The sequence below is a fragment of the Aquarana catesbeiana genome, linkage group LG01 (genome assembly GCF_042186555.1).
Source record: "Aquarana catesbeiana isolate 2022-GZ linkage group LG01, ASM4218655v1, whole genome shotgun sequence".
NCBI lineage: Eukaryota > Metazoa > Chordata > Amphibia > Anura > Ranidae > Aquarana > Aquarana catesbeiana.
In genome coordinates, this window is record NC_133324.1 from 724,470,954 (window position 1) to 724,615,132 (window position 144,179).

At 44.2% G+C, this 144,179-nt stretch overlaps 1 protein-coding gene across 1 annotated transcript; it reads left to right on the forward strand.

Moving 5' to 3' along the window:
- The first annotated feature begins 32,527 nt into the window (after nt 1–32,527).
- Nucleotides 32,528–110,010, forward strand: LOC141127641 (general transcription factor II-I repeat domain-containing protein 2-like). Its single transcript, XM_073614298.1, has 3 exons — nt 32,528–33,187; nt 33,263–33,970; nt 109,900–110,010. The coding sequence occupies exons 1-3, from the start codon at nt 32,528–32,530 to the stop codon at nt 110,008–110,010; spliced, it is 1,479 nt and encodes a 492-aa protein (XP_073470399.1).
- The last annotated feature ends 34,169 nt before the right edge of the window (nt 110,011–144,179 follow it).

The window sequence follows — 144,179 nt, forward strand, 5'->3', positions numbered from 1 at the left end:
CCCAAACCTTCACCGGCTCGGGATGCAAAAAGTACAGAGTTATCTATCCTATGGGATTTATGATTCCAGATAAAGTTTAGGAAATTTTGTTGGATTAGCTTTAATTGGGACATTGGAACCTTGACTGGAAGGGTCTCAAAGAGATAGAGGAGCTTAGGGAGCACCGACATTTTGAGGACGTTTATCCTTCCAAGAAGGGATAAGGGTAAATTTGTCCATGACTTTAATAATTTGTTAATTTCTATAAACATAGAAGGAAAATTGGCCTGAAAAAGAGTGGAATATGAGGAAGTCAGATAGACCCCAAGATATTTCAAGGAATGGGAGCACCAACGATATTTGAAATTTTCCTGTAAAGTCGAGAGCATATCTGTGGAAAGATTAATAGGAAGGACTTCAGCTTTGGTCGGATTTATTTTAAAACCTGAAATGCTGCCAAATTGATGTAGGATTGCATGGAGAGAGGGGAGTGATATATGGGGATGAGTCAATGTTAGTAGAATATCATCAGCGAATAGGGACAACTTGTATTCCTGATGTCTCAGCGCCACTCCCCCCATGTCAGGGTGGGAACGAATAGCTTCGACCAGAGGTTACAAACTTAAAATGAAAAGTAAAGGGGATAGAGGACATCCCTGAAGGGTACCGTTACTTAGGAAGAATAGCGGGGAGACATGGGAAGACAGCTGTACCTGGGAAGTGGGCGTGGAGTAAAGCGCTTTTAAAGCGTGTATAAAGGGGCCTGAAATTCCATATCTAGTCAGAATGGTGAACATAAAAGACCAGTTTAGGCGATCAAATGCCTTCTGGGCATCTAAACTAAGGACTATCGCAGGTTTCTTAGTTTTAGTCAGTAAGTCAATAAGATCGATAGTTCTTCTAGTGTTGTCTCCTGCGTGTCTAGTGGGAACAAAACCGACCTGGTTCTTATGTATGAGTGAGGGGAGAAGTAGGGACAGTCTGTTAGCTAAAATTTTCGTGAAAATTTTATAATCAGAGTTCAGGAGGGCGATGGGGCGATAGTTGTCTGGTAGTGATAAGTCCTTATCCGGTTTCGGAATAACCGTAATAAAGGCGTGGGGAAATTGGGAGTGCGGAACTTTCCCTGACATCAGAGAGGTAAACAAACTTATCATATGGGGTATTAAAACTGGTAGGAAGCTTTTAAAATGTGAGTAAGGGAGTCCATTGGGCCCTGGGGACCAAGATTTTTTTTTTAAAGATTAATCGTGCAAATCTAGTATGCCTGTGTATGTGGGGGTGGGGAGGCTCAAATTGTTTTTTGTTTTTCTACTTTTCATTTGTTTGTTTTTTACTTATGATTTTCTTGCTATCACATAGGGGACCAATAGTCATAGACCAATAGTAATTGACGGCTCTTTTTTTCCTATACTTTATAACGCTGAGAAGGAGCTGTCATTCGGGCTTGCCACTAAATTAAACAAAGGGACGGGGTTACCGGGTGATTTCACTGGGTGACCCGTCCCTTTGTTTAATTTAGTGATGGGCCCAAATGCCAGCTCCTTCTTGGCGCTATGAAGTTTAGAAAAAAAAAAAGAGTCGATAATTACATTTAAAAGCTGACAGTGACAGTCAGGATCAGCAAGTAAGAGAGCAGACTGCTCCCTCACTGTATATACTGCCCTCTACCTGTCCTCTCCTTGTACAGACTGCCCCCCCCCCCCCACCAATGACAGCTCCAAAATCTAAAGAAAAAAAAGCTGGCAATTACATTTAAAAGCCGACAATGACGGTCAGCATCGGCTAGTGAGGGAGCCTGTCTGTATAGACTGCCACCTCACTGTGTATACTGCTCTTCCCCTCTCCTGCCTTTCTCCACCCCAAACCCCCCCAACAGTGACTGGTTGCTCCTAACAACCAATGCAAAAATGGATGCAACAACGGACCGCTTGTCTATTTGCATCCATTTAGCCCCTGTTCCATTTTTTAACGGGTTAAAAATAGGGCTTTCATCCGTTCAAAAATGGATATTCACAGAAGCGGATGAAAACTAATGTAAATGGATGAGCATCCATTTACATCCATTTTTCCATAGGAATGCATTGATGTCCATTTTTCATCCGTCAATGGATGGATGAAAAACGGATGCATGGTCCATACGTGTGTTAACTGAAAAAGCTGAAGATGATTGATGGTCCTGCACAGCTGCTCCAGATTCTTTCTGCTCCACTTTTGATAAATCCCCCCCCCCCAGTGGCACTTGAAAGTGCTCAAGCTTCCCCATTGTTTATAACAGAAAAAGATTAATAAAACTAAGAAAATACATTTGAAGTCAAACATTCCTGTTTAGGAATCTTGCACATATTAATGTTATATGTTTTTCTTAAAAAAAATCTGCACAAAATGTGCATTTTTTTTTTTTTACTAGGAACCTGCAAAGCACTACTATGCAGGGCTCTTGCAGACTGTCAGTGTAAGTTGTCCGCTTATTCCCTGTACGAGCAGACAGTTACACACTGACAGGAAGCATCAATTAACTATCTAGACTAGAGCATTGAACAATGCCCTGGTAGTTCATTGAGAACTACAAGCCGAAAGCTGCAAAGGTTGTGTGTACTTGTAGTTTTCACATTTACAGAACTCTGTGAATGAATGATGTGAGCAGATAGTTTTTTCTTTAATTGTGACAGTGAGCGGGGGAAGAAGATCCCCACTGGCTGTCAAAACAGGGGATCGGGGGATGCTATAGTAAAAAGTTACATGTTACACCCAAAATATGTAATATATATACAGTACACATACAGTATCTCACAAAAGTGAGTACACCCCTCACATTTCTGTAAGTATTTTATTATATCTTTTCATGTGACAACACTGAAGAAATGACACTTTGCTACAATGTAAAATAGTGAGTGTACAGCTTGTATAGCAGTGTAAATTTGCTGTCACCTCAAAATAACTCACATCCATTAATGTCTAAACCGCTGGCAACAAAAGTGAAAATGTCCAAATTGGGCCCAAAGTGTCAATATTTTGTGTGGCCACCATTATTTTCCAGCACTGCCTTAACCCTCTTGGGCATGGAGTTCACCAGAGTTTCACAGGTTGCCACTGGAGTCCTCTTCCACTCCTAAATGATGACATCACAGAACTGGTGGATGTTAGAGACCTTGCGCTCCTCCACCTTTTGTTTGAGGATTCCCCACAGATGCATTGCTCAATAGAGTTTAGGTCGGGAGACATGCTTGGCCAGACCATCACCTTTACCCTCAGCTTCTTTAGCAAGGCAGTGGTCATCTTGGAGGTGTGTTTGGGGTCGTTATCATGTTGGAATACTGTCCTGCGGCCCAGTCTCCAAAGGGAGGGGATCATGCTCTGCTTCAGTATGTCACAGTACATGTTGGCATTCATGGTTCCCTCAATGAACTGTAGATCCCCAGTGCCGGCAGCCCCAGACCATGACACTCCCACCACCATGCTTGACTGTAGGCAAGACACACTTGTGTTTGTACTCCTCACCTGGTTGCCGCCACACACGCTTGACACCATCTGAACCAAATATGTTTATCTCATCAGACCACAGGACATTGTTCCAGTAATCCATGTCCTTAGCCTGCTTGTCTTCAGCAAACTGTTTGTGGGCTTTCTCGTGCATCATCTTTAGAAGAGGCTTCCTTCTGGGACGACAGCTATGCAGACCAATTTGATGCAGAGTGAGGCATATGGTCTGAGCACAGACAGGCTGACCCCCACCCCTTCAACCTCTGCAGCAATGCTGGCAGCACTCATATGTCTATTTCCCAAAGACAACCTCTGGATATGACACTGAGCACGTGCACTCAACTTCTTTGGTAGCTCATGGCAAGGCCTATTCTGAGTAGAACCTGTCCTGTTAAACCACTGTATGGTCTTGGCCACCATGTGACAGCTCAGTTTCAGGGTCTTTGCAATCTTCTTATAGTCTAGGCCATCTTTATGTAGAGCAACAATTCTTTTTTTTAGATTATTTGCCATGAGGTGCCATATTGAACTTTCAGTGACCAGTATGAGAGAGTGAGAGCGATAACACCAAATTTACAAATTTAACACATCTGCTCTCCATTCAGACCTGAGACCTTGTAACATTAACGAGTCACATGACATCGGGGAGGGAAAATGGCTAATTGGGCCCAATTTGGGCATTTGTACTCACTTTTGTTGCCAGCGTTTTAGACATTAATGGCTGTGTGTTGAGTTATTTTGAGGGGACAGCAAATTTACACTGTTATACAAGCTGTACACTCACTACTTTACATTGTAGCAAAGTGTCATTTCTTCAGTGTTGTCACATGAAAAGATATAATAAAATATTTACAAAAATGTGAGGGGTGTACTCACTTTTGTGAGATACTATATATGTATGTATCTAGATAGATAGATAGATAGATAGATAGATAGATAGATAGATAGATAGATAGATAGATAGATAGATAGATAGATAGATATTTAAAGGTAACGAAAAAGTTCAAACAAACAGTAATCTTCCCTCGCAGGGGGGTTCCACCATCACTGTATAAACACAAACTATAGCCTCCTGGCTTACTCACTGTCAGCTTTGTGCTGTTTTGGTCACGGGCCACATCTGCCTGCTACAGACGTGCACACACAGGCTGCCACCTGCAGCCTTAGACTCCGAGACCTCCTGTCTCCTGGAGCCGTCTCCTACTGGGACCCTCCCGACCTCCCAGGCCAGACTGACTGCTGGGCAGAGTTGTCTCCAAGTCTGAGCACTGACCTCTATTCCTGGGATATTTATGAACCCAGCCCACAGGTGTTCAATTAGTATTCCTGCCAAAATCAGGCATACACTGCTCATATGCACCTGTGACATGGGGTAGCATCTCCACAATATATATATATATATATATATATATATATATATATATATATATATATATATATATTATTGTGTTGTTCCATTCCTGTCGGGTGTCAGAAATAATATGTAACTTTCAGTCATTAAGATGTTATGTGCAATCCAGTGCCAAATAGCTATCCTCTTAACTTTTTTCTACTACAACCCACAAGAATGAATTCGTTTTATTACATTTCTCTCAATCCCTACTATAATATCTTCAGCAGCTGTTACACACACTAAGCACTTCTTTGCGCCAAAATAAAATATTTTTGCACAATTTCACAAATTAGATACTGATATGAAGCATAATATTGAAACATAAAACAAACCTGTTATAAGAGATCCAGTGCTGAAATGCCAATTAGGCATCTAGCATTTCATACAATAACAGCTCGCAGATTCATCTATTGACAAGTGTACTTTAAATTAAGCAAGTCATTTGACAAACACAGATTTTACCATGACCTCATTTTGTAAATAAGTCATTTTTCTCCTTCACTGATGTGCGCTTATGGGCACTGATAGGCTGCACTGATGAGGTGGAACTTATGGGCACTGATAAGGTGGCTCTGATGAGGAGGCACTATTATGCCACACTGATGGGCACTGATATGCAGCACTGATGGGCACTGATAGGCAACATGAATAGGCAGCACTGATGGGCACTGATGGGCACTATAGGGTGGCACTGATGGGTGCTGATGGGCAATGAGTGAAAGCACTGATGAGCAGGCACTCGTCGGCACTAAAAGGCAGCACTGACTGGCACCAGTAATGGGATTTGATTTGTGTCCCTGATTGGCACTGATTTGTGTCACTGATGGGCACTGATTTGTGTCACTGATGGGCACTGATTTGTGTCACTGATTGGTGTCACTCATGTGCATTGATTGGGGGCACTCATGGGCACTGATAGATGGCACTTCTGGTGCTTTGCTGTAATCAGGGCACTAATGACCTGCCCTGTCCTCCCCTTCGAGGTGATGCTGCTGATCGACACTCCTCGCCACACACTCTGTCAGTGTGAGGTGAACCGATTATCGGCTCGCCTCACTGTGGGCGTGTGGGCGTGGCCGTTCTGGTGCGCTGTCATATGACGTCCACCCAGAATGAGAGCCGCGCCATCCCTCCGTCATTTGACAGTGGGCGGGCGGCAAGTGGTTAACAACCAGCTATTTTTCACACAGAATTCAGATCGATCTGAATTTGAATCCTTCACAAAATTTGGAATTCGTTAGCAAACAAAAAAAAGAAACAAAACTAAAGGAATTTTAACTAAACTCATTACTATTGTCATTCAGAGATGCGGATACATCCGCATCTCTGAATAACCAAAAATAACCATAACCAAAAATGTAGATTTGGACCAAAGCGAATCGCACATGGCTAGATTGAAGCCCTTGATGACTTAAATGCGTCTTTACATGTGTAGCATTATCGCTAGTTTTGCTCTCATGATATTTAAACACCTCCACAGACACGTGTAAAAGTTAGCACCAGTGAGCTGCAATCTGGACTTTACATGTCTTAGGTTTTCATCTGATTGACAGTTTGATCTAGTCGCTTGCCCAAATCATCACTGACAAAAGTCAATTGGAAGCTATTGACTGTTACTGTGAAAGTGTTCACTTCATGCTTCAATTGACTGCTTTCCTTGGCTGAAATTAACACAAACAATGCTTCCTTTGAGTTAAAGTCAGTGAAAATGGTGCAGGATAAAAAAAAAAATCTGTTCAGCAACAGAGACAACTAGAGTTATCCAATCTGATTCTGCTAAATCATTAAAAAAGAATCAAAATTTTAGAGGAAAACCATGGGTTTTTGTCAGATTCGAAGGATGTAATAAATCATATAACAATGTATAGTATACTGTATAAGAATAAGTTAATTTTAACAACCAGTAACAGTGATAGTGATGGTCAATATAGGTGTCTGACTTAGGAAGTAATCTATAGATTTTAATCATGATCAGCTTTAGAAACTGGGATAAAAAAAGTTACAAGAGTAAAAGAGTTGTCAACAGGTTTGCAGTTAATAATTTGTATAGACTCTGCCTATGCTGCTGTGTCCCTAACTAAATGTAAAATGTGTTGTTCCTAGATTGTAGCCAAAATATACAAGGAAAAGAGAGCTCATGGCTGCCCTAGTGTAATTCCATTTTAATGATACAAATACAAAATCAAACAATAGAGGATTGCACTCACAAACATGGGACTTAGATCACATGTACAGCAGGATGTATGTCTCCCTTCCAGGCCTGTATAACTAGGTCAGTGGTGACTTTGTTTTTTTTTGTGTCTAGACTGTAGCCAGCCTAAGCTGTTATTTACCTTTGTTTTGGCTCTTTAGTAGAGCTGGGCGAACAGCTTGGCCCAAGCATGAGTTCGGGCCAAACATCGGCTGTTCGCCTGTTTGACAAACACCCAAATTATCGGGGCATTCGACCATTTGGTTGGCCTGCCGGATGATCACAATGCACTGCGCCGCTGCACAGTGCATTGGAAGCCCTGATTGGCTGAAGCAATGAAAGCTTTCACCAATCAGGGCACAGAGCACTGTCAGAGCCATGATTAGAGAATGTAATGATGACTCCATCCAATCATGGCTCATTGCTCTTAGTCCCGCCCCACACTATAAAAATATTCACCCCATAGAGGCCATTTGCAGTGTGATATTGACGTGGAGAGAGATAGTACAGGGCTCTGTTCAGTGCTGCTAGCAAGTTAGTGTGCTATAGTGTGTTTCTATTATCAGCGTAGAATATCAGTTTAGTGTGAATCTAGTGATAGTTTAGTGTGAGCGTAATGTGACCATTCATTTTTATTTTAGTGTCAGTTTTCATGAGTGTAGTGTAATTATTCATTCTTACTTTATTGTCAGTTTTGTGAGTTTAGTGTGACCATTCATTTTTACTTTCGTGTCAATATACAGTATATCCAAGTGTTACTGCATGTTTAACACAGTATATATCAGTGCATTACTGCACATTTAACGCAGTAAAAATCTGTGCGCTACTGCATGTTTAACACAGTATATATTAGTGCATTACTGTATGTTTAATGCAGTAAATATCAGTACGCTACTCTCATTTTAACGTAGTATGTTTGAGTGCATTGCTGCATGTTTAATGCAGTATATATCAGTGCATTACTGTAAGTTTAACGCAATATTTTTGAATGCGTTACTGAAAGTTTAACCCAGTATATTTCAATGCGTTAATGCATATTTATTACAGTATATTGCAGTGCATCAGTGCAGTTTTACTGCAGTATATTGTAGTGCGTCAGTGAAGTGATGTATGTGTAGTGAGTACTCAAGTTAAAGTGTGCCAAACACCACTTTCCATTGATTAACCACTTGCCGACCGCCTCACGATGATGTACGTCGGCAGAATGGCACGGGCAGGCAGAATCACGTACCTGTACGTGATCTGCCTCCCGCGGGTGGGGGGTCCGATTGGACCCCCCCGGTGCCCGAGGCGGTCGGCGTTTGTTCACGGGCGATCAGAGGTGAGGGGGAGGCCATCCATTCGTGGCCACCCCCCCGCTATCGCTCCCGGCGAATGAAATCCTTCCTCTGCTTCTGTAATGTAAACAGAGGCAGAGGAAGTGATGTCATCCCTCCTCGAGCCGGTCTTTTCGTTCCGGCGCCAAGGAGAGAAGACATCAATGTGAGTTACACCAACACTACACTTTCAGTAGAACACACTAGGCACACTTTTCACCCCCATCACCCCCCGATCACCCCCTGATCACCCCCCTGTACCCCCTGTCACACTGACACCAATAGCAGTTTTTTTTTTGCATTGGTGTCAGTTTGTGACAGTTATAAGTGGTAGGACAGTTAGGGTTAGCCCCTTTTCAGTCTGGGGTACCCCCCTTTAGGTCCAGGTTACCCCCCTAACCCCCCCTAATAAAGGTTAACCCCTTGATCACCCCCTGTCGCCAGTGTCACTAAGCGATCGTTTTTCTGATCGCTGTATTAGTGTCACTGGTGACGCTAGTTAGGGAGGTAAGTATATTTTTTTTCGCTGTCAGTGTTTTATAGTGACAGGGACCCCCATATACTACCTACTAAAGGTTTTAACCCCCTGATTGCCCCCTAGTTAACCCTTTCACCAGGGATCACCATATAAGTGTTACAGGTGACGCTGGTTAGTTTGTTTTCTATAGTTTATTATAGTTTTAGGGCACCCGCTGTTTATTACCTTATAAAGGTTTAACCCCCCAATTGCCCGGCGGTGATATAAGTTACGTTTTTAGGGTCAGATAAGGTCTGCGTCGCCCCAGGCAGCGTCAGTTTAGCGCCAGTACCGCTAACACCCACGCACGCAGCATACACCTCCCTTAGTGCTATAGTATCTGAATGGATCGATATCTGATCTGATCAGATCTATACTAGCATCCCCAGCAGTTTAGGGTTCCCATAAACACAGTGTTAGCGGGATCAGCCCAGATACCTGCTAGCACCTGCGTTTTGCCCCTCGGCCCAGCCCTGCCCAGCCCACCCAAGTGCAGTACCGATCGATCACTGACACTTACAAAACACATAACTGCAGCGTTCACAGAGTCAGGCCTGATCCCTGTGATCGCTAACAGTTTTTTGGTAGCGTTTTGAATCAGTCGCTAACAGTCAGGAGCTATTTTTCCTGTGAGTCTCACTAGTGTACCCCTAAATTTAGAGCCCAAAATGGCAAATCGAAGGTACACTAGTGAAGAGGCCTACACGTTTCTGAGCATGACAGATAGTGAAGAGGAAGTCATACGAACCTGTAGAGGACAGCGGCTCCATGACAGATAGCTCTGATGACGGAGTTGTTGTCCTTGCTAAGGTCAGGCGTACCAGACCCCAATCTTCTTCTTCTGTCCTTGAAGTGCAAGAACCGCAGGGCCCTCATATGGAGCAGAGAAGTACTAGCGCTGCTATTCCTTCTGGTGAACTGGCAAGCACTAGCGGCCTAGTACACCCTGGTCGTACATCCAGCACTGCAGTATCACGTGGTGACGTGGCGAGTCACATGAGTGCAGCTCAAGCTGGCGAGGTGGCAAGCACTAGTAGTGTCCCGCTGCCACCAAGAAGACGAACACAGGCCCGTCATGCCCATAGTGCCCTTCCTGCTGCATTCGCCAATCCGAATTGGGAACCCACCACTTCTGCAGCACCCGTACTTCCCCCATTCACTGGCCAACCCGGAATTCAGGTGGAAACAGTTGATTTTACGCCACTGGATTTTTATTCGCTGTTTTTCACCGAAGATCTCTATAGATCTATTGTGGACCAAAGTAATTTATACGCTGGTCAACACATCGCCGCTAATCCCCAGTCCTCCCTTACCAGAGATTGGAGATCAATTACGGTCTCCGAATTTAAGATCTTTCTGGGCCTTTCCCTCAACATGGGCATAAATAAAAAGAGTGAGTTGCGGTCATATTGGTCCACTGACCCAATTTACCATATGCCTGTGTTCTCTGCTTCCATGGCCAGGGCACGATACGAGCAGATTTTGCGGTTCATGCACTTCAATGACAATGAACTCTGTTGTCCTCGTGGAGACCCTGGATAGGATCGGCTCTACAAAATTCGGCCCCTCGTAAACCACTTCAACCAGCGTTTTGCAGACTTGTTTACTCCCCATCAAGTTGTCTGCGTTGATGAGTCCCTGATTACATTTTCTGTCCGCTTGTCATTCAAACAGTACCTTCCCAGCAAGCGTGCCAGATACGGGGTCAAGATGTATAAGCTCTGTGACAGGGCCACAGGCTATACATGTATATTTATGGTTTACTAGGGCAAAGATAGTCACGTAGAGCCGACAAACTGCCCTGACTACATAGGAAGCGCTGGCAAGATAGTGTGGGACTTGGTGTCACCCTTATTCGGAAAGGGGTACCACTTATACGTGGACAATTATTACACAAGCGTGCCACTTTTTAGTCACCTTTTTGATCAACAGATTGGAGCATGTGGCACCGTGCGACCTAATCGCCGGGGCTTTCCCCAGCGGCTTGTAGATTCCTGTCTTAGGCTGGGGGAGAGAGCCTGCTTGCAGTTTAATAATTTGCTCGCTATGAAGTGGAGGGATAATAAGAATGTTTTTGTTCTTACCTCCCTTCATGCAGACACGACGTCCCAAATTACTACGGCGACTGGTATTGTGGAGAAACCCCTCTGTGTCCACAAATATAACCAAAATATGGGAGGGGTGGACCTCAACGACCAGTTGTTGGTGCCGTGCCTAGTTGCCCGTAAGGCCAGACACTGGTACAAAAAAGTGTCTGTTTATTTATTTCAATTGGCTTTGCTGAACGCTCATGTGCTATACAGAGCTTCAGGACGGACTGGATCCTTCCTTAAATTCCAGGAAGAGATCGTCAGAGCCCTTCTGTTTCCAGACGGTGCTCCACCTCACCTTCCCCAACCAAATGCAGTAAGCCGGCTGCATGAGAGGCATTTTCCTTATGTCCTCTCGAGTACCCCTACCCAACGAGCCCCCCAAAGAACGTGTTGTGTCTGTAGCAAGCGCGGATTTAGGCGTGACACCAGGTATTATTGTCCCTCCTGTCCTGACAATCCTGGTCTATGCATTGGTGAATGTTTTGAACACTACCATACACTAGTTGAGTTTTAGCGTAGGGTACAGCATTGCACAGACTAGGACACACTTTCACAGGGTCTGCCAAGATGCCATCGCATTTTGAGAGACCCAAACCTGGTACCAGTAACAAAAGTTAAAGTTACTAAAAAAAGTGTAAAAAAAAAATAAAAAAATAAAAAAAATAAAAACACAAAAAAATATAAAATAAAAAAAACAAAAATAGTTGTCGTTTTATTATTCTCTCTCTCTCTATTCTCTCCCTATTGTTCTGCTCTTTTTTACTGTATTCTATTCTGCAATGTTTAATTGTTATTATATTTTACCATGTTTGCTTTTCAGATATGCAATTTTTTTATACTATACTTTACTGTGTTTTGTTGGTAACCATTTTTTTGTTTTCAGGTACGCCATTCAGCTACAGAGCGGATTTATTTATCTTGACAGCAACAGCCTTTGCTCCCATGATACATAAAGCCGTGACTCCAGCGCTGTCAGAGGTGATTTCACCACCACAGTTACATACTTCAGCATATATGCCGAAGCGTGGGGGCAGCAGTGGGTGGAGGAGCGATTTGCTCCTGCCTTTTGTGGGAGGATGCCCCCATGCTTCGGCATATATATATTTTGGGCACAGGTTGCGTTAAATGTTTTATTTTTTACTATGTTTTTTTTTATTTGCTTTACAGGTATGGTAAGTCTTATGCCCCGTACACACGGTCGGACATTGATCAGACATTCCGACAACAAAATCCTAGGATTTTTTCCGACGGATGTTGGCTCAAACTTGTTTTGCGTACACACGGTCGCACAAAGTTGTCGGAATTTCCGATCGCCAACAACGCGGTGACGTCAACCACGTACGACGAGACTAGAAAAGGCCAGTTCAGAACCAAGTGCGGCACCCTTTGGGCTCCTTTTGCTAATCTCGTGTTAGTAAAAGTTTGGTGAGAGACGATTCGCGCTTTTTCAGACTCGTGGCTTTCAGATCGTTTTCTGCGGTTCAGTTTGTGCTTGTGGGTTTGTATCTGCTCTTCAGTGCATGCAGCGAGTACCCTTGACTTGTCATTGTGTTCTTGTTCATTCGTTACTGTTTTTCAGGTCGCTCTTCACAGGCCTTGCTGTTCTTTAGTGCGTTCTGTTACTTCGTTCTGAGCAGCCGACCGTTTTCTAGCCATGTTGCATATACGTACTCCTCGTAGAGTTCGTGCTGTGCGGGGGCTTGGTGTTGGGGTCCTGACCTTGACACAAGTCCAGTCCATGAACAGGGTGGGGAGGAGTTCATGGACCAAGAATTGGTTGCTTCAGCGTGGCCAGTTCTGTCATATGCCTTTGCTCCATGAGATCCGTGAGAATAATCCTGATGATTTCAGGAACTTTCTCAGGATGACGGACCCCGTATTTCACCGTCTGCTGGCTTTGCTGACCCCCTATATCAGCAGGCAGGATAACTGCATGAGGCAAGCCGTCACTGCGGAGCAGAGGATCGTCGCTACCCTGCGGTATTTGGCGACAGGGAGAAGCCTGCAGGACTTGAAGTTCTCGACAGGCATCTCCCCCCAGGCTCTGGGTATCATTATCCCAGAGACCTGTTCTGCCATCATCCAGGTCCTGCAGAAAGAGTATATAAAGGTAAGTTTTTTATCCTTTAATATCACATTTTATTGTACTTAATGTTTGCTAATGTAATGTATTTCTTTCCTCATTCCCTAATTACCATGTTTGTAATATGCATTGAATGTCCCCTTTGTCCTCATTCATGCTGGATTTTTATGTAATTATTTTTTTGTCCTTCATACATATTTGCCTTCACTAACCTCCCCAGCATGCTCTCCTGCCCCTATATTCACCTCATGTAGTCACTTAACAATGTATTTTGTCAGCTCCATAGTAGTGCTTTACCCCAAACACCCCCTAAAATGTTTTGAAATGTGATTTGTGCTTTAAATTCAGGCAGAGTGCCAGAGACTTTTTTTGTGGTGTCCCCAAATCATTTTTGGTAACCCTCCCTCCCCCCAACTGCTAAGTCAGCTGATCCCAATTCTCTATCTATCCTCAATCATTTACCTGCTGACTTTGCCAAACCCAGACCCACTATACCCACCTCTTTTGTGGTCAGATGTATGGATGAATTCCCCAAAGCATATAGTGCAAGGGCCTGCCTGTATACTTTCAAATGGTACTGTTTAAAGTTTTTGTATCCTATTATTATCTAGATAGGTAATAGCAGAATGTCCAAATGTGCTCAAATGTGTACAGTGTGTATTTATATCTTTGTATTATGACACTTCTTACCTGTCCAGTGGGCTGCCAATAGTGTAACTAAGGAGGGGCTGTTCCAAGTAATACCCTGTATTTAGGCATTCATCTCTCAATGAAGTGGAGAGGGTTACCTGTCCAAGATCCCCCCCCATAATTTTAGAAATGGCCCATGAGAGGGGGGAGGGGGAATACGATAGGTGTACCTTATACTTTGGTGTTGTAAAATTCCCCTTAATAAATGTTATCTGGAGGTTGGCCAAGAATGTTTGTGTCTAATCTGCTTGCCATGTTTATGTGCAAAAATACCAATTTTTTTTTTGTTTTCCTCAACAGTTTCCTTCCACGCCACAGGAATGGCAGACTGTGGCCTCCCACTTTGCCCAGCTGTGGGACTTTCCTAACTGAGGAGGGGCAATTGATGGGAAACTCATCCCACCACCCAACTCGGGGTCATACTATTATAATTACAAAGGGTTCAATAGTATTGTGATGTTGGCGGTGGTGTCGGCTAATTACGACTTCTTGTATGTGGACGTGGGGAAGAATGGCCAGATGTCCGACGGTGGAATGATCGCCCAGATGGAGTTTTACAGGTGTCTCCAGAATGGCAGCTTGGACTTGCCACCTCCAGAAGACAATGTGGAAGGACTCCCATTCGTCTTCATTGCAGATGAAGCATTTGCGCTGGGGGACCATCTTATGCGGCCATTCCCGATGAGGATCCTCACCCCGGAACAGAGGGTTTTTAATTACCGGCTGGCCAGAGCCAGAAGAGTGGTGGAGAACACATTTGGAATCATGGCCAGCCGGTTCCACCTATTTCTGACACCCATCCATATGGCGGAGTATAAACTTAATCATATAATCCTAGCGTGCTATGTTCTACATAACTTTTTACGCCAACATTCTGCCGACTATGCTGGCTCAGTTGGGCCTGAGGCCGGAATTCTACATGAAACAACCCTGAGGGTGCTTGAAAGTGGCCGTCCTGGCTTGCCCTCCCTGAATGCCCGTGATGTCCGGTTAAGATACCTTGAGTTCTTTGCGGGTAGGGGGGCCATCAATATGCCAGACAATTTGTGAAGCCTTTATCAAAGAAAAAAAAAAGAAAAAAAAAAAGAAATCTTTGGTGACATTTACTGCTTGTGTTTGTTTTAGCTGACCCTGACTGAAATGTGGGTAGTCCTGAATAGGGATGAGCCGAACACCCCCCGGTTCGGTTCGCACCAGAACCCGCGAACGGACCGAAAGTTCGCACGAACGTTAGAACCCCATTGACGTCTATGGGACTCGAACGTTCGAAATCAAAAGTGCTCATTTTAAAGGCTAATTTGCATGGTATTGTCCTAAAAAGGGTTTGGGGACCCGGGTCCTACCCCAGGGGACATGTATCAATGCAAAAAAAACTTTTAAAAACGGCCGTTTTTTCGGGAGCAGTGATTTTAATGATGCTTAAAGTAAAAAAAAAAGGTGAAATATTCCTTTAAATATCGTACCTGGGGGGTGTCTATAGTATGCCTGTAAAGTGACGCGTGTTTCCCATGTTTAGAACAGTCCCTGCACCAAATGTCATTTTTAAAGGAAAAAATCTCATTTAAAACTGCTTGCGGGTTTAATGTCATGTCGGGTCATGGCAATATGGATGAAAATCAGTGAGACAAACGGCATGGGTACCCCCCAGTCCATTACCAGGCCCTTTGGGTCTTGTATGGATATTAAGGGGAACCCCGCACCCAAATTAAAATAAGGAAAGGTGTGGGGCCACCAGGCCCTATATACTCTGAACAGCAGTATACAGGCGGTGCAAACAAGACAGGGACTGTAGGTTTGTTGTTAAGTAGAATCTGTTTGTAATTTTGAACATTTTTAACGTGTTTAGCTCCAGCCAAAAAATCTTTTCTAAGCTTTTTGGAAAACATAGGGAAGGGTTATCACCCCTGTGACATTTGTTTTGCTGTCTTTCCTCCTCTTCAGAAGATTTCACCTCACTTTTTTGTCCCAATGAAAAATGTTTTTTGAAAATTTGGGTTTTTTTGTGGAACAAGGATTGGAAAGCATCAGTGGAAAGGAGAAATTGTTTTCCCATATTAACTCTTACAGGAAAGAATTTCCCTTCCTAGGGGTAGATTTCATCTCACTTCCTGTTGTCTCCTTCCGTTTGCAAGTAGGAGTCGTTTGTAAGTTAGATGTTTGAAAGTAGGGTCCTGCCCTATATACTCAGCAGAAATTTGGGCCTTAGGTGTTGCTGTGGCCACAACACTGTAAGCCCTCACAGGGCCCTGCTGTGAAATATTAGATCAAGAATTGTAATTACATGCCCCTGTTGAACAGGAGCTGAAAAATTAGGCCTTAGGCACTGGTGCTGGTGCCACAACACTGCAACCCCTCACAGACACTCTAGTTGGAACGCAGGAACGAGCCCTGCTGCAAAGTATTGCTTCAAAAATTGTAATTACACGCCCCTGTTAGACAGGGGCAGAAAAATTGGGCCTTAGGCACTGGTGCTGGTGCCACAACACTGCAACCCCTCACAGACACTCTAGTTGGAACGCAGGAACGAGCCCTGCTGCAAAGTATTGCATCAAAAATTGTAATTACACGCCCCTGTTAGACAGGGGCAGAAAAATTGGGCCTTAGGCACTGGTGCTGGTGCCACAACACTGCAACCCCTCACAGACACTCTAGTTGGAACGCAGGAACGAGCCCTGCTGCAAAGTATTGCATCAAAAATTGTAATTACACGCCCCTGTTAGACAGGGGCAGAAAAATTGGGCCTTAGGCACTGGTGCTGGTGCCACAACACTGCAACCCCTCACAGACACTCTAGTTGGAATGCAGGAACGAGCCCTGCTGCAAAGTATTACATCAAAAATTGTAATTACACGCCCCTGTTAAACAGGGGCTGAAAAATTGTGCCTTAGGCACTGGTGGTGGCGCCCAGAACCAAAAATGTTCTTACAAGCTATCAGCGTGATGATTGAGGAGGAAGAGGATAATTACTCAGGGATAGTCACTCAGCATCAGCATAGGCAGTCTTTGAAGGGATCTGAGATTTCAAAAAAAATTATTCGGTTACATCAGCATCAGGTGCTTGGTAGCTGGTGGTGATCCAAGACTCATTCATTTTTATGAAGGTCAGCCGATCGACCGAGTCGGTGGACAGACGCACCCTGTGATCGGTTACCACGCCTCCAGCAGCACTGAATGTGCGTTCCGAAAGAACGCTGGATGCAGGACAGGCCAGTAGCTCAATTGCATACTGTGCAAGCTCTGGCCAGTGATCCATCCTCAAGACCCAGTAACCCAGAGGATTTTCGGTGGGAAAGGTGTCCAAGTCTGATCTTGCCCCTAGGTATTCCTGCACCATGTAAAACAGACGCTGGCGATGGTTGCTGGAACCGATCATACCTTGGGGCTGCGGACCAAAAAATTGTCTGAACGCATCGGTCAGACGGCCACCTTCTCCACCGCTCCTTCTTTGACTGACCGAAGCCTCAGCAACACGTTGTCCAGAAACAGGAGTTTGTAACCTCCCAGTCTCTGGGAACGCGTTGCACAGACCTTTCTGCAAGGCCTCCCGAAGATGTTTCATCCTCTGCTCCCTCTGCGATGGCAAGATAAGGTCCGCAACCTTACCCTTGTAACGTGGATCAAGGAGGGTTGCCAGCCAGTATTGGTCCTTCTCCTTGATACCACGAATACGAGGATCCTTACGCAGGCTTTGCAGGATCAGGGAGGCCATGCAGCGTAGGTTTGCTGAGGCATTCGGTCCGGAGTCCTCTGGGTCACTAAGAACGACATGGTCCGCAGCCACCTCCTCCCAGCCACGTACAAGTCCATGTGTTTCTTGGGACTGATCCCTTAAAGACTGCTGCTGATGCTGAGTGCCAGGCTCCACCTCCATACTGACACAATCTTCCTCCTCCTCCTCTTCCTCCTCGTCCTCTTCCTGTGTGATCGGCGGGCACGCAGGAACACTGTCTGGATAAAGGGGGCCTTGAGAGCTAAGGAAGTCCTCCTCTTCCTGCCTCTGTTCTGCCTCAAGTGCCCTGTCCATTATTCCACGCAGCGTGTGCTCCAACAGGTGGACAAGGGGGACAGTGTCACTGATGCATGCACTGTCACTGCTCACCATCCTCGTGGCCTCCTCGAATGGTGACAGGACAGTGCATGCATCCCTGATCATGGCCCAAAATAGATCAAATAGAACACCTGTAATTTTCTTCAGGTAGCTTTATATACTGTAACCAGACAAGCCTGCCTGTCAGTAGGAAGATAACAGGAACGGATCTAGCTGAACACTGTGAGCAGGACGCACTGTACTAAATGTAAATAGTCTAGCTGCCTGACCGTGGTACTAATAGGATCAAATAGAACACCTGTAATTTTCTTCAGGTAGCTTTATATACTGTAACCAGACAAGCCTGCCTGTCAGTAGGAAGATAACAGGAACGGATCTAGCTGAACACTGTGAGCAGGACGCACTGTACTAAATGTAAATAGTCTAGCTGCCTGACCGTGGTACTAATAGGATCAAATAGAACACCTGTAATTTTCTTCAGGTAGCTTTATATACTGTAACCAGACAAGCCTGCCTGTCAGTAGGAAGATAACAGGAACTGATCTAGCTGTACACTGTGAGCAGGACGCACTGTACTAAATGTAAATAGTCTAGCTGCCTGACCGTGGTACTAATAGGATCAAATAGAACACCTGTAATTTTCTTCAGGTAGCTTTATATACTGTAACCAGACAAGCCTGCCTGTCAGTAGGAAGATAACAGGAACGGATCTAGCTGAACACTGTGAGCAGGACGCACTGTACTAAATGTAAATAGTCTAGCTGCCTGACCGTGGTACTAATAGGATCAAATAGAACACCTGTAATTTTCTTCAGGTAGCTTTATATACTGTAACCAGACAAGCCTGCCTGTCAGTAGGAAGATAACAGGAACGGATCTAGCTGAACACTGTGAGCAGGACGCACTGTACTAAATGTAAATAGTCTAGCTGCCTGACCGTGGTACTAATAGGATCAAATAGAACACCTGTAATTTTCTTCAAGTAGCTTTATATACTGTAACCAGACAAGCCTGCCTGTCAGTAGGAAGATAACAGGAACGGATCTAGCTGAACACTGTGAGCAGGACGCACTGTACTAAATGTAAATAGTCTAGCTGCCTGACCGTGGTACTAATAGGATCAAATAGAACACCTGTAATTTTCTTCAGGTAGCTTTATATACTGTAACCAGACAAGCCTGCCTGTCAGTAGGAAGATAACAGGAACGGATCTAGCTGTACACTGTGAGCAGGACGCACTGTACTAAATGTAAATAGTCTAGCTGCCTGACCGTGGTACTAATAGGATCAAATAGAACACCTGTAATTTTCTTCAGGTAGCTTTATATACTGTAACCAGACAAGCCTGCCTGTCAGTAGGAAGATAACAGGAACGGATCTAGCTGAACACTGTGAGCAGGACGCACTGTACTAAATGTAAATAGTCTAGCTGCCTGACCGTGGTACTAATAGGATCAAATAGAACACCTGTAATTTTCTTCAGGTAGCTTTATATACTGTAACCAGACAAGCCTGCCTGTCAGTAGGAATTTAACAGGAACGGATCTAGCTGAACACTGTGAGCAGGACGCACTGCACTAAATGTAAATAGTCTAGAAGATAACAGGAACGGATCTAGCTGAACACTGTGAACAGGACGCACTGCACTAAATGTAAATAGTCTAGAAGATAACAGGAACGGATCTAGCTGAACACTGTGAACAGGACGCACTGCATTAAATGTAAATAGTCTAGATAGAAGATAACAGGAACGGATCTAGCTAAACTGAATACAGTGTATATATATATATGCAACACCTGGGATGCATATATATACACAATACACTGTAAGTGCAGCTAACTGACTGACTGTTCTGCCTAATCTATCTAACTCAAATCAAATGACACTGTCTCTCTCTCTCTCTATCTCTCAGCACACCGGAACACACACTACACAGGGCCGCCGTGCAGGCGGCCTTATATAGTGTGGGGTGTGTACTAAATCCCCTGAGCCATAATTGGCCAAAGCCACCCTGGCTTTGGCCAATTACAGCTCTCTCTACTGACGGCGCTGTGATTGGCCAAGCATGCGGGTCATAGTGCATGCTTGGCCAATCATCAGCCAGCAATGCACTGCGATGCCGCAGTGAATTATGGGCCGTGACGCGCCACACGAATTTAGCGCGAACGGCCCATAACGTTCGCAATTCGGCGAACGATCGAACAGCCGATGTTCGAGTCGAACATGGGTTCGACTCGAACACGAAGCTCATCCCTAGTCCTGAAATTGGCGTGATTGTGTAACCTTATCCAAAGAACTGAACATATTACAACATATACAACATATACTCCCACTTGGGTGGTTTCTAACTACTAGAACTGACCCATAAATTAAACAACAAAAAATATCACCGATATGTTCACCGATTTATGTGGGACATTATTATATGTATGTACACATACAGTCAATATTGACCAGGCCAGAATTCAATTGACAATGGTTGATTTGTCCAACTGAATTTTAACATAGCAAGGGGACAGCCGAAGACCCTTTGATGTGTTAATCTTATGCAAGTCTATTTGAACATCTCAAAGGGTGTTCAGGTAGTATCTGTTAATCTAATCTAATTACACATATCTAAGGGGACTTGTTGATGTTAATATGCGGGAGTGCAAATTGGGGTGGTTTATGACTGCAGCTGTTCACGGCTGGGAGTTGTTGTCTATCTGAAAGACTGAAGTGTATAAAAGACCTGAATGGAGACGGCCAATCAAATTGCTCAGCCATTCAATATCTAGTGAATATAACACGGTGTTCAGTCTATAGTTGAAGTTAGGCTTGTCTGTGTATGAAGACACAGACCTAAGAAATGGGTCTCTGAATTATATCTACTCTGTCAGATTTTTTTTTGTCATCTGTGGACTTTGGACTTTGTTCTGTGTTGGAAGTCAATAAAGTGCATCTCTCTGGAAGAATTGGGTTGCTGCGGAAGAGTACTTACTAATTAATTATCATACCTACTCTACATCATATCACCCAGTATATATTATATCACTACACCGATGTCCAACCTGGGCCTTCCAGCCAGGAAGAAATGGAGGAGCCCAGCTTGAGTCAGGTATAGCATTGTTCTACAGATTTCTGGTCAATAAATAAATGATGTTTACTAGATGTTATTATTGATCACTAATTGATGATTGAAAAAAGTGTTTTACATATCAATAGACAGTAGTGGGCACCCAAAATTGGGACAAGAATGAAAAATGCTGGGCTCAGAATGATAGTCTGTTATATTTGTTAACATTCAATTTGCAACAGTCAGGAGGTGAAAATTGTGTGTGATTGATGAATAAAAAAATAAAACAATGTCCTTTTTTCATACACAGGAAGACCTCAGCCAGGAGGAGGCTGTGGAATGTGGCAGCCAGGAGGAGGCGGGGATTAGTGGCAGCCAGGAGGAGGCGGGGCTAAGTGTCAGCCAAGAGAAGCCTGGGACAAGTCGCAGCCTGACTGAATCGCAGGTTCCTCCCCTCCGCCTTCCATACAAAAGGGCAAGGAAGGCGACTCACATGCAGGATTCTGCACTCAGGCTGATTCAGGAGGCTTCTGCATCCCTCCGAGCCTTACCCACTCCTGAAGAGGCCTTTGCCTGCATGGCTGCCACCAAACTGCAGGGCATGCAGGGGGGTCAACGCAAGCTATGTAAGGACTTTCTTTATAAAGTCCTAAGTAAGGGGGTGAGTGGGGAACTAACACCCAAGACCGACGTGATTGAGTTGGACCATCCTCCTCCTCCAACTCCAACTCCACCACCAGAGCCACAGTGTGGAAGGAGGCGTGGAAAGAAAACCAGAGAGCGATGGCCCTGGGTTCAGTCTGGTCTGACAAAAGCTGCAGTCTCTCGTATGACCACAGCCTGGGGACACAGATGTCATCTGCTACTTTCCGGATCTCTGGGACTTCTGGACCAGACTGCACTCCCTTAGATAAGGACTCCTCAGGCCACCAATTTTGCTTCAAAATAGTTGATGCTTGCCCTGGGGGGTCCAAGGCTTCACCCATTTCAGCTGTTTCTCCAGTGTTGCCTCCCTCTTTGTTTAGTTGTGAGCCCTTAATAAATGTTTTTTAATGAAAATTATACTCTCCTATGTGTGTTTTCATTCAAAAAGGACAGTTTGTTGGTGAGGAGTCAGGTACTTTTCTAAAGTACAATGTGAAATTAACAAGAGACAACAACACCAAACAATCTCCTACAGATTAAATAATATAAGATATCAATGGTGTTGTGGTAACTTGACACACAAAACACACACAAAAATATTCTGGAGTCGAAATAAAAATCCAATAAAACAAAGATCAGCCTTGAAAAAAATACAAACCAAAAATAACTAATCTGCCTTAAAACCAAAACAAAAAAAAATCCTACACCAAAATAATGTTGTCAGATGTGACAAATCAAAATATATTAAGGGAATCCCACTAAATAATAAAGAAAGAAGTTTGTGAGAAGTGTGTGTGAATATGAGCAGCAAAACTACTTAATTCTTCTCACATTATAAAGAAGAAGAGAGTGCGCTGTATTAAACCATTTGTTACATTGCACCGTGACGAAACTGCTGTAACCATTGCGAACGCTAAGTTTACCAGACCGAGCTGTTCCGTCTCGGAATTTCTTCTGAGCATGCGTGGCACTCTGTGCGTGGGAACAGGCCACACACGGTCGGAATTGACGCGATTGGATTTTGTTGTCGGAAAATTTTATAGCCTGCTCTCAAACTTTGTGTGTCGGAAAATCCGATGGAAAATGTCCGATGGAGCCCACACACGGTCGGAATTTCCGACAACACGCTCCGATCGGACATTTTCCATCGGAAAATCCGACCGTGTGTACGGGGCATAACTGTTATACTGTAATGTTACTTTGTTTTATTGTTAACCATCATTTGCTTAGCAGGTACGCCATTCAGTTGCAGCGCGGATTTATTTATCTTGACAGCAACAGCGTTTGCTCCCACGATATATAAAGCCGTGACTCCAGCACTGTCGGAGGTGATTTCATCACCACAGTTACATACTTCAGCATATATGCCGAAGCGTGGGGGCAGCAGAGGGCGGAGGAGCGATTTGCTTCTAACTTTTGCGGGAGGATGCCCCCATGCTTCGGCATATATATACGGTGCATGTATGCCCATCATTAGAAGTGGGTGGATGAAGGGAGGTATTCTAATGGTGGGCATACCCACCGATCAATCTCTTTTTTTCGTTCAGCCCACAGGCTGCATGAAAAAAAAGTTTACAATATATGCCCAACAAGGACCAGCAACCTACTGGTATGGGCGGCACAGTGGTGCAGTGGGTAGCACTTTCGCCTAGCAGTAAGAAGGGTCATTGGTTCGAATCCCAACCATGACACTACCTGCCTGGAGTTTGCATGTTCTCCCTGTGCCTGCGTGGGTTTCCTCCGGGTGCTCCGGTTTCCTCCCACACTCTAAAGACATGCTGGTAGGTTAATTGGATCCTGTCTAAATTGTCCCTAGTATGTATGAATGTGAGTTAGGGACCTTAGATTGTAAGCTCCTTGAGGGTAGGGACTGATGTGAATGTACAATATATGTAAAGTGCTGCGTAAATTGACGGCGCTATATAAGTACCTGAAATAAATAAATAAAATGTTGCTGGACTTTGAGTGGTTATACCAGAATGATGCCTGCAGGTTTACGTATCATCTTGGTATCATTCTTTTCAGTCAGCAGTCGACTTTCATGTAAAAGCAATCCTAGCAGCTAATTAGCCTCTAGACTGCTTTTACAAGCAGTGGGAGGGAATCCCCCCCACCGTCTTCCATGTTTTTCTCTGGCTCTCCTGTCCCAACAGGGAACCTGAGAATGCAGCCTGTGATTCAGCCAGCTCACCATAGAGGTGATCAGAGACCAGAGTGGCTCCAAACATCTCTATGGCCTAAGAAACCGGAAGCTACGGGCATTTCATGACTTAGATTTCGCTGGATGTAAACAGCGCCATTGGGAAATTGGGAAAGCATTTTATCACACCGATTTTGGTGTGGTCAGATGCTTTGAGGGCAGAGGAGAGATCTAGGGTCTAATAGACCCCAGTTTTTTCAAAAAAGAGTACCTGTCACTACCTATTGCTTTCATAGGGGATATTTACAATCCCTGAGATAACAATAAAAATGATTAAAAAAAATAAAAATGAAAGGAACAGTTTAAAAATAAGATAAGAAAGCAAAAAAATAATAAAGAAAAAAATAAAAAGCACCCCTGTCCCCCCTGCTCTCGTGCAAAGGCGAACGCAAGCATCGGTCTGGCATCAAATGTAAACAGAAATTGCACCATGCATGTGAGGTATAACCGCAAAGGTCAGATCGAGAACAGTAATTTTAGCAGTAGACCTCCTCTGTAAATCTAAAGTGGTAACCTGTAAAGGATTTTAAAGGCTTTTAAAAATGTATTTAGTTTGTCGCCACTGCACGTTTGTGCGCAATTTTAAAGCATGTCATGTTTGGTATCCATGTACTCGGCCTAAGATCATCTTTTTTATTTCATCAAACATTCTGTTGCTTCTGTTGCACATTCTGTTGCTTCTCCTGAGTACGGGGATACCACATGTGTGAGACTTTTTGGGAGCCTAGCCACGTACGGGACCCTGAAATCCAAGCACCGCCTTCAGGCTTTCTAAGGGCGTAAATTTTGGATTTCACTCTTCACTGCCTATCACAGTTTCGGAGGCCATGGAATTCCCAGGTGGCACAAAACCCCCCCAAATGACCCCATTTTGGAAAGTAGACACCCCAAGCTATTTGCTGAGAGGTATATTGAGTATTTTGCAGACCTCGCTTTTTGTCACAAAGTTTTGAAAATTGAAAAAAGAAAAAACTATTTTTTTTTCTTGTCTTTCTTCATTTTCAAAAACAAATGAGAGCTGCAAAATACTCACCATGCCTCTCAGCAATTAGCTTGGGGTGTCTACTTTCCAAAATGGGGTCATTTGGGGGGGGGGGGTTTGTGCTATCTTGGCATTTTATGGCCTTCAAAACTGTGATAGGTAGTGAGGAGTGAATCAAAAATTTGCGCCCTTAGAAATCCTGAAGGCGATGATTGGTTTTCGGGGCCCCGTACGCGGCTAGGCTCCAAAAAAGTCCCACACATGTGGTATCCCCGTACTCAGGAGAAGCAGCAGAATGTATTTTCGGGTGTAATTCCACATATGCCAATGGCATGTTTGAGCAATATATCATTTAGTGACAACTTTGTGCAAAAAAAAAAAAAAATTGTCACTTTCCCGCAACTTGTGTCAAAATATAAAATATACCATGGACTCAACATGCCTCTTAGCAAATAGCTTGGGATGTCTACTTTTCAAAATGGGGTCATTTGGGGGGGGTTTGTGCCATCTGGGCATTTTATGGCCTTCAAAACTGTGATAGGTAGTGAGGAGTGAAATCAAAACGTTACGCCCTTAGAAATCCTGAAGGAGGTGCTTTGTTTTCGGGGCCCCGTGCACGGCTAGGCTCCCAAAAAGTCCCACACATGTGGTATCCCCGTACTCAGGAGAATCAGCAGAATGTATTTTGGGGTGCAATTCCACATATGCCCATGGCCTGTGTGAGCAATATATCATTTAGTGATAACTTTGTGCAAAAAAAAAATTGGTCACATTCCCGCAACTTGTGTCAAAATATAAAATATTCCATGGACTCAACATGCCTCTCAGCAAATAGCTTGGGGTGTCTACTTTCCAAAATGGGGTCATTTGGGGGGGGTTTGTGCCATCTTGGCATTTTATGGCCTTCAAAACTGTGATAGGTAGTGAGGAGTGAAATCAAAAATTTACGCCCTTAGAAATCCTGAAGGTGGTGCTTGTTTTCGGGGCCCCGTACACAGCTAGGCTCCCCAAAAGTCCCACACATGTGGTATCCCCATACTCAAGAGAAGCAGCTAAATGTATTTTGGGGTGCAATTCCACATATGCCCATGGCCTGTGTGAGCAATATATCATTTAGTGACAACTTTGTGCAAAAAAAAAAAAAAACATTGGTCACTTTCCTGCAACTTGTGTCAAAATATAAAATATTCCATAGACTCAACATACCTCTCAGCAAATAGCTTGGGGTGTCTACTTCTCAAAATGGGGTCATTTGGGGGTGGGGGTTGTGCCATCTTGGCATTTTATGGCCTTTAAAACTGTGATGGGTAGTGAGGAGTGAAATCAAAAATTTACGCCCTTAGAAATCCTGAAGGCGGTGCTTGGTTTTCGGGGCCCCGTACGCGGCTAGGCTCCCAAAAAGTCCCACACATGTGGTATCCCCATACTCAGGAGAAGCAGCTAATTGTATTTTGGGGTGCAATTCCACATATGCCCATGGCCTGTGTAAGCAATATATCATTTAGTAACAACTTTTTGTAAATTTTTTTTTTTTGTTATTATTTAATCACTTGGGACAAAAAAAATAATATTCAATGGGCTCAACATGCCTCTCAGCAATTTCCTTGGGGAGTCTACTTTCCAAAATGGGGTCATTTGTGGGGGGTTTGTACTGCCCTGTCATTTTAGCACCTCAAGAAATAGGCATTTAGCACCTCAAGACATAGGCAGTCATAAATTAAAGGCTGTGTAAATTCCAGAAAATGTACCCTAGTTTGTAGGCGCTATAACTTTTGCGCAAACCAATAAATATACACTTATTGACATTTTTTTTACCAAAGACATGTGGCCGAATACATTTTGGCCTAAATGTATGACTAAAATGAAGTTTATTGGACTTTTTTTTATAACAAAAAGTAGAAAATATCATTTTTTTTCAAAATTTTCGGTCTTTTTCCATTTATAGTGCAAAGAATAAAAACGGCAGAGGTGATCAAATACCATCAAAAGAAAGCTCTATTTGTGGGAAGAAAAGGACGCAAATTTCGTTTGGGTACAGCATTGCATGACCGCGCAATTAGCAGTTAAAGCAACACAGTGCCAAATTGTAAAAAGTGCTCTGGTCAGGAAGGGGGTAAATCCTTCCGGGGCTGAAGTGGTTAAAGTGCATCCACATACACATTTGCACATCTTTATTACATTTTTTTAAATAAGCACCCCCCCATCATGTCTGGGAGGCCAACAAGGAGAGTCAGATGTTCCCATGGCACTGTGAGGGGGCCAGCAGTGTATGTGTCCACAGGCAAAGGTGGACATGATCAGTTCTGAGGCAGGGCATAATTTCCTCTGCTTAGTGATGTTGTCCATCCTATCCAGCCACAGCATGCAGAGGAGGTGGTGGACTGGCTTACTAAACCATCATCATCCTCCTTATCCTCTGTCACCCAAGCAGAGACTAGTGCGCAGTCCACTGCAGCTGCCAGAGTGGCTTATTCTGCCTCCTTGTCCACAGCTACTCCTGCCATAGCCCCAGCATTAGGCATGGGGGAGTCAGCTGAGTTATTTGAACACAGCATCAGCCACTTGCTCCTGGATGATGCACAGCCATTTCTTGATTCAGATCTTGGTTCTGAGGTTGAGGAAGGTAGGAACATGAGCCTACAGAGAGGGAAGAACACTGGTAAACAACTAATTGGCAGTCATGTTACCCCCAGTCGCAAGTTGTCTCCAGTTATAATGAGGGTAAAGGGGATGATGATGATGATGAAGTCACTGACGTGACTTGGGTGCTGGATAGAGCAGAGGAGGTAAGTGAGGGTGAGGCACAACCGCAAAGAGGCAGCCATCATGAAAGAGTAGAGAGCAGCCACCCTATTTCACCAGATTGTAGGGCTGTTATCTCCTGACCCATTTCCCACTTCTCAGCTGTGTGGGCCTTTTTTAGCCCTTCTGCAGCTAATGGCACTGTTGCAATTTGCAAACTTTGCCTCAAGCACATCAAGTGTGGCAAAAACTCTAGCCATTTGGGTACCACATGCTTGACAAGGCATTTAACCTCCCAACACTCAGATCGTTGGCAAGAGCACATGAAAGCCACACAAAGGGATGCAATTTTGTTCCTCCTCACTCCTGAACTTTCTGGTCTACCCCCACTATACCTCATGACCTCTCAGCAGCCTCCACTGACAGAGATGATGGTTTAGCACAGGGTGTCCCAGGTCATTACAGCATGTCTGCCAGTAGCATACCACCAGCTGTAGACTACAGCAGGCAAATATCTCTGCCACATATGCTGCAGCAAAAAAAAAATACAGTCACTGCCACCCACATGCCCAGCATCTAAATTCAAGCTTGTCAAAGCTGCTGGCTTTACAACTCCTGCCTTTTCATCTGGTGGATTCTGCCCTATTCTGTGAATTTGCAGAATGTGCTATACTTCAATGACAGGTTTCCAGTTGCTATTTCTTTTCACGTAAGGCTATTCCAGATCTCTACCATCACATGGAAGGAAATTTTGTGGCATCACTGTGCAAGGCAGTCAGCTGCAAAGTCCACGTTACTGCTGACAAGTGGTCCAGCAAGCATGGTCAGGGATGATTTATTTAGTACACGGCACACTGGGTACCTCTGCTTGCAACTTGGAAAGGATGCAGGATTGGGCTCAGTGCTGTAGCTTGTTGTGCCACCACATGTCTATACAGCTAGTGGTGATGATGCAGGATTTGTTAGCTACACCCCCTCCTCCTCCTCTTCCTCCATGCCCTCCTCTGCTGAATTGTTCCATGAAGTACTCCCTAATCTTTAAAGGGGGCTATGCAATGAGTCAGGCTGAAAGAAACCATGCAGGACTCCAGATGGTGTGTCTAGGGCACAAGAGCCACACCGCAGCAGAGATTCTGGCAGCTCTGTAGGGGCAGACCCAGAGGTGGTTCACACCACGCCAGCTGGAGCCAGGAATGGTGGTGTGCGATAATGACACAAACCTCCTGTCTGCCCCTAGACAGGGAAAGTTGACACATATGCCATACCTGGCACATGTCCTCAACTTGGTGGTGTAGCCTTTTTTAAATATTTAGCCAGGGTTGGAAGATCTGCTGAAGCAGGCCAGAAGAGTCTGTAGTCATTTCAGGAGGTCATACACAGCCAGTGCTTGGTTGGCTGAAATTCAGCCGGAATTCCACCTGCCTGTAACCGTCTGATTTGTGACATACCCACCAGGTGGAACTCGACTTTGGCAATGTTGCAGGGGCTGCACATGCAGCAGAGGGCTGTCAATGAGTACCTGTGTGAGTATGCCACAATGACAGGCTCAGGCCGGCTCTGCTTTTTTCCCCCACGCCAATGGCTGTTCATAAAGGAGTCATGCACTGTACTGTCACCATTTGAGGAGGCCATAAGGATGGTGATGGTGACAATGCATGCATCAGTGACACAATCCGTGTTGTGTTCCTGCTGGAGTTGACTCTGTGTGGCATTATGGACAGAGAAGTGGGAGGAAAAAAGAGGACTTCCTTTCCCCTCAAGGCCCGTTTTATGCAGACAACATTCTCCCTACACCACAGAACACACATGAGGAGAGAGAGGAGGATTCTAGCAGCTTTGAAGGCATTGAGGCAGAGCAAGACATATGTCAACCCTTAACAGATAGTTTTTTATCCCCAGAACCCTTGGCAGTAGTACGTGGCTGGGAGGAGGCAGTTCCAGATACTGTAATCCTCAGTGACCCTGAGGAGTCTGCTTCTCATGCCGCCACAAACTTGGGGTGCAGGGACTCTCTCATTCTTCAAAGCCTGCAAAAGGACCCAAGAATACGTGGCACCAAGGAGGAGGATCACTATTGGTTTGCAACCCTCCTTGACCACCATTACAAGGGAAAAGTCTCTGATGTTGCTGATTAAGTGCTTTCTGAATCTTGAATCTCTGAAAGACTGACTAGTTTGCCTAGCTTTGTGGGTGTTGATTTCATCTGGAAGAAATGTTTTGGGTGTAGGCTTCATGTGCACAATTAACACCCAAGTACCAATTTTTCTGCACCTGTTTGACAGGTGCATATCATTGCAATATTTGACAGCAAGGCCAATTCTTGCTTTCATCAAGAGTACCTGTATAGGGTTACGGTGTGAAGGCACCACCGACACCCAAAGCCCAATTTGTCCGCACCTGTTACTTCTATCCAAAGTCTGAAAAAGAGACACCAGAATTTATCCAAACATTCTCTATTGTTGTTCCAAGTGCACTAAATTGTGGCCTCATCATACAGACTGGCTCCCCAAGCCGTTGTTTATAAAATAAAGAAAGCTTGAATGGAAAATGTTATTTTTTGGCTTTATAAATATCATTATTACTGCAGCATGCTCTATACACAGTACAGATGTACCACATTACAGGCAGACTACGGGGTCCTGCCATGCATTATATTTAAAGGAATTTTTCATTTTTGCTTTTATTTGTCATTTTGATGGTTTCACTTTAAGCATCAGTAAATCACTGCTTATTTCAAAATTATGTTTTTTACAAACTTTTTTTCATTGATACTTGTCCCCCAGGGCAGTACCCGACCCCCATAACCATTGTATGCCCAATTATTTGCATATAAGCCTTCAAAATGGGCACTGTCGATTTTTCAAATTCAGGTCCCATAAACTTCAGTGGGGTCCATTATTCGGTTCCTTACTTTTGTGAAGGTCTAAAGTTCTGGTTCACACTGAACAGGGGGTCGTTCAGCCCATCTCCACTCTATAGCTCTCCTAAGCTCAGTGGTCTGATTGCTTGTGTCTGTTATTGTGAAGAAGGTTCCAGTAATTAGAGTAGAAAGGACACCCACTAGTAGGAGGTTCTGCTTCTGTGAAGTGTAAAGGAAGGACCAGGGCCGTTTGAAGGAATTTGGGGGTCCCAAGCAAAATAGACATGGAGGCAACCCCAACCCCCCCCCCGGCACACACGCATGCAAAGCATACAGGAATCACAGCCTAGCAATACAGTTTAAGTTCACCAACATTTTATATAAATAAACAAGGTTTACCATGCAAATACTGCTGTTGCATATAATGTGCATAAAATTTGAACATTTTCAACAATTGAACATTTGCAAAAAAACACCACTGTACCATAAAATCAAATATACATTAAAAAAGTGCACAATAACTAAATCCAACATACTTAAAGCACACACATATCTCATATCTAATGAGGAGAGCAAAAAAGAAAGATTTACTATAGCTTTACCATAGAAACAATTGCCATAGCTTTCTTTCCATTTTCTTTCTTTACCATCCCATTTCCATTTTATTGCTTCTTTTTGAATCAGGTAATATGTCTTAAAACTTTTTGCAAAAATTTACAAAGCAGAGAAAAGACTCTACAGTAGAGTGTACTGTAGAGTCTTTTCTCTGCTTTGTAAATTTTTGCTAAAAGCTTTATTAAATATTACCTGATTCAAAAAAGAAGCAATAAGATGGAAATGGGATGGTAAAGAAAGAAGAAAATGGAAAGAAAGCTATGGTAATTGTTTTTATTATGATCAGCAAGCTACCATATTTTTATTACTAAATGGGTCTTGATGACTGCCTCCCCCCTTACTACTCCCCCCCGTGTTCTTTTTAACCCCCCTCGCTACCACGTACCACGCGGCAGGAGATTCAGTTTTCTGTTCCTGACCGGCCAGACTAAAAGGAAGTGAGCACTCAGTGTGTTCACTTTCTGTCAGTCTGGCCGGGAACAGCAAACTGAATCTCCTGTACCGCGCGGACTGCAGGCAGGGCTGGTGCAAGGATTTTTGACACCCTAGGCCAGGCATGTCCAAAGTCCGGCCATTTGCAGCCCGCAGTCTGGTTTTATACGGCCCCTACATGCCTCCAGCTTTTGTCACCCTTGTGGCCCCCCTTGCTCCGCACTCTGTAATGTCTGTGATTATCCGTAATCCCCGAGCGCCTCTCACTGACAAGCAGGGGCGTGTTCCAAAACCCTCTGGGAAGCTGACAGCATGCGGCGCCAATAGCAGACACTGAGTCATTTCCCTGCGGCAGCTGCAGAGCTCTCAGTGCCTGTGATTGGCGGTGGTGATTGGCGGCGGTGATTGGCGGCGGTGATTGGCGGCGGTGATTGGCTGCGGCGCCGCGTGCTGTCAGCGTCCCAGTGGCCTTGTGCATGATCCCTGAAGTGAGCGGCGCTCGGGGACTAATATAACTCAGGAGTGCACAGAGATTATATTATTATTATATATCTACAGTTCGAAAAACAACTCATCTTTGCCCTGATCTGAGCCTGGGGGCAGATTACAAGTGGGGGCCAGAAAGAATATAAAAAAAAAATAGCTCATCCTTGCCCTGATCTGAGCCTGGGGGCAGATTGCAAGTGGGGGCCAGAAAGAATATAAAATATATATTAAAAAAAAAAAAAGCTCATCCTTGCCCTAATCAGAGCTTGGGGGCCACAGAAGTGATAAAGGCCAGATTTCTCAGGAGAGAAAATAAATCATTTGTACAAAACTGAGCCCATCCTCTGGGATTTGTTTGGGGGCCAAAGAGGAGATATATATATCCAAATAACAGCTTATCTTCACCACACATAGCTACAAAGGTAGGAGACCTGCGCTCACAAGATCCTTTTCCCTTCTGGTCAATTTATAAAATAGCGACTGTAAACAAGAGAAGGAAAGTTGACAGTGAGGACCGCCGCTTCCAGGACAGGTGGAAAGTGGAATATTTCTTCACTGAAATACGGAATCACTGTGTTTGTCTGATATCCCAAGAGACTGTGGCTGTTTATAAAGAATTTAATGTCAAGAGACACTAACAGTCGCGACATAGCACATATGACAAGCTAACAGGGCACGACCGCAGTGAAAAGTTGAAGCAACTTGAAGTTGTTTTAATGTCGCAACAGCGATTTTTCACAAGAGCCCGTGAGTTAAATGAAAATGCCACAAAGGCAAGCTATGAGGTGGCAACGTTAATTGCTAAAAATTGCAAATCTTTTTCTGAGGGTGACTTTATCGAAGAATGTGTTATGAAAATGGTTGAGAATATCTGTCCCGAGAAGAAGCAAGAGTTTGCCAACATTTGCCTGGCTCGTAACACTGTAGCACGGAGAGCTGAAGAGATTTCATCAGATATTAAGAGACAGTTGACATCCAAAGGAGTGGATTTTGACTTCTTTTCAATAGCCTGTGATGAAAGCATGGACCTATCTGACACGGTTCAGTTGCTGATTTTTATGAGAGGGGTGGACGATGAAATGAATGTGACTGAAGAGCTACTTGACCTCCAGAGCCTTACGGACCAAACAAGAGGAAAAGATTTATTTGTTTCTGTTAGTTCCGCCATAGATGACATAAAACTGCCTTGGAACAAACTTACTGGGATTATTACTGATGGGGCACCTGCCATGGCTGGAGAACGAAGTGGATTAGCAACCCTAATCTGTAACAAGGTGATCGAAGAAGGAGGCAAAGCTATGAAACTCCATTGTATCATTCATCAACAAGTTCTCTGTGCTAAACATCTCAAATATGACCATGTTATGAAACCGGTGGTAAAGACTATTAATTTTATTCGCTCTAAAGCCCTGTGCCACCGCCACTTTAAATAGTTTCTACTGGACATCCAGGCTGAATACGAAGATGTTGTATATCACAACGATATAAGATGGCTCAGTCGGGGGTCTGCACTGCAGCGTTTCTACTCTCTCAAAAAGGAAATCGGAGAATTCTTAGAAACAAAGGAACAACCAATGCGAGAACTATCTGATCCGATTTGGCTGGCTGATTTGGGGTTTCTAGTTGACATAACAAAGCATCTGAATGTACTAAACACCAGTCTTCAGGGGAAAGATGCAGCGGAGAACCAGCTTTATTCACACCTCAAAGCCTTTGGAACAAAGCTGCAACTTTTCATAAGGCAGTTATCACAAACACAGCCCAATCTCATAAATTTTTCAGCGTTGCAGGAAATAATGAACAGTTTTCCACAGGACAATATCAGGGCACAAATGAGCAAGTATGCAGCAGTCATCACATCTCTGGCTGGGAAGTTTAAATGGCGCTTTCAGGATTTTGTAGCTATTAAAAATGAGATAAGCCTTTTCTCCTCTCCATTCTCTGTTGCTCCAGATCAGCTGCAGCTCGAGCTCATTGAGCTGCATTGTGACAGTGAGTTACGCAGTCATCACCAACAGCTCTCTCTTGTGAACTTTTACCGCCAACTGGATAAGAGCCGGTTTCAAGAGATTCGAACATTGAAGAAAATGCTGAGCTTGTTTGGCTCAACATATATGTGTGAGCAGACATTCTCTGCTATGAACTTTAACAAGAACCGCGTGAGGACAAGACTAAGACCCCTTTCACACTGGGGCGGTTTGCAGGCGGTATTGCGCTAAAAATACCGCCTGCAAACCGCCCCTAAACAGCCTCCGCTGTTTGTTCAGTGTGAAAGCCCGAGGGCTTTCACACTGAAGTGGTGCGCAGGCAGGGTGGTGAAAAAAGTCCTGCAAACCGCTTTTTTGGAGCGGTGAAGGAGCGGTGTATTCACCGCTCCTTCACCGCTCCTGCCCATTGAAATCAATGGGACAGCGTGGCTATACTGCGGCAATACTGCGGTATAGCCGCGCTGTACGAGTGGATTTAACCCTTTTTCGGCCGCCAGCGGGGGTTAAAACCGAACCGCTAGCGGCCGAAAACCGCTGCAAGAACGACGGTACAGCAGCGCTAAAAATAGCGCTGTTGTACCGCCGACGCCCCCACCGCCCCAGTGTGAAAGGGGCCTAAGTGACTCTCACCTGTGTGACATTTTGCGCATCAAAACCACTGCCTTTGATCCAGACCTAGCCTATGTTCTGCAGTCCAGATCCCAGTTTCACTATTCACATTAGTGCAGGCAAGTTTTTTTTTTTTTCAATTGGGATGAATATATTGTAAAATCTCAGTTAATTTTAGTTGGTCTAAATCAGTTATGAATATATTTGGACACAAGATGTATACTTGGTGTTATGTTCCTGTTCAAATTTTTTTAACTTAAAAGTTGACAACCTTTATTATAATATGTAATGTACTTTACAATGTTCCTGACATATATTTCAGCTTCCTGGATTTGTTTTCATCTGGCCTTCAGATATGAAAGGCAGAGTGATTTAACACCTGTTTAGATTTGTTATCCATGTGACGAAATGAAAAGTATGCAGTTTGCAATAAAGTTTGCATAAAATATTTAATTTGCATTTCATTTTAATGGTTCGACGAACGTCAGGCAAAATGGTCGGCCCTCAGCCATGTTCACTTCATGAAATCTGGCCCTCTTTGAAAAAAGTTTGGACACCTCTGCCCTAGGCGAAACCCAATTTTGCTGACCCATTGGCTCTGCCCCTGACTCCACACCCTTTGCCCTGCCCATGTATACGGTGAAGGTGGCGGGGGAGATGTTTGCGGTGCCTCTCCACTATTTCTTCTGCCATGGTCCACAGGCCTGCACCTGCACCTGGCCTGAAGACAAATAGCGGCTGCACCGGCTCGCTTCCTCATACCAGCCATGGCCTGCAGGTATACAGGCAGGCTAGGACGGTATACAGACAGGCTAGTATGGTATACAGGCAGGCTAGGATGGTATACAGGCAGGCTAGAACGGTATACAGGCAGGCTAGGACGGTATCCAGACAGACTAGGAAGGTATAGAGACAGGCTAGGGCGGTATACAGGCAGGCTAGGACGGTATATAGGCAGGCTAGGATAGTATACAGACAGGCTAGGGTGATATAGGCGGGCTAGGACGGTATACAGACAGGCTAGGGTTTTATACAGATAGGCTAGGACGGTATACAGGTAGGCTAGGATGGTATACAGACAGGCTAGGATGGTATACAGGCAGGCTAGAACGGTATACAGGCAGGCTAGGACGGTATCCAGACAGGCTAGGACGGTATACAGACAGGCTAGGGCGGTATACAGGCAGGCTAGGATGGTATATAGGCAGGCTAGGATGGTATACAGACAGGCTAGGACGGTATACAGACAAGCTAGGACGGTATACAGACAGGCTAGGATGGTATACAGACAGGCTAGGACGGTATACAGACAAGCTAGGACGGTATACAGACAGGCTAGGACGGTATACAGGCAGGCTAGGACGGTATATAGGCAGGCTAGGACGGTATATAGGCAGGCTAGGATGGAATACAGACAGGCTAGGACGGTATACAGGCAGGCTAGGATGGTATACAGGCAGGCTAGGACGGTATATAGGCAGACTAGGACGGTATATAGACAGGCTAGGTTGGTATACAGACAGGCTAGGACGGTATACAGGGAGGCTAGGATGGTATATATAGGCAGGCTAGGACGGTATATAGGCAGGCTAGGATGGTACACAGACAGGCTAGGATGGTATACAGGCAGACTAGGACGGTATACAGGCAGGCTAGGACGGTATACAGGCAGGCTAGAATGGTATACAGGTAGGCTAGGATGGTATACAGACAGGCTAGGATGGTATACAGACAGGCTAGGACGGTATACAGGCAGGCTAGGATGGTATACAGGCAGGCTAGGACGGTATATAGGCAGGCTAGGACGGTATATAGGCAGGCTAGGACAGTATACAGGCAGGCTAGGACGGTATACAGGCAGGCTAGGACGGTATACAGGCAGGCTAGGACGGTATACAGACAGGCTAGGACGGTATACAGGCAGGCTAGGACGGTATACAGACAGGCTAGGATGGTATACAGACAGGCTAGGATGGTATACAGGCAGGCTAGGATGGTATACAGGCAGGCTAGAACAGTATACAGGCAGGCTAGGATGGTATATAGGCAGGCTAGGACGGTATACAGACAGGCTAGGACGGTATACAGACAGGCTAGGACGGTATACAGACAGGCTAGAATGGTATACAGGCAGGCTAGGATGGTATATAGACAGGCTAGGATGGTAGATGGTATATAGGCAGGCTAGGACAGTATATAGGCAGGCTAGGATGGTATATAGACAGGTTAGAACAGTATACAGACAGACTAGGACGGTATACAGGCAGGCTAGGCCCTAGCCTAGGGGGGAGAGAGAGAGAAGAAGGTGATGAGGAAGAGAGGGGGGAGGAAGAAGGTGCATAGCACAAAGGAGTGGAAACAGAGAGGGGGGTTATTCTGGGGGTCTCACTCACCAATCATGCTCTCCCATTCAGGCTGGTCTCCCCCAGGGCTGTGGCAGCTATTGTTTGAAAACAGAACTCCCCTCACAGCACAGTACAGTGCATTGCATGCATGTGGCTGGAGTGTGGGCGGGCACAAATGGTAGGCGGAGTATTTGATTTGACAAGCAGTGTAGTGTGGGAGGGGTTAGGAGGACAGTGGAGGACAGCCCGACTCCTGCACAAGCTAGCTGGATTTCCAAGCTCTCACTATATCACTGTGACAGGATGCCAGAGGTTGTGGAGCGCCGGAGCTAGAGGGAAATAGCTATTCTTGATCTCCACTCCACACTGTACAAGTCTTGCTGCCTGGGGGAGAAGACGCTCCTCCTGAAGCTGCCCACACAGACTCCATCCCTGCTCTCCTTTCTAGTCAGAACACTGGCGCTTGTTTATCCTCATCCCCGTCCTGCTCATAATCTTGCTTGTCACGTCACCCTGCATCCCACAATATAACTCCAATCTGCTCGGTGCGGCAGGGTGTGTGATAGCAGCCATCAGTGCGGGGTCACTGTGTCAGCCAAGATTTTACCGCCCCCCTCCATCCTGGTGCCCTAGGCGGCTGCCTATCCGCCTAATGGTGACGCCGGCCATGACTGCAGGAGAAAGGAAGAAGAGCTCGGCCACGCTACAGGCTGCAACTTATAGAAAGCGGCGGCCGGCGGCTTGGCTGGGGCCCCAGGCCAGCTCGGGGCCCCAAGCAATTGCTTGTTTTGCATGTCCTGTCGTGACGGGCCTGGGAAGGACCATCCTGTACACTCTACAGATGCAGAACATCCTACTGATGATTGTCATACCTCTTATGTTACCTAAATAAACAGACAATAAATACCGCGCTGTGATATAATAACCAGTTAATTGTGTTGACAAAAGATTTAATTAAAGATTATTAATATACCTAAGAAGCTGCTGCTATACATGGGATACACACAGTAAAAAATTAGATAATAAATAGCAGCGCTCAATAAACTAAATAACATACACCAATAATATTAAATGATGTAAAGAAGTGAAAGTGCTAATGACATGAAGGATTAGGTGTATATGAGATTGGACTATCATATAAACTGTATAAACGTGAAATTGAACAAATCACAAGCAACAATAAATGGGCAATAATAAAAGTCCATCTAGATGTAAGTGAAAAAGTCCAAAACCCAGATCACAATCTTCATAGTGATATTGGATACAATAAGTAAGTAAATGGTTCCTCCACCGCACCGCTGTGATACCACCAGTAAATTTGTGCGCTTACCACAAGGCAAGCCAAAAAAAGCTTGCGACCTTAACCCGGTCGGGGCCTTTATCCAGAGAGAATAATTGGAAGGCAATGATCCACCAAGCCACACAGTGGGATCGATCACAGCATAAAACGCTTCATATGCACCTCCAAGGCACCGGGATAGTTACCGCTCAGGGGTTCCCCAAGAGAAAAGAGGGAATCGACATAGCGTAATCCTGGTAGTTATTCGTTTATTAAAATTGTAAAAAACACACTTACATTGCAGTAGACATAAGACAGCATAAAAAAGTCAGCCGGCCGGCTTAAGCGATCACCCGTCCTGTGAATGAAGGTGTATGGTCCCCAACATAGACCTGTTCCTTGTCTCCGCTCCACCGTCCGCACACACAGCTCCCCTCACCTGACTTACGCTATTAGCGTTACCACCGGCACGGCGCCCGCACTCTCAGCATACGGAAAGCCTTTCGCTTACGCAATCTGCGTAATTGCCGCCAACTGTTGCGGTTTCAGCACTTAATGAGGAAGCGATGGGTTTGGCAAATGTTCTAAGCATGACTGCTTCTTTCTCAGGCCATGAGTGTGGCCATCTTGGAGATGGTATTTAAGGCCAATTGTCCACCAGTGGACTAGAAAGGCCAGCAAACTTTGTGCAATGCATCAACAACTACTAATACACAATGATACTGGCCTAAAAGTACAAGACAGTATTTCTGTAATGCAAAAAATGATGAGCTTAGATAACAATAACATTTAAGAAAAAAATATTTAAAAAACAATGAAATAACATGGCTGAAAAAACATTACTAAAAGGACCTCTATACTAAGAATACTTACAGGTAAATGATTTCAAGATTGAAAAATTATTGGAAAGACCATAAGGGTCCTGCATAAATAAATAAACCAGACCGGCTTACCACAGCGGCGTTACCTAGATGAGCACTTTAACTGCTTACTGTTGTGAGTTGTCACTTTGTTGTTTAATAAAGCCAGTGCTTTTATGCTATGCTTAGAAATGCTGCTTCTCTTCTCATTTATCCACATACAGAGTTACTTCTAGCTCTTCAATCAGCGGCTCCTGGGCATACTTGGATTTTCACAATCCCCATCCACATACTGATAGCCTATATACTAACTGTGGACTGTTTTTTGCTAGTACGCCAGATACCCCCCTTTTTCTGCATTAGATTTAGTTTCATCCCCGGGTTAAGTTCCTTCTTTGGTCTCGTGGTCCAAATGATTTGGTGGGGGGGGGATTATGGTGTGGGGTTGTTTTTCAGGGGTTATGCTTGGTCCCTTAGTTCCAGTGAAGGGGGCTCTTAAGACATCAGCATACCAAGACATTTTGGACAATTTCATGATCCCAACTTTGTGTGAACTGTTTGGGATGGCCCCTTCCTGTTCGGACTTGACTGTGCACCAGGGCACAAAGCAAGGACCATAAAGACATGGATGAGTGAGTTTGGGGTGGAGGAACTTGACTGACCTGCACAGCGTCCTGATTTCAATCCGAAAGAACACCTTTGGGATGAATTAGAGTGGAGACTGCGAGCCAGGCCTTCTCGTCCACATCAGAGCCTGACCACATGAATGCACTTCTGGAAGAATGGTCAAACATTACTCCTAACATACTCCTAAACCTTGTGGACAGCCTTCCTAGAAGAGTTGAAGCTGTTATAGCTGCCAGGGGGGGGAGCAACTCAATATTGAACCCTACGGACTAAGACTGGGAAGCCATTAAAGTTCATGTGCGTGTAAAGGCAGGCATCCCAATACTTTTGTTAATATAGTGTATAACATTTAATTGAGCAATGACAGATATAGATTTAAACTTAGCTGCAGTTAAAATATAGATGCTGGGGGGGTGGAGCTGAGCACGGCATGTGAGAGTTACAGCTTCTCAGAGCTCCCGTGGCTGATCCTGCCTTTGATCCTGTCCCCGGATCACTGTCCTGCTGATTTACACACCTGACACTGCCTGTACACCCTCTGACACTTGCAGGACCCACCGAGGGCTCCGCCGTGGCTCTTTCACAGAGGACTCCTCGTGGAGCGAAGAAAGCCTAGGACAAGGACCCTGGGACTTCCAAATCGAAGGGTGCCAAGTCACAGGGTAAAGAAGGCACCAGGGACATGCTCTATTATGCTTAAAAGCTGCCATTACCTTGTACCCAGCCCAGTGGTCTCGCTGACATGCTAGAGGAGGAGCAGGAGGGACTGCATGGAGGAGCAGAGGCCATACAGACAGAGCAGGATGCCCGGTCACAGGCTTACACTGAGAACAACCCACACTTTGGGAAATCCCAAAAGCGGTTAATAAGTGGACAGCATCAGTAGATAAACTTAAATCGCACCATGGAAGCCTGTCAGAAGATGTAGCATTGATTAGATAGGATCTCCAGAAAATCAGAGAGCGTACTACTGCCACAGAAAGTCGCATTAGTGATTTGGAGGACAAACTACCATCTCTTTTGCGGGACTCGCAGACCACTAAGCAGCTAGCTGGCATAAACAGTTTGTGGGCGGGAGACCTGGAAAATCGTATGAGGAGAAACAACGTGCATATCATGGCCCTCCCGGAAAAAAGATTGAGGGCCGTAACCCCACAGAATTTACTGAATGCTGGATCCTCTATATATTTGGCAAGGATGCCTTTACACCTCACTTTTCAGTGTAGTGGGCTCACCCCATTCCCACTAGGCCACTCCCACTTAGGCCTGTACTGGCTCGTTTGCTTAACTACTGTGACAGAGAAACCATACTGCGCCTGGCACGTGAATGCTGTAGCATTCAATACAATGGAGTCAAAGTCTCTTTCTACCTGGACTTTTTCGGCTGAAGTTCAGTGGAGCAGGACAAAATTCACGGAAGTCCGAAAACGACTGAAGTGCCTTCAAGCAACATATGCCATGTTGTACCCGACCAGGCTTTGTATTACCTCTGGGGGCAAGCGGACTTCTTTGAGTCAGCGGCTGCGGCCTCACATTGGATCGATATGCATGAAGCTGACTTACGATTAGGGATGAGCCGAACACCCCCCTGTTCGGTTCGCACCAGAACATGCGAACAGGAAAAAAGTTCGTTCGAACATGCGAACACCGTTAAAGTCTATGGGACACGAACATGAATAATCAAAAGTGCTAATTTTCAAGGCTTATATGCAAGTTATTGTCATAAAAAGTGTTTGGGGACCTGGGTCCTGCCCCAGGGGACATGGATCAATGCAAAAAAAAGTTTTAAAAACAGCCGTTTTTTCAGGAGCAGTGATTTTAATAATGCTTAAAGTCAAACAATAAAAGTGTAATATCCCTTTAAATTTCGTACCTGGGGGGTGTCTATAGTGTGCCTGTAAAGGGGCGCATGTTTCCTGTGTTTAGAACAGTCTGACAGCAAAATGACATTTTGAAGGAAAAAACTCATTTAAAACTACCCGCGGCTATTGCATTGCCGACAATACACATAGAAGTTCATTGATAAAAACGGCATGGGAATTCCCCAAAGGGGAACCCCGAACCAAAATTAAAAAAAAAAAATGACGTGGGGGTCCCCCTAAATTCCATATCAGGCCCTTCAGGTCTGGTATGGATATTAAGGGGAACCCCGGCCAAAATTTTTAAAAAAAAATGACGTGGGGTTCCCCCTAAATTCCATACCAGACCCTTCAGGTCTGGTATGGATTTTAAGGGGAACCCCGCGCCAAAAAAAAAAAAAAAAAAACGGCGTGGGGTCCCCCCAAAAATCCATACCAGACCCTTATCCGAGCACGCAACCTGGCAGGCCGCAGGAAAAGAGGGGGGGACGAGAGTGCGGCCCCCCCTCCCTCCTGAACCGTACCAGGCCACATGCCCTCAACATTGGGAGGGTGCTTTGGGGTAGCCCCCCAAAACACCTTGTCCCCATGTTGATGAGGACAAGGGCCTCATCCCCACAACCCTGGCCGGTGGTTGTGGGGGTCTGCGGGCGGGGGGCTTATCGGAATCTGGAAGCCCCCTTTAACAAGGTGACCCCCAGATCCCGGCCCCCCCCTGTGTGAAATGGTAAGGGGGTACATAAGTACCCCTACCATTTCACGAAAAAAGTGTCAAAAATGTTAAAAATGACAAGAGACAGTTTTTGACAATTCCTTTATTTAAATGCTTCTTCTTTCTTCTATCTTGCTTCATCTTCTGGTTCTTCTGGTTCTTCTGGTTCTTCCTCCGGCGTTCTCGTCCAGCATCTCCTCCGCGGCGTCTTCTGTCTTCTTCTCCTCGGGCCGCTCCGCACCCATGGCATGGGGGGGAGGCTCCCGCTCTTCTCTTCTTCTTTTCTTCTTTTCTTCTCTTCTTCTCTTCTTCTTCATTTTCTTCTCCGGGCCGCTCCGCAATCCATGCTGGCATGGAGGGAGGCTCCCGCTGTGTGACGGCGCTCCTCGTCTGACAGTTCTTAAATAACGGGGGGCGGGGCCACCCGGTGACCCCGCCCCCCTCTGACGCACGGTGACTTGACGGGACTTCCCTGTGACGTCACGGGGAATGCCACAGGGAAGTCCCGTCAAGTCACCGTGCGTCAGAGGGGGGCGGGGTCACTGGGTGGCCCCGCCCCCCCCCGTTATTTAAGAACTGTCAGACGAGGAGCGCCGTCACACAGCGGGAGCCTCCCTCCATGCCAGCATGGATTGCGGAGCGGCCCGGAGAAGAAAATGAAGAAGAGAAGAAAAGAAGAAAAGAAGAAAAGAAGAAGAGAAGAGCGGGAGCCTCCCCCCCATGCCATGGGTGCGGAGCGGCCCGAGGAGAAGAAGACAGAAGACGCCGCGGAGGAGATGCTGGACGAGAACGCCGGTGGAAGAACCAGAAGAACCAGAAGAGCCAGAAGAACCAGAAGATGAAGCAAGATAGAAGAAAGAAGAAGCATTTAAATAAAGGAATTGTCAAAAACTGTCTCTTGTCATTTTTAACATTTTTGACACTTTTTTCGTGAAATGGTAGGGGTACTTATGTACCCCCTTACCATTTCACACAGGGGGGGGCCGGGATCTGGGGGTCACCTTGTTAAAGGGGGCTTCCAGATTCCGATAAGCCCCCCGCCCGCAGACCCCCACAACCACCGGCCAGGGTTGTGGGGATGAGGCCCTTGTCCTCATCAACATGGGGACAAGGTGTTTTGGGGGGCTACCCCAAAGCACCCTCCCAATGTTGAGGGCATGTGGCCTGGTACGGTTCAGGAGGGAGGGGGGCCGCACTCTTGTCCCCCCCTCTTTTCCTGCGGCCTGCCAGGTTGCGTGCTCGGATAAGGGTCTGGTATGGATTTTTGGGGGGACCCCACGCCGTTTTTTTTTTTTTTTTTGGCGCGGGGTTCCCCTTAAAATCCATACCAGACCTGAAGGGTCTGGTATGGAATTTAGGGGGAACCCCACGTCATTTTTTTTTTTAAATTTTGGCCGGGGTTCCCCTTAATATCCATACCAGACCTGAAGGGCCTGGTATGGAATTTAGGGGGACCCCCACGTCATTTTTTTTTTTTAATTTTGGTTCGGGGTTCCCCTTTGGGGAATTCCCATGCCGTTTTTATCAATGAACTTCTATGTGTATTGTCGGCAATGCAATAGCCGCGGGTAGTTTTAAATGAGTTTTTTCCTTCAAAATGTCATTTTGCTGTCAGACTGTTCTAAACACAGGAAACATGCGCCCCTTTACAGGCACACTATAGACACCCCCCAGGTACGAAATTTAAAGGGATATTACACTTTTATTGATTGACTTTAAGTATTATTAAAATCACTGCTCCTGAAAAAACAGCCGTTTTTAAAACTTTTTTTTGCATTGATCCATGTCCCCTGGGGCAGGACCCAGGTCCCCAAACACTTTTTATGACAATAACTTGCATATTAGCCTTTAAAATTAGCACTTTTGATTTCTCCCATAGACTTTTAAAGGGTGTTCCGCGGCATTCGAATTTGCCGCGAACACCCCAAATTGTTCGCTGTTCGGTGAACTTGCGAACAGCCAATGTTCGAGTCGAACATGAGTTCGACTCGAACTCGAAGCTCATCCCTACTTACGATGCTGGGCGGCTGTAGAGGATGCTGCTTGATTGCGGATGTTGCTATATTCTGGTTGCTGTTCTTGGATGCCTTATAGCAAGGTTCTTCCTCTGGAAGATGGTTCTCATTTGGTTTTCCTCCTTTTGGATGTCAAGTTTGCTTTCAGGGAGGTGTGTTGGAGAGGAACAATTCTCCATCTTTCAATTGATCACGCAAGGGAATCAAGAGAGGTGAAACTACTATTTAAAGAAGAAAAGAATACGTGACCTGTCATAGCCGCAGTAGCAAGCCTCCATCCCTGATTACATGAATAAAAGCATAAATGAAGAATGTTGGGACTTTAGATGAGGTATGCTACTGCTAAATAAAAGTGTATGGAGTATGTATATAGTAGAACCTTTTATTTATCAGATGTAGTTCCTTTGGAGAGCTGCATGATACAGTTTCCTAAACATAAACACAACCATATACAGTACAGATGAGTTGATATTGAATACACATTTACCAAATGGACATATGAAATAACATATGATAGTCATACATACTGATATATATATATACACACAAATACATTAATAAAAAGAGTAAAAGATGAACTGTCTTACGCATCCCATGAATAAAAACTCTATGCGTTTTGTGAATCACATTCACTCATCAGGAGTATGGATGCAGAAATTCACTGTGGATACAGAAAAATAGAGTATATTACTATAGGTATAATAAATCCTTCAACCCGAAGGGGGAAAGAAAAATTCCATGAATAATTGTTTATAAAATCTAGTACCCACAAATCAGCTCCAGAAATGTATATCGGCTCATGCATTGATGGAGGTATGAGGGAAGGGATCCCCAACAAAATGTCAGGTCCAGAGCGGTGAACAACCCAGACCGCATCAAGGGTACCACCAAAAAGCAGGCCAGGCTACCACAGTCTAATCTATGAGAGATTAGATGGTATAAATGCAAAGGGCCGCATCGATCTGGAATGAAGGTGTATTGTAGATTAGGTGAGTAAAAATAAAACTAGTGTATGTGAAAAAGTAAAAAATACAGTGATGAATGTTGGAAAATGTATGTTGAAAACATATATATTTATATGTAGAAAAAAATAAAAAAAATAAATACATTTAAATAATATATGAGAGGTGAAATGATAAAAATAGTGTGGATGGAGTCACAGATTACCCCTTCCTAACTTACATATGTGCTGACGGTGTGAGAGCCAGAGATGTGGTGTCTCATCGATGGTGACAGATTGCAAAGTGATCCATCTGGCCAGCACCAGATATATATACCCGAGATGCAGGCTGGGTACCCGCTAGCATCATGCTGACACCGTATGGGCGGAGGGGAGGCAGAACATGAAGCTGGAAACGGATCCACTCCTACCCATCCCATGGTTCTTGATGGAAACAAAAACGTCCCCACCCCATGGTGCCAGCCTGACATCAAGAGGGAGCATGTCTGCATGACGCCGATGCACAAGATAAATAGATAGAGGATAAGGAAGGGAGGCACTGCTGCCTCCAGACAAATTCAGAGGATAACCCCCCCCACAAACCCCACTCACCCCACACAAGCCGATCTCGTGCCTGATGAGGAAAGGGGATGAAAAACAAATTGACCATATGCTGGAAAAAATTGTAAAATAGATAAAAACAAAAGAACAGTCAGCTAATATTTAGTATGTGGTCTCTAGTTGGTATTAATGGCATGGCAGGTCTCAAGAAAGTGGGTGTTTTCCACCTTAACAATGTAACGAAGAAAAAAAAACGTAACCTGTCATAGCCACAGTAGCAAGCCTCCATCCCTGATTAAATGCATAAAAGCATAAAAGAAGAATATTGAGACATGTATTCATGTATTTGTGTGTGTATATATATATATATTTCAGTACGTATGGCCATCATATGTTGTTTCAAATGTTCATTTGGTAAATGTGTATTCAATATCATCTCATCTGTATATGGTTGTGTTTATGTTTTGGAAACTGTATCATGCAGCTCTAGACTAAAGGAACTGCATCTGATAAATAAAAGGTTTTACTATATACATACTCCATACACTGTTTTATTTAGCAGGAGCATACCTCATCTAATGTCCCAATATAATTCTTGTTGGATAAGCCTGATTTTCTTCTCTTGCTGATGGGGGACCTCCATTGTTATCTTCACCCTTTGTTAGATAAGCACCCTCCTTCTCGGGTGGGAAACTTGGACAGAGGTAACCTCCTTTATAGATTTATGCATGAGGTAGGATGGATTTTACTTCCTCTTTATTTCCCTGCAAAGTTAAAGCATAATGGGCTACTATGCATAAATGGCACGATCTTGCACTTTCTAAAGTGTGCAAGCATATATTGTAAATATCTCCTAAACCGTGCAGGTTTATGAGATATTTCCAGCACCTACAGGTAAACCTTATTATAGGCTTACCTGTAGGGAAAAGTGGTTGTACAGGGATTATAACCACTTTAACCTGCCTGTAAAGTGGTGCATCTGTAAAGTACACAACCTACTATTGCAATTCTGACAGAAATAAAAAAATGTTGTTTAAATTGCCGGTAATTAGAAGCTCCTGGCTGCTTCATTCTGTTTGTAAACAAAGTGACTATAGATTTCCGTCAGTTGTACCAGAAACTTTACCTAGATGAGTCTAGAATGGATTTCATAAAAAAATAAAAAATAAAAAATCCATACTAGACCTTTACCTTGTCCCCATGTTAGTAAGGACAAGGGCCTCTTTCCCACAGACCTGGCCTAGTGGTTGTGGGGATCTGCGTGCAAGGTTCTTTTTATAATCTGGAGGCCCCCTACTGTGTGTAAATAAGTACATAGTACCCATACTCATTCACAAAAAAAATAATAAATGGTAATAATTTTTGAGTCCTTCGTTGTAGATTCATCGCCATTCATGTTATCCACCATTGTAGATCCACATCAATCATGATGAACTATTGTTAATAGGGATGGTCCCACGGTTCGAGTTGAACGTAACATTGGGTGTTCGCCCGTTCGCCGAATTCCAAACATTATGGGGCATTCGCAGCAAACTAGCGTGCCATGGAGTGACCCATAATGCACTGCGAGATCGCATTGATGTCTGATGATTGACCAAAGCATGCACCTGACCTGCATGCTTTGGCCAATCCCTGCGCGCTCTGCTATAAGAGCCATGATTGGCCAAAGGCAGGGTGCCTTTAGCCGTTCATGGCTCAGGGGGCTAAGGCCATGCCCCACACTGTATAAGGCTGCTTACACAGCGGCCATAATGCTGGCAGCACTCATATGTCTATTTCCCGAAGACAACCTCTGGATATAATGCTGAGCACGTGCACTCAACTTCTTTGGTTGACCATGGTGAGGCCTGTTCTGAGTGGAACCTGTTCTGTTAAACCGCTGTTTGGTCTTGGCCACAATGCTGCAGCTCAGTTTCAGGGTCTTGGCAATCTTCTTATAGCCTTTATGTAGAGCAATAATTCTTTTTTTTTAGATCCTCAGAGAGTTCTTAGCCATGAGGTGCCATGTTGAACTTCCAGTGACCATTATGAGAGAGTGAGAGTGATAACACCAAATTCAACACATCTGCTCCCCATTCACACCTGAGACCTTGTAACACTAGCGATTCACATGACATCGGGGAGGGAAAATGGATAATTTGGCCCAATTTGGACATTTACACCTAGGGGTATACTCACTTTTGTTGCCAGCGGTTTAGACATTAATGGCTGTGTGTTGAGTTATTTTGAGGGGACAGCAAATTTACACTGTTATACAAGCTGTACACCCACTACTTTACATTGTAGCAAAGTATAATTTCTTCAGTGTTGTCACATGAAAAGAAATAATAAAATATTTACAAAAATGTGAGGAGTATACTACACTTCAGGAGGTGTATTAATATATATATATATATATATATATATATATATATATATATATATATATATATATATACACAATCTAATATATATATATATATATATATATATATATATATATATATATATATATATACCCTGACACAGTGCATTTGGTGGCGTACAGTATATAATAGACTTCAGGCGGTGTGCACGTCATATAATACAGTGCGGCCGGTGTACAGTACATAATACAGTGCAGGCAGTGTACACAGTATTTATTACAGTGTGTACAGTTTCTAATACACTTCAGGCAGTGTACACAGAATATAATACAGTGCATCCAGTGTACAGTACATACCATATTTTTCGCTCCATAAGACGCACTTCCCCCGCCAAAAAAATGGGGGAAAGTGCCTGTCCGTCTTATGGAGCGAATATTGAGCAGAAGTTGCCACCGCCGCTCGCTCCGTGCACACAAATGGGACACACCACCTACTTGGTCCACCCTCTCTCGCTCCAGTTAACCAGAAGCTGGCCCCGCCCAAGGCAATGCTGCGTCGCTTCCAATCGCGGCGCCGCTAGCCGTAGTGACAAGAGAGTCTGCTTTTACCAATCACGCCCATCCCCATGACCTTTCTAGAGACACCATCCTCCTGAGCTGCTGCGAGCCAATGGGGGCAGAGGGAGGCAGGGCCAACTGCCATAATGAGTGGGATGGGCAGTGAGATGGAGAAGCGACGTGTGTGTTTATAATGCTGAAATATACGGTATGTATATTATGGGAGTATTTATGTGGAGATTATGCTAGGTGCTTAGATAGATGGGACGAGACACAGCTAACTACACTGCTTCTCACTTTCTTTTCTTACTATTTAAATATCTTTGCTTGTATTATGACAGGGTGTGTACACACTGTGCTATATATCCATAGGAACATGGGAGACACATGGGAGATCTACACTGTATGACCTTCTAAGATCAAATTACTCGTTAATCAGATTATACTCACATAAACACTGGTGTATCTTTATTTATTATAGGAATATATACAACTGGCTAACGGACTGTCCACTGGCTAATGTACATTTTATTTGCCGGGCTTCTGTATGGGTCAGAATATTTTTTTCTTGTTTTCCTCCTCTAAAACCTAGGTGTGTCTTATGGTCGGGTGCGTCTTATGGAGCGAAAAATATGGTAATACAGTGCAGGCGGTGTACACAGTATACAATACAGTGTGCACAGCATATAATACAGTGCAGCTGGTGTACAGTACATAATACAGTGCAGCTGGTGTACAGTACATAATACAGTGCAGGCAGTGTACACAGTATATAATACAGTGTGTACAGTCTCTAATACACTTCAGGCGGTGTACACAGTATATAATACAGTGTAGTGTGGTATGAAAAAAAATCCCCATCCGGAAGGCCACCAAGGAGAGGCAGACACTCACGGGCCACTAAAAGAGGGCAAGCAGCCTCTGTGTCTACAGTGAAAAGTGGTGGTGGCAGACGTGGTGCATCCTCTGCAGGCAGGTCATGCTTGTCCTTTTTTTCTGCTGCTGGCCGTGTTATCGAGCCACAACATGCAGAAGAGTTGGTGGCGTGGATAACTAAGCTGTCTTCATCCTCCTCATCCTGTGTCCCCCAGGCTCATACTAATTGTCCTTCCAATGCAGCTGCCAAAGCAGCCTATTCCACCGGCTCCCTGTCCACAGTTACTCCTTCCGTAGCCCCACCATCATGCATGGAGGAGTCACCAAAATTATTCGACCATAGTGTAGGTTACATGCTGATGGAGGATTTGAAGGCACCGATGTTGGTTCCCAGGTTGAGGAAGGGAGTAACGTGAGCCTAGAGAGGGGGGATGCCACAGAAGGACAAGAAACTAGCAGTCATGTTCCCCCAGCTGCAGCATACTGCCAAGTTTGCTCCAGTGATGAGGAGGGAGGGGATGATGAGGTCACTGACTGTACCTGGGTGCCTGATAGAAGAGAGGAAGAAATTGAGGAGGAGGAGGCACAACTCCACTGAGGCAGGATATCCACCAGGAAGCGGCTTAAGGGCAGCAACCCTATTGCATCACACCAGAGAGCTCCACAGGTGCAGGGCACTGCTGAATCCCCCCTGACTTCCAAAATTTCATTGGTGTGGGCTTTTTTAGACACATGTGCAATAGATCGCACTGTTGCTGTTTGCAATCTATGTCTGAAGCGGATCAAGCGTGGCCAGAACTGCACCCGCTTGGGCACCACGTGCTTGACAAGACATATGATGACCTGCCATACAGTCCGTTGGCAACAGCACCTGAAAGACCCACATAATAAAAAAAGGCTGACTTCTCCTTGCTCCCCATCTGTGATCTCAACCCCTACTATACCTCCAGTCCTCTCAAAAACCTGCACTGAGAGGAATGAAGGTATAGCAATAGGTGCCACAAGTACTTGCAGCCAATCTGCTAGAAGTATACCACCAGTTGATATCAGCAGGCAAATTTCGCTAACCCAGTTGAAGAACCGTAAAAAAAATACTGTCCAGCCATCCACATGCTCAACATCTAAATGCTAGCTTGGCCAAATTGCTAGCACTGCAACTGCTGCCTTTTCAGCTGGTAGACTCTGCCCCCTTTCTTGAATTTGTGGAATATGCTGTACCACAGAGGCAATTTCCAAAACAATTTTTTCTACGTAAGGCCATTCCAGCTCTCTACCCTCATGTGGAAGGCAATGTTTTGGCCTTGTTTGACAGGGTGGTCAGCAGCAAGGTTTATATTACCCCTGACTCATGATCCAGCAGGCATGGTCAGGGACGTTACCTTTCCTTCCCTGCGCACTGGGTAACTCTGCTGACAGTTGGGAAGGATGCAGGACAGGGTTCAGTGTTGTTGGAGCTTGTTCCACTACCATGCCTTTAAAAAACTGGTGGTGATTCTGCCACATCTCTCTGCTCCACCCCTCCTCTTCTTCTTCCTCTAAGGCCTCTTCTACAGAATTGTCCTCTGAACCAGCAGTGCTCCCTATGCGTTCAAGGGGCTACGCAAACAGTCAGGCTAAAAGATGCCATGCCGTGCTTCAGTTGGTCTGCCTAGGGGACAGGAGCCACACTGGGGCAAAGATTCTGTGAGCTCTGCAGGGGCAGGCTCAGAGGTGGTTGACAGCATGCTAGCTTGAGCCAGGAACGGTTGTATGTGACAATGGCACCAACCTTCTCTCCGCCCTCTGACAGGGACACTTGACCCATGATCCATGCTTGGCACATGTTCTGAATTTTGTGTGGCCATTTTCAGCGGTCATACAATGCCAGTGCTCAGCTGGCTGACATTCAATGGGAAGTCAACCTGCCTACCAACTACCTCATTTGTGACATGCCCACCAGGTGGAACTCAACATTGGCAATGCTGCAGCAGCTGCACATACAGCAAAGGGCCATAAATGAGTGCCTGTGTGAGTATGGCACCAGGACAGGCTCAGGGGAGCTTGGCTTCTTTTCGCCAAGCCAGTGGCTACTGATCAAGGATGCATGCACTGTTATGTTACCATTTAAAGGGCTACAAGGATGGTGAGCAGTGACAATGCATGCATCAGTGACACTGTCCCTCTAGTCTTCCTGCTGGAGCACACGCTTTGGGGAATCATGGACAGGGCACTTGAGGCAGAACAGCGAGAGGAAAAGGAGGACTTCCTTTCCTCCCAAGGTCCCCTTTATGCAGATAGCATTCCTGCAGGGCCACCAAACATGCAGAAAGAAGAGGAGGAGGAGGATTGTATCAGCCTGGATGTGGAGGATAACAAGCAGAAGTCTTCAAGGGATGTTTTCAGTCCCCATAAACCCAAGGAGTTGTACGTGGCTGGGAGGATGTAGTACCTGACAATGTCATCCTCAGAGACCCAAAGGACTCAGCATCTAATGCCTCTGCAAACTTGCGCTGCATGGGCTCCCTGATTCTGCAAAGCCTTTGAAAGGACCCTAGGATTCGTGGTATCAAGGAGAAGGATCATTACTGGCTGGCAACCCTTCTTGATCCACGTTACAAGGGTAAAGTTGCTGAACTCCTCCTGCTTTTGCAGAGGGAGCAGAAGATAAAACATCTTCAGGAGGCCTTGAAGAAAAGTTTGTGTAATGCCTTTCCAGACCCTGTGAGGTTACTATTTCCTGGTGCTGGACAACATGTTTCAACATGAGTCTTTGTTCGGTCAGAGGAAGAGCGTTTAAGAAGGTGGCAGGCTGACCGATGCCTTTAAACTATATTTCAGTCCTAAACACAAGGGCTGATAGGTTCAAGCAACCATCGCCAGCAACTGCATTGTATGGTGCAGAAATATCTAGGGGCAAGAGCAAAATTGGAGACCATTCCAACAGAGCATCCACTGGGTTACTGGGTCTTAAGGATGGACCACTGGCCAGAACTCGCCAAATATGCAATTGAGCATCCAGCGTGCTTTCTGAACGGCCATTCAGTGCTTCTGGAGGGTTTGTAATGGATCAAAGAGTGCTCCTATCCACAGACTCTAATACTTTTGACACTTTTTTGGGACCACTGACATTTATATAGCGATCAGAGCTAAAAATAGCCACTGATTACTGTATAAATTTCACTGGCAGGAAAGGGGTTAACACTAGGGGGCGATTAAGGCATTAAATGTGTTCCCTCAGTGTGTTCTAACTGTAGGGGGGATGGGACTGCCTGGGGGAGGAGACCGATCGGTGTTCCTATATACTAGGAACACAGGATCTGTCTCCTCTCCCCTGCCAGAATGTGGATTTGTGTGTTTACACACAGAGATCCTCATTCTGGCTTTGCCAGGAATGAACGCGGGTGCGCCACGGACATTGCGACAGCCGGGCATGTGCATCGGCACCCCAGTACCGTGTTGGGTGTGCACCCCCTATATCCCTTAAAGTGGCCGCGGTACAGCTACAGCGATTCGTGCAGGGGAGTTATTCTGCCGCCATCAAACCTTTAATGGTGGGTGGTCGGCAATCAGTGAACAGGGGCATGTATTTTTCAATTTTTAAAATAATTGTTTGAGCAGGGGGGCCTGTTCCTGCGCCCTACAACAGTAACTGTGGAGGGGAGTTACAGTGTTCAGGCACCACCAACACCCAAGGCCCAATTTTTCTGCACCTGTTTGACTGGGGCATGTAATTTAAATTTTTAAAATAAGGCCCAATTTTTTTGCAGAGTATATAGTGCACAGGTACAGGGTGCAGAGTTCACGTGTGTGCTATGTACAAAGTTCCGTCTTTCAGAAGTGCGCTATGTAGAGGGCAGAGTTCAGGTGTGCGCTACACGCAGGGTGCACAGTTCAGGAGTGAGCAGAGATCCTACGTGTGCTATGTACAGAGTTCAGACATGAGCTACGTGCAGGGTGCAGAGTTCAGGAGGGCACTATGCACAGAGTGCAGAGTTCAGGTGTGCGCTACATACAGGGTGCACAGTTCAGTGAGCTATGCACAGGGTGCAGAGTTCAGAAATGCGCTATGTACAGAGTTCAGGCGTAAGCTAGGTACAGGGTGCAGAGTTCACGTGTGTGCTATGTATTATACATTAATAGTATATGTATTATACATTAATGGTATAATGCATACATTAATGGCATAATCATTCCATCAGTCAATTTACAAATACATTATACAAGCTTAAATAACAAAAAAACAACAACAAAACACAAACAGAACAAAACAGAACAAAACAAAAAAAATGGGGGAAAATTATGGCAGCACATAAAGATCATGTTTTGAAACATTATTATGTTTTTTCGTATTCTGCTTAAATTGACATAAATCATTCTAATTTGCTAAGTCCTCCGGGGGGCCCATAGCTGACGGCATTTTTCATATGTATCCAATTCGTGTGACAAGAAGGTCTCCATCCTCTCAATGTAATCCATTTACATTATCCATTCATTCACTGATGGTGAATATATTGATCGCCAATGTCCGGGATAACCAATCTTGCCGCTGTTAACCAGTGTCTAAGTAGACCCTTTTTAATATTTTTATAGTAGCCTGGGAGAATGGATAGCAGAGTAATTTGTGGTGTATTGGGGACTAGCTCTACTGTAACTGTAGTGTGCAGCTGCATGATCCTGTCCCACAAATTATGAATTTGGGGGCATTCCCACCAAATGTGTATTAACGAACCCTTAGCAGAATTACACCGCCAATATATGTCAGATGCATCTGGGTATAAACGCTGCAGGGATGCTGGACATTGATACCAACGAGAAACAAGCTTATAGCTTGTTTCTTGGGCTTTAGTTGTCGGTGACAAGCAATGTGTGAGAATAAATGATTTCTCTCACTCTTCTGCTCCAATTTGAACATTAAGATCGTATGCCCATTTATTTGTAAATTCTGGGGGCTCAGGATGGTTTTTTGCAATAAGAATCTTATATATTGCTGATAGAACATGTCTTGGTTTAGTACTTTGTAACAAAATAGACTCAAACAAATTTAGATCTCTATTAAGATATTTGGTTTAAGGACAGGAATGACATTACTTGCTGATATTCCAACCATTGCATAAGTGAGGGCTGTTGTGTAGAAATGAAATTCATTATGGATGGAAGTTTGCCCTGACAGAGAATCTGGCTCACTCTTCGGTGAGACTCTTTTGTTTCATATTAAAAACTGTAACCGATCTACTACAGGTGGAAATTGAGGATTGCCAAATAAGGGTGTCATGGGTCCTACTTGCGAAGAGAGGCCTAACTTCGAGATCATGTTATACCAAATGCTCAATAAATGAGATGTAAGAAAAGGTAAAGAAGAGAGCATGTCTTGTTGAGTACCACGGGAAGATGAGTTTAACCAAGGAAGTGCCTGAAGATCAAACTGATTCAACCCCTGTTGATACCCATTGTTTGGTATCTGAATGGTAAACCAGTTCACTAATCTAGTCAGAACTGCCACAACATAGTAATATAGATCCAGTACACCCGCTCCTACTTTTACTTTATGTAATGTTAATGTTTTCCTATTTAATCTAGGTCTCTTGGGCCCCTATATATAAACTTTGTAAAAGCAGGTTGTAAAATCGAAAAAAAAGATCTAGGAACAGGGATAGTTTGAAAAAGGTACAGAAAGTGGGGTATTATGTCCATTTTCAGTGTGTTAATCCTCCCGAACCACGAATATAGATTAGAATCATATTTTTTAAGATCTTGAAGAGTACGTTGCATAAGAGGGATATAATTTGTCAAATAAAAATGGGTCGGATCTGAAGTAATATTACTTCCTAAATATTTTAGTGTAGATAAGCAGAATCTAAATGAAAAATTATACTTCATTGTTGTCACTTGGTGTGATGAAAGTGACACATTAGGAATTTCTGATTTTGATGCATTTACCTTGAAATTACTCAACACTCCAAAATGCTGAAATTCCAATAAAATAGAAGGCATAGAGATATGTGGGTTGGTAACGTAGAGTAACAGATCATCAGCGAACAGGGCAAGTTTTATTTCCTGTTGATCTATCTTTATGCCAGTAATAGAAGGATTCTGTCTGATTGCTATTGCTAAGTGCTCCATTACTAGAACATAAAGCAAAGGAGACAGAGGGCATCCCTGGTGAGTACCATTTTGTATAGAAAACCTAGTAGTCAATGATCCATTAATCCTTATTCTAGCCTTGGGTTTAGAATATAGCACTAAGATCTTATTAAGCAAATTTGGGCCCATCCCTATTTGCCTCAAGGAATGCTCGAGGAAAGGCCACCCGGCCCGATCAAAAGCCTTCTCTGCATCAACCGGGAAGGCATGCCGGTATTTTAGCTGTTTGGGCATAGCCCATAAGCAAGAGCGTTTCTATCGTATTATCACATGTTTCTCTTCCTTGAACAAATCCAGTCTGGTCTTTGTGTACTAGACTTGGAATAAGAGATTGGAGACGTGACGCAATCAGTTTGGCGTAAATGTTTCATGTCTACTCCAATTAAAGATATTGGACGATAGCTGGAACATAGTGTCAAGTCCTTATCAGGTTTAGGAATCAAAGTAATATGGGCTTTCAGTGTTTGAGTCGAAAATAGGTTAGTGGAGGAGATGGAATTGAATACCTGGAGCATAAATGGAGACAAATATTCTTTAAACGTTTTATACAATTTTGGAGTGGATCCATCTGGGCCAGGGCTCTTACCTGATAGAATATCCAAAATTACTCCCAATAATTCCTCACTTGAGAAAGGGTAGTCCAATAATTTCCTATAGTCAGCATCTAATTTTGGAATAGAAGTTTCCTGTACATAGTCTTCAATAGAATAAGTATAAGATCCCGTATCTTCCAGAAACGATGGTTGAGCCAGATTATAAAGGGCTGAAAAATATTCCCTGAATGTTTGTTGAAGACATTGTGGGTCTGAGGTAGGTTCCCCCGACAACTTCCTAATACTAGCAATAAAAGTTTGGGGAAGATGGGGATGCAATGTACGTGCTTACTGTCTCCCACATTTATTCCCATATCTGTAACTACTTAAGGCACATCTATGTTGATATGAACTGTGAGATGCTTCCAACAACTCTAATAGCGATACCCTAGTAGATGATATTTTAGCTAGTATTTCTGTAGATTGTGCAGCTTTATGTAGAGTTTGTAGGGAATTAACCTTGGATAAAGTATTTTCAATAGCCACAGTTCTTTCTCTTTTGAGACGAGAACCATGTTGGATAAACAACCCTAGTAATACCGCTTTAAGAGCTTCCCATTTTAGTGGTAGCGCTGTTTCATCCTGTTGCCTCCACAACTGCTTTGTGACAAAGTGGGTCTGACATGAGCGTATCATTCAAACGCCAAGACCAACTTGTGCCTCGAGTCTGAGGGGGATAAATTAATAAAAATTCTGGTGAATGGTCAGACCAAATAAACGATCCTATTTCCAAAGAAGGCTTCCACTCCAAAACCTTTGGGCCCAATAAAAAATAGTCTAGTCTACTATAGGGATGAGCCCGATGTTCGTCTGTTCGCCGAATAGCGAACAATTTGGGGCATTGAAAAAAATGATAAAAACCAAGCGCTGATGTGGATAGATATGTGTGATATAAATAAATTGTGCTTAAAAAAATATATATATATGATCCTTGAGAAAGTCACGTGTCAGTGATGCAACGCGTGGGAGGAGCTTAGGACGTTCAGTGCTGCAATACACCTGAAGGTTAACAGCAGCTGTTTCTCTATGGGAAACCTCGTCCACAGCGGCTGACTGCAATCTGCATATTTGAATGCTTCTAATAGACCGGGAGTTTGTGAGTGTATCTCTTGTCCCTGTTTTTGCTTGTGTACTATCTAGTAAGTTCACTGCACAATGATCTATTTTTTCTTTGCTTGCTTTGCATAAAACCTTTATCCTGAGAGCCGAATCACCAGCAGTATTATGGCTAAAGTGGGATGCAAGAAAAACTAAATATCCTGATACAAACGATCTAACCCAGTGAGTCAATCAATCTGGATTAAGGGAAGGAACTGTTTAATTATTTTTACTTTCCCTCACTATTTATCTCTGCCTGGACATTGTACTCAGAGTGTCATTATTATTTTATTTATATTCACTGTCACATCACCAATTTGAAGATTTATTTTGGCAATTTTAACACATGTATTAGCACCATAATTATTTATCTATTTTATTCACATGTATGCATTTTTTATTCCTGGATTTAAGCTTAGTCGCAGCAGCATATTGTGCACTATTTATTTAAAGCGCATCAATTTTATACTTAGTACAATTTGGGGCATTTGCCGCAAATTCGAAAGCTGCGGAACACCCTTTAAAAGTCTATGGGAGAAATCAAAAGTGCTTATTTTAAAGGCTTATATGCATATACCCGGATATGTAAACGGATGGCACCGCCCCCTCTGACGCAACGGGAAGCCATTGGTAAGTCCCCGTGCATCAGAGGGGGGTGGAGTCACCCGGGTACATCACCGTGTGGCACTGCCCTCAGTTATAAAAGAACTGTCATCGCGCTGAAGCGTCATAAGACGGGTGCCTCCCATGGAGGCGGATCTTTTTTATTTTATTTTTCCGTCCATCTGCGGAGCCATAGAAGAAGATAAATGGACTTCGTGGGACATTTTTATTTTTTTATTTTTTAATAAAGGACTTGTCCCAAGGTGTGTCTTGTGGTTTTATAACATTTTGACACTTTTTTTGTGAAATGGTATGGGTACAATGTACCCGTACCATTTCAAACAGGGGGGGCCCAGGATCTGGGGGTCCCCTTGTTTAAGGGGTGTAACGAGCCCCTTTGCTCACTCGGTTCCACTCTCCCGACACTCCTCTGCAGCTATAGAATCAGATTGCAGATCACAACCTCTGATTGCTCAGTCATCCTATGTTCTGGGATTAGAACTACAGCTATGTGCCGTTCTAACCCAGTTGTGATAGCTCAGAACAAACACGAGGCAGGCTGTATGTAAGTTCAAACCTGGAATCTCTTTTATTGCAATATACAGGCTCTTTTATACACTAAAAGTGGAGGTGCATACCTCCGACTCATATTACTCTAACAATACAGCTGTAACCTAATTAACCTAATTAACATGAGCTAATTAACTAATCCCTTTAGACAGCCTAGATGACTCAGACAAGACCTTTAGGCCAGACTGGCCGTCTTGTAGTTCAGAAAATCCAATCAACATTATCACAATAGCAGAGTTAATTAAACACAAACAACAATGGGATCTAATGACTCTTAGATCCCATACTAGAGACTTATTTACAATACAAATTTTAGCAGACAACAGACAGGTAGCTGGAATTGATGACATTAGCATTTAACAGTAGGAGTCCCAACGGTATGAATCAGTCACTATTCCAATATGGCAAATCCAGGGTCCCCAGAGTCTGTGTGTCCTGGGGGACCAGGACCCGAATCCACAGTAATACCACCTCAAGGGTCCCCAGGCATACAGCTCACAAAGAGCACCGTTCACCCAAATGCAAGGGCCTGTGATCGATCGGCAAGAGGCTAGCATACAGTCCCCTCCAAAAGTCTCTCTCCTGGCTAGGTCAGTCACATTTCTCCCCTTTTGGCAGGAGACTAACACAGGAGGAGACCCCAGACGGGTTGACTCCGAAGTTTGTCAGTAGTTCCAGTCCTCTAATGCCTGTACCCACACAGTACCCCAAACAAATTGTTCCAAACAAAGCATTACTCACCCAGCCAACCTCTGCCTCTCTCAGAGAACATATCTGCTGCTGGGGAGAGGCCTGGACTGGCCCTTCTCCCTGGAGTCCTTTCTGCCGCTGGAGAGAAGACAGGGTGTCTGGGCTCACTCCGTCATGCTGTTGGGGATCTGGGCCGACTGCACAGCATCCCTGGGGTATACAGGTGGAGACTGAAGTCCCATCCACCTTCACAGGAAATCCATCCTCTGTTAGTTGAGGGCAGAGGCCAGCAGTACTCGGCCCTGTTGCCAGCCCTTCTGCTGGAAACCACACACCATCTGCTCCGGCTAACTGTTGGGGAGGGACAACACACACCTCCTCTCCCTTCTCCCCCTGTATCTGCTGCTGGGAAGTGATTGCCACCTTCTCACCCTGAGCCTCTGAAACTGCCACAGGTGTGGGGCAGAGGTCTTGGACCCTCTGTCCGGTTGCCAGCGCTTCAGCTGGGGAAGTTCCTTGTAACTTCACAGATACTTCTGTTGGTGCTGGGCAGAGCACAGTGAAGTTTGGCTCTAATAACAGCTCCTCTTCTGCTGGAGGCTCACCAGGTTGTTCTTCCTCAGCAGAAAAGTCTATCAAATCCCCTGTCTCTGCAACTGGTGTCTGAGGATAAAGGTTCACCATCTCCTCTCCGTGGAACCCAGAAGATGCTATCAGTGCTGGGCAGAGGTTAGCAGAGCTCTGCCCTGTTGTCAGCACTTCAGGTTTGGGGACGGCAATCTTCAGATTTTCCACCGCCGATTCTCTTGCATTCTGCTGGACAGGCACATTCCTCCATCCAAGATCATCCAATGCAGAAACAGGTTCATCCAGGTCAGTCAGCACTTGCTGCATCCGCCATAAGACCTCCGCCTCCATAGCTGCGGGGGCAGGTTGGCAAAGCACACTGTTACTCTGCCACATTGTCAACTCTTCAGCCAGGATTTCAGAGTTGTCAACTGATATTTCCTGATAGTCCCAGGCAAAGGGAACCCCACCATGCTGCTGAGAAGAGTCTAACAGCTGTCTGTAGGCAATCTCAAGCTCCCATTCCTGAACGGCCAGAAACTCCAAATCTCCCTGTGCCCAGTGCACTTCCAAGACATTCAGTCTTCGCTCTCTGTGCTCCATTATTTCCTCTAAACGCCACTCCCGATCACTCCCAAAGTCAGGGTCCCTGGACAGCCTCCAGTATAACAATCCCAGGCCATTGTAGTCAAAGCCTTCCGTGGGGCTGTCATCCGCTGTCCACGGGCACACTTGGGCTACATACCACTGGAGGGCTCTGTAGTTCTCGTCCAACCGCATTTCTTCCCGGATCAGCCTGCTTAACACGGCTGTCCACTCCTGGTTCGACTGTTCCCCCAAAAACAGCATTCGCACTTCATACTGCGACCAGTACCCTACATGAATGGAGGGGAGAACTTTTCCCTGGTTTCGCTGCTCACGGGCTAGCGCTTCCTTCCAGAGTTCGCAGCGGATAGAATCAAACCATCCTAGCAGGACCTACTCTGATACTGGTCCTCTGTGCTATATCTGCATCTCTCGCAACCTCCTTCTGAAATCCTCATTCATGGTGGCTGGTATCTCTCCTCTCCTGCTATCTGGACCTTGGATCCAGGTGATGGTTTGGATGTGTTCATGGCAAGGAAGCACGATCCCACCATTCCCTCCACGACTCTCAAGTAAGTCTTTCAGCATGGCTCTCCTGCAGGCTGGTTTGGAGTGTCCCAGTAACTGGAGAGCAAATCCCACTGCTGCCACCAATGTAACGAGCCCCTTTGCTCGCTCGGTTCCACTCTCCCGACACTCCTCTGCAGCTATAGAATCAGATTGCAGATCACAACCTCTGATTGCTCGGTCATCCAATGTTCCGGGATTAGAACTACAGCTATGTGCCGTTCTAACCCAGTTGTGATAGCTCAGGCAGGCTGTATTTAAGTTCAAACCAGGAATCTCTTTTATACACTAAAAGTGGAGGTGCATGCCTCCGACTCATATTACTCTAACAATACAGCTGTAACCTAATTAACCTAATTAACACGAGCTAATTAACTAATCCCTTTAGACAGCCTAGATGACTCAGACATGACCTTTAGGCCAGACTGGCCAGACTGGCCGTCTTGTAGTTCAGAAAATCCAATCAACATTATCACAATAGCAGAGTTAATTAAACACAAACAACAATGGGATCTAATGACTTTTAGATCCCATACTAGAGACTTATTTACAATACACATTTTAGCAGACAACAGACAGGTAAATGGAAGCATTAGCATTTATCAGTAGGAGTCCCAACGGTATGAATCAGTCACTATTCCAATATGGCAAATCCAGGGTCCCCAGAGTCTGTGTGTCCTGGGGGACCAGGACCCGAATCCACAGTAATACCACCTCAAGGGTCCCCAGGCATACAGCTCACAAAGAGCACCGTTCCCCCAAATGCAAGGGCCCACGATCGATTGCCAAAAGGCTAGCATAGAGTCCCCTCCAAAAGCCTCTCTCGCAGCTAGGTCTGTCACAAGGGGGCTTCCAGATTCTGATAAGCCCCCCCTGAAGAGTCTGGTATGGATTTTGAGGGGGACCCCTACGCCATTGTTTAAAAAAAAATTGGCGCAGATTTCCTCTTAATATCCATACCAGACCTGAAAGGCCTGGTATGGAATTTGGGGGACCCCCAAGCAATTTTTTTTTTTAATTTGGTTCGGGGTTCCTCTTAATATTCATACCAGACCCAAAGGAACTGGTAATGGACTGGGGGATCCCATGCTGTTTTTTTCAATGACTTTTATCTGTATTGCCGGGACCCAACAATTCATTACAGCCACAAGTAGTTTTAACTGACTTTTTTTCCTTTAGAAATGTCATTTTGTGCAGGGACTGTTCTAAACTCTGGAAAAATGTGCCACTTTACAGGCATACTATAGACACCCCCCAGGTACAAAATTTAAAGGAATATTTCACTTTTATTGTTTCACTTTAAGCATTATTAAAATCACTGCTCCCGAAAAAACTGACATTTTTAAAACTTTTTTTTGCATTGATACATGTCCCCTGGGGCAGGACCCAGGTCCCCAAACACTTTTTATGACAATAACTTGCATATTAACCCTTAAAATTAGAACTTTTGATTTTTCACATTGGTGTCCCATAGACTTTAACGGTGTTCGAACAAATTTTTTGCCTGTTGGCATGTTCTGCTGCAAATCGAACTGGGAGTGTTCAGCTCATCCCTAGTCTGCTATAGGACTTATGGGCTAATGAAAAATATGTATAATTACGATCTTTAGGATATAGGATCCACCATAGATCAAGTAACCTATGATCAAACAATTGTTTTTTGAGAGCTCTCAACCGGGAGTGAAGAATACTGGAACGCTGAGCAGAGGTGTCCAACTGGGGCTCTAAGGCTAAATTGAGATCTCCTCCTACAATATTGACACCTTCTGCAAAATCCGCTAGGAGCCGAAGATAACAAGAAATTGTCATGGTCTGATCATGATTCGGAATATAAAAATTAGCAATTGTAAAAAGTTTATCCCACAACCGAAATTTAAGTAAAAGGTATCTACCATTAGGATCAGCTATATGTTCCAACTGCTGAACGAGTAAATTTTTATGAAAAGCGATGGAGACCCCTCTTGCCTTTGAATTAGGCATAGTGCTATGAAACCACTGGGGACAGTGTTTATTAGAATATACAGGAATGCCATCAGTACGAAAATGGGTCTCCTGAAGGAGTATGATGTCGGCCCTAGCTTTATGCAAACTATATAAGATCTGACCTCTTTTTGACTCATTATTAAGGCCTTTGACATTATAAGTACAACATTTCAATGAAGATACCAAAATAGAACTTGTTGGCATCTTTAAAAAATAATTTTCCACCAAACCCTACCAGAGGGCCGGTGTACCTACTGAGGGGTAAAGTGGGTGAGCACAGGGGATGTCTCACAACCAAGACCTGGGACAAACATAATATATATTCCTTATTCTCCACCTAAGTTATTGCTATCTGCACTAGGGCCTAGAATTTTTACCAAGATGGTCTGGGATGTGGGTCATATGGATGAACCATCAATAGGGAAAAAAAAAAAGGAGAGGGGAAGGGAAAATGCTTTATTATGTTGCATAAACCTATATAGTCCAAAAAGATATCCCTCGCATAACTCATCAGCAGCCCTCTCTGTGCCACCTGGACCTTTGAAGCGACCATTGAGATTGATAAAACTAACTGACCAGTTTGTTTGTCGCAAAGCGGACCATCATCTCTATCAGGAATACAATAACATAGGTAAGAACGCCCATATAACTGGTTCCTGTGAGGTCATGGATAATTCCATGATCTTGATCTAAATGTGGTGTAAGCCATGCCCCACAAGCTTATGCGATCCACCTCTTGACACACTGTCATCACCTGTGTTCCACACAACAACATGATTCAAACACATGCAACCAGTGTGATCAGTACCAACCACATGCGACAACATGCGATGTCCGACATTGCGACAAGACAAGCCAGTCCACAATCTTAGAGACCAATAGGGATATGCAAATATGAGTAAATACAATCAAATAGACATATATACCCATCTTTTATATATACTGTATAACACATGATCGATATAAGGATAGATATAGACGATACAAATGATAAATATAGTCTTTTTACAACCAGATTTATCATACATTTGTATTGTTCCTTGAGTATTCTTCAAGTACTCATCAAATGCTCATCATAATATTCACCAAGGTTAATCAATGTTATATAAATGGATAGTTTACAGACCTTAGTTTTGATCCCATCCTAAATAAATCGCACATGATTGCATTCTGTACCCTGTAGATCGCACATGTCTACATTCTACACATTGTAAATAGCACATGCCTGCATTCTGCATACTATAGATCACACACGTCTGCATTCTACACCCTATAGTTCACTCATATATGCATATTGCACATTGTAAATAGCTTATATCTGAATTCTGCATCCCGTAGACTGCACATGTCTGCACTTTGCACCCTGCATACAGTACATGTCTGCCCCCCACACCCTGCAAACCGCACATGTCCGCATTCTGCACATTGCAAACAGCACACTTCTGCATTCCATAACCTGTGAATAGCACATGTCTGCATTCTGCACATTGTAAATCACACATGTCTGCATTCTACACACTGTAAATAGCACATGTCTGCATTCTCCATGACGTGCCCTGTAAGCCGCACATATCTGCATTTTGCACATAACAAATTGCACACGTCTGCACTCTGCATACTGCAAACAACAAGCAACACATGTCTGCATTCTGCACACTGTTAATAACACATGTCTACAATCTACACCCTGTAGATGGCACATGTCTACATTCTGCACATTGTAAATCGTATAACCGCACCACCAAATGCTTTAAAGGGTATTGCACTACAAATATTAAGAAAAAATATATATATATATCTTTCTATATATATCTATCTATCTATCTATCTATGTATATATATATAGATAAATATATATATATAGATATACTGTATATATCTATATATAGATATATATATATCTACATATATATATATCCCTCCCCCCCCAAAAAAAAAAGAAAAAGGGGGGGTGAAAAAAAAAAACTCACACAAAACCCCGACCACCATTTGTCATACAATATATATTGTGACTCTATGCATCTCCAGTATACCCCCCAAAAAAGGGGGGAGGGGAGAGGAAAGAAAAATACAAAAACAAAAAGTAATTGATAGAAAAAAAAAGGAAAAGGGGAATATACTTCCGTAGCTTCTTCTTTATTTCATTCTCTTTCTTCCATCTCTCTTCCTAACCCATTACTGTTGCAGCTAGCAGACAATTCTCAGAGCTCTCAGGTAAAACCATTGAATCATTCCCCCCGACGTTCCACTCTCCTAAATGGTGTATAGATCTGGGGCCATATTATATTTGGAAGATCTGGCAAACCTAAAGCATCTTGTATAGCAGAAATGTGAGATGGATCACGTATATTAAACCACTTGCCATCTTTTTTAATTTATAGTTGAAATGGAAAGTTCCAGCAATATGGAAGATTGAGGTTTTGTAACATTATAAGCTATGGCCTTAAGGCTTTTCTTTTCTCCAGTGTAAACCAGCACAAATCATGTAATAAATGAACAGATGACCCATTGATGTTAATTTGACCTTTTTCTCTTGCTTTCCTCATAATCTTTTCCTTCTCTCTATAGAAATGCACATGACAAATAATATCTCTTGGTTTGGTTGGATTTGTATTCCGACGTCCCAGATCCCGATGGACTCTGTCAAGCTCCAAATTTGATGCCTCAGGTTTTTCCAACAGTGAAATGAAGATTTTTTTTTTACTATTAATTTAAGGTCCTCTGTACCTGTAATCTCTGGTAACCCCCTAATCCGAATGTTGTTCCTTCTACTGCGCTCATACTGATCTTCCAATAGTTGAAACAATGTTTGTATATGAGACTCATGGGTATCTATACGTTTATCCTGAGAATGTACAGAGTCCGTCAGGACATCTATGGAGTGCTCCAGTTCCATTGTCTTTGCCCCGTTGCTTGCACTTCCATTCTGACAGACTCAAGCTTCTTATGATATCTCTGCTCCAAATGCTGCACAAAAGCCTCAATGTTGCTACGGGTAGGCAGCGCACAGAGGTATTCCTTCAAATCAGCCTCCTCTGAGCCTGAAACAACACTTGATTCTTAACTCTCAACCACATTTCCATCAGATTCAACTTCAGATTTGACTCCAATTGAGGAGAGAGGGAGGGAGAAGGGGGGGGGGAGATATGGAACCTCGAACACATTAACTACACCTCCTGCACTTACCGCATCTGACCCAGTTAAATTCAGCAGCTCTGGAGAGTCAGGGGGGTCAGGGGGATCCATAGATGGAATAGATGGGAGAAGAGTACTCACACTCACACTCATAGCAAGAGGTGGAGAGCACTGATGAACACAGGCAGCTCCCTCACTGTTTCCAGTCACTGTTGATGTCCTTGATGTGCGGTGAACGAGTTCGACCACCAACTGGGAAAAACTCAAGTATACCTTGCTGATTAGAAGTGGGTACAGACACAGAGCTAGCTGCTGTTGCTAGTGGCCAGCTTACTAAGTTAGATGCACTCTGCCTCCTCCTCCTCCGTCCCATGGAATACAAAAAAAGCCAGAGGATTGCAGGAAAGGGTTTGTAGAGAGCTGCAAGGGAATGAGATCATCCGTGGATCATCTGTTGCCTGATTTTCAGGTGAGGAGGACTGCGGATCAGTGAGATCAGAAAAACCAGGTCTCAGCAGGAGCACGTCTAGCACACCCCCTCTTCCATGATCAGCCACTCCCCTTCTCAACCACTGAGGAGGGTAGTGGTTTAAAACATTTCATAAAATTTCTTAGGACACAGTATTTTAAGGTTGAAATAAATCACTGAATTTACTGCCTACCACAATATTTTGCCCCTTGCAGCTGCTCAACTTGCACAGTAAGGTTAGCTGAAATCCAGTCTTGGGTCTCATTCATACATCCTACATGACCATGGTGCAGCAAGTATACTGCAAATACCTGCACTCGGGATATCAGATGTTCCAATATCTGCTCAGCCTGTACATCAGAGTGATGGGCTAGAAAGAGCCAAAGCTGTCTGCTGCTGTAAACATGTATCCACATGTATCTGCACATCCAATGGTTACCTGTGGGTAGGGATACATTTTTGCCCTTGGATAAAATCTCTCTGCATCTAGGGTGAGAAATTTTTCCCTAACAGCAGGTAACCACTGTGACCCATGGTTTGTTAGTGTGTCGCTCAGGCTCAATTGATGTGGGGAGTAAAGTAGATGATACCGAATGTGCTGCAGGAGAGCCGGCAAGGGATGGTGCACATCCCAGCTCCTGTAGTCACTAAAGAGAAGAGAGGAAAAAAAATCCCTGGTGCCACACATCCACAGAGTCCTATGGTAATGTAGTAGTGATGGGAGAGACTACCTCAGCCCGGGTTCCCGCCAGGCCACACCCCAATGTGTTTTGATTTGTCCGCTTAAACATGGGGACCACTGGATGTACAGACACATGTTAACAGCAGTGGCTCTTTTCAGTCCATCACTCAATTGAACAGGCTGAGCAGCTGACAAAAATTGGAACATCTGGGATCCTGGCTGTAGGTATTCATGGTATATTTGCTATTCCATGGCCATTTAGAACATGTGAATGAGATCTAAAGTCTGGTTCACACGGTAAGTTTTTTTTAGTTCAACCCAGCGGGCTGAATGAAAAAAAAATGAGGGAGCTTAGGAGGAGCTCGCTGTACTAATGAGTACACTACCGCACCACAACTGCTTTCTATTCAGTTGAATGGGGATAATTTTTGCTCGCTGCATTGCAAAACCTCATGGCCCCCTCTCTGCTGTCACATGTTTTTACTGTACCTCCTCCAACATTACAGTGTAAATGATGCCTTTAAGTTTAAAAGACCAACCCCCCCCCCCCCCAAGGAAAAAAAATTATCTACGGCCCTGTCTTCTAATCCCATCTCTGAAAGTACAGGGCTTACTAGTTCATTTTCTTCACAATATAATAGCTCCAGACTAAACTCTAGCTTCCCAGTAGCTGCAGCCCTGTACGGTTGGATCGCATCAACTAACCAGTGACCCAAGGGCTTTACTGCATCATTGTTACCTCTATTGTATGGACCAACTATTCCTTATCTGCAGAGCCTTCAGTGGCACAGGCCAACTACTCCTACTCAAGCCCCATCACTCACTCTTAATTCCACCGCACTACAGATACAGAGAGGTTGATTTAATAAAGGCAAATATGCTGTTCACTCTGCAGGGGAATATTCACTTTGCAAAGGAAATATTTCCTTAGCTTAGTTACGTGGTAAAAATTCACTTTGCAAAGAATATCTAATCACGTGCAAGGAAAATAAAAACACACAATATTTGTCTTTCGCATGATTAAATGATAAAAGTTAGTAGAATGTCACTTCAGTCGCTAAATTAAGGGAAAATTCCCTTGCAAAATGAAAATACCCTTCCAAAGTGAAAGGTGTTTTAGTTTGGTGTTAGAGAGAGCAAACTAAGCTCCAGCCCAGCATTGGTGTTCAACATTTATCAGATGCTACCACACTGCTCTGCCTCTCTCCTCCATCTGGATGGGACTTTGCTGTGATGGTTAGGCAGAAAATTGCTCAGCCTATGTAGCCCAGCATATTTACAGCAGGTGCTGTAAGTATGCTGTAAAATTACTCAGCCTTTGTAGTCCAGCATACTTACTGCAGGTGCTGTAAGTATCAAGCTCCCAGGAGACCACCCCGCAGTTTTGTGTAGTTTCTGAATTTCCTAGGAGAGGTATTTCATATATCGTCTTCTTTAGCGATGGCACTTCCCCACACATATGTTTTTCACCTTAGCGACCCCCTCAGAACACATTCTCCTCCTTAGCAACCCCCACACACACCCACACACATTTTCTCCTCCTTAGCAACTCTACTTACTCGCATACATGTCCTTCTTTTTAACAATCTTCCAAGTAGACATGTTATCCTTAGTAGCTCCACTTTCTAGCTCACATGACCTCCTCCTTAGCAATGCTGCTACCAGCATACATATACTTATCCTTAGCAACCCTGCTTCCAGTACATCCAGTGCCGGGTCAAGGTCATCCAGTGCCCAGGGGGAAAATGGGAAACTGTGAACCCCCGCCCCCTACGCCTATCACCCTCTCTGATGGAGTACTTGTGTCTTGCAATCCTTTCTTTAACTTTCTTTAAAGGGGTTGTAAAGGTAAATTTATTTTTTTTTTTAAATAACAAACATGTTATACTTACCTTCACTGTGCAGCTCGTTCTGCACAGAGTGGCCCCGAACCTGCTCTTCTGGGGTCCCTCGGCGGCTGTCTCAGCTCCTCCCCGCAATAACTAACCACCTTAATGCGAGCTCTCTCGCATGGTGGTTAGTTATTGCTGGCGCGCTCCCGTGATACAGCCGGTGGCTATAGCCGCTCACTGTATCACTCGGCCCCGCCCCCGGCGCACCGCGTCATTGGCTGTGATTGACAGCAGCGCGAGCCAATGGCTGCGCTGTTTACAATCCATCCACTATAGCCAATCAGCGACCAGGCTGATCGGCTGAATGGAGGTTGGGAGCGAGCGGCCGAGTTTCGAGGTGTCAGGTAAGTAAAACAGGGGGGCTGGGGGCGGCGGTATTTTCAAAAGTTTTTTCACCTTAATGCATAGAATGCATTAAGGTGGAAAAATTCATACCTTTACAACCCCTTTAACTTTAAGTACTCCATCAGAGATAAACTCGATAAATTACCTCTAGCTAGACACTTCATAGAAAAAAGTCATAAGGTGTCACAATTTAGATTTATGGTTATTGACGGTATACCTAAAAACAGACGAGGGAACAGAGAACTAGAATTGAGGAAGAGAGAGGTCAGCCGGATACACCATTTAGATACCTTACAACCCAAGAGGTTAAATTCAGATTTTGGCTTGTATTTATTTTTATAAGTTACTATTGTGTTTTTAACATTTTTTTTGCAATAGTTTCTTTTAGTCCTTCAGATACGTATATGAAGGATTATATTTATATTGATATTTATTAGTTATACTGTTCTTTATTTATTTGATTTTGTTATGTTATTTTTATAATTGTTATATTACTTTATTTCTCATCCTGTAGATGTATTGTCTGAGCAATAATATTTTTGGGATGTGGGGGATTCAATACACCTGTGGCTTAAAATCAGTCCTGTTTTTTGAACTAACATATAATGATAAGGAATTATGTATACTCTATTACTAATTGATCCCAGTTTGTTCAATTGTTTAATGATTTAATTATTCAATCCTGTGATGATGATGATAATGGGCTATATATTGGTCTATGTATGTGGCCATTTGTAGGTATGTGGTTTTGAAGAAGGGCGTTATCTATGCTAGCCCGAAACGTCACCATGTATACCATGCTTTATTGATGCTACTTTTGTATTTTCAATAAATATTTTTATGTGCAGCAATCCCATCTCTTTTTTCTATATTTTGACCCTTAGGAAGGCGAGATTGCTTGCACATTTTGCATAAACCGTTGTGCATCTCACCCTTTGAACTTTTATATATATATATATATATATATATATATATATATATATATATATATACACACAGTAGATATACACAGAGATTCTGTGCATACATCACCTTACTAATACAATGGAGCTGTGAGGTATCAGTGTGAGAGTAAATACTCCTACAGAAACAAATTCCTGAATGAATGTATAAACATGTTGCTTTTGGTGGGCAGTGCTGCCGCTAAACACGAATAATGTAGTTCATTAGGGCTGCCCTGCAACAGCCCTGCATGTGACTGTGTGGCTTGGTGGTACGGCAACTATCAAGTTAAATCAGGCGATGAGGAGGCGTCATATCCCCTCCTCACCACCTCTCAAACAGCTCTGAAAGGCAATCCAAGCACTTCCCAGCACACATGTCCTTAGCAGCCCTACTCCCAGAACACACATCATCCTCCTTAGCATTCCCACACACACATCATCCTCCTTAGCAACCTCATTCCCAGCACACATATCCCCTTCTTGGCAACCCCCCAAGAACATATGTCCCCCTCCTCCTTAGCAAACCCACTAAGCAGCACATATGTTATCTCCCTGGCAATGCACTCCCACCCTAGCAACATTATGCTGTTGTAGGGAGTCAGTCAGGGTCTCTGCTCACAAGTCCTAAAACAGTTTCATCCTCAGACTCGATCCCTTGGTGGTGACGTTCAGCATTCAGTCTAGAGGTGCTTTAGGGTCAAGCAGCAACCAGAAGTTCATAGATCCATCCCTGATGCAAAAAAAGACCAACTCCTCAAGGATTTAGGCTATTTTGTAACTTCCCAGACAACCTTTTGGGCACTCCTCCCTGTGGATTGGTCAGGGCATAGCGAGTATTCAGGCCAGTAATTTGAATTTCCCACCCTAAGCTCTGGAAAGCTGGGATCTGGGGGTGCCCTTGTTAAAGGGGCTTTCAGATTCCGATAAGCCCTCTGCCCGCAGACCCCCACAAGCACCGGGCAAGGGTTATGGGGATGAGGCTCTTGTCCCCATCAACATGCGTGCTTGGATAAGGGTCTGGTATGGATTTTTGGGGGGACCCCCAAGCCATTTTTTTTTAATTTTGGCACAGGGTTCCCCTTAATATCCATACCAGACCTGAAGGGCCTGGTATGGAATTTGGGGGGACCCCCATGCAATTTGTTTTTTTTTATTTTGGTTTGGGGTTCCCCTTAATATTCATACCAGACCCAAAGGACCTGTTAATGGACTGTGGGGGAATCCCATGCCGTTTTTTTCAATGACTTTTATGTGTATTGCCGGGACTGACAATTCATTATAGCCACGACTCCTGCGAGTACTTTTAAATAACTTTTTTTCCTTTAGAAATGTCATTTTGTGCAGGGATTGTTGTAAACATGGGAAACATGTGCCACTTTACAGGCATACTAAAGACACCCCCCAGGTACAAAATTTAAAGGAATATTTCACTTTCATTGTTTCACTTTAAGCATTATTAAAATCACTTCTCCCGAAAAAACTTCAGTTTTTAAAACTTTTTTTTTGCATTGATACATGTCCCCTGGGGCAGGACCCAGGTCCCCAAATACTTTTATTGACAATACCATGCATATAAGCCTTTAAAAATAGCACTTTTGATTTCTCCCATAGACTATAGGGTGTTCCGTGGCTTTCGAATTTGCCGTGAACACCCCAAATTGTTCGCTATTCGGCGAACAGGCGAACATCGGGCTCATCCCTAGACCCACTTGTATTTTCCAAACGATATTTCTTGGGCATTATACAAGGCACATGAAAAACTAGCTTTTTTCAAGACATGCTAGAGTTATCAGGAATCTTCAAACTACGGCTCTCCAGCTGTTGTAGAACTACACATACCATGAGGCATTGTAAAACTCTGACATTCACAGACATGACTAGGCATGATGGGAATTGTAGTTCCTGAACAACTGGAGGGCCATGGTTTGAAGACCCCTGTGCTAGACCATTACTATGCCTCCAGAATTGGGAGTGTGGCATCTACTCAACTTCTCTCTGCTGATGGACACAAGAACCTATATCTAATGATACAGTATATATAGATATATCTATATATACACACACACTGCAGCAGGAAGCAATATACATTGGCCTGGAAGTTAATCTGTACACAGGAAGTAGGTGTGTGTTTCGAGGCCAAATTATTTAGACATACACACATGACCCACACAAACACAACCCCATGTAAAATTAAATTAAAAAATATCTTAATTTGCAAATAAGGATCATCTCTTCCTCAGAGAACAGTGAGCAGGGCATGGTGGTGGGAAGAAATTAGCAGCAGTACAGTACAAGCAACTTCTTAGAGGGGTGTGATTTCATTCCTGTGTGCTGGTCACCACTTCCGGAAACCAAATATACACCACGGGCACATACCTCCACGCACACAGCAATTGGGCATCTCACATAAACAACGACCGTGTATCTAGCTACAGAAACCCAATTTTTATGGAAATGAATAGTAAAGCAGATGCAGATTTCCAGGACTGGACTAACAAATGTTTATAATGAAAGGCAACAGGTGTTTTCTATTAAACAAGGTCTAAATGGGCCATTGACATGCATCACAGTTGGGAAAGTGTCTTTGCAAAGTTAAACTAAATAAAATCCTTTCTTATTTTTGCTTGGGGATAGAGTGCAGAGGGATTAGAAGTCTTGTCAGTTTTGGGGGATATCTGCACCCCGATAGGGTGAAGACACCGCCCAAATTATGCCAGTTTCTCCTTCACATTTATTCACTTCCTGTCACATAGCCAAACAGGAAGTGAGGATAAAGCCCTACCAATATCTTTCCTTTGGGACACACAGGTCAATCTAAATAGTTTCCCCATTAGGTAAGTTGCTGGAGATCCGAGGGGGACATGCAAGGAAAATAAAAAAACAGCATCTTTGCTTCTACATTGGATGATAAAATCACCAGTGCTTCCCCTCAGATTTACAGGAAGTACACTTGTATTGCAGAGTGGATTTGTCTTTAATAAACTCAAAATACCTAATAATTTGAGGTGTACACGACAAAGTGCTAGAGTGCAATTTGCTTAATGGGGACACTAGTTAGACTGACCTGTGTGTCCCCAAGGAAAGATATTGGTAGGACTTTACCCTCAGTTCCTGTTTGGCTATTAGACAGGAAGTGAAGCCAATTTACAGAAAAGGGACACAAAGCCCAACCTAAAAAAGACAAGCAGGGGTTCTAACACTCACTTGGTTTCCCTCAAATGCCCACAATTAGAATAGGATTGTCTTGAGCTAGATTTTAGCTCAGTGCTCTAAACCAGTGGTTTTCAACCCTCAAGTACCCCCAACAGGCCTTGTTTGCAAGTTTTCCTTCACCTTGCACAGGTGCTTTAAATCAGTGTCAGTGGCTTGGTAATTTGGATAGCTATTTTAGCTAAGATAAATTCTCAAAACATGTCCTTTCAGGGATACTTGTGGACTGAGGTTGAGAACCACTGCGCTAAAATGGAAAATTGAATACTTACCTCTCTGTAATTTTCCTTTCCTGGTGCCTATCCATGGCAGCATATGCCCAATCCAAAATTGAATACTTACCTCTCTGTAATTTTCCTTTCCTGGTGCCTATCCATGGCAGCATATGCACAATCCATGCATATACTACTAGGAATGCACCAGGAAAGTAGCTTTTAGACAAATCACACCTTTTTTTGTTTTGCCATGCCAATCAGCCTAGTTAAGCTGCAGCTGGGAAATCTGTTGCATGGAAATTGTTGGGGGGGGGGGGGGGGGGAGTGTAAAATGCATTACTTGGATTGAGCATGCATCTGCAAAACAAATTATTAACAAAACACATAAAACATAAAAATTTGCTACAAATTTTATTGATCAACAAAACAGAACTTGGAAAAGGATCAAGGAAAGAAAAAAAGACATGTATGTTAATTTGAGACACTAACAGCATATGGTTTTGAGGTCTGACCATTTTGCAGAGGGAATTAACAGGAGTTAAAACGACTGCACCCACAAACGGACAGTCTCTTAAGGATTTAAACATTTATTAGTCACAACATCTTGAGGAAGATTTTGCAAAATAATGCAGCACAGACAATTAAGTGAAACTAACAACCTACAAAACAATACACATTGACAACATCAAAAATATTTCAGGGAAAAATACCCCCCCCCCCCCAAAAAAAATAAACAAAAGTAAAAAATACTTGCTCTAAAACACATCTGTTTTGCAAAGACATAACAAACAAAATACAAAGAGGAAATACATGTGTTACAAACTCTATAATGACACCCAAATGTACTCTCTTGCCACACACACACCATCAAGCAATATGGCCTCTTTTCAAGGCAAGGTAAAGAATGCTATCTGCAAGCTTTATATAACATAGGTTTGTGTGCTAATGAGGCAATTGAAAACACATGCACAGTCCATGAAACACACAAAAAGTTCACCCAGTTTATAGACATAACTTCAAAATGGGTACACCTGTTAAGGATGTCCTTAAATTACTAACCCAAAAAAACACACTCTCTGAGCATGCCCAAAAAAAAATCCAAATGCTGTTCACACACAAAAAGCACAAAAAAAAACTAAGTCCCTGAGCATGCCCAGACCAACCCAAATGCAGCTAGCACAAAATACCTGGATATATTCCACCTGGAATCTCCCACTGTGGCCACCCCAATACAATCTTGTAGGCCGACCCTGCTGCTGCTCCAGTCTCTGTGCAGGTACCCGCCTCGAGTATTACCTCTATAAGAGGTATGTCTGGTTCTGCTCCTCTTCCCTAGCAATTTGGGGGCGATCCAGTCCAATGCAGAGGATTTCTCAACCAGGTTGAGATATGCTTTGGGATGCTGCCCCAGGTGTTTCCCATGGACAGAAGCCAAGTAGGTTTTGTGATATCTTACGCCCGAACCTTGAGGTCCTGTCACGGACAGACCTTAGGTGGCATTGTTTCATCGTGTTATCCAGAAGGATAAGCCCCTGATTTCGGTCATCCTTTCTTGGGCTGAGTCGTCCATCGAGATACAGGCTCTAATCAATTCTGGGGCTGCAGGCTTGTTTATTGATACTGCCTTTGTATTGAATCACTCGATTCCTCTGTAGCTGCATGACACTCCACTTGCCATTGAGGCTCTGGATGGAAGACCTCTACAGCCTGCTCATGTGACTCATGAGACAGTTCTGTTGTACATGGTTGTAGGGGCTCTTCACCATGAGATAATTCCACTTCCAAGTTATTTTCTCGCCTAAGTTTCCGCTGGTTATTGGTTATCCTTGGTTACAGAAGCACAACCCCTCTTTTGATTGGTTCCATGCTGAGGTTCTCTCCTGGTCACCACAATGCAGTGAGACAGGCTTCCAGAAGGTAGCCAAGTTACTGTGCACCTCTACACTCTCCTCCCTGCCAGAGGAGTACAGCAATTTTAGCAATGTCTTTGACAAAGGTCAAGCCGGTAGTTTGCCTCCACACTGGTCGTATGATTGCACAATTGGCCTTCAACCCGGTGCCCTACCCCCTCATGGCTGGGTTTACCCTTTGTCGGTCTTGGAGGATAAGGCCATGGAGAAGTATGTTGCAGATGCACTTTCCCGAGGTTTCATCCGCAAATCTTGGACTCCTGCTGGTGCTGGTTTCTTCTTTATGAAGAAGAAGAGTGGTGAACTGAGACCTTGTATTGATTATAGGGGTCTCAATTGTTTCATGATTAAGAATGCCTATCCGATTCCGTTGATTAAGGAGTTATTTGACCGCCTCAAGGGAGCAACAGTTTTCACGAAGCTTGACTTGAGAGGGGCATACAATCTTATGAGGATTAAGGAGGGCGACGAGTGAAAAACTGCGTTTAATACCAGAACAGGCCATTATGAGTACCTTGTAATGCCTTTTGGCTTTTGTAACGCCCTGGCAGTTTTCAAGGAATTTATTAAGGATGTCCTCCGAGATTTGTTGCAGTTATGTGTGGTGGTTTTTTCTCGATGATATCCTCATATTTTCCAAGTCTCTGGAGAGCAACCACACAGATGTCTGTCATGTGCTTCAGAAACTAAGAGAGGACAATCTCTATTGTAAATTGGAAAAGTGCGAACAGGTTAAATTCTGGGGCTATGTTATTTCCACTGCTGGTTTTTCGATGGACCCAGAGAAACTTTCTGCAGTCCTACAGTGGCCCCGACCCGTGGGTTTACATCCTCTGCAGCGTTTCCTGGGCTTTACCAACTATTATCGGAAGTTTATTCATAACTTCTCGTCTCTGGTCAAGCCCCTGACTGATATGACCAGAAAGGATGGTAACCCACAGAGCTTGATGCTTCTGAGACTGGTGTTGGCACCCTTCTGTCTCAACATCCTACCTCTGAGAGCGCTATGAATCCTTGTGGCTACTTTTCTAAGAAATTGTCACCTGCGGAGTGCAATTACAAGATTGGTTACAGAGAGCTGTTGGCGATCATTTTAGCCCTGAAAGAATGGAGACATCTCCTCGAAGGTACCACTGTGCCGGTTCTCATTCTTACTGACTATAAGAATCTCACATTCTTGTCTGAGGCTAAATGCCTCTCCCCCAGAAAGGCGTGATGGGCTCTTTTCTTGTCAAGTTTCAATTACATTGTCTCATTCTTACCCGATACTAAGAATGTAATGGCTGACGCCTTGTCACGACAAATTTCCTCCACTTCCAAGTTGGAGTCGGTTCCGGTTCCTGTGATTCCTCCTGATAGTATTCTGGCTACAGTTCGCACCAGTCTCACTTCTCCTTTAGGTGACAAAATTCTTGCTGCTCAGGTCCATGCTCCTCCTGAGAAACCTTGTGAAACCCTGCTTTGTCCCAGAGAGTCTCCGTACTGCCGTGCTCCAGACTTACCATTCTCCCAAGGCAGCTGGCCACCCTGGGAAGAATCAACTTGTTTGGGCCATTTCCCAACAATTCTGTTGGCTTAGTCTACTTGCTGATGTAACTGCCTTTGTAGCTGCCTGTTCCATGTGTGCTCAGAGTAGGACTCCAGGACACCTTCCAGGGGGCCTCTTACAACCCATACCCAATGGAGATAGACCCTGGACCCACCTGTCTATGGATTTCATTGTGGAGTTACCCAACTCCCAGGGCAACACAGTTATCCTTATGGTGGTTGACCGGTTCTCAAAGATGTGTCATTGTATTCCACTTAAGAAGTTGCCCACTTCTAAGGAACTGGCTTCCATTTTAGCTCGGGAGATCTTTCGCTTACATAGGCTACCCAAGGTGATTGTCTTGGACAGGGGTAGTCAGTTTGTGTCCCAGTTCTGGCGAGCCTTTTGTGCACAGTTTGGAATTCAGCTTGCTTTTTCCTCTGCGTGTCACCCACAGTCTAATGGGGCCGCAGAACGAGCCAATCAGTCCTTGGAGCAATTCCTACGTTTCTATATTTCTGACCATCATAACAACTGGTCAGACCTATAACTATGGGCAGAGTTTGCTCACAACAGTGCCTTGAATTCTCGATTGTCCCCGTTTATGGCGAATTATGGTTTCCAACCTTCCATGTTGCCTGACTTGTTTGTTTTGCAGAGTATTCCTGCGTTAGAGGAGCATCTCCGTGGTCTTCGTTCCACTTGGGCACAAGTCCAGGAGGCTTTGCGTCATGCTAATGATAGGTACAGACTCCATGCTGACCCCAGACACCTGCCTGCGCCTTCCTACCAGGTTGGGGACAGGGTCTGGCTGTCATCTCGCAACCTCCGACTTCGTGTTCCCTCACTGAAATTTGTACCTCAGTTTATTGGGCCTTTCCGTATTCTTCGCAGGAATAACCCAGTGGCTTACGCATTAGACCTTCCTTCTAATATGCGTATTTTTAATGTATTTCATATCTCCATATTAAAACCTTTGGTCTGAAACCGCTTTACCACCTCAGTGCCACGTCCTCACCCTATACAGGTTGAGAACCACGAGGAATATGAAGTACAGTCCATTTTTGACTCCCGTAGGTTCCGTGGGTGCATACAGTACTTGGTGCATTGGAGAGGGTACAGTTCGGAGGAACACTCTTGGGTCTCATCCTCGGATGTACATGCCCCTGTCCTCTTTTGTGATTTCCATAGGCATTTTCCCCTCAAGCCTGGTGGTCCTCCGAGGGGGAGGGGTCATTGAGGAGGGGGTACTGTCAGGGCTGGGCTCAGCCCTTCCTTCTCTGAGCTGGCCGCTCAGCTGTTGGCTAATTGACAGCTCCCATCTCTCTCCACAGTTACTCAGCTGTTGATGATATCCTGCTTGTCAGTCCTGCCTACTTAAGACGTCCAGTCCAGAGATGCTCTGCCTTCTCCTTGGTCAACATCACAGAAATAATCACCTGCGATCCTGTTCAAGACTTACCTTGCTGACATCCCTTCTGGCTCCAGATCCTGTTTGCTGTTCCACTACATTGATCCCTGACTTCTGGCTTGGCTGACTATCCATACCGGTTACTGAACTTTGGCTATGTTTTGACTACGTTTGTTCTTTTTACTTTTATTATAAAAAAAGTGTGATTTATCTATACTTCTGTCTCGGCCTGATTTCATGGTTTCTGACATTAATCTGTTCTTGATTTTTTTTAGATTGTGGCATGATGTGTGGCTTTTTGTGATCTGTTAGTGTGCTTTATTTTTTCAGACAGCTTCTATTTATGTGATTTCTTGATTCAACAGGTCTGGCAGTAATCGGGCCTGGGTGTGGCAAGTGAAATTTAACTCAGCTTTCCAAAACATTGCGGTAATCACAGTTCATTCATGATTCAGTTGGGAGGTGGCAATTACTTTTTCACATAGAGCCAGGCAGGTTTGAGCAGCGTTTTTCCCTTAATAAAAAGCGTAATAATTTAAAAACTGCATCTTGGATTTACTCAGATTATCTTTGTGTAATATTAATTTTTTTTGATGATTTGAATCATTTAAGTGTGAGAAATATGCAAAAGAAAAAAAATCGGAAAGGGGCAAATACTTTTTCACAGCACTGTATATATACACAGTAAATCACAAAAGTGAGTACACCCCTCACATTTTTGTAAATATTTTATTATATCTTTTCATGTAACAACACTGAATAAATTGCACTTTGCTAAAATGCAAAGTAGTGAGTGTAAATTTGCTGTCCCCTCAAAATAACTCAACACACAGCCATTAATGTCTAAACCACTGGCAACAAAAGTGAGTACACCGCTAAATGAAAATGTCCAATTTGGGCCCAATTAGACATTTCCCCTCACCGGTGTCATGTGACTGGTCTCTGGTGTGATTGGGGAGCAAGTCTGTTAAATTTGGTGTTATCGCTTTCACTCTCTCATACTGGTCACTGGAAGTTAAACATGGCACCTCATGGCAAATAACTCTATGACGATCTTAAAAAAAGAATTGTTACTCTACATAAAGATGACCTAGGCTATAAGAAGATTGCCAAGATCCTGAAACTGAGCTGCAGCACAGTGGTCAACACCATACAGCGATTTAACAGGACAGGTTCCACTCAGAACAGGCCTCTGCATGGTTGACCAAAGAAGTTGAGTGCACATGCTCAGCATCATATCCAGAGGTTTTCTTTGGGAAATAGCTGTATGAGTGCTGCCAGCATTGCTGCAAAGGTTGAAGGGGTGGGAAGTCAGCCTGTCACTGTTCAGACCATACGCTGCACACTGCATCAAATTGGTCTGCATGGCTGCTGTCCCAGAAGAAAGCCTCTTCTAAAGTCGATGCACAAGAAAGCCTGCAAACAGTTTGCTGAAGACAAGCAGACTAAGGACATGGATTACTGGAACCATGTCCTGTGGTCTGATGAGACCAAGATAAACCTATTTAGTTCAGATGGTGTCCAGCGTGTGTGGCGGAAACCAGATGAGGAGTACAAAGACAAGTGTGTCTTGCCTACAGTCAAGCATGGTAGTGGGAGTGTCATGGTCTGGGGCTGCATGAGTGCTGCTGCACTGGGAAGCTACAGTTCATTGAGGGCACCATGAATGCCAACGTGTACTGTGACATACTGAAGCAGAGCATGATCCTGTCCCTTAGAAGACTGGGCCGCAGGGCAGTATTCCAACATGATAACTACCCCAAACACACCTCCAAGATGATCACTGCCTTGCTAAAGTAGCTAAAGGTAAAGATGATGGACTGGCCAAGCATTTCTCCAGACCTAAACCCTATTGAGCCCCTGTGGAGCATCCTCAAACGGAAGGTGGAGGAGCGCAAGGTCTCTAACAGCCATCAGCTCTGTGATGTCGTCATAGAGGAGTGGAAGAGGACTCCAGTGGTAACTTGTGAAGCTCTGGTGAACTCCATGCCCAAGAGTTTTAAGGCAGTGCTGGAAAATAATAGTGGCCACACAAAATATTGACACTTTGGGCCCAATTTGGACACTTTCTCTTAGGTGTGTACTCACTACCAGCAGTTCAGACATTAATGGCTGTACACTCACTAATTTACATTGTAGCAAAAAGTAATTTCTTCCGTGTTGTCACATGAAAAGATATTATAAAATATTTACAAAAATGTGAAGGGTTTACTCACTTTTGTGAGATACTGTATATTCATTTTATTATGACATTGAGAATGAATTGCTCCATGGTACATGCAGCTACAGAAGTCTGTAATCATTTTTTTTTTAAAGCTCATATACAGCTAATTAAAGATATGCAAATATTGAAATGTCCATTGCTTGACCACATGTTCACTTTTCCCGGATATTGAACCCTAAGGCTAGGTTCACATATACTGTATGCAAATTGGATCTGGGATTCCCCGCATCCAATTCACATGACAGGCAAGTGTGACTGGCTCTCAATGAAACTGGTTCACACAGGTCCAGGGCGGCCGCAGTTTGGATTGCAGAAAGGTCCTGTTTGTCATTGGGTGCGAATTCAGGCAAAAATTCTGACCTGAATCGCACCTGAACCAGTGAACAAGGATGCACCGGACTCCATGCTGGGAATCGCCACCGCACATATGTGACCCCGGCCTAGTACACAAAATCTCCAGGCCAAACACCAATCATCACTTAACTTGTTTTCTGCTTGCTCTGTTCATCCTGCACCATGGAGCTTTTGCACATTCCAGCAAAACAATGACAGGATATTTGCATTGTTGCCTTTAAAATGCTACTGTTATTATTCAAATAAAGAAGAAACACTTTCTTTCATGCATCTGTTTTTTTTTAGTGTGAAGGCCATTCATTTTTAATCACAACAGATAAACAACACTTTGGACACTGTTTAAGATGACTGACTGCACAGTGGCTGCATTGAATTATGCAAAGTTATTTCTGTTTGCCAGACATGAGTTATGTGTCTAAATAGAGACAATCACTGACTTGGAGGATATTTTGAGTAGCTGATGTCACAGTATGTCAAAGTAATTTTAAAAAGGGAGGAAAGAAACTGCTAAAAGCAGAGTCAAACAGGGTGAAAGCAGTTCTAAGGAATATGCTGATTTTATAAGCAAAAAATCTCAGTTCTACATCTAAAAAAAAATCCCTGGCAGGAATGTTCATATTAATTAATGTCATCTAGTGCGTTCAAGCAATTTGAGATTTCCAAAAGCAGAATCAGCATGGAAGAAGAGTATAGATGGGTTGTATTTGTCAGCCACTGATATTTTCCCCACATGGGAAAATAATAATTCATAAAGCAGAGTTATTTGCAAAACCTGACTCATCAAAGTGCCTGAACATCCCACCCATGGTTTGATTAATCAGGCCCCAAAGAATAGCGTAACATATTATTATATTACCCTATACAACTTACTACCTGCTTGATTACTATAGCTCAATCTACTGTACTTGAAAATGTACAGGCATGGAGGGGCAGTGGCCGGAAGCAGAGGAAGATGGCCACTATCTAGCTGAGCTCCGCAGCACTAACTTTCCCTGAAACGGCACATGGCATATCAGGAAAGTCCCAGTGGAAGACGCAGTGGTGCGCGCGTGGCGCTTGGCGCCAGTCAGCCCATTTAAACTGGAAGTGCAGCTCCCTGTGACCCTTGCTTCTGTTTACCTGTCTTGTACGTTTGATCTGCTGATGACCCGCTTTCCCATTGGATTCTCCTTGTCTCCTGCACCTGACCTCGGCCTGTCTTTGACTCTGAACCTGTCTGCTCCTCTAGTATCTCATTGCCGGCCTGCTGCCGACTCTGCCTGTGACCCGACCTGTTTGCCCTGTTCCTGCTCAGCATCATCTGCCTGTGCACCTGCCTACTTGTTGCTGTTCACCATCTCCTCTATATCCGGAATCCAGAGCTGCCCTTCCTACTACTGACCCGCCAGGCTCTCATACCACTCTGTACTCCCATGCCTCCTGCTTACTCTACCAGGGGCCGCGAGTCAGACACGTAAGGGAGACCTTCCCCTGCTTCATTGGGCTCATCAGCCAGGTACATGAAAGTCTGACACGGCAACTGAAAGAGGTATTGATTGCACAAAAAGATATCGGAGTACCTGGAGTAATAGCGGGTCACAATGGAGAAAATAAAGGACTGTGGAGGACCCCAAAAAATGGGGTAATTTAAGTATCACTATTGTGATCCTGTGAGGAAAAATGGCACTGCTTCACCTCAGCACTCTGGCGCTGGAGAGCAGCCAGAGCGCCTCAGTGACAAAGACAGTAAGCTTGGAAACACTGAAAAGGGCAGATATGTGACTGACCCTGACATAGTAGAGGAGATTATTGGCCCTCAGAGACAAAGAAGAAGGATTTCCCCCTCAGGTGAACATGACAGTGGTTCACTGCTTGAATATGACCAGCCACCTATTAATAACCCCTGTGCTGAGAAACGGCTTGCCTTCCCCACATCTGGACAGCCTATACTTGATACAGATATTAAAGAAATGCTTTTGTCCCTGAGAGGAGTGATTTAACAAGATGTGCAGTCATATATGCACAAAACTAATGTGGCAATAGAAGGTCTAGGAATAAGAATTGATGATATGGAAAACAAAATGGAGGATGTCGCTGGCCCACATGGGGACTCCCATTTTGAGCTAATAGAAGAATTGAGGCAACTTAAATTGAACGTGTCAGATATCGAGGATAGGTCCAGACGCAATAATATCAAATTCAGAGAGATCCCCGAAACTGTCAAAAATACTGAATTACAAGGGTTTTTGAAAAAAATTATGCCTGACCTCCCCAAGATCCCGCATCAGGAGTTGACAATAGACAGGGCTCATCGATTGCCAAAACCTTTGCATATACTAGAAAAACGCCTGAGAGAGTTATTACTAGGATTCACTTCTTTCATATCAAAGACCTCCTGATGCAAAGCACGCAGCAACATCTCCCACTACCTGATCCATATGCAGGTATTTTTTTCTACTCAGACCTTTTACAAACAACTTTACTGACATGGAATAACCTAAATTCCATTACTAAGATTCTCCATAATCATAACCTCAAGTATAAATGGGGTTTCCCACCAAACTGATCATTGATCGTAATGATGTTTCCTTCAACATCCATACACTGGATGACGGCCTGAAGTTGCTGGGGAAATGGGAGTTACTCCCTATGGATGAAGATAACTCACAGAGGAAATAATTTGCAGTATAAATCACACAAGAAGAGCAACTTGATCATGCCTAAACTCACTGGATTGCTATGGTTAACTACCCCCTTTTTTTTTTTTTGCTAAACCCTCAAACCTATCTGTTTGAACCCCGGAAAGAAATGGTAAATTTCCCCAATCTATAAGTACACATTGGTGCACCCTACAGTTGTATGGCGACTCAAAGTTTTTCTTCAACATTCTGAATTTTTATGATTGGTTCTATTTTTGTCTCATTATATTTTTTTCTAACAGGATTTCAAAATTACCCATACATTCTATGAGAATCTCTTTTTTTTCCTCCAAGGTTGGTCTCTCCACTCAGAAACATGATAATTATATATATTGGCTTATCCACAATAGGATGTCGCTACTACTTATCAACACCTTAAAAAATGTTGCAACTTAAACATTTTTCTCGAGTACTGCTTTAAGTCATTATAATATGTTATACAAGAAGAAATGTATTTTGCTTTGATATATAGAACGTTAGAAATGTAGGCTGCAAAAGTTAGATGCAAGGATGCTATGTGCTGATACAGGATATACTCGTGGTCAGTCTGACACTTAATATAGACAATGAATAACAAAGTTATAACAAGTTAGAAGTTGGGTGTCTGGAACATTGGCGAATTGCCTAATATATGTAGCTTCATATACATTAATATTTAAACATAGCCTGAGAGATGTCTCCAAGCAGAATATGCAGTTTATGAGGTTTTATGCTTATTTTCTCATAAAGTCTATACTTCAATCTCATTGGCTGATAATAAGAGGAAGGTTTTTCTCTCTCTGTAAGTGTATAAGATATATGCAAACCCAGTACCCATTGTAATTTTGATTCACCATCCCATGTGTGTGTCTTGATTACCCGATTGATCAGAGAGTTCTATCCATACACCCATAGGTACAACTCGGGTTCAAAGGAGAAATAGGGGAGGAACCTAATCTATATTCTTTACAGGAAGAGTACGTGAAAAACCTGCAGCCTACATTTCTAACATTCTATATATCAAAGCAAAATACATTTCTTCTTGTATAACATATTATAATGACTTAAAGCAGTACTCTAACATCCTTACAAACACCAACAGGCTTAACAGTCCTCATAAAAGAAAGGCTCTCTGGACTGATGATATCAAACTTCAGAGTGACATTGGGTAATGTTATCTAAGACTTTTAACCTCACGAACGGCACCAGACAGGGTGGCCAACTCTCACCCATTATATTTTCTTAATAATTGAACCCTTAGCAGAAACCATTAGGTCCAATGAAAATATTTCAGGAATAAAGATAGGAAACAGAATACATAAAATTGGTCTATTTGCCAATGACATCATTCTCTCTTTAACTAATCCCAACAAATCTCTGCACATGCTACAATCAGCACTTAACTTCTTTAGTAGAGTATCTGATTACAAAATGAACAATAGGAAAAGCTTTGCCCTACCTATGAATATATCTAATGATACCTTTAGTGTCGGTTCACACTGCCACGACTTGGGATCCGACTTGTCAGCCCTCAAGTCGCCCCAAGTCATTTGACATTGGGAATTACATTATAGTCAATGAGAGCCATCTTAATGTACACTACTGAAGTTGCTCCGACTTCAGAAAAGGTTCCTGTACTAGTCCAAGACAACTTCTAGGTGACCTGTACCCATAGAATTCAATGGAAGTCGCCTCCAAGTCGGATCCTCATCTATAGTGAAGCGACTTTATAGGAAAAAGAAAAGATCATGAGGGGGAACTACACACCAAATTTTAAATAAAAAACCGGCATGGGTTCCCTCCAAGAGCATACCAGGCCCTTAGGTCTGATATGGATTTTAAGGGGAACCCCCTATGCTGATAAAACAGCATGGGGTCCCCCCAAAATCCATACCAGACCTTTATCCGAGCGTGCAGCCCGGCCAGTCAGGAAAGGGGATGAAGATGAGTGAGCGGCCCCCCTCCTGAACCGTACCAGGCCACATTCCCTCAACATGGGGGGTAGGTGCTTTGGGGAAGGGGGCGCCCTGCGGCCCCCCCACCCCAAAGCACCTTGTCCCCATGTTGATGAGGACAAGGGCCTCTTCCCGACAACCCTGGCCGTTGGCTGTTGGGGTCTGCGGGCGGGGGGCTTATCAGAATCTGGGAGCCCCCTTCAATAAGGGGGCCCCCGGATCCCGGCCCCCTACCCTATGTGAATGAGTATGGGGTATATCGTACCCCTACCCATTCACCTGGGGGAAAAAAGTGTCAATAAAAAAAACACACTACACAGGTTATACATGACTTATATAGGCATGGGGCATGGTCACCAGGTGATGTCACCTGGTGACCCTGCCCCTTATGATATCACAGTCCCATCATGCCCCAGGACTGTGACATTATAAGGGACGGGGTCACCGGGTGACATCACCCAGAGACCACGCCCCATACCTATATAAGTCATTGCACACCTCGCACACGGCATTACAGCGGGAGAGAGCGTCGTGTCAACATCGGAAGAAGAGAAGAGGGAACAAGACGAAGGAGAAGAACGCTAGCAAGAGAGCGGCAAAAGAGCAAAAGATAGCGGAGGAGCCCGGCAGAAGAACCGGAGAGCCGGAGAAGAACCAGAGAGCGGGAGAAGTACTGGACACCGGGAGAAGAGGCCGGAGAGCGGGAGAAGAGAGCAGAGAAGAGGCCGGAGAGAGCGGAGAAGTTGGAAGAGACCCCCGAAGTCGGAAGAGACCCCCTAAGTCAGAAGAAGACCCCCAGAGCTGCCTATAAAATTACTTTAAAACCTGTGTAGTGTGTTTTTTTATTGACACTTTTTTCCCCCAGGTGAATGGGTAGGGGTACGATGTACCCCATACTCATTCACATAGGGTGGGGGGCCGGGATCTGGGGCCCCCTTATTAAAGGGGGCTTCCGGATTCTGATAAGCCCCCCGCCCACAGACCCTGTCAACCAACGGCCAGGGTTGTCAGGAAGAGGCCCTTGTCCTCATCAACATGGGGACAAGGTGCTTTGGGGTGGGGGCCACAGAGCGCCCCCTTCCACAAAGCACCCACCCCTCATGTTGAGGGCATGCGGCCTGGAACGGTTCAGGAGGGGGGTGCTCGCTCGTCCCCACCCCCTTTCCTGATCGGCCGGGCTGCTTGGATAAGAGTCTGGTATGGATTTTGGGGGGAATTCCCACGCCCTTTTCTCGGCGTAGGGGGTTCCCCTTAACATCCAAACCAGACCTAAGAGCCTGGTATGTTCTTGGAGGGGAATTCTCTCTCACGCTTGCTGCAATAGGAAAATGTGTTTTTCCTATTGCAGCGAGTGCGAGATGTACAGTACCCTGTCACTGAGAACCAGCGCTATGGGATCGCGCTGGAAACACATTCTCGCGGGCAGGTACTGTATGTCACAAGAGCTTATTAGCTCTGATTGGCCACAGGCAAAGTCGCCTGTCCTGGGGGCGACTTGAAGTCGCGTTGTAAGTCGCTCAAAGTTGCGTTGAAGTTGCGTTGAAGTCACCTCCCAGTCACCTTGCTAAGTCGTGCTGTAAGTCGTGTTGCCCCAGTGTGAACCGACCCTTACCATCCTCAAAGAAAAATAAAATTAGAATTGGAATTCATCTTCGTTTACCTATCTAGATATCAACCTAACATTTCCCAAAAAAACTATATGCAGCTAATTTTCCTAAGTTATTAGTCTTGATTTCTAAAGATTTTTTAAAACATAAAACAAAAACGCACTTATCCTGGACAGGCAAAATTGCAGCATTTAAAATGCAAACCCTACCCAAGATACTATACCTTTTTAGGACCATACCTATTCCAATACCTTCAAGCTTTTTCAATATTCTAAATACTAAATTGAGAAACCTAGTCTGGAATAACAAAAAAAACAAGGGTAGCTTTCTCTATTTTAACATCTTCTAAAAACAAAGGGGGTATAAACTTACCTGATATATTATTATTTATTTGCCCTGTCAGTGTCTTACACGATTTTCCCTAAGGTCATAGCTCTTAAATTGCTTTCCATTAAAGCTACCCTGTTCGCATGGAAGTTTCTTGTCTCAAACTTCCATGTTCTAGGGCACTTACAAAAGATACCTATACCACTCAGAGCCCTTGATTACTGTAGAGGCCAACTCTCGATGAACAAATGGATTGCTAAGGGCTTTAACTTCTACGTACACCTTCCCTCAGGATACAAAGCCTAGAATGATGATAAATTAAATAAGCTCAACAGTCTGAAAAGTTTTAATCCAAATCAAGATTTTGAAGTTCCATCTTTAATTTGGACACACCTCACAATTAACAAACCTGTAAAACATAAAAGTATAGCTTTCTTCTATAAAGTTTTTTCTCAATATCCTAAATATGAGAAAAATACTAATATGTATAAATGGAAAAAATATTTATGGCAATCCTTTTCAGACAAATTTTGGTACAATGCTATGAGAATAAACCAAACTATAACATCCTGCTTAGAGCATTGGGACAACTCCCAGAAAATATTGAATAGATGGTACCTAACTCCTTACAAATTAGCTAAAATATATCCATCTACATGAGATGCATACTAGCCCATTATGCTTTTAGTTTGCAAGGGAAAAAAGAAAAAGTAAAACCCATCAGGGTTCACTTCCTCTTTAAAGGTCAATTAATTACATTGAAGGACAATCTACTCTGCTAGCTGGTGCTTCCAGTTCTGGCCCTGAACCTTCTCCTGATCTGTTTAATGAGGATGATCAATCTGCACTACACATGTTAGAGGACTTATGTTCTGATTCTCCTCTTTCAAGCTCGACCAATTATCATAATTCCTTAGATTTTTTGCAGACCCCCATAGTACACACTAATTTCCGCCCACCGTCTACATTTTATTCTGCTCATGTTAACCATTTGCCGACCGCCTGCCTGCAAAGGACGGCCGGCCGCTGTATGCTAATTGACATACCTGTACATCGCTGCCTACTTCTGGGTTTATAAAAAGAGCCCCCCCCCCCCCCCCCCATGTGATGGAACTTTAAAGCTCAAAGAGTAAACATATATATTAAAAACAATAATTTTATTTTCCAATAAAGTTTGCATAAAACACAGTAATAAATTGTATCAAAAAGTCTGGTGCACAGAAAAAGTAGGGGGTACACATTACCACATTGTCATTTTACACAGAGAATGATTGGTATCTACATATAAAGAATGCATAGACATTTCCTTCAGGGATAGTTCTGCAGTAAATGTAGTAAAGTGTCCTCAAAACTGCGGTTCAAAAGGATCGCATCAATGAAAACAAATAAAAAACTTGCAGTGCCATCTCATCAGGTGAATTTCATAATCCCACTCGATGTTGGCGGGGAAGGTGGAAAGAGGGGCCCAAAAACAGCCGAGGGGGCCAGGTAGGCATACACTGGGACCACTTAAAATAACTATGTCCATCATGTCCCAATGAATGGTATGAGACAGATCAGGCATCACTTCCCCCTATAGCTTGACAGACTGCAGGAGGTCTGGGAACAAGCTGTGCTAGATGGACCCAAGGTGTCCATATACTCTGACATGTGAGCAGCCTACGTTATATACCTAATCTGCTGATTATGCACATTCCTCCATCTCTAATACCCAAAGTCTCACTGGTCCTCAGAAAAAAGCTCTTAGTACTCTTACTGAGAATAATGAACTTATCATCAGACAGGCCAAGAAAGGTGGCGGTATTGTCCTTCAGGATAAACCAGCCTATGTTGCAGAAGCCTTTTGGTTACTCTCTGATGATTCCACTTATCATAAAGGGGTTCTAAAGGCAGAAGGTTTTTATATCTTAATACATTCGCATTAAGAAAAAAAAACCTTCTGTGTGCAGAAGCCCCCCTCAGCCCCCCTAATACTTACCTGAGCTCCATCTCGATCCAGTGATGTTGCATGAGAGCCTCGGCTGTCCAGGACGCTGTCAATCAAAGTCAATGAGCCAATAAGGAGAGAGAGGGGGCGGGGACAAGCCGTGGTATCGTGTCTGAATGGACACACATTTCAGCATTTCAGCGGCTCGGCTCGGGTGCCCCCATAGCAAGCTGCTTGCTGTGAGGGCACTTGCCAGGAAGGAGGGGCCAGGAGGGCCAGTGGGGGACCTGAGAAGACGAGGATCTGGGCTGCTCTGTACAAAACCACTGCACAGAGAAGGTAAGTATGACATGTTTGCTATTTTTTTTTTTTAAAAGAAACAGACTTTAATTTCATTTTAAGCTTCCATGTGATACACTACCTGGCTTTCAGGCAGATCTTAAATCCTTACTAGATTCTACCCTGCTAGATAAAGTCATTAATAAAGGAGAATACATGTTTATGCATAGGGAATTTTTCAGGCATCCCTATTTTTACCATTTACCAAAGATGCACAAAAGTTCCACTAATCCACCTGGCAGGCCGATTGTAGCTTGTATGGACAGTGTCACCAGTGGGCTCTCTCAATACATTGATTGCTTCCTTCCTATGGCCCATAGTGCAATCTTTTCCTTCATAGTAGGGATGAGTCCGATGTTCGAGTCAAACGTAAGTCCCGCATTTGACATCTTACAAACTTATAACTCTGTTTCACTTCCATTTCAAACAGATAGAGAAGGTCATTGCACAACATTGGGAATCCTTTTGAAGGACCCCAAGTTGGGGCCGGTTCTCCCAAACAGTCCTAAATTTATAGACAAAAGGGCTCCCAATGTCAAAAACAAGATAGCAAATTACCATCCAAAAATAAGCCCTCCTCTCATTTTTTGGCTACCTTCTTCAACATAGTAGGGGTGTTCCAATGTAAGAAACTAAAATATAAGATGTGTAAATTTCCATGGATTTTGTTGTATACTGCCTCTCATGTCCCTGTGGTCTCCTCTACATAGGCAGGACTATTCATACAGTCTGGGTACATTTTGGTGAACACAGGAGACTCATTGAAGAAGGCAGCACTGATCATAGTGTTCTCCGCCATTTCAAATACATTCATGATTAGTCCACCAATTGCCTTCGGGTTTTGATAAATATTTCCCCCTGTGACTCTGCGGCAGAGAGGTTTCATACCCTCTGCAGCAGAAACACTTTTTGGATTTATCATCTTAATACTCTGTCACCAGGAGGTCTTAATAAGGAACTCGAGGCACATACTATTTTGCAGTGAGCAGTGCTTTTTTTCTCAAAGAAAAGGTGCAGAAATTCCCCCCCTTCAGTCACTTCTTGTCTCCAGCCCCTACCCACCTCCAAGCACCATCCCTTGGTTCCACCCTCTACCCATCTCCCAGTATCGCCCCTATTAGAGAATACAGAACCGAGTATCATTTTGTGGTCATAAGTAATTTATATGGAATTTGATAATACCAATAAAAAAAACAATAAATAGATCCCCTGCAGCCAGCAGCAATAGACCCTCCTCCAGCAACAATGGACCCCAACAACAATAGAACCCGACAGCAACAACAGATTTCCCAGCAGCCAGAACAGCATTAATAGACTCTCCAGCAGACAGAAACAATAAACCCCTCCCTCAACAGTAGATCCCTTCCAGCAACAATTGACCCCCCAACAACATAAGCCCAACCAGCAACAATAGATCCCCCACCAGCAACAAAAGACCTCCTCAGCAACAATAGACTACCATGCAAAAATAGATGCCCTCCAGCAACATTAGATTACTCAGCAGCTGGAAATAATATAGACACCTCTCAACAGTAGATCTCTTCTAACTACAGTTGACCCACCAGCAACAATAGATCCCCCACCAGCAACAATAATGAATCCCCCCAGCAACATAGATCACCTTGCAAAAATAAATCTCTTTCAGGAACAATAGGTCCCCCAGCAGCCAGTATCAATTAACCCTTCAGGACACCCCAGCACCACTTGCCATTCCATACATTCAGTGCTGGAGGCCTAACAACTGCATTCCCCCATGTTCCCGCTGAAAAAAAGTCCTGGTTGTGAGCACCCAGTTCCCTCTTTTATACATATATAAGATATACTGTATATATATATATATATATATATATATACGCCTTCCCTGTTCTACTTACATCTTTCAGTTTTGATTAAATAATCCCAACTTCTGTTATCATGTACTTTTTAAACAGTTAGAATGATGATGACTGTGCCAAGATGATACCAATATACTTAACCTGTCCTGCTGCTATCTATTTAAGGAACCTCAACCAAAGTAAAAATGTAAAAAAGACAGCGCTGTGTACAGGTATGTGCAAAATAATCAAACAATATAAAAAAATTATTATATGTGTGACGTGTGCTCAATATTATCCTTATCAAACTTAATCCAATATCAACAATCTCGCAGTGCTAATGAAGTACAAGAAACTTTGGGGGTAATTTACGAAAGCCGTGCGCCATCAGTAGAGGTGCACGGTGAGGCATAACACACATTTCCATATTTACGAAATGGTGCGCTGGTAACAGATCGCGAATCCCCCATTTACTATAGCGATCTCGGCGCATGGGAGAATGCAATCTGGGTGCCACTATGGACATGCGCACGGCATCTCCAAATCAATATTGACAGAAGATGAAGGTGCCAATATTATGGGGTGATGTGAGGAAGTTTAGTAATAACTGCCCAAGTAACAAATATGCCCAAAATAGAATGAGAAAGCCTGCTGTGCCTGCAAGTACGTTTAGAACTGCTTGAGATCAATGTAAGTAGTGCGCATGCGCAAGTGGCTCTTGCGCTCGTTCACATATGTTTGTTCACTGCGTGGCCAAAATCTTAGTAAATGATAAGCAATGTACATGCAATTGCACGGGTTGAACGGACGCACCTCTAAACTTGATATATTTTTTTTTTATGCTGGTATTTTTAAGCCTCACAGATACTCTTGTTGAGCGCAGGAATGGGCCCTGCTGTGAAATATTAGAGCAAATATTGTAATTACATGCCCCTGTTAAACAGGGGCAAAAAAATTATGCCTTAGGCACTGGTGGTGGTGCCACAACACTGCAACCCCTCACAGATACTCTAGTTGAGCGCAAGAACGAGCCCTGCTGTGAAATATTACAGCAAAAATTATAATTATATGCCCCTGTTAAACAGGGGCAGAAAAGTTGGGCCTTAGGCACTGGTGGTGGTACCCTGAAACAAAAATGTTCTTAGAAGCTATCAACATGAACATTGAGGAGGAATAGGATAGTCACTCAGCATAACAGGATAGTCACTCAGCATAGGCAGTCTTCAAGGGATCTCACATTCATAGAAAAATTAATCGGTTACATCAACATCAGGTGCTTATTAGCTGGTGATCCAAGACTGATTCATTTTTATGAAGGTGAGCTGATCAACTGAGTCTGTGGACAGGCGCGCTCTGTGATCAAAGCCTCCAGCAGCACTGAATGTGCGTTCATAAAGAACGCTGGATGCAGGACAGGCCAGTAGCTCAATTTAATTTTAGGCAAGCTCTGGCCAGTTATTCATCCTCAACACCCAGTAACCCAGTGGATTTTCGGTTGGAAAGATTTCCAAGTCTGATCTTGCCCCTAGGTATTCTTGCACCATGTAAATCAGACGCTGGCGATGGTTGCTGGAACCGATCAGACCTTGGGGCTGCGGACTAAAGAATTGTCTGAACGCATCGGTCAGACGGCCACCTTCTCCACCGCTCCTTCTGTGACTGACCAAAGCTTCAGCAACACGTTGTCCAGGGGGACCAGAAATTGTAACCTCCCAGGCTCTAGAAACGCATTGCACAAACCTTTCTGCAAGGCCTCCCGAAGATGTTTCATCCTCTGCTCCCTCTGTGAAGGCTGGATAAGTTTCGTAACCTTTCCCCCTGTAATGTGGATCAAGAAGGGTAGCCAGCCAGCAATGATCCCTCTCCTTGATACCACGAATCCGAGGGTCCTTTCACAGGCTTTGCAGGATCAGGGAGGCCATGCAGTGAAGGTTTGCTGAGGCATTCGATCTGGAGTCCTCTGGGTCACTAAGGATGACATGATCCACAGCCACCTCCTCCCAGCCATGTACAAGTCCATGGGTTTCTGGGGACTGAAAACGATCCCTTGAAGACTGCTGCTGATGCTGAGTGCCAGGCTCCACCTCCATGCTGACACAATACTCCTCCTCCTCCTCTTCCTGTGTGATCGGTGGGCCCGCAGGAATACTGTCTGGATAAAGGGGACCTTGAGAGGTAAGGAAGTCCTCCTCTTCCTCCCTCTGTTCTGCCTCAAGTGCCCTGTCCATTATTCCACGAAGCGTGTGCTCCAACAGGAAGACAAGAGGGACAGTATCACTGATGCATGCGCTGTCACTGCACACCATCCTTGTGGCCTCCTCAAATGGTGAGGTAGTGCATGCGTGGTGAAAAAAAGCCAAGCTCCCCTGACCCTGTCCTGGTGCCATACTCACACAGGTACTCATTGATGGCCCTCTGCTGCATGTGCAGCCGCTGCAGCATTGCCAAAGTTGAGTTCCATCTGGTGGGCATGTCACAAATGAGGCGGTTCTTGGTCAGGTTGCATTCCTTTTAAAGGTTAGCCAGCCGAGCACTGGCATTATATGACCTGCGGAAATGCCCACAGACTTTCCTGGCCTGCCTCAGGAGATCCTGTAAGCCCAGGTACCTGCCAAGAACTGCTGCACCACCAAAAAATGTGTTGGCTTCATTGGACTTGCATCAGACTTTTTCGGTCGAAAATCTGACGAACTTTAGATTTGGAACAAGTTTCAAATCTTTACGTCGGAACTCCGCCGGACACAGTACCTATCGAAAAGTCCACTCGTCTGTATGCTAGTCCGACGGATGAAAACTGACGCTAGGGCAGCTATTGGCAACTTCCTTATTTTAGTCTGGTCGTACGTCATCACGTACGAATCCGTCGGACTTTGGTGTGATCGTGTGTAGGCAAGTCCGTTTGTTCAGAAAGTCCGTTGGAAGTCCGCCGAAAGTCCATCGGATAGACCGTCGGACCAGTCCAGTCGAAAAGTCTACTCATGTGTACGCGGCAAAACAGGGAACATGGGTCAAGTGTCCCTGTCGGAGGGCGGAGAGGAGGTTGGTGCCATTGTCGCAAACCACCAATCCTGCCTGAAGCTGGCGTGGCATCAACCACCTCTGAGTCTGCCCCTGCAGAGCTGACTGAATCTCTGCCCCAGTGTGGCTCCTGTCCCCTAAGCAGACCAACCCAAGCACTGCATGGCATCTTTTTGCCTGAGTGCTTGCATAGCCCCTTGAACGCATACGGAGCACTGTTGGTTCAGAGGAGAAATCTGCAGAGGAAGAGGCCATAGAGGAAGAAGAAGAGGAGGGGGTGGAGGAGAGAGGTGTGGCAGAATCACCACTACTAGCATTTTGAAGGCGTTGTGGTGGAACAAGCTCCAATAATACTGCACCCTGTCCTGCATCCTTCCCAGCTGCCAGCAAACTTACCCAGTGCACCATGAAAGAAAGGTAACGTCCCTGTCCATGCCTGCTGGACCATGAGTCAGCGGTAATATGCACCTTACCGCTGACTGTCCTGTCCAATGAGGCCAAGACATTGCCTTCCACATGCCGGTAGAGAGCTGGAATGGCCTTCCGTGAAAAGAAATAGCGCTTGGGAACTTGCCACTGAGGTACCGCACATTCCACAAATTCACGAAAGGGGGCAGAGCCTACCAGCTGAAAACGCAGCAGTTGGAGTGCTAGCAATTTAGCCAAGCTAGCATTCAGCTGCTGAGCATGTGGATGGCTGGGTCCGAATTTCGACGGTTTAGCAACTGGGGTAGGGAAATTTGCCTGCTACAATCGGATGTTGGTGTAGCGATAGCAGATTGCCCGCAAGTACTTGGCACACTTAATTCTACACCTTCATTCCTCTCAGTGCAGGTTTCTGAGAGGACCAAAGATATAGTAGGGTTGGAGATCCCAGCTGATGAGGAGCACGGGGAGGTCTGCTTTGTTCTTTGGTGTGGGTCTTTTAAGTACTGTTGCCAATGGACTGCACGGGAGGTCGTCATATGTCTGGTCAAGCATGTGTTGCCCAAGCAGCTGCTGTTTTGGCCATGCTTGATACGCTTCAGACATATGTTGCAAACAGCAATGATGCAATCTGCTGCACACGTATCAAAAAATGCCCACACCAAAGAACTTTTCAAAATACGCGGGGAGTCAGCAGCGCCCTGCACATGCGGAGCTCTGCAGTGTGATGCAGTTGGGTGGCTGCCCTTAAGCTGGCCCCTGGAGGGCATCCTGCCTCATTGGAGATGTGCCTCCTCCTCCTCCTCTCTTCTATCAGGCACCCACATAGAGTCAGGGATCTCATCATCCCCTCCCTCCTCGTCACTGGAGCAAACCTGGCAGTATTCTGCAGCTGGGGGAACATGACTGCCAGTTTCTTGTTCTTCTTGGGCACCCCCTCTCTCTGGACCCAAGTTACTCTGCCTTCCTCAACCTGAGTACCATCATCGGAGCCTTCAAAATGCTGCGCATCCTCCTGCAGCGTGTACCCGACACTGTGGTTGAACAGTTCGTGGGACTCCTCCGTGCATGATGGAGGAGCTAGGGAAGGAGTGACTGATGACATTGAGCCGATGGAATAGGCCGCTTTGGCAGCTGCATTGGCAGGCAAACTGCTCTGAGCCTGGGCGACTGAGGATGAGGAGGATGAGGACAGCTTAGTTATCCACTCTACCAACTCTTCTGCATGTTGTGGATCAACACGGCCAGCTGCCAAAAAAAGGACAAACGTGCCCCACGGCCACCTGCTGAGGATGCACCGTGTTCACAACCAGTGCTGTTGGCTGTAGATACAGAGCCTGCTTGCCCTCTTTTAGTGGCCTGTGAGAGTCTGCCTCTCCTTGGTGGCCTTCCAGACATGCTGTAAAATTTTATTAGCCTGAAGTTTACTAGAAAAAGTACACCAGGAATGGCCTGCAGTCAGAAATAGGCTTGGCTAGACTAGAATGCAGTGGATATATATATGTAGGACACTCTATATATATTTTATGCACTGCAGATCATTGAATCACCTGTCCACCTGCCTGCCTGCCTGAAAGTGAATTTGAAAACGTACACCCAGAACGGACTGCAGTCAGATATAGGCTTGGCTAGACTAGAATGCAGTGGATATATATGTAGCACTGAACCCCTAAGGAGCTGCTAATAATTGATTGGGCCTGCACTCTGCTTCTCAACCCCAGAAAATGAACTCGACCCCCTTGGCACAACTGTGTAGTAATGTGAGTGTAAGACCCAATGGTAAAGAGCAACACAATAATAACACAATATATTGTATATTTACCGTCACCCGGGTATCCGTTGCCCCACCAGCTGTAGCAACAGATAGAGTCTCACACCAATTGTAAATTAACCACATAAACGGTTTACTGAGAGAAATTAGTTCAATACATTAGACACAGCGGTAATCCCAATATAAAGAATAAAAGTAATAACAATAAAAGTGTAGGTGAAACCCAAAACTCAATAGTCACTTATGAAGCATATGCAGACAGGCAGAGGGTGGGACTTGTACCCAATATGATAAATTCCTTAGACTGAACACAGTCCCACTCCCTCCTCAGAGCATACACACATTGAATAGGCAGTGCACTATCAGAAACAATGCAGCAGTATAATACAGTACATGTATCTATGTCATATGCTCAAGGGCTCCCCCTAGGTTATAATACAGATCTCAGGATATGTATAACAAGGTAAAAACGCTTTATAGTGAATAGAAAGTCTCTTGTCTTCTTCCTCTTCAGCTAGCTTATTAAACTGCAGTATTTGTAATCCAGGAGACAAGTGAGTAGTAAATCATATGAAAGGTGATGTGTAGATAACTGTGTGCTCAGTTATATAAAGCACCTGTAGAACTTCTTCCTTGCTGAAACATGCAACTCAAAATTAACTCTGTAGTATAGAGAAAACAAAGTCTGAAGTTTCACTGTACACAGTCTTTAAATAAGTGAAATCGCTTCTGTTGAACTACAGGTCTCACCAGCTGTCTGGGACCTATTTGCACAGTAACAAAGTATTAAATCAATCTGGGCAAGTGCCCGCTCACCACACAAGGCCTTGTGGGTAGGTAAGTGGGGCATTGTAGGTAGGTAGTTCCTTGACTGGTTTAAACATATGAGTCACTTCCTCATTCACTACATCTCCAACAATGCTTTGTATTATGGCTTAATGAAACCAAACAAAAGTCTTAGTAACATTAATTCGAATGGACACTAGAGGGAGCCAAACTATTGCTTAAAGAACATCACATATTTACCTAGTAACTTTGGTGGCAAAAACCCCTGCGTTACATATATATGTAGGAGACTGTATATATATTTTATGCACTGCAGATAACTGAATCGCCTGCCTGCCTGAAAGTGTATTTGAAAACGTACACCAGGAACTACCTGCAGTCAGATATAGGCTTGGCTAGACTAGAATGCAGTGAATATATATATGTAGGAGACTGTATATATATTTTATGCACTGCAGATCACTGAATCACCTGCCTGCCTGCCTGAAAGTGTATTTGAAAACGTACACCAGGAATGGCCTGCAGTCAGATATAGGCTTGGCTAGACTGTAATGCAATGGATATATATATATATATTTTATGCACTGCAGATCACTGAATCACCTGCCTGCCTGCCTGCCTGAAGTATCTTAGAAACAGTGCACCAGGAACGGACCGCAGTGAGATCTAGCTAAACTGTATGCAGTGGATATATATATATACTAGACTGACTATATATATAGATATATATCTATATATCTATATATATAGATATATAGATATATATCTATATATATGAAATACACTGCAGCTAACTGAGTCACCTGACTGCCAGAAGTATAGTAGAAACAGTACACCACCAGGAACGGACTGCAGTGAGATCTAGCTAAACTGTAAGCAGTGGATATACATTATATATATATATATATATATATATATATATATATATATATATATATATATATATATATATATATATATATTACACTGACTGTATATATGTATATGAAATACACAGCAGCTAACTGAATCACCTGCCTGCCAGAAGTATAGTAGAAACAGTACACCACCAGGAACAGACCGCAGTGAGATCTAGCTAAACTGGATACAGTGGATATATATATATATATATATATATACTAGACTGACTGTATACAGTATCTCACAAAAGTGAGTACACCCCTCACAGTTTTGTAAATATTTTATTCTATCTTTTCATGTGACAACACTGAAGAAATGTCCCCTAGATAATGAGGTTCACATAATTCAGAAGGTAAAGGCCTCGCTGGTTTGGTGGTTTCGATCACCAATTATTCCTCCTGCTTTGCCAGACAGTGGTGGTGAAGTGCCTGACTGCTTTACTGCTGGGGTAGAATACTCATTCATCTATTGTGCAAGTATGAGGGTAAATGGCGCTACCTGTATAATGAAAGGCGACAGACCCTGTTCACTTGTTAGGTGCTATGTGCCTCTATAGTGACTATTGAATGTACATATACCATTAGTGCAATCCTAATAAATTACCAATATGCATGTGCTAGTGTTGCAAACCTCACTAGGTTGCCAAATAAACTAGATATAAATAAATGTTACAAAAAACGTGATCGTACAATAACAAAAATACAGGTATATGAAAATAAATAAATAATTCAAATAAAAAATATACAAAATAAATAGTCCCAAAAGTGTAAGACAAATATAAAATATTAAAAAATAGTTGAAATGATATGAAACGACCCAAAAAAATTAGCGTGCCAAGTCCAAAAAATACTTCAAAATACTTCAAAAAAATCAATCCAACCAAAAGTCTTATGTGATAGTTTCAAGTGCTTGGTGACGATACACAGGAACAAAATCCAGGTGACTTAAGTGCTCCCCCCCTTGGGTCCCCACTCACCAGCTCTAGTAACCCCTACAGGGGTATCTCGCATGGCATATAGGCTTGATGCACCAATCATGCAGCTCCAACTTTCCCACCGGTATCCAGCTCCTATGGAACTTCCAAGGATATCCCGCAGCTGGATCGAATTGTGTGTGCAAAAGATCTTTCTCCAAGCCCAAATCAACCAGCTGTACTCCTCTCCTAATGCGCTCTCCAATATCCAGTACAGGTAAGGTTTATATGCAAGAAATGAGATATGGGCTCCCATAGTGTAGTATTTAAATAAGGAAATGTTTTTATTCCAAAGATAAAATAGTAAAAAAAGAAAGACAAAAAAAGTAAAAATAAAAAATAAAAACAAATGTTCCATACTATGGAAACTCCTCAAAGTCCTACAACTACAGGAGAAATGAGAGGGGCGGTGACCACGCTCCATGCCTATATAAGTCATCGCGCACCGCTCACACAGCATTACAGCGGGAGAGAGCGCCGTGGCAACATTTTTTTAAAATTTTGGCACGGGGTTCCCATTTAAATCCATACCAGACCTGAAGGGTTTGGTATGGATTTTGAGGGGGACCCCTACGCCATTTTTTTTTTAAATTGGCGCAGGGTTCCCCTTAATATCCATACCAGACCTGAAGGGCCTGGTATGGAATTTAGGGGGACCCCCACGCAATTTTAAAAAAAAATTTTGGTTCAGGGTTCCCCTTAATATTCATACCAGACTCAAAGGGCCTGGTAATGGACTGGGGTTATCCCATGCCATTTTTTTCAACGACATGTCCCCTGGGGCAGGACCCGGGTCCCCAAACACTTTTTATGACAATAACTTGCATATTAACCCTTAAAATTAGCACTTTTGATTTTTCACGTTCGTTTCTTATAGACTTTAACGGTGTTCGCGCGTTCGATCAAATTTTTTGCCTGTTCACATGTTCTGCTGCGAACCAAACTGGGGGGAATTTGGCCCATCCCTAGTCTCTAGGCGCCAGAGGAATCTTAGCTACCCATCAATAGGTTGGAACTTTAAGCAATCCATCTGACTCTTCTGCATTAGACCAATTATTTAAAGGGTAATCTGATCAGGATTCAGTCAGACAATGCCACAGCTATGGCATATGTTAATTATCAGGGAGGTATAACAATCACGACTGCACATTGGTGGTATCCTACATTTTACAATGACCAAAAAAGCATGTTCTCTCCTCAGTCTTCATTCTTGAGGTGGACAATTAGCAGGTGGACTACCTAAGCCATCAGTCATTGAATCAGGGAGAGTGGACCCCTCATGTTGCCTTTAGGGAAGTAATTGGGCAACATCAGATGTGCATCTCCTGGCATCTTGGATCAATTGAAAAGTGAATTGTTTTGTGGCTAGGATGAGGGATTCAGAAGCGAGTGTGATGGATGTTAGTGGTAGTGCCACAGGATTTATGAATTTCTGTCGCTGAAGCTATTGCCTTCTCTACTTTGGAAGACTGAGGAAGAAGGGATTTCAGTCATTCTGCTGGCTCTAGAATGACCTTGCAGTCCCTGGCGTATAGATGTGATGCCCCATCGTTTTTGCCTTTTCATCTAGATCTTCTGTCTCATGGACCCATCTACCACTGTGCTTTACAGTCACTGCCTTTAACAGCCTGGCTTGGGATTCAGGTGCTGAAGAACAGGGATCTGTTGGTGGCTGTGATTCCAACTATGACTAAAAAAATATGTTACCACAACATTTCATATTCCTCAAATGTGCTTTCTGTACCATGCACTTGTATGAAAAAGTATCCTGTTTTCTTTGAATTGCTTCCTTTGTGTGAAATCCCTGGTGTTCCTGCCAGTTCCTCTGCTTTCCTATTAAAAACTGACCACAATAAACAGGAAAGCACATCGTGGTCAGTTCTCTAGCTATGGTGGGAACTCAGCCTGCTCTCCTCCAATGATCAGACTTGTCCTGACATGCCTCCGCTGCACAGCCATTCACTGGGCACTTCAGTGTGCTGCTGCTTCCCCCCCCCCCCTTGCTCTTATGCAGCTGAGAACAGAAGGAATGTGATCACTTATAAAAAAGGGAGAATTGTATTTATAATGTATTTTTAAATCTATACAAAAATGTTTTGCCTTTCATTTCTATTTTAAACTGAATGGGTTGTTTTACAAGGTGATCGTTTGCAATCATTTTAACTGAAAAAGCTGAAGATATAAGCTGATTGGTTGCCATGCACAACTGTTTCAGATACTGGCTCATAGTTGCCAACATTGCAAAAAAAATTTGTGGGACACTTTTTTGGCTGTAGGCGGGACCATATAATAATTAGGGGGCAGGGCATGCGTTTGTAGGCTTGGCATAGCAATAAAAAAGAAAACTGCGGCAAAGCGCGCCGTGGCAGAAAATGGGCGTGGTTTACGTGAAATAGTGATGGGCGTGGCTCAAAGGGGGTGTGGTTAGAGTCTGAGATGAATGAGGGCTGGAGAGGGAAAGGGGGAGAGAGGAATGGAGGGACAGCAGGCCCAGATCCTACACAACAATAGAAATATGTGTATTTTAGAACGTTTACAATCAGCAGATAAAGATACTCCAAACACCTGGTGTTAGCGCTTCAATCATCCCGGCTCCATGATTGTTATGGTGTCGGGATGATTGAAGTGCATTATTTCTATTATTACATTGAAATATAAAATGAAATCATTCAACTCACCATAGCCAAATCAGTGAGATCCCTGAGCGTGTCACTAGCCACATCGCCTGCCACCAGCAGAGTCCTTCTTTGCATCAGGTGCCCCCAGCAGAGTCTGCCCTTGCATCAGGTGTCCCCAATAGGGTCCGTCCTTGCATCAGGTGTCCCCAGCAGAGTCTGTCCTTGTATCAGGTGCCCCCGGCAGAGTCCCTCCTTGCATCAGGTGCCCCCAGCAGGGTCTCTCCTTGCATTAGGTGCCCCCAGCAAGGTCCCTCCTTGCATCAAGTGCCCCCAGAAGAGTCCCTCCTTGCATCAGGTGCCACCAGCAGAGTCAGTCTTTACATATAACATATAATTACATAATACTGTATATAGCTAACCCCCCTCCTCCTGTATATAGCTAACCCCTCCCTCCTGTATATAGTTAACCCCCTCTTCCTGTATATAGCTAACCCCCCTCCTCCTGTATATAGCTAACCCCCCCTCCTGTATATAGTTACCCCCCCTCCTGTATATAGTTAACCCCCCTCCTGTACATTAAAGTTAAATTGCTGCAGAGACAAAAGCCAGTGGCGTCACTACAGCTGGTGTCACCTGGTGCGGAAAAAAAATTGGTGTCACCCCCCCTCCACCAACTATGGTCCCCCTTAAGTACAGCCCCCCCTTCCTCAGTAAAGACCCCCCCACTAAGTACAGACTGCCCCTCCAGCAGTATAGATCCTCCTCCCTCAGTACAGACCCCCCCACTAAGTACAGACCCCCTCCATAAGTTTAGACCCCCCTCAGTACAGACCAATCTCCCTCAATACAGACCCCCCTCAGTGCGGTCCCCCATCTATCAGTATAGACCCCCTCAGTGCAGACCCCCCTTCATCAGTGCAGACCCCCCTCAGTGCAGACCCCCCTCCATCAGTGCAGACCCCCCTCAGTGCAGACCCCCCTCTATCAGTGCAGGCCCCCCTCAGTGCAGAACCCCCTTTATCAGTGCAGACTCCCCTCTATCAGTGCAGACCCCCTCTATCAGTGCAGACCCCCATCTATCAGTGCAAACCCCCCACAGTGCAGACCCCCCTCTATCAGTGCAGACCCCCCTCTATCAGTGCAGACCCCCCTCTATCAGTGCAGACCCCCTCTCAGTGCAGACCCCCTCTATTAGTGCAGAACCCCCTCAGTGCAGACGCCCCTCTATTAGTGCAGACCCCCCTCAGTGCAGACCCCCCTCTATCAGTGCAGACCCCCCTCTATTAGTGCAGACCCCCCTCAGTGCAGCCCCCCTCTATTAGTGCAGCCTCCCTCAGTGCAGACCCCCCTCTATTAGTGCAGACCCCTCTCAGTGCAGCCCCCTCTATTAGTGCAGACCCCCCTCAGTGCAGACCCCCTCTATCAGTGCAGACCCCCCTCTATTAGTGTAGCCCCCTCTATTAGTGCAGACCCCCCTCAGTGCAGACCCCCCTCTATTAGTGCAGACCCCCCTCTATCAGTGCAGACCCCCCTCTATTAGTGCAGACCCCCCTCAGTGCAGCCCCCCTCTATTAGTGCAGCCCCCCTCAGTGCAGACCCCCTCTATCAGTGCAGACCCCCCCTCTATTAGTGCAGACCCCTCTCAGTGCAGCCCCCCTCTATTAGTGCAGACCCCCCTATCAGTGCAGACCCCCCTCTATTAGTGCAGCCCTCCTCTATTAGTGCAGACCCCCCTCAGTGCAGACCCCCCTCTATCAATGCAGACCCCCCTCTATTAGTGCAGACCCCCCTCTATTAGTGCAAACCCCCCTCAGTGCAGACACGCCCCTCTATTAGTGCAGACCCCCCTCAGTGCAGCCCCCCTCTATTAGTGCAGACCTCCCTCTATCAGTGCAGACCCCCCTCTATTAGTGCAGAACCCCCTCAGTGCAGCCCCCCTATTAGTGCAAGCCCCCCTCAGTGCAGACCACCCCCTCCATCAGTGCCAGTGCAGACCCTCCCCTCCCATAACGCCCCCCACCACACGTCCAGGAACTCCAGGAGCGGCCGGTGTTCTGCCGAGAAAGTTCCCCTCGGCAAGTAAAGACCCCCCTGTACTGTGCAGGCACAGTGTTTGCGCAGTACGAGCTGGCGGAAATACCCGAACTAAGCTGAATAGCTGGGGAACTTTTTCTGCAAGACACCAGCGTCGTGTGTTCAGTGGAGAGGGGAGGGGCCAATCCATGCAGCTAAAGAAGCCAATTAATTGGCTGCACGGATTGAGCCCCCTTTCTCTCTCCACTGAACACTAGGGGGAAGATCTAGCGGCGGCGCCGGCGGCCATTTTGCTAGAGCCAGCTGCTCCAAAAATTAAAAAAACAACATTCCCGATTTTCCTGATGGAAATCCCGATTCGGGACAGCCTCCGATCGTGACGAGGGTCCCAAAATTGTGATTGTCAAGGGAAAATCAGGACTGTTGGCAACTATGCTGGCTGCTCCAGTTGTGATAAATTTCACCCAAGTGTTGTAGATTAATTTAAGCAGTGTGGGAAAAGGAGAGATAGATGAGAAACATAGTAAGGAAGAAATAAAAGATAAACAAGCAAGTTAGTGAGAGGGGAGTGAGAGGATGGAAAAAGTAAGAGGATAATCTAGGGAAATAATGGAGCATATAGGCAATAGAACCTAACTGAGTGCAATGTTAAGAGCATAAGTAAACATAGCCAAGAAAAAATTTGTAAACTTTTGGTATCCGAAAAAGGTTTTATAAATACTCAAGAAAATGAAAAGTTATACAATATTGCAAAAGTACTGCTTGTCACAACATTACATACAGAGGACCAACCCACAGAGGAAAAAAATAAAACCAACACACACAAATAGAAAACCTCCATATACACTATCCAATATCCACAGTTGAACCAGAGGAAGGCAAAAAACCCCAACAAAGCATGATCCGATTTGCAACGGCGGGGGGGGGGGTTCCTTCCTGATCCCCCAAGAGGCAATCAGATATTCCCTGTATCAAGTTTACCTATAAATATTAGTATCCAAATATTTTAAGTGCATTTAGGAAAGAATACAGGCCTTTCTTAAAAGACTCTACTGAGCTGACCAGAACCAACTTTTGAGGGAGTCTATTCCACATTTTCATAGCTTTTATCATGAAGAAGCCTTCTTGTATTTGGGGAGTAAGCAGCAATATATTACATTTTTGATTTTGTGATTAATACCGCTTTACATATTTTGGGCTGACCTATTACTTCTCTCTACTTCTCCTTTCTTCTAATCTTAGCAGCCAAGCCAAACTCCATCTTACATTGCAACTGCTCACACAATGTCACATATTTTTTAACCACAAAATCCTGAGTTAGGGAATGAGAAAGCGTGTATAAAAAATATTCTGAAGTTGAGCCAAAAGAGTTCTAGTATGCACTAATTTTACATTGTGGCACAATGCATGTGCCAAATTCAAAATACAATACAGAAAGTTCATATCTTACGCACACATGACTTGGTACACAGAGAGAGAGCCTGGAGCAGACAGATTTTTCAAAAGTGTCTTGTGTGCTTTCTAAATGTGGTGCAGCATTTGCTAAATTTAAGTATAAGTTCTAGACAGGAAATTTGCTGCATGCTGTGCCACTTTAAGGCTGGGTTCACACTGGTCCGACAAACGCTCCGACATTGGGAGCTCATGTCGCATGACGTGTGAAATTTAATGTTTCCCTATGGGAGCCGTCCTAACTGGTCCGACACAAGTCGTTCCGACTTTAGAAATGCTCCCTGTACTACTTTGGTCCGACTTTGATCCTACTTCAGCCTATTGACTATCATTGAAGTCGGATTGCTGTCTCGCATGATCCGACTTCGGCACGCGACTTGTGCTCAGATCATCTTGAGGGGGAACTCCGCGCCAAATTTTAGATAAAAATCCGGCATGGGTTCCCCCTCCAAGAGCATACCAGGCCCTTGGGTCTGGTATGGAAATTGAGGGGAACCCCCTACGCCGAAAAAGCGGCGTGGGGGGTCCCCCCAATCCATACCAGACCCTTATCCGAGCACGCAGCCCGGCCGGACAGGAATGGGGGTGGGGACGAGCGAGCGCCCCCCCTCCTGAACCGTACCAGGCCGCATGCCCTCAACATGGGGGGTTGTTGCCTTGGGGGAGGGGGGCGCGCTGCGGCCCCCCCACCCCAAAGCACCTTGTCCCCATGTTGATGAGGACAAGGGCCTCTTCCCGACAACCCTGGCCGTTGGTTGTCGGGGTCTGCGGGCGGGGGGCTTATCGGAATCCGGGGGCCCCGTTTAATAAGGGAGCCCCCAGATCCCGGCCCCCCACCCTATGTGAATGAGTATGGGGTACAGCGTACCCCTACCCATTCACCTAGGAAAAAAGTGTCAATTTAAAAAAAAACACTACACAGATTTTTAAAGCATTTTATTAGACAGCTCCGGGGGTCTTCTTCCGACTTCGGGGGTCTCTCCGGTTCTTCTCCATGCTCTCCGGATCTTCTGCCGGGCTCCTCCGCTCTCTTCTGCTCTTTTGCCGCTCTTTTGCTAAAGCGGAGGAGCCTGGTCTTCAATCTTCTGCCTTCTGCCTTCTGCCCTCTTCTCCTGATGTTGACACGACGCTCTCTGGGGCTAGAATGCTCTCTGTGCGCTCTGCTCTGACTTATATAGGCTGTGACCCCGCCCCCTTATGCCGTCACAGTCCCTGGGCATGCTGGGACTGTGACGTTTTAGGGGGCGTGGTCATCACCCGATGACCACGCCCCCTTATGCCGTCATAGTCCCAGCATGCCCAGGGACTGTGACGGCATAAGGGGGCGGGGTCACCGCCTATATAAGTCAGAGCAGAGCGCACAGAGAGCATTCTAGCCCCAGAGAGCGTCGTGTCAACATCAGGAGAAGAGGGCAGAAGGCAGAAGGCAGAAGATTGAAGACCAGGCTCCTCCGCTTTAGCAAAAGAGCGGCAAAAGAGCAGAAGAGAGCGGAGGAGCCCGGCAGAAGATCCGGAGAGCGTGGAGAAGAACCGGAGAGACCCCCGAAGTCGGAAGAAGACCCCCGGAGCTGTCTAATAAAATGCTTTAAAAATCTGTGTAGTGTTTTTTTTTAAATTGACACTTTTTTCCTAGGTGAATGGGTAGGGGTACGCTGTACCCCATACTCATTCACATAGGGTGGGGGGCCGGGATCTGGGGGCTCCCTTATTAAAGGGGGCTCCCGGATTCCGATAAGCCCCCCGCCCGCAGACCCCGACAACCAACGGCCAGGGTTGTCGGGAAGAGGCCCTTGTCCTCATCAACATGGGGACAAGGTGCTTTGGGGTGGGGGGGCCGTAGCGCGCCCCCTCCCCCAAGGCACACCCCCCATGTTGAGGGCATGCGGCCTGGTACGGTTCAGGAGGGGGGGGCGCTCGCTCGTCCCCACCCCCATTCCTGTCCAGACGGGCTGCGTGCTCGGATAAGGGTCTGGTATGGATTGGGGGCGACCTCCCACGCCGCTCTTTCGGCGTAGGGGGTTCCCCTCAAGGTCCATACCAGACCCAAGGGCCTGGTATGCTTCTGGAGGGGGAACCCATGCCGGTTTTTTATTTAAAATTTGGCGCGGAGTTCCCCCCTAAAGATTCATACCAAACACAGTGCCGGCATTGGCGGGGATCCAAGTCGGATCCCCGTTCATTGAAAGTCGGACACATGTCGGCTTCATGTCGCAGGGCAAAGTCGGATCCAAAGTAGGACGGCTGTCGTGTCGCACCAGTGTGAACCCAGCCTTAGAGCAAACTCAAGACATTTTTGCTAAATCTGTCTGCACCTGTCTTCATGAATTCTAGGGAATGTGTTGTCCACTTTTATGATGATGCAGCATAATGAAATGAAAACATTGATGTTCAATGCAGTAATTACCCAGCCAAAAAATGTAAAAAATGTTATGTTTAGGAAACAGATAACAAAAATTTAGGTTTTGAGCTTTATTGGTACCAGTAAACTGTAAAGCAACAAATGTTACCTGGCCAAAAATAAAATGAAGTAGCTATGATAATATTGGCTTTGGGGTGCTAGTCATGCAAAAACATAATAACCCTACATAAATATTGACGTAGAGCAAAAGATATTTCTAGGCCAAAAAAACTTAAAGTTTTTGCAAATTTGAAGAAGTTGAGGAAAAATAGGATTTAAGGTGTTAGTTGTGCTAAGACACCTTAAACCAATAGACATATTTGTGCAGGGCAAAAGATGTTACCTGGCCAAAAAATGTAATTTTTTTGCAACTGTGAAAAAATGTGATTTAGGGTGTTAGGTGTGCTAAAACATCATCATATCCCCTCTGTTAGATAACATTATGTGTCCCAGTGTCTGTGCTTTATAAAAAAATATGCAGACGCCCATCTCCTGACGCCTACCGGATTGCTCACCTCCCTACAACTACAGCGCAAGGGGCCAGGAACTCCCGCTGACATCAGCCGGGAGGAGAAGGGAAGAGGAGGAGAGCGGCGGGCGGTCACGTGAGCGCCGGACAGCCCTCTAAAATTAGGTAGAAGTCAGCATATTTTTTATAAAGCACAGACACTGGAACACATAATTTATCTAATAGAGAGAATTGTATGATGATGATTATGATACAGTTATTATTGCAGCAGGAAGGGAAGGGGCAGGGAGGGGAGCGGCACTGCCACGAGCTGACAAGCAGGGGGGGAGAGAGGAGAGCTGCGGATGAGTGTGGCAAACTGAGTGTGGCAAATGAAAAGTGGCATTACAATGAACAACAGCAATAAGCCCAGTATGAGATGGTAATGTAGCAGACCTACAGCGGTGACAGTAAATGTTAACAGTATCAGGCCAGCAGTAGTAGAAGGAGGTGTTAATGGTGTTAATGGCATGTGCTCATGATGTCAATGGTAGCAGGGGGTTGGATTTTTTTGGGCTTGCAGCAGTGAGAAGAGAGGCTTAGGCTGTACAGAAAATAAATATTTTGGGTGGTAGAATGTTCAAAACAGTTAATCTGCAGCATCCTCAGCAGGTTGTTGGTCCAGGACTGCTTCAATTGTGTCCTAGAACAGGTGGACTCTTTTGCCTGTCCCAAAGGACAATCTAAAGGACAATCCTAGGGAAGCTTACAAAAGGAATGATGTTGTATTGCTTGTTGGTCTATATTTTGGAATCTTGAAGTAGTTTATCAACATATGTTTTTATTTTCTTCTAACTTATATAAATAGTGCAATGGGGTTTATTTACTAAAGCTAGAGAGGGCAAATTAGTTTCAATTCTGCAGAGAAACCAATCAGCTTCCAGGTTTTATTGCTAAAGCTTAATTAAACAAGCTGAGGTTAGAAGCTGATTGGTTTCCCTGTAGAATTTTGACTACTTTTGCCCTCTCTAGCTTTAGTAAATAAACTCCACTGTATAGTAAAAAATATTAGTCTTTCTTCTTCAGAAAGTCAAGAACTACAATAAGATATCAGAGAAAAAGTGTCAGCTTCTAATAACTCATAATATCTGCTTCTTGGTGATTTTCTGCTTTTTTTCTGACATGGACCATAGGACAAGAACTCTGAAAATGTTTCTTAACCTCCCATTTCTAAAGATGACTAACATCCGAGTGACCTTTTATTACCTATCCATTTAAAAGTATACCTTGGTATAGTGTTTACTCTATTGCAGTAAAACAATGTTATGAACTGTAAGAAATGTTTCAGATAAAATCTTTTCTTTACACAGAGTTCTAAAGAGCAGAACACTCATTCTATTGACAGGGGGTATTCAAGGAAATGTTTTACTCAGATCTGTGAAACAACCAAGAATAAGAATTGTCTTAATTACTGCATTTGAGGACTGGAATCTAGTGCTGGTTTTTAAGGTGTTTGGACAACTCTCGACATCTATCAGACACTGCTGAATCTTTGTGTAGGCAATAAAATATTGAAAGGCTTGACATGTATCAGTCATTCAACCAGCAGGATGAATGAAAAAAAAAAAAAAGGGGGGGGGGGGAAAGAATTGCGCTAGGTGCAAAAAAATATCAAGTGTGAATACAAAAAGTGAATAAAGAATGGTCCTGCAGCTATACACTATAACCCCGATATAAGGGCACCATAAACATATACAAAATTAAAAGTGCAGCGCTGGACTAAGTGATATAGGCGGGTAATGATAAAACTATCAGTATAGCAAAATCACAGTAAAAAAATATATAACAGTCATTGGTGACAAAACAACAGTACGTCGAGTGCTCATAAATAGTGAATTATATATTGAAAACAAATAAACAAAACATTTTGTGTCATAAGAGTCCAAAAATTATGATAAGTAGATGTTCTATACAGGGTCAGGGATCAATCTTCACCATTCAGTGTTGCCCACCACCTGATAGTAAAAATGGAGGCTTACCAAAAAGCCTGTGACCGCCCTTACTCAGGGGGGTCCAAACAGGCTTAGTAGATAGAAATGGACCACTGTGGGAATACTCCAGAGGGCACTGCTGGGCAGATACACCAACCTCCTTCATACATGGCAAGCCGGCAACAGCTGGAGGTGCCTCACATGATCCTATCCCAGGATCTCTTCACATAGGGCAGTTTATAGTGGCTCCCACGGATCCAGCACAAATACATGATACGATGCCAAAAAGAGGAAAAACAAAGGGAGAGACTCCGCTGGTGTAGATAACTTTGGCTGATTTATTTCAAATAATCAAATGAAAACAAGCAGAGTACGATTCCTTTACAAAAACTGGTAAAATAGTAAAAAACAACACTACCGCCGTTTGAATTAAGAGCGCGCATGCGCGGTGGGTACAGTGTTGTGACCCTACGGCCGTTTAGTCACAACTGACCTCATCAGGGGTACGCACCGACGCACGCGCATGCACATTATAAACCCAAACCGCGTAATCGAGAGCGGTGTGATTGGTTTGTTGAAAGCAAAATCAAACTTTCATTGGTCTAAAATATATGGCAATAACCCACTTGGATGATAAATCAAAGGGAACAGGGAGGGAATCATCAATTACTTATGGAAATAAACTTCCTAATAATTAAACAGGGTTATGTAAACAAAAGTGCATGGGGAAAAAAAAGGCGCTTAATGCAATCTAGTGGATTTTAAGAGGCATTACCCAAGGAAATTATGTAAATGAAGTAAAAATTCCTTACCAAAGGGAAGTGCCATTGTGAAAATTAATAATTATCACTCTAAAAGTGTATGAAAATTAATAACCGTAATGCTAAAATAACAAATACTCTAAAAGATAAAATAAATTAAGGACATATGTAGATCCAAAAAAATTTAATTAAATAAAATAACAGACTGGGAGTAAACATGACCCAATCTCAAAAAATGAAAATAAAAATAAATACCAATATAGAATTGCAAAAGCGTATTGTACAATCCTAAGGAGGTACAATAAATGAATAAGTGTTTGTGAATTGGTTTATAAAACATGGTCTAATCAGTGATCTGAATCAAGCACATTAAACAAAAACAAAAATGTGTTTAAGGATTTGAGGGGGACATCAACTGTTATTTATAAAACTGTTGATGTCCCACTCTATGTTCAAACCATTGGGGGCATGAGAGCCAAGTTTATAAATCCAGTTGGTTTCTGATCTGGATATGGTTCACTTCCCATTACTGGAACATATTTTTCAATACCTATAAAAATGGTACCCTTAGGGTCTCTGTTGTGCACCAGGTCATAGTGTCTAGAGACACTATGCTTATCAAATCCCTTTTTGATATTGGTATATGCTCACCCAACCTGGCATGCAGCATCCTAATGGTTCGTCCTACATACTCCAAACCACACGGACACCTAAGGAGGTATACTACACACTTAGAGGTGCACGTTATAAGTGAATTGATAGGGTAAGTAACACCTGTGCCCACTGATGTAAATTCTGTCAGTCTCCTTTGGCGTAGTGCATTCACCCTACAAACTTTACATCTCCTACAGGGAGAGAAGCCCTTCAGATCCCCAAAAAAGGTTGGACGCTGGGGTGGATCAGGGACTATAGGCACCAAAATATGTCTGAGGCTAGTAGCTCCCCTGAATAGAACATGAGGGTTGTCTGATAATAAGGGACCAAGGATACAGTCATTTTTAATGACCGGCCAATGTTTTTTAATAATTCTTTTAATGGCCCAATGCTGGCTGGAATAGGTCGTAAGAAAGGCCAAACCGAAGTCCTCTCTATTATTGACCTGAGGGGGTTTTTCCCTTAGCAATTCCATACAGTCCCTGTTCCCTACTTCAATAATCAGGGAGTCTAGTGCTGCCATATCATAGCCTTTACTCAGAAATTTAGATTTCAAAGATGAGGATTCCCTAAAGAACTCTTCCAAATTTGAACAATTCAGCCTCAAGCGCAAAAATTGGCCCTTAGGGACAGCAGACAACCAAGAACGATGGTGACAGGAATCGAGTGGAATAAAACTATTCCTGTCAGTAGACTTGAAAAAGGTGGATGTGGTAATTCTTCCATCCACTATAGTAATCAATGAATCCAAAAAATGGATCTGAATCGAACTGGTCTCATAGGTGAGGACTATGCCCCTATCATTGCTGTTAAGGGAAGAGAGGAAGGTGGATACAGATTCAGAGTCGCCATCCCAGATAAACAGAACATCGTCAATGGATCTTTTCCACATGACAAGTTGAGAAGGTTTGTCACGTAGAACCACATCTTCCTCCCACTTGGCCATGAAGAGATTGGCCATGCTGGGAGCAAATTCTGCTCCCATAGCCACTCCCTTTGTTTGCAAGTAGTGCACATTATTGTGCCAAAAATGGTTGTGTGCCATCCAGAAGTCCAATAACTCCATCACAAAATTGCATTGTGTGGTGGAGATATTGGAGTCCCGATAGAGGAAATGTCACACCGCATCATACCCCAACTGGTGGGATATAGATGTATAAAGCGATGCGACATCAGCAGTTACTAACATGTATGTAGTTTTCCACTCTATATCGCTCAATAGGTTAAGTACGTGTTTTGTGTCCTTAAGAAAAGAAGGGGTGCCCATCACCAGTGGTTGTAGGAAAAAATCGATATATTTCCCAACACGTGAAGTGATGGAATCTATACCACTGATGATGGGCCTTCCCGGAGGATTAACCAAAGTTTTGTGAATTTTCGGCAAAATATACATAACCGGCAGTCTAGGAGCCAAAGGGACAAGATGTTCTCTCTCTTTTTTATCAAGAATCCCCATATTATACCCTTTGTCTATCAAAGCTCTCAACTCCCGTTTGAATCCGGGTGTTGGATCCGACTGCAGAGGTAAGTAGGTGTCTTTATCAGAAAGGATTCTTAACATCTCATTGTTGTAAGAATCCTTATCTAAGAAGACGATGGCGCCACCCTTGTCAGCGGGGCGTATAATAATGTCTTTCCTTTTACATAAAGCCTCTACTCCAATTTTTATATCATGTTCAGATTGCACTGTTCTGATTCTCAAATTGGCCAAATCATTCAGCACCAAATCCCTAAATATGGTAACATTTGGTGCTGAATTCCCGGGAGGATTAAAGAGCGAAGCATTCGACAGGCCAGAGTGAACCACCGCAGATGCCTCTCTGGTAAGCTGTCTTAAAGGATTGCTGAGAATATACCGTTTAACATTAAGTTTACGTGTATGTTTCTGCACGTCTATAAACGTCTGAAACTTGTTTAAATTCCGGGGTGGAACAAACTTCAAACCCCTATTAAGTGTGGAAAGTTCTTCCTTAGGGAGTTCTTTAGTGCTCAAATTTATGATGCCATTTGTATCTATAGCCTCCTTCTTTTTGGAGTGAGCGGAGTCTCTCCCTTTGTTTTTCCTCTTTTTGGCATCGTATCATTTATTTCTGCTGGATCTGTGGGAGCCACTATAAACTGCCCTATGTGAAGAGATCCTGGGATAGGATCGTGTGAGGCACCTCCAGCTGTTGCCGGCTGGCCGCGTATGAAGGAGGTTGGTGTGTCTGCCTAGCAGTGCCCTCTGGAGTATCCCCACAGTGGTCCATTTCTATCTACTAAGCCTGTTTGGACCCCCCTGAGTAAGGGCGGTCACAGGCTTTCTGGTAAGCCTCCATTTTTACTATCAGGTGGTGGGCAACACTGAATGGTGAAGATTGATCCCTGACCCTGTATAGAACATCTACTTATCATAATTTTTGGACTCTTATGACACAAAATTTTTTGTTTATTTGTTTTCAATATATAGTTCACTATTTATGAGCACTCAACGCACTGTTGTTTTGTCACCAATGACTGTTATATATTTTTTTACTGTGATTTTGCTATACTGATTAATAGAGTTTATCATTACCCGCCTATATCACTTAGTCCAGCGCTGCACTTTTAATTTTGTATATGTTTATGGTGCCCTTATATCGGGGTTATAGTGTATAGCTGCAGGACCATTCTTTATTCACTTTTTGTATTCACGCTTGATATTTTTTTGCACCTAGCGCAATTCTTTACCCCCTTTTTTTGTGTATTTTTGATATATAGTTTTGCAGCTGGTGTGTCCTTAAATGGACATTTTTGAGTATAGATCTCAGGTAGTCACAGACACCACAGGAATCTTTCACGGTAAGGAGGACCCCAGGGATGATCTGGCAGGATGTTTCCTCAGATTAAAAAACCTCACCATCACTGAAGTGCATGTTAGATTGGATATACCATACCTAGAAGAATATATAAAGGAAAATATGGTGCCTAGGAGCTTAAGATGGGAGGTTAATTCCCAAAAAGAAGATAATGAACTAGGGGAATGGTTTAAATATTTTAACGAAGCAGGTGTTGATTTTCTTCAATTCTTGGTAACCAAGAAGAAACGCAAATTAACAATGTTGGATTTAGAAATAAACAGCATTAGAAGCAAATTAGCCCCCTTTAAAGATGATCAGGATTATGTTCGTAGATCAGAGGCATTAAAAACTACTCTGATTAACCACTTAACAACCGGCCCATAGCCGAATGACAGCTGCAGGGTGGTTGCTTAACTCTGGGAGGACGTCATATGACGTCCTCCCGGAATTCCCCTCTCGCGTGCCTCCTGGGGCGCGCACCCGAGCACATCCATGACCCCCGGGTCCGGAGGACCCGGCGCATCACGGATCCCGGTAAATGGCCGCCAATCGCGGGCGTTTACCATGTGATCGCGCCGTCAAATGACGGCGCGATCACATGTAAACAGACCGGCGTCATCTGATGACGCCGGTTCCTCTCCTCCCCTCCTGTGTACCGATCGGTACACTGTGAGCGGAGAGGGGGATGGATGGATGGCTGCAGCGCTGTGGGCTGGATGTGCAGTGCCCACAGCGCTGCACAGAGACATCCAGCCATCCATCCATCCATGCTCAGCATCCCTACTGCTGTGCAATACTCTGCAAAGCCCCACATTACCCTGGAATACTCCACATTACTCTGCAATACCCCCACAATACTCTGCAAAGCCCCACATTACCCTGGAATACCCCCACAATACTCTGCAAAGCCCCACATTACCCTGGAATACCCCACATTACTCTGCAATACCCCCACAATACTCTGCAAAGCCCCGCATTACCCTGCCATACCCCGCATTACCCTGCCATACCCCGCCATACTCCGCCATACTCCGCCATACCCCGCCATACCCCGCCATACTCCGCCATACCCCGCCATACCCCGCCATACCCCGCCATACCCCGCCATACCCTGCCATACCCCGCCATACTCCGCCATACCCCGCCATACTTCGCCATACCCCGCCATACTCCGCCATACCCCACCATACCCCGCCATACTCCACCATACCCCGCCATACTCCGCCATACCCTGCCATACCCCGCCATACCCCGCAATACCCCGCCATACTCCGCCATACCCCGCCATACCCTGCCATACTCCGCCATACCCCGCCATACTCCTCAATACCCCGCCATACTCCGCCATACCCCACCATACCCCGCCATACCCCACCATACTCCACCATACCCCGCCATACTCTGCAATACCCCGCCATACTCCGCAATACCCCGCCATACTCCGCAATACCCCGCCATACTCCGCAATACCCCGCCATACTCTGCAATACCCCGCCATACCCAGCCATACCCTGCCATGCTGAGCCATGCTCGGCTGTACTCGGCCTCTGTATGTGGCCAGGCTGTGGAAGTCTCACACATGTGATATCTCCATACTCAGGAGTAGGAGAATCTATTTTGAGGTGTCATTTTTGGTATCTACATGCTATGTGGTAGAAATATTGTATAAATGGACAACTTTGTGTTAAAAAAAAGAAAAATGCGTTTCAACCACTTCCCGCCCGCCGGCCGTCATACGACGTCCTTGACTTTGTGCGGGGATATCTGAATGATGCCTGCAGCTATAGGCATCATTCAGATATCAGCTTTTTCACCTGGCGATTCCCTACACCATAAGAATGATCATAGCGGCTGTTCCACTGCTTGATCGTTCTTACGGGAGGCGAGAGGGGATGCCCCCCCGCGCGCTTCTACCGACTCAGCGATACGATCGAAGCCAGGATCATTTTTTTTTTTTTTTAATTTCAGGCTTCCCAGCCTAGAGGTGAGATGTGGGGTCTTATTGACCCCATATCTCACTGTAAAGAGGACCTGTCATGCCATATTCCTATTACAAGGATGTTTACATTCCTTGTAATAGGAATAAAAGTGGTCAAAATTTTTTTTTTTTGGAAAAAAGCATTAAACTAAAATAAATAAAGTAAAATGAACAATAAAAAAAAAAAAATTTTTAAAGCGCCCCTGTCCCTGTGTGCTCGCATGCAGAAGCGAACGCATACGTAAGTCCCACCCACATATGAAAACGGTGTTCAAACCACACATGTGAGGTATCGATGCGATCGGTAGAGTGAGAGCAATAATTTTGGCCCTAGACCTCCTCTGTAACTCAAAACATGTAACCAGTAAAAAATTTTAAAGCGTCGCCTATGGGGATTTTTGAGTAGCAAAGTTTGGCGCCATTCCACAAGCTTGTGCAATTTTGAAAGGTGACATGTTGGGTATCTATTTACTCGGCGTAACTTCATCTTTCACATTATGCAAAAACATTGGGCTAACTTTACTGTTTTGGTTTTTGTAAAGCACAAAACAGTTTTTTTTCCAAAAAAAACGCGTTACAAAAATTGCTGCGCAAATACCGTGCGAGATAAAAAGTTGCAACAACCGCCATTGTATTCTCTAGGGTCTTTGCTAAAAACATATATAATGTTTTGGGGTTCTATGTAATTTTCGAGCTAATAAATGATGATTTTTACATGTAGGAGAGAAATGTCAGAATTGGCCTGGGTGCTCCAAAACGCCTGAAGGTGCTCCCCTGCATGTTGGGCCTCTGTATGTGGCCACGCTGTGTAAAAGTCTCACACATGTGGTATCGCGTACTCGGGAGTAATAGCAGAATGTGTTTTGGGGTGTAATTTGTGGTATGCATATGCGGTGTGTGAGAAATACCCTGCTAATATGACAATTTTGTGGAAAAAAAAAAAAAGTAAAAAAAAAACCTTGATTTTGCAAAGAATTGTGGGAAAAAATGACAACTTCAAAAAACTCACCATGCATCTTTCTAAATACCTTGGAATGTCTTCTTTCCAAAAAGGGGTCATTTGGGGGGTATTTGTACTTTTCTGGCATGTTAGGGTCTCAAGAAATTAGATAGGCCGTCAGTACTTCAGGTGCGATCAATTTTCAGATATTCGCACCATAGCTTTTGAACTCTATAACTTTCAAAAAGACCAAATAATATCCACCGATTTGGGTTATTTTTACCCAAGATATGTAGCGGTATAAATTTTGGCCAAAATAAATGAAGAAAAATTACTAATTTGCAAAATATTATAACAGAAATGAAGAAAAATTTATTTTTTTACAGATTTTTCGGTCTTTTTTCTTTTACAGTGCAAAAAATAAAGAACCCAGCGGTGATTAAATACCACTAAAAGAAAGCTCTATTTGTGTGAAAAAAAGGACAAAAATTTCATATAGATACAGTGTTGCATGACTGAGTAATTGTCATTCAAAATGTGAGAGCACCAAAAGCTGAAAATTGGTCTGGTTAGGAAGGGGGTTTAAGTGCCCAGTTGTCAAGTGGTTAAAGAAGAAATGGAGCAAAAGCAGAAGAAAAGGAGAAAATATAATAGGGATGCCAAAGACTATAAGCATAATTTAGTTTTCAAATGGCAGATCCCCTCCCCTTCTGACCTCCCTGCCCCCACTACCACTACTAATAACTCCCAACCTGCACCAGTCATTCAGGAGACACGGGGGGAGAATCAGATAGTTGCCCCTCATGTGCACTATACCTCCCCTTATCCATCCAGAGGTAGGGGTTTGCAACAACATTCCAATCACCCTTATCCATCCAGAGGTAGGGGTTTGCAACAATATTCCAATCACCCGAAAGGTAGAGGAGGAAGTAAAAGATCCTTCTCTCGATCACACCACTACCCATCTCCCTCTTGGAGACAACGGGGTAACCGAGAGACCCACTATGATCATGACAGTCGGCATTACTATCAAGATCAGCAGACCTATAGAGGGGGACATGGATATAGCGATGGCGGGGTTGAACAAAGTCAGCAGGGCATTGACACCAGTACTAGCAATAGATTTTCTCCATTGTCACATCTTGCGGATGTGTCAACATCTGATTCGAGTGGAAACCATAACATTCCCTATCCCTCTCAAGGCCAATACATGGAAGACAACCGTTTTAGATGGGATTTTCAGGTGGCCGGCAAAGGAAGAAACAAAAGAAATGCGACGCAAGAGAGGGTGCAGAGGGGGGAGGAAACTTCACCCCAAAAAGAAGGAGGCTATAGATACAAATGGCATCATAAATTTGAGCACTAAAGAACTCTCTAAGGAAGAACTTTCCACACTTAATAGGGGTTTGAAGTTTGTTCCACCCCAGAATTTAAACAAGTTTCAGATGTTTATAGACGTGCAGAAATATACACGTAAGCTTAATATTAAACGATATATTCTACGCAATCCTTCAAGACAGCTTACCAGAGAGGCATCTGCAGTGGTTCACTCTGGCCTGTCGAATGCTTCGCTCTTTAATCCTCCCAGGAATTCAGCACCAAATGTTACCATATTTAGGGAATTGGTGCTGAATGATTTGGCCAATTTGAGAATCAGAACAGTGCAATCTGAACATGATATAAAAATTGGAGTAGAGGCTTTATGTAAAAGGAAAGACATTATTATACGCCCCGCTGACAAGGGTGGTGCCATCGTCATCTTAGATAAGGATTCTTACAACAATGAGATGTTAAGAATCCTTCCTGATAAAGACACCTACTTACCTCTGCAGTCGGATCCAACACCCGGATTCAAACGGGCGTTGAGAGCTTTGATAGACAAAGGGTATAATATGGGGATTCTTGATAAAAAAGAGAGAGAACATCTTGTCCCTTTGGCTCCTAGACTGCCGGTTATGTATATTTTGCCGAAAATTCACAAAACTTTGGTTAATCCTCCGGGAAGGCCCATCATCAGTGGTATAGATTCCATCACTTCACGTGTTGGGAAATATATCGATTTTTTCCTACAACCACTGGTGATGGGCACCCCTTCTTTTCTTAGGGACACAAAACACGTACTTAACCTATTGAGTGATATAGATTGGAAAACTACATACATGTTAGTAACTGCTGATGTCGCATCGCTTTATACATCTATATCCCACCAGTTGGGGTATGATGCTGTGCGACATTTCCTCTATCGGGACTCCAATATCTCCACCACACAATGCAATTTTGTGATGGAGTTATTGGACTTCTGGATGGCACACAACCATTTTTGGCACAATAATGTGCACTACTTGCAAACAAAGGGAGTGGCTATGGGAGCAGAATTTGCTCCCAGCATGGCCAATCTCTTCATGGCCAAGTGGGAGGAAGATGTGGTTCTACTTGACAAACCTTCTCAACTTGTCATGTGGAAAAGATTAATTGACGACGTTCTGTTTATCTGGGACGGCGACTCTGAATCTGTATCCACCTTCCTCTCTTCCCTTAACAGCAATGATAGGGGCATAGTCCTCACCTATGAGGCCAGTTCGATTCAGATCCATTTTTTGGATTTATTGGTTACTATAGTGGATGGGAGAATTATCACATCCACCTTTTTCAAGTCTACTAACAGGAATAGTTTTATTCCACTCGATTCCTGTCACCATCGTTCTTGGTTGTCTGCTGTCCCTAAGGGCCAGTTTTTGCGCTTGAGGTGGAATTGTTCAAATTTGGAAGAGTTCTTTAGGGAATCCTCATCTTTGAAATCTAAATTTCTGAGTAAAGGCTATGATATGGCAGCACTAGACTCCCTGATTATTGAAGTAGGGAACAGGGACCATATAGAATTGCTAAGGGAAAAACCCCCTCAGATCAATAATAGAGAGGACTTCGGTTTGGCCTTTCTTACGACCTATTCCAGCCAGCATTGGGCCATTGAAAGAATTATTAAAAAACATTGGCCGGTCATTAAAAATGACCTTATCCTTGGTCCCTTATTATCAGACAACCCTCGTGTTCTATTCAGGGGAGCTACTAGCCTCAGACATATTCTGGCGCCTAATGTCCCTCATCCACCCCAGCGTCCAACCTTTTTTGGGGATCTGAAGGGCTTCTCTCCCTGTAGGAGATGTAAAGTTTGTAGGGTGAATGCACTACGCCAAAGGAGACTGACAGAATTTACATCAGTGGGCACAGGTGTTACTTACCCTATCGATTCACTTATAACGTGCACCTCTAAGTATGTAGTATACCTCCTTAGGTGTCCGTGTGGTTTGGAGTATGTAGGACGAACCATTAGGATGCTGCATGTCAGGTTGGGTGAGCATATACCAATATCAAACAGGGATTTGATAAGCATAGTGTCTCTAGACACTATGACCTGGTGAACAACAGAGACCCTAAGGGTACCATTTTTATAGGTATTGAAAAATATGTTCCACATTGGCGTGGCAGTAATGGGAAGCGAACCATATCCAGATCAGAAACCAACTGGATTTATAAACTTGGCTCTCATGCCCCCAATGGTTTGAACATAGAGTGGGACATCAACAGTTTTATAAATAACAGTTGATGTCCCCCTCAAATCCTCAAACACATTTTTGTTTTTCTTTAATGTGCCTGATTCAGATCACTGATTAGACCATGTTTTATAAACCAATTCACAAAACTTATTCATTTATTGTACCTCCTTAGGATTGTAATACGCTTTTGCAATTCTATATTGGTATTTATTTTTATTTTCATTTTTTTAGATTGGGTCATGTTTACTCCCAGTCTGTTATTTTATTTCATTTAATTTTTTTGGATCTACATTAGGCATTTATATGCCCTTAATTTATTTTATCTTTTAGAGCATTTGTTGTTTTAGCATTATGGTTATTAATTTTCATACACTTTTAGAGTGATAATTATTAATTTTCACAATGGCACTTCCCTTTGGTAATTTTTGGTAATTTTCATACACTTTTAGAGTGATAATTATTAATTTTCACAATGGCACTTCCCTTTGGTAAGGAATTTTTACTTCACTTACATAATTACCTTGGGTAATGCCTCTTAAAATCCACTAGATTGCATTAAGCGCCTTTTTTTTCATCAAACCAATCAAACCCCTCTCTATTACGCGGTTTGGGTTTATAATGCGCATGCGCGTGCGTTGGTGCGTACCCCTGATGACATCAGTTGTGACGAAACGGCCGTAGGGTCACAACACTGTACGCACCACGCATGTGCGCTCTTAATTCAAACTGCGGTAGTGTCGTTTTTTACTATTTTACCAGTTTTTGTAAAGGAATCGTACTCTGCTTGTTTTTATTTGATTATTTTAAATAAATCAGCCAAAGTTATCTACACCAGCGGAGGCTCTCCCTTTGTTTTTCCTCTTTTTGGCATCGTATCATTTATTTGTGCTGGATCCGTGGGAGCCACTATAAACTGCCCTATGTGAAGAGATCCCACGATAGGATCATGTGAGGCACCTCCAGCTGTTGCCGGCTGGCCGTGTATGAAGGAGGTTGGTGTGTCTGCCCAGCAGTGCCCTCTGGAGTATCCCCACAGTGGTCCATTTCTATCTACTAAGCCTGTTTGGACCCCCTGAGTAAGGGCGGTCACAGGCTTTCTGGTAAACCTCCATTTTTACTATCAGGTGGTGGGCAACACTGAATGGTGAAGATTGATCCCTGACCCTGTATAGAACATCTGCTTATCAAAATTTTTGGACTCTTATGACACAAAATGTTTTGTTTATTTGTTTTCAATATATAATTCACTATTTATGAGCACTCAACGCACTGTTGTTTTGTCACCAATGACTGTTATATATTTTTTTACTGTGATTTTGCTATACTGATTAATAGAGTTTATCATTACCCGCCTATATCACTTAGTCCAGCGCTGCACTTTTAATTTTGTATAGGATGAATGAAAGAAAATGACTTGATCCCCCCATCCACACATTCAAAATGGATAGGGGAATCCCTCCCACTGATCCTTTGTATTCTAACAGGGGAGTGATTTCCCCACTGCCAGAATACACTCATCAGCACTGTGGGCTATAGCTGGCAGCGCTGATCGAGAGAAAAATTTCCAGTAGGCTGGTTGTACACAAGTTGTTTGATATATTGACTTGTGTATAACCAGCCTGCCCATTTATGGATCAAAATTTGTCCAGTCCCTGCTGAACAGGCCAAATTTGGATCCATCAACTTAACACAATCACAGTTGAGAGAAGAAGGGGCTGCAGTAAAACTTTAAAGGTATTTTCCTTGATGCTATCAAGCTACGGTGTTACAGCAATTGCCAAGGAAACAGAAGCTGAACTAGTTCAAAAGTAATTTTAATTTTTTTTTTTTTTTTTTTACCAAAAAGAAAATTAATACAATTAAGTCTCTTGCACAGTGCCGCCTAAAAATGTGGTGTTTTTAGGCATAAGGATCCTCTCAACTGGGTCAGCATGAATACTATGAACATACAGGAGAATAGATGGCACTGCGACAGGCTTTTCATCCTTTGCTGTACTGCGTGATTGCAAATTAAGACTGAGATATAAACTGAACTTCCATTACAATTATTGACTCATCTCTAGTGTATCACCCTCTAATGCAGGGGTAGGCAACCTCAGCACTCCAGCTGTGGTGAAACTACAAATACCATCATGCCACTGCCTCTAGGAGTCATGCCTGTGATTGTCAGGGTCTTGCAATGTCTCATGAGAGTTTCAAAACAGCTGGAGGGCAGAGGTTGCCTACCCCTGCTCTAGTGTGTGCTATTAGAAGTGAGAGTAGGTACAATTCTTTTCTGGCCAGGGATAAACCTAAGTCACTGAATCTGGGTCAGGGTTACTAAAGGCTGGGGCCAGATGACTCATCCTGCAGCTCTCTGGTGCCCCCCCCCTGGTATCTGGTATATTGAAGAATGTTCTAGAACTAGTGTAGGTGAGGAGGAGCTGCCACGAATATTTATGGGTTCTCAGCTAATCCCCAGAAGTGGGCTGGCAGGGAACTGGGATAACCCATAAACAGACATGGGCTATGCCAGCAAGGAAGTTGGGTGGAATACGGAGAAGCAGTGCTGAGGGAGGCTGATGGTGGCCCTTGAGGAGCCCCTTACCTGGGGGTGTTGCCTCAGGTTGGGGCTTGGGATAGATGGCCTGGAGGGATCCCACCACAGGAGGCAGTTGGAGGTATTCATGCTGGAGAGGCAGTGGGAGGGAGCAAGCAGAGACAGTGAGTAGATCAGCAGGGACAAGGCAAGGGAAAAGACTGTAAGCCGTAACAGTGCTTTCTTGAAGACTGCATTGTACCAAGTCTTCATCTAATCTTGCCCTAGGAGGTCTCCATGTGTGTGTGCCAGTCGGGGGACTGGGAGGAAGATCAGCCAGGCGTGGCTGGTGGCAGTCAGGTGGGCTAGCATGTCTGCAAGCAAGTGGAACTGGGATCAGTGGCCACAGGAAGGCAGAATGAAGTGTGTTTGCTGTTCACTCCAACTTTGTACTGTGTCAAAAGGGGCTGCAAGTCCCCCTGCCTGCAATGGGCCTTTGCTGAACTAGCTAAAACTGTTAGTTGTTCCCTCAGGAGTGAGCAACAGGTGCTAAACTTTTTGGTCGGAAAACAAACCCCCCTCCACCAGTTTTGCACTCACCCCTCCAGGGTCACGGCACCACAGTTTCCCTAGCGTCTCCTCCTGGCCAACCCGGTCTGCTTTAGATGCGCCTGCTGTCCTGATTGGCTGGGAGGAGAAGCCAGAAACCAATAGTGAATATTCATTCCAAGCCCAAGATTTTTGAAAGCCAATTAGAGCCCCAAGCTCTAATCATGTGCTTGAAAAAAAAACCTCATAGAAACCTATGAGTCGAGTTCCCCACATGCAACCAAGCATGCAAACTAGGGGGCGGCGCTCCTGCACTCCTTATGGACCGGCCGCTCCTGATAGGAAACCAAGTTTGTGGAAGGAAAAAGAGGACTTTTGTAAATAGGGAGGAAGTTGTCCCTGGCTCAGTGTTTTGGACATTTTCAAGTTGAGCGTCCCATAATTCCCCTACCCTAGGTCAGCGGATTAGTAAGCACATGTATAGTAGGAGAATTGACAACCTGTATTTACCGCTTGGCAGACACGTCGGCAAGAGACATGAATACAGAATGCCCAATGTCAACTTCACTGTTCTAGATCGTGTCCATAAACCATTGAGGGGGAGTGACTGGAACAAGACCCTGTTCCAGTGCGAAATGCGCTGGATCAGGTATCTTAATGCCACGTCACCCCCAGGTCTCAATGAGGCTGACAGCTTCAGACCCTTTCTAGAAGGTTTTAGTTTGGGGGCTTTTTTTTCTCTAAAGTGGTATTGGAAATTTTTCTCAACCACTATAGAACATTGTCAGCGGCTTTTGTTTCCAATATGGCCACCAAATCTGGTCTCTGGATGTCAACATCCAGTAAACTAGATATGATGCGGCTACGCATGACGTCATTACGGCATGACAACCGTGACGCAGGTACGGCACGCATGCGCATTATAGAGAGAATTCGGGGACCTCAGCTGACGCCATTCCTCTCCTTCACACAGCATTGGCGGTTCTTTAAAAAATTAAGCCACTCCCTCTGTGAACGGCAGGAGGGTAGATTCTCATGAGGACTGCTTCACATTTGGATAACCGGTTTGGAGGAATTCTTTTCAGTAAGTCTTTCCTATTTTTTTATACAAACATCTTAGGTTGTCTTTTTCATATCTAGATAACGGTGATAGATGGATTAAGCACCCATTAGGGTTGATATATATATATATATATCACCCAATTAAGCCATTTTTATTTCTTTCATTTTTGCAATCTGAATATCTCCATTTTCCTCTCTTTAGCGTCATACCTTTTGAATAATATCCAGCAGGCTTGTACAATATGAAGGGCAATATATATGGATAATCTATGTTTTCCTCCTGGCTTAAAGGAATGCATCTATTATTGATATACATATATAAAGAATGTAAGTGTATTTGCAATGTAGCTTCAAGATACTGGATATATGTGTTACATATGAAATTCATGTATACATATATGGATTCTATAATGAAAGTGCTCTATATTTCAGAAGTGGTATAAATCCCTGATTTTTGGCATTTGCTTATTTCGAAACGCGTTGAATATCCCACCTACCGGTCACCATCCACAATATACTGATGGTGGAACAGCAAGTAGTTGGGAATACCACTTCAAGATATTAATGTATCATGCAATGTTTTTACTATTGTTGCACCGTGTATATATGTTTGAACAGTTTTTTCTACAAATTTAAAAAATATTAGTGTTTGTTTAAAATGAAGTATTTTTATGGAAAACCAACATAAAACTCCACATTCTTTGAAAATTGCCTTAAAAATCCCAACCTTGAGGTTTATTACTTTTTTACAATTAAAGGAATGATGGTAATTACTCACCTGGTCACATTAGTCTTTAAAGGATAATTCCTCTACCCTTTCCAAGTTATCATCCCCTAATAAAAACAACAAAAACAAGCCAAGGACTGTTTTCTGAGTTGTAGCGAATGAAGGAAATGCTATGTGACTGGCTGTGCAGCAGTGGGGAATCCTAACTTCAGTGACTCTTACAGGGGTAGTGCTACACTAGTATCATTACATTCAGGAGTTATCAGCTTAAGAGGCTGTGGTGTATTGGCAGCCACCTAACAATATTTTTGTTGTGTTGCATGGCTCTGCACCACTTGTGCTTGCCTGGTAGCAGCAGTTCAAACGAAAAGGGAGGCTTCTTCACTGCTCCGATCTCAGGACACAGCTGAGGGGAGAACTTCCCCTCACTCTGAATGGTCACTGTTTTTGAGGCTGGCACTAGTCATTTTTTTTTTTCATTCAACCAATGGGTTGAACAAAAGAAAATTATTCAATTCCCCCATCCCATTAGCGATGGATGGGAGAATCCCTCCAGCTGTGCTATTGTGTTCTGATAGCAGAGAGATTTAGATGCCATCAGAATACATTGATCAGCACTGCTGGCTACAGCTGGCAGAGCTGATCCCAACAGGCTGGATGTACACAAGTCGATTGATTGATCGACTTGTGTAAAACCAGCCTGACCCATACATGGATCAAAATGCAGTCAGTCCCTGCTGAACTGGCTGAATTTCGATCCATGTATGGCCAGCTTAAGATCTGTGAACTGATTCTTCATCTGGTGAATATGAGGGGGGAAAATCTGTAACAAAGGAAATGTCTGTGCTGGTAGAGGGGGGCTTGAACTGGGGGGTGGGCTGAGAGGGAAGATTTAGGCCAGTGGGGGGAGAGCTGTACTGGGGGGATTGGGGCTATTGGTAGAGTACAATAGCTTATGCTTTATGGACTCCTGGTCTCTGCATTCTGTGTGATACACACTCCTAAGCTTTGAACATTCTGTGTTTTGTATTCCTGAGCCTTGCGCTCTCTGCATTTTGCACTCCTGAGCCCTGCACTCTCTGTGGTATGCACTCCTCTGCCCTGCACTCTCTGCATTACACACTTCATGCCCCTGCATTCTGTGTATTATGCACTCCTGAGCCCTGCAGTCTGTTTTATGCACTCCTGAGCCCTGCAGTCTGTGCAGTATGCACTTCTGGGCCCTGCATTCTGTGCATTACACAATCCTGAGCCCTGCACTCTCTGATATACACATGTCTGAGCCCTGCACTTTCTGTGATACACATTACTGAGTCCTACACTCTCTGCATTACACATTCCTAACCCCCACACTCTATACGTTAGGCACTCCTGACCCCTTCGTTCTCTGCATTACACACTCCTGAGCATGAGGGTAATAATTTCTGAAGATCCATAACTTTCATGAAGCTGTTTGAGAATTTGACTGTGGTTGGTGTCTAATTGAGCGCTATTTGACCACTTGTAATTAGGTGGTCCACAATTGAGGGTAAGAGGCTCTGTGTGCTGTGGTGCAGGATTTTCTCATAACTCTTTTATGAAATTGTACACACATCTGAGGTGCCTTCCTTGCTCCTGATTTCAATTGCTTGGACTCTGAAGGACTTTTATTTAATACTTAAAAAGTGCCGCATTATATATTGTTGTTTATTGATAAGATACTTTAACATATTTGCTCCATGAGCTGAAATGACAGCAGTGTTTACAGTTTTAAAAATACTGCTTCAATGTCAGCTGTAATGTGCACTGTGATCGCCCTGTCACCTTTAGCAGCACCTATTTTAAAAGGCTTGATACACTTCACTTTTAGTTGGCTGTTTAATGTATGTTCAACAAAATTGTTTTTCTTAGTTTTGCATAGAGTGGGGAAAGAATTGAATCCCTCTTAGTTTTTTACTGCTATCCAGATTTCCTTTCACTTTTTGTCTTGCTGGCAACACTTTATTAAACAGGAAGTGAGCGGAATTCTCTAACAACAACACAGATATAAACACTTATTTGTTTAGTAGAGTAAATGAAAATTAGAAGCCCTGAGAGATTTTTGCTTCTGCTTGTGTCCGTTGCAGCTATTCCCTTATTTTCTGTCTGGTAAAACTGTTGTCATTGAAACAGAAATTGAGGGTAAGAGTAAAAACCAGGCAGGGGCTCTATCCAAAACAAAAAACAAAAAATGTAGCTGGACTTACAGTTTACACATTAGACTATTACACCTGAACAGCAGATTCCAAAACACAGAAGATTAGAAATTCACAGATGAATTTGGGGTAAATGCCAGAGTTGAAAAACAAAGTTAACAGAAACCAATACATCAAAGCCAAAACAGGAATCCAGTGCAAGGTCAGTACAGCTGGGGTAAGGACAGGAAGATATTTTTCACAGGTGAAGAACAATTAAAGTGTTTGTTAACCCAAAAAACAAAACAAAAATTGATCCTGCACCTTTAAAGCATGTTATACGACACAGTGCTTGTCCTGTGTCATTTGACCCCCTGTAACACCTAAAAAACCTGGCTGATCCTGCTGGTTTCTCCCCTCCCCTCTGTAAACTGACCACAATAATCATCGCTGCTGAGCCTGTGACACCGTGGTCATTTTACGTGCCTCCGTCATCTGCACCTCTGCTTTCTGTCTCCTCTCTGCTCCTCTGTCATCCTCCCCCCTCCCCTCCTTGCCTGTCAGCTCATGACAGTGCCGCCCCCCCCCTGCTCCTGCTGCTGGGATAACTAGCATTTATGCACCATCCAGACTGCCTCCTATTGCAGTGTCCTCCTCTGTGTGTGATTTCTAAAAATAAATGCTGCAAATTCTGTATTTCAGAGCCAAGATCGCGATCACATGACCGTTCCGGATCTCTCCTCCTCTCCTCCTCCCCTCCTCCTCCCCTCCCGAGGTCAGCGGGGGAATCTTGACCTCACCCACTGCATCTGTCAGCAGAGGAAAGGAGAGACCCGGCTGGCCATGTGATCACGATCTCCGCTCTGAAATATGGTATTTGCAGCATTTATTTTTATAAATCACACACAGAGGAGGACACTGCAATAGGAGACAGTGCGGATGGTGCATAAATGTTAGAGTGGCTTAACAACTACTTTAAGATCTGCAAAAAAAGAAGAGCAAATTAATATTAACATAGACAAGGACAGAATTGTCAGAGAACCCTTATAAAGGGAAAGAAACAAGTATTTGAAATGGTCATCCCACTGTTACTGCAAATGTACAGTACCTGAAAATTTATATGGGTATTGCAAGAACACATCGAGCTAGATGGTTACGTCAGACTGCTTACGTGAACATGACTGCAAAAATCATAATCCCAGTAAACAGAAGATGGGTAAGGATCATATAATTGCATAGCTCCCAACTGTCCCTGATTTCGAGGGACTGTCCCTGATTTTGAGGAACTGTCCCTGATTTCGAAGAAAGCCCCTCTATCTCTCTTTCCTCCTCATTTGTCCCTCATTTTGGTCTGATCTTTATAGTTGTATATAAAATGCACTACTTATCTATCAAAAAGTGTTTCCCAGTGCTAAACCTTGAGTCCAATTTCTAAATTGTTGCATTTGTAAATTCCAAAAGCCAGTATAAAGGAATAGCATTGGTAAAAAAAAAAAAGCACTTGTGGGTTTAACCAATCATTTTTTGCACAATTCTCCTTTAAGGGGGTGTGGCAGGAGGTGTGTCCTATGCCCACATACTTTTGCTAATAGGTGTCCCTCATTCCAATCTCACAAAGTTGGGAGATATGTACAGTAGTTGAATGCAGATGACAATAAATGAAGAGATATTTCCACGCTACCAAAGAAAAGAGAAAAAAGAAAAGAAAGTAGGACGAGACACTAGTTGCTGCAAGCACAGAAATGGTCAATCCATAAACCACAATAACTAGCAAATGGATAGTGCTACGCTCTAAGTGATAACACAAACAATGTGCAAAATTAAAATTAGAGTGATGGGTGCTACAGTTGCAAACAATAAATATGTAACGTGCCACTTGCTTGTAGACAGTGGAAACCTCAATGGCTAATTCATATAAACATGACAAAATCCAAAAGATATAAGTAAAAGGAAATACCAAAAAAACAGTGTTAAAAAATATAATGAATAATAGTCCCAGAGGATAAATATCCTTATTTAGTAATAAAAAACAGTGAATACACAAGTGTTGAAATTCCTCTGATATTCTGTGCAAATAACAATGTAAATGGTGACTTTTCTGCCGTGCAAATATAGCAAACTGAACAGTAAATAATCTTCAGTGCAAATATAGCAATATAAACGGTGACTTTTCTTTAGTGCAAGTGTAACAAACTAAACGGTGGATAATCTTCAGTGTAAATATAGCAATGTAAACAGTGACATTTCTTCAGTGTAATAACACCTCAATAAAAGATGGTCCCTTACCTTACCGCTGTAAGGTAACAACGTGTATATAGAGCAAATGCATATCGCTCAGTGGATCCCTCTGCCAGGTTCCTATCAATGGCGTAATGTGGGGCCCATCTAAACAGCCTTATATCCTGGTCAGTGGTTTAGGATGATGTATATGCGTCTCTCAAGGGGTGAGAATATATGGCATGGAAGGTAATCCTAAATAGGTACATATCATCTCTCATCAATGCAGTGCAGGAAATCACCAAGGCACCATCTCCTGTTTATTCGGCTCTAAGTTGGCAGCCACATACACAGTCCCGCCTCCGCCATCAGCCCTGGGAGCTGGTCCAATGCTGATTGGACAAAGTGATGATGACTTTGTTCAATCACGGCTCAGTGATCATAGTCCCACCCCACACTATAAAAGGTTCCCTCCCATAGGAACCTTTTGCAGTGTTGTCGGAGTAGAGATAGATAAAGCAGGGCTCAGTTTGCTACTAGTGAGTTAATGTGTTCACTTATTGTGACTCTGATTATAGAGTGTTAGTATAGTGTGCCAGTATAGTGTAGTGCAGGGCTTGACAAACACCAGGCGCCAGGTCGCCATTGTGACCAGAAGTTTGGACCTGGCGCCTGGGTGCTGCTGATTTCTCACCACACCCTGCGTGCACCCCCCCCTATATACCCCGGGCTTCACTTGCCCATCTGCGGGCCCCGGACTGGCAGAGTGGGTGCCGCTGGGTAGAGGGGGAGGTAGGAGAGAGCGGACACACATCCTCTCTCCTCCCCTTTCGGTTGACCCGGAAGTTGCGTGTGATGTAATTGCCATGTCCCCATTGACCGTTTTCCCAGCCATCAAGGTTGGGAAAGAATGTAATGCAGCATGATGTGCATTGCACTACATTAAGTGGAGCACATGGAAGACATGCAGGGTCTTTTAGAGAACCTGCCACCAAAAATAATCATCACATAGGGGACTTTTATATGCATTTTAATAATCGTCACATAGGGGGCATATATGAATCTACAAATATAAACGCCCACAGTGGGGCGCCTACGCCTGAAAACGTTGATTGCGATATACACATGTCACATATCGCTGCACACGCCGGAATGAGAGCAATAATTCTAGCACCAGACCACCTTCGTAACGCTAAACTGATGAGTTATAGGGGGCTTTTAAAGCATTGACTATGTAAAATATAGGGTATTGACATGTTTAAGGTTTGACATGTTGGGTGTCTATTTACTTGGTGCAACCTCGGCTTTTATATTTTAACAAACAATTGGGTAATTTATTGCGTTTTCATGCCTCCTAAAATTAACTTTTAATATGTTTTTTTTTACTGAAATTTTTTGCTACCTAGACCTTTGCGGTATTATCGTGTGACATAAAAAATTGGAACTACCACTATTCTTTATGGTGCCTGCTTTCAGAAAATATGAAATGTTATATAATCTTCAGGCTTAAGATGATTTAAATGTATTTATTTAAACATGTTAAAAAAAACTGGCTCCTAGTTTCAAAGCAAATTTGTCAAGCTCTGGTGTAGTGTGAGTATAGTGTGTCAGTGTAGTGTAGTGTCATTCTAGTGTGTTAGTGTAGTGCAGTGTTTAACACAGCATTACTTAATATTTAGTGCTATATACAGTGCCGTATACCCTTTTTTTGTGGTTGCTGCATGTTTTGTTTTTTTTGTCCCCTGTCTGCCCCCTTTTTTATATTTTCAGCCGCAATTTTTCTGACTGCAACTCCGGTGTTCCCCTTACTTTCTTTTCTTTTATAGATTTTACATTATTGTCAGCGTCAGTCCTCAATCTAAAGTGCACAAAACACCACTTTTAATTCAATTCAATAACGTGCATCCAATCACATATTTCCCAGTTTATATAAAATGTTGGCCTCCCATCATGTCTGAGAGACCAACAAGGAGAGGCAGACATTCCCATGCCACTATGAGGGGGCCAACAGTGTATGTGTCCACAGGCAAAGGTGGACATGGTCCGTCCTCAGGCAGGGCACATTTGTCTCTGTTTAGTGATGTTACCCATGCTATCCAGCCACAGCATGCAGAGGAGGTAGTGGACTGGCTTACTAAACCATCCTCATCTTCCTCATCCTCTATGACCCAAGCTGAGACTAGTGAGCAGTTCAATGCAGCTTATTCTGATGATATTGATGAGGTCGCTGACTTTATCTAAAAAAAAAAGGTTAATCTTGGCCTGAGTCAGTGCTGTGTATTAGCCTAGGCCGACAAGGCCCATGACTAGGGTGGCACTTTGTGGGGAGGCGGCAAAAAAGCCGCCCACCCACATGATAAAAAGCTCGCCCCCTCCACCCGGCTTCCGCTGCAAAATAGTCTGCTGCGGCGGCCAATGGCTTTTGTGTAGCCGCTACAATGTATGGTATGAAGCCAGTGTTATTATGGCATTGGACGGACTGTGAGCAGGGGGGGGGCATGGACTGGCACCCCCATAAAGCGGCCGGTGTTTGTGCAGACTGGCCGCACTCAGTACAACTCTGCCTACTTTCCTCCATGGCATCCTTCCAGCCCAAACTCTGTGGACTCAATGGGAGAGAGGAGGACAAGGGGAACTCCCAGGCGAGCCAGCCAGCACGACTGCCTGCCCAGCAAGAACTGGTGCATCCTCCTAAATAATGTAAGTGTACTAGTTCCAGTGCAAATTTTACTGCCACTTGTCAAGCCTGTGTGGCATGTAGACAAGGAGAAGTTTGAACGATGTACTATAGTTGTTGGCGCCTGTCTCTGCCCACCTCCTGTCAGTCATACCTGTGTAGCTAGCACAGAGCTGAGGAGGATTTTAAGAGCGCTTCCTATGGCTCCAATCCATGCTGCATGGGTCTGTCCCCAGCAAACACCTGGCTCCAGGAAAGTCCCTAGTGGTGTAGACCTGCTACTTGTCAGACTTGGACAAAAGCTGCAACTAAATGCCACATGGGTCTGATAGGTAACAGGCAGGGACAGAAGTTATCTCTTTGATGATAGAAAGCACCATGTCTCTTTCTTCTGTGCTCTACAAGAGCAGTTGCATTTAGTTTACAACTGCTTTCTATCTTAGGAGTAATAGGATCAATGAAATATAAAGTGCTCAATATGCATTAAATTAATATACAGATACTGCAATAAAGTGCTCAGTGCTACAAATTCATTAAACAGTCCATATTAAGTGAACATTTCTATGCTCCAATGTGCTCTGTGCTATAATCAATACATAATGTATATACAATAATAATGTAAGAAAGATAGGGGGCGCTAGATACCATAATATTCAAGTGCTCCAAAAAAAATTATATATCTCCTGCATTACCAAAAAATGGAAATGTAAGAAAGCTAGGGGGCGCTAGATACCATACTATTCAAGTGCTCTAAATAAATATATCTCCTGTGTTACCAAAAAAAATGAAAATCATAATATTGACAAATCATAATTAGATTACACATTGAAGTGCCCACATTAGTGAAAACATATATAGTGATTGATTGTCCACATAAAAAAGTGATTGAAGTAGTTGAAGTGATATCTTTCAATATTATCCCAATCTTGTTGCTGTAAACAAAAGGTTTTCCATCACCAAAGAAACAAAAGAAAAGGAAAACACCTCGAAGTAGTAGATATCTGCTTACCAGATACCAATGACTCCTTTAGTTAAAAAGAGAGTCACTAGCGCTTGTGCAGGGTTGTGCCTGCTCACATGGATGGCCGGGCTGTGGTTGGTATTATAGGCATGGATCATTCCCGTCAGGCTCATTCAAGATAGGATAAGGATACATAGGAAACAAAAACAGTCTCCATAGCGTAAAACCATTTATTAAAAAAGTAAACAAATTAAAAAGCCAAATGGCCGCTTACATTGGTGGGTGCCTACCCGGCACTGGGGCTGCTTGCATGTCAGGGTGACTTCGCAGTCAAAAAAAGCCTTTCATGTCTCCTCCACGCTGGCGTGCGTTCCAGCTTACACAGGGGGCAGCCAAAGGATCCGGATGTTGTTGGATGATAGGACATGTGACCACGTACCGCTCCGCCGTACGTTTCGTAGTGAACGTCTTCAGGGAAGCTTCCTCCTAAACATCTGGCTTTTTAATTTGTTTACTTTTTTAATAAATGGTTTTACGCTATGGAGACTGTTTTTGTTTCCTATGTATCCTTATCCTATCTTGAATGAGCCTGACGAGAATGATCCATGCCTATAATACCAACAACACAAGCGCTAGTGACTCTCTTTTTAACTAAAGGAGTCATTGGTATCTGGTAAGCAGATATCTACTACTTCGAGGTGTTTTCCTTTTCTTTTGTTTCTTTGGTGGTGGAAAACCTTTTGTTTACAGCAACAAGATTGGGATAATATTGAAAGATATCACTTCAACTACTTCAATCACTTTTTTATGTGGACAATCAATCACTATATATGTTTTCACTAATGTGGGCACTTCAATGTGTAATCTAATTATGATTTGTCAATATTATGATTTTCATTTTTTTTGGTAACACAGGAGATATATTTATTTAGAGCACTTGAATAGTATGGTATCTAGCGCCCCCTAGCTTTCTTACATTTCCATTTTTTTGGTAATGCAGGAGATATATAATTTTTTTTGGAGCACTTGAATATTATGGTATCTAGCGCCCCCTATCTTTCTTACATTCCTTTTTTTGATTATCTATTTTTTTGATTATTCAAAAATTGGGGAGCAGCTTACACTGATTGTTTATATATTTCCACAATTTTTTTATTGTTGGGAATGTTTTCTTACTAGATGTATCACCAGTAAATGTAATTCATATATATTATCTGCTATCGACACCACTGGCGCAAAGGTTTCTATTATTATATACAATAATAAGCTGTTATATGAAAGTGCTCAGTGCCTCTGTATACATAATTCCAGTGCTCCATGTGTAAAACTCTGTGCTTCCCTCCTATGTGTCCTCACTCGCTAGAACAATAAAATATCTGTGCCTTGTGAAAGATAGATCGGGTCAGCCTCATATTTACTTCTATACTCCATGTACATTTTGAAAGAGTAAAGACCGGGCATGGGCACCCATAGTGTAAATCCAAAAATACATTAAAAGTAGCTACTACTCACATATAAAACTGCTCGCTTCCTACACTATGGATTTACACTATGGATACCTGGTCTTTACTCTTCCATGTACATGGTGGGACTGCGCCATTGGGGTGGACAAATTGGACACTACATGCCGCTTTTTTGGGGATCAGTGACACTAATACAGTGATCAGTGCTAAAAATATGCACTGTCACTGTACTAATTTATTATTCAGTTATTTCAGGTACTTATATAGTGCCATCAAGCTGGAGCCTAAAGAGGAAGGGGTGTGGTGTACAGATGACAGGGTGGGTCTTAAACATGAAGGGGCATGGCCTTGACAGAAAGGGGTGGGTCATAGTTAAATTAGGGGGTGCACAAGTTTAGTCAGGCCTAGGGCAGCACAAAACCTAAATACACCACTGGCCTGAGTGTATACTATAATTTGGCTTCTTCACTAGGGATGAGCTGAACACCCCTCGGTTCGGTTCGCACCAGAACCTGCGAACGGACCTAAAGTTTGCGCGAACTTTAGAACCCCATTAAAGTCTATGGGACTCGAACATTCAAAATCAAAAGTGCTAATTTTAAAGGCTAATATGCAAGTTATTATCCTAAAAAGGGTTTGGGGACTCGGGAGCAGTTATTTTAATGATGCTTAAAGTGAAAAAAAAAGTGAAATATTCCTTTAAATATCGTACCTGGGGGGTGTCTATAGTATGCCTGTAAAGTGGCGCGTGTTTCCCGTGCTTAGAACAGTCCCTGCACAAAATGACATTTTTAAAGGAATAAGCTTACGGCTTTAATGTAATGTCGGGTCTGGGCAATATGGATGAAAATCAGTGAGACAAATGGCATGGGTACCCCCCCAGTCCATTACCAGGCCCTTTGGGTCTTGTATGGATATTAAGGGTAACTCCGCACCCAAATTAAAAAAAGGAAAGGCGTGGGGCCCCCAGGCCCTATATACTCTGAACAGCAGTATACAGGCGGTGCAAACAAGACAGGGACTGTAGGTTTGTTGTTAAGTAGAATCTGTTTGTAATTTTGAACTGATACATTTTTAAAGTGTAGGTCCAGGCAAAAAATCTATTTTTAAGCTTTTTGGAAAACATAGGGAAGGGTTATCACATCTGTAACACTGTCTGTGCACCTCTTCAGAAGATTTCACCTCACTTTGGGGTTGATTTACTAAAAGAAAATAGACTGTGCACTTTGCAAAGTGCAGTTGCACTCTGCGAGAGAAGTTGCTCCAGAGCTTAGTAAATGAAGAAAAGCTCTGCTGAATTCCATCCAATCATATGTAAGCGAAAAGGCTGTTTTTAAATTCTCCTTGCACGTGATTGGGTATTCTTTGCAAAGTGAAGCTTTACCTCATTTACTAAGCTCTGGAGCAACTGCACTTTGCAGAGTGCAATTGCACTTTGCAAAGTGCACAGTCTATTTGCCATTAGTAAATCAACCCCTTTCTGTTCCAATGACAAATGTTTTTTGAAAATTTGTGTTTTTTACTGGTGATAAAGCATCAGTGAAGAGGAGACACGTTTTTCCCATATTAACTCTTACAGGAGAGAATTTCCCTTCCTAGGGGTAGATTTCATCTCACTTCTTGTTGTCTCCTTCCGTTTGCAAGTAGGAGTCGTTTGTAAGTTGGATGTTTGAAAGTAGGGGCCTGCCCTATATATTCTGCAGAAATTGGGGCCTTAGGTGTTGGTGTTGCCACAACACTGTAAGCCCTCACAGTTACTCTTGGTGGGCGCAGGAATGGGCCCTGCTGTGAAATATTGGATCAAGAATTGTAATTACATGCCATTGTTGAACAGGGGCAGAAAAAATGGGCCTTTGGTGGTGGTGGTGCTGGTGCCACAACACTGTAAGTCCTCACAGTTACTCTTGGTGGGCGCTGGAACGGGCCCTGCTGTGAAATATTATATCAAGAATTGTAATTACATGCACCTGTTGAACAGGGGCAGAAAAATTGGGCCTTTGGTGGTGGTGGTGTTGCCACAAAACTGTAAGCCCTCACAGTTACTCTTGGTGGGCGCAGGAATGGGCCCTGCTGTGAAATATTAGATCAAGAAATGTAATTACATGTCCCTGTTGAACAGGAGCAGAAAAATTGGGCCTTAGGCACTGGTGCCACAACACTGCAACCCCTCACAGATGCTATAGTTGGAGCGCAGGAATGAGCCCTGCTGCAAAGTATTGCATAAAAAATTGTAATTATACACCCCTGTTAAACAGAGGCTGAAAAATTGGGCTTTGGGCACTGGTGCCACAACACTGCAACCCCTCACAGATACTATAGTTGGAGCGCAGGAATGAGTCCTGCTGCAAAGTATTGCATCAAAAACTGTAATTATACGCCCCTGTTAAACAGGGGCTAAAAAATTGGGCCTTGGGCACTGGTGCCACAACACTGCAACCCCTCACAGATACTATAGTTGGAGCGCAGGAATGAGCCCTGCTGCAAAGTTTTGCATCAAAAATTGTAATTATAGGCCCCTGTTAAACAGGGGCTGAAAAATTGGGACTTGGGCACTGGTGGCGGTGCCCAGAACCAAAAATGTTCTTACAAGCTATCAGCATGAAAATTGAGGAGGATTGTGACTCAGCATAACAGAATAGTCACTCAGCATCAGCATAGGCAGTCTTGAAGGGATCTCACATTAAAAAAAATCAATCGGTTACATCAGCATCAGGTGCTTGGTAGCTGGTGATCCAAGATCGGTTACAAAGCCTCCAGCAGCACTGAATATGCGTTCCCAAAGAACGCTGGATGCAGGACAGGCCAGTAGCTCAATTGCATACTGTGCAAGCTCTGGCCAGTGATCCATCCTCAAGACCCAGTAACCCAGAGGATTTTCGGTGGGAAAGGTCTTGCCCCTAGGTAATCCTGCACCAGGTGAATCAGACGCTGGCGATGGTTATTGGAACCGATCAGACCTTGGGGCTGCGGACTAAAAAATTGTCTGAACGCATCGGTCAGATGACCACCTTCTCCACCGCTCCTTCTGTGACTGACTGAAGCCTCAGCAACACGTTGTCCAGGAGGACCAGGAAACTGTAACCTCCCAGGCTCTGGAAACGCGTTGCACAAACCTTTCTGCAAGGCCTCCCGAAGATGTTTCATCCCCTGCTCCCTCTGCGATGGCAAGATAAGGTCCGCAACCTTATCCTTGTAACGTGGATCAAGGAGGATTGCCAGCCAGTAATCATCCCTCCCCTTGATACCACGAATATGAGGATCCTTCCGCAGGCTTTGCAGGATCAGGGGTGCCATGCAGCGTAGGTTTGCTGAGGCATTCGGTCCAGAGTTCTCTGGGTCACTAAGGACGACATGATCCGCAGCCACCTCCTCCAAGCCACGTACAAGTCCATGGGTTTCTTTGGACTGTAAATGATCCCTTGAAGACTGCTGCTGATGCTGAGTTCCAGGCTCCACCTCCATGCTGACACAATCCTCCTCCTCCTCTTCCTGTGTGATCGGCGGGCACCTTGAGAGGTATGGAAGTCCTCCTCTTCCTCCCTCTGTTCTGCCTCAAGTGCCCTGTCCATTATTCCACGCAGCGTGTGCTCCAACAGGTGGACAAGAGGGACAGTGTCACTGATGCATGCACTGTCACTGCTTACCATCCTCGTGGCCTCCTCAAATGGTGACAGGACAGTGCATACTTCCCTGATCATAGCCCACTGGCGTGGGGAAAAAAACAAGCTCCCCTGACCCTGTCCTGGTGCCATAGTCGCAGAGGTACTCATTGATGGCCCTCTGCTGCGTGTGCAGCCGCTGCAGCATGGCCAACGTTGAGTTCCACCTGGTGGGCATGTCACAGATTAAGTGGTTCTTGGGCAGGTTAAATTCCTTTTGGAGGTCAGCCAGCCGAGCACTGCCATTATATGACCTGCGGAAATGCACACAGACTTTCCTGGCCTGCCTCAGGACATCCTTTAAGCCCGGGTACCTGCCCAAGAACCGCTGCGCCACCAAGTTAAGGACATGAGCCAAAAAGGGCACATGGTTCAGTTGTCCCTGTCGGAGGGAGGAGAGGAGGTTGGTGCCATTGTCGCAAACCACCATACCTGCCTTAAGCTGGCTTGGCATCAACCACCTCTGAGCCTGCCCCTGCAGAGCTGAAAGAATCTCTGCCCCAGTGTGGCTCCTGTCCCCCAAGCACACCAGCTCAAGCACCGCATGGCATCTTTTTGCCTGCGTGCTTGCGTAGCCCCTTGAACGCCTACAGAGCACCGCTGGTTCCGAGGACAAATCAGCACAGGAAGAAGAAGAGGAGGGCATGGAGGAGAGTGGTGTGGGAGAATCATCACTAGTAGAATTTTGGAGGCGTGGTGGCGGAACAACCTCCAACACTACTGCACCCTGTCCTGCATCCTTCCCAGCTGCCAGAAGAGTCACCCAGTGCACGGTGAAAGATAGGTAAGATCCCTGTCCATGCCTGCTGGACCATGAGTCAGTGGTAATATGCACCTTACCAGCGAGGCCAAGACATTGCCTTCCACATGCCGGTAGAAAGCCGGAATCGCCTTCCGTGAGAAAAAGTGGCCTTTGGGAACCTGCCACTGAGGAACCGCACATTCCACAAACTCACAGAAAAGGGCAGAGTCTACCAACTCTTACCAACTCCTACCAAGGCAATGTCTTGGCCTTGCTGGACAGGGCGGTCAGTGGTAAGGCAGCAGTTGAAGTGCTAGCAATTTAGCCAAGCTAGCATTCAACCGCTGGGCATGTGGATGGCTGGGAGCAAACTTCTTTCAGCAGTGCAGCAGCTGGGGCAGGGAAATTTGCCTGGTACAATCTGACGTCGGTGTACCAATAGCGGATTGCCCTCAAGTACTTGGCTGTGACACACCTAATTCTACACCTTCATTCCTCTCAGTGCAGGTTTCAGAGAGGACTGAAGGTATAGTGGGGTTGGAGATCCCAGCTGATGAGGAGCAAGGAGAGGTCCGCTTTGTTCTTTGGTGTGGGTCTTTTAGGTATACTTGCCAACGAACTGCGTGGCAGGTCGACATATGTCTGGTCAAGCATGTGGTGCCCAAGCGGGTGATGTTTTGACCATGCAAGATACGCTTGAGACATATGTTGAAAATAGCAGCAGTGGGATCTGATGCACTCGTCTCAAAAAAGGCCCACACCAAAGAACTTTTGGAATAACGCGCAGAGACAGCAGCGCCCTGCACATGCGGAGCTCTGCGGTGTGATGCAGTCAGTGTGCTGCCCTTCAGCTGGCCCCTGGAGGGCATTCTGCCTCGTTGGAGATGTGCCTCCTCCTCCTCCTATCTCCTATCAGGCACCCATGTGGAGTCAGTGACCTCATCATCCCCTCCCTCATCACTGGAGCAAAGCTGGCAGTATGATGCAGCTGGGGGAACATGACTGCTAGTTTCTTGTCCTTCTGTGGCATTCCCCCTCTCTAGGCTCATGTTACTCCCTTCCTCAACCTGGGAACCAACATCGGTGCCTTCAAATCCTCCATCAGCATGTAACCTACTCTATGGTCGAATAATTTTGGTGACTCCTCCATGCATGATGGTGGGGCTACGGAAGGAGTAACTGTGGACAGGGAGCCGGTGGAATAGGCTGCTTTGGCAGCTGCATTGGAAGGACAGATTGCTGTCCTTCTTGGGCACCCCCTCTCTCTGGGATCACGTTACTGCCTTCCTCTAGCTGGGTACCATCATCCGAGCCTTCAAAATGCTGGGCATCCTCTTGGAGCATGTACCCAACACTGTGATCAAACAGTTCGGGGGACTCCTAAGGAGGACATAGTGGGACTAGGGAAGGAGTGACTGATGCCATTGAGCCGAGGGAAGAGGCCGCGTTGGCAGCTGCTTTGCCAGACAAAGTACCCTGAGCCTGGGTGAGAGAGGATGAGGAGGATGAGGATGGCTTGGTCATCCACTCTACCAAGTCTTCCGCATGTTGCGGCTCAACACGGCCAGCTGCCAAAAAAAAAGGACAAGCGTGTCCCACAGCCACGTTCACCGTCTCCATGACCAGCACTGTTGCCTCTAGACACAGAGCCTGCTTGCCCTCTTTTATTGGCTTGTGACTGTCTGCCTCTCCTTGTTGGCCTTCCAGACATATTAATGGCCTGCAGTGAGATGTAGCTGCACAAAGCTGGGATGTATATATATACTGATACTGCAGCTAGCAGAATCAACTGCCTGCCTGTAGTATTATTAGTATGGATAAACACCAGCAATTGTCTTCAGATAGCTTTAGGTGCTCACTGAGCAGAGGATGCAGTACACTAACTGTAAATACTGCAGCTGCCTGCCTATGGTATTAATAGGATCAGAAGAACACCACCAATTTTCTTCAGGTAGCTTTAGGTGCACACTGTGCAGAGGACGCACTACACTAACTTGTAAATACTGCAGCTGCCTGCGGTACTAATAGGATCAGAAGAACACCACCAATTTTCTTCAGGTAGCTTTAGGTGCACACTGTGCAGAGGACGCACTACACTAACTTGTAAATACTGCAGCTGCCTGCGGTACTAATAGGATCAGAAGAACACCACCAAGTTTCTTCAGGTAGCTTTAGGTGCACACTGTGCAGAGGACGCACTACACTAACTTGTAAATAGTGCAGCTGCCTGCAGTACTAATAGGATCAGAAGAACACCACCAATTTTCTTCAGGTAGCTTTAGGTGCACACTGTGCAGAGGACGCACTACACTAACTTGTAAATACTGCAGCTGCCTGCGGTACTAATAGGATCAGAAGAACACCAGCAATTTTCTTCAGGTAGCTTTAGGTGCACACTGTGCAGAGGACACACTACACTAACTTGTAAATACTGCAGCTGCCTGCGGTACTAATAGGATCAGAAGAACACCACCAGTTTTCTTCGGGTAGCTTTAGGTGCACACTGTGCAGAGGACGCACTACACTAACTATAAATACTGTAGCTAATAGGACTAATAGGATCAGAAGAACACCAGCAATTTTCTTCAGGTAGATGTAAATACTGTAAAAACACCTGCCTGCCTGTCAGTAGGAAGAGAATAACAGGAACGGATATAGCTAAACTGAATACAGAGTATATATATGTATATATATATATATATACACACACAACACCTAGGATGCATATATATACACAATACACTGTAAGTGCAGCTAACTGACTTGCCTGCCAACTCTATTTAACTTAAATCAAATGACACTGTCTCTCTCTATCTCTCTCTCAACGCCGGAACACACTACACAGGGTCGACGTGCAGGCGGCCTTATATAGTGTGGGGCATGTACTAAACCCCCTGAGCCATAATTGGCCAATTACGGCTCTCTGTACAGACAGTGCTGTGATTAGCCAAGCATACGGGTCATAGTGCATGCTTGGCCAATTATCAGCCAGCAATGCACTGTGATGCCACAGTGAATTATGGGCCGTGATGCACCACTGGAATTTGGCGCGAACGGCCCATATCGTTCGCAATTCGATGAATGGTCGAACATGCGATCTTCGAGTCGAACATGGGTTTGACTCGAACTCGAAGCTCATCCCTATTCTTCACATAAGGATTGCTCACTGTGGTGCAAAAATGTGTTATTTCTATCCAAAGTCTGTGGTAGAGACACCAGAATTTATCCAAATCTTGCTCCGAGTGCACTAAATTGAGGCCTCATCATACAGACTGGCTCCCCAATTTGTTGTTTACAAAATAAAGAAAGCTTGCAGGGAGAATCAATTTAAATTTATATGTAAGTTTTGCTGTAGCAGGCTCTATACATGGTACAGATGCGTCACTTTACAGGCTGACTAAGGGGATGCCCTAGGCACTATATTTTAAGGAATTTTTGATTTTTATTGTCTCACTTTAAGCATCATTAAAATCACTGCTCCTTTAAAAAGATCTTTTAAAAAAACATTTTTTTGCATTGATACATGGCACAAGGCCAGTACCCGGGACCCCATACCCTTTTTATGGCCAATAACTTGCATATAAGCCTTCAAAATGGGCGCTTTTGTTTTTTCAAGTTCAGGTCCCATAGACTTCAATAGGGTTCGAAGTTCAGGTCCGAAACCTTTGCGATGTTCGAGAGTTCTGGAGCAAAACAAACCGGGGGGTGTTCAGCCCAACTCTAATAGTGACTATATCCAGTTTTACACTTTTGATGAAAGCTGCTATAGAGCATTCCAGATCTAGTCTTGCCCCTCACATGTCCTTTGCTTCATTCTTGGTTCATGGCTATGATAACCAATAGTAAGGCACAAAAGGAGGTGACCAGTGTCTTGACAGTAAAGCTAGTTGATATTTTTATATCAGTGCACTCAAGGATTTGCAGGAATATGGGGTACCCTATTGAAAATCTGATGTGCAGGCACCTGAAGGTGGCCACAATTCTTTGTAAATGTTGGCTTATTTTATTTTATGCCCATGGGTTCACTTTAAATTAAGTCTCATAAGTAACCCGCAACCTTACTCAAACCTTTAAACCTAACCCCAAAGAACTCCATGTAGAAGTACTCCTTAAGGTTAATGTAACCCTGATTCTTTTTATCCAAACAATGAAAGAATTATACTATGCTGACAATATTACCTCCAACATTTTATGTGCCAAAATAATAGCTCCAAAAGTACTGCAA

Excerpts from the sequence above, each read along its gene's own strand:
- LOC141127641 (XM_073614298.1), top strand. The coding sequence starts at position 32,528 with ATGTCGCAACAGCGATTTTTCACAAGAGCCCGTGAGTTAAATGAAAAT. Across the intron at positions 33,188-33,262 it reads ACCATGTTATGAAACCGGTG|GCTGAATACGAAGATGTTGT; the intron begins GTAAAGACTATT and ends CTGGACATCCAG. Across the intron at positions 33,971-109,899 it reads TGAACTTTAACAAGAACCGC|AGTTCTAAAGAGCAGAACAC; the intron begins GTGAGGACAAGA and ends TTCTTTACACAG.